Below are 116,109 nucleotides of genomic sequence, written 5' to 3' on the forward strand. Positions count from 1 at the left end.
TAACAGTCTGACCTCACGCTGCACGCTCACGCTCACGCTCTCTGAGTCCCTCACGCTGCTCTCCCACAGTGGGAGGAATCATTTGATGATTTATCATAAAAAGAGTCGATAATAACTTGAGCCGTTTCTAAGAATTAGTAAGAAGTCAGACGATTATACCATATTTATTACTTTGGCTAACTTTGACCAGCTATTATGAATTAGATCCAGATAAAGTGATTAATCTATCACACTGTCTAGTCAATTTGGGTATTATATACAATGACCACTCATTATGTGTAATATATATTTAATCACTTTGGCTGTAACATATATATTATATATATATATAAATAAATAAAAATGAATTGTTGTTCGTTAGTCTGATTAAAACTCGAGAACGGCTGGGCCGATTGAGCTGATTTTGGTTTTAAAATATTTGTAGAGGTCCAGGGAAGGTTTGAACGATACGAAGTTCGAGGGATCAGCTAGTTCAATAATAATTTTAAATCCTTACAAATGGGGTATCTAGTGGTTTATTCATCAAACTTAAATAATTCCCAGTACAGCCAACTATGCTATTGTTCAGTATTCAAGATGATCAAATTAACTCGAGCCTTTTCGCGGAACAACACAATTTATTTCCGTTAAAAATTCCTGGTATGCTACCATACCAGGAGCTAACATGAATATAACTGCATGCATCTGATGGTTTATGATTTTAAAGTTAAAATTAACTGACGTGTCCACGTACATATAGGTCAATACGTAAAAACAGTGGAGTTTCTTACCAACACATAAATTATTCCGGCTGCACACGTTTTATAAGCTTGACAATTCAGACTGTTTTTTAAAGTACACTTAGAAACACATTATAGTTAGTTATGCTAATAGACGACCAAAAAGTAACTAAATATCAATCTGTGCACACAATATTTAAAACTAAAAACAGAAAAAATACCCATAAAGAGGAATATTAGCTAAATAAAAGAACACTTTGACATTCTCAGCACAGAGCAATTAATTGTTGTATCGGCTTTATGACCATTCCTAATCCCGGGCAGCCGGCCATCGGCACAATCATTACGCGAAAACGCGGGATTACAACTTAATGAGCAACTTTGGGAACCACTGGGGACAAAAATACCTCCCGATTCGAATAAAAATGTGTTGCTTTTGTTTCTGTTTTTGGCTACCGTGTTTTGTTTTTGCAGAAAATACGTAGAACTTGTTATGTTTAGGGGAAATAATAGAATAGAAAAAATAATATGTAATCGTAGAGTTAATTGGCCCTTAGGTGATAGTGATACTTTTCCTCAACAATGTATTTCGGGTTACACCCTGACAATCAATATTTAATAGGTAATGTTTATACATCATTTACATTTAATCAAGGCAATCTTTCAACATTATTCTTGTCATCGTTTACCTGATGAACATTGAAAGTAATAAAGAAAGTTATTCACAAAAAAATTGATCACAATTTTTTTTTTAACTTAAAAACTTTCCTTTGCATAAAATAATGGCAAAGGTAAATATCTTGGTTCACAAATCTTTTTTATTTCGGAAAAACAAATATTTTGGAAATCATAACAGCTGAAGCATTTCATATCGAAGCCTTACTTGAGGTTTGAGCAAAGTAATAAGTGCTCATATTTGCTCAGTAGCCGATAGACCCTCTCCTTACGTAAACAGTTTCAATGCATTCCCACTTTCATACCCGTGCAGTTTAAGTGCAAGCGCATACTACTTACGTTATGTAGAAAATTACATTAGGTATTGGGACATAAGGTAAATGTAAATAGGGTGGTTATATAATTTAATTTCTATCAAATTCAGTAGTCAAGAGTCAGAATACAATAAAACCAGTTTTGGCAGACCTAATCATAAGTTCCCACCTCAAATGGCCATTAAAAACTGATAGTATGAGTCAGTTTTTATAGAGGATATGGAAATATAGTCTAGTTCCCACTGACTCATATACGTCCTAAATAACCTACCACACTCATGCCTGTAAAACAAATCAGTGCAGCCAGTTTTTACAGTAAAACACAAGCAGACGAACCAACTCACAATCGCATTTTTTGCTATAAGCTACAAGCATGTCTTCACATTCAAGCTATAACTCACGAAGCAGTTTACTACTGAAAGTCTGAAATATTTACCATCACCGAAGTAAGATCCGTTAGGAAATATATTCAGTGTGAATGTAAGACATAGCTTCATTCAGTCTCGTCTTCAACTCCTCGGTGTCACGTCCAGAACAAATGACGACATCAGTCGTGTCGTGTACTACGAACTGAATTGATTTTAGTTTCCAGTTGTAAAATATATTACGTGAAACTGGGAGTAAGAGGAATTCTTTTGCAAGCTTAGCCAAGTTTGAAAAGTAAAGCATACATTGTTTGAAAAAAATTATTTGATAGATTAGATGCTGTCATTATGTCAAATAGTGAAACAGTGAACTGAAATACTCTTGTACTGTAAGGAAGTTTGCATGATATATTCCTTAGAATATGTTACAATGTATTTGTACATAATGTGAAATCACAGTCACTTTCCTTTGCAAACCGGTGCTATCTTAATAAGAGTTGTTAAATAATCGGAAAACATTCCATAGCCAACCCAAACCCCTATTATCAATTAACTAGATTTGAGAGACAATTTTCCATCATCATTATCATCATACCTGGAACTTGCCATCCACTACTAAACATAGGACCACTGTGAGCACCAATATCCCCGACTTAGGCAACCTACTGCTTCTGTCCACTTCTAACTTTCTTCAAATTATATTATCAATCCGCTGTGCAGCAGGACATCCATTTTTATAAAATCTATATCCTCACTACGAAAATACTAAGCAATTCGTCTTCTTACATGTACAATAGTGCAATATCAAGCGAGTATTCACCCCCATCTCACAGATGTAGGGGTCTCAATACCGTCACGTCTGATACAAATGGGTGCATCAGTCTACTCCGATGTATCTGAACTCAACGATTGAAAGATTTCGCGTGTAATCGACGGTGGAATAACGTCATTTGTTTTTTTGTGTGCTATGTTTTATGTTATTGTGTTTCTACATGGATGATTGAAGGTTCAGAGGTTTTATAATATGTGAGCAATGAATCATGACATCGTTTGCTTAGTCTTAAAAAAGACTCCAGTTTTTTCAGGTAATAATTACCTACTATTTAGTCATTTCAGAGATATGCTAAGCCCTGCATTGCATATGTATCAAAAAAAATAATTCTATCATCGAACGTATAGTGTGAATACCTGTGCTTGGAAACCTGGCCACTTAGCTGAAGTTTTCCGAGCTTAAGTTAATTAACCCACTTCTTTAGACACAAAAGGTTGGCTCACGTATTTCCTAGCTTTCAATTTCCTGTTCGTTTGTTTATCGAAGACAAGCAGCAAGTAGACGTACGAGTATCAACAGTGAGGTATTGGCGCAATATCGCGTCCGATTGTAGCGATACAGATCTATGTACGTAGACACGGTGAATGTCGGCCATAGAGAATAAAATGACTAGCGGAGATGTCATAAGGAAAATCTCCTAAGAAAGTAGCGCGCCAAAATGCGGGTGTGCGGGGAACGTTACTGTCTCTGCCTTTATACGCCTTCTTTGGAACCCGTCCATTTATTGTAACACCAAAAATCATTTATTCCTCATTAGTTCACCCGTAACTGATCGTTTTGGTCATGTCCACCATACGTATTTGACTAAGAAGGGCCTACCAGCCTCATAGAATTTCCACTTACCTTTCTTTGCTCCGTGGTCTCGGCATAGTGCTACACACCTACGCATGTATAGAGGGGGATCTGATTACGTTGTATATTCGTCTATTCGTGTGGTCTGTGTTCCCGATTGATATTGGCATGTCGGTCTTGGTTTTGGTCGTGTTAGTACCTGACATATGCTAGTGTTTAGTACAATAATATCATGGCTTTCTGTTTAAGGTAGAACCGTTCCAGGTATATAAAGATCACACTGCCTAAAATTCTATAAAACAGAAATAAGGATCAACAGAAATGCACTAGGATACTGTTGGTACAGCAGTTTTCAATTACTTAACAAGACTTAATGGGGTGTGTCTTATGTGTATATATGAAAGCGAACGCGAAGCCGTGCGAAAATATCAAACTGGTACCTGTAAACTACATAAACGAGAAAATCTTTCCTAGAAAACGTGGTAGTTATTATTTAATTTCCTCACCAGCTGCTTGAAAAGAACAAGCTGAAACTGTAACAGAGCTTCGTATTGCATCAATATTTCACATTGCATTAAGAAAACTTTGCGGACTTGCAGCAATATCGAAGATATTATTAATAGACGTAGGAAATTGAATCCGATGAAGAAACTTTCTAGAAAATTGTTACTGTGAGGCGCAGGATATTGGGAAACAGATATTATATAAATGGTTAGATCTCGGTAATGAATACGTAGAGTTTCTTGCTCGTTTGTAGATGGTGTTTCATTAATTACCGTTTTACTGAGAACTTGGTGTGACAGCGATGTTGATGATGCTAGGGAAGGAATATTTTGTTTTTGACCATCTTATCACTACTGAAACTAGACATAAGGCAGTTTATAACACACTCGAACCACATTAAGCTTATTTTTGAAAAAACATCACAACCCATGGAAATGCCATGGTTTTATTCATGAAATATATGTATTTTTTTACTGTCCCGGTAAAATTAAAAAAAACTCAATTTAGTCCAGTGAAACCGAGGGAAATGTATAGTATGTCCATAAAAAAAGTTGTATCCCCGAGTGTAAAAGGTTTAATAATTTTACAAGCGCTCGTAAAAATGGCGGCTGGCGTAATAAAATCAATTTATGAAGAATACATCCAGTTTATTATTCAAGTATTTTATAGCGGTCTACGGCGAATCTATTTATAGCCGGGTAACATTACTAGCAAAATAGGTTTATTAAAACTAAAGTTTGAAAATGCCTGGTGATACAAACACAAGGAAAGAGTAATCTTTTTAAGTTCTTGAAAATATACAGGTAAGTAATAACATACCTATTGACTCGATAACCATGTTCAGTGCTCACAAACCACAACAATGACCTTACGAAAAATAAATAAAAGAAAACAAAAGACGGCAAAAAGTCTACAGACCAAAACCTATAAAAAGGACCGCTGGCCAGGAACCAAATGAGATCAAACACCACAAACCATTTGACTCACAACCACACAGTCACACACCATGGAACGTAAACTCCGCCATTTTTAATTAACCCTACAAAATTAAATCCCTTTCAAATTGAAACGCCATGGAATCGTATAAAAATGTATTTCTGTTTCGTTTCGTATCATTTGAGACTGAGTGGGAAATAAAAGAATGTGTAGAGTTTAATTAAATAGTTTGAAATTAAATTTTAGAACGGCCAGCTAGTCTCAGAAATACGAGGAAGATCTATCTAAGTTGTTAGATGTGGTGAAATGGTGGTGAATGATAAAGCAGTTAAATGCGACTTTAAACCATGTCCAATTGATAATTACCAACAGTGAATTTTGTAATTGAATAACACTGTCACAATAATCAATGAAGTATTACCATACAAGAACGAATACCACATTCCCAAAACCTAAAACAGTATTCCGGAATGTCTCAATAAGAACGCTTTCACACTAACGGGTTTTAACGTGCGTATACCACGCTCGGTTTGGCTCCCGACACTCAAAAACTGTTATGCGGTTTCAGGCGACATCGCTAAAACCGGTAGTTGACATTTGTTTGTTGCCGCGAGCCGCGAGTTACAGAATGTAAAAACCGACCGAAAATATTTCGATTGAAACCGCGAAAACCAAAAAGCCAACGTGACTATATGGCGGTGTTTCATTACAAATTTACCCCTTTCCTCAATTACACGAGTAACAGTTTTAATTTTAAAGCAACTTGTCCTTGTGGGATGTTAATTTAGCCATGTTAATTGCACTTTGATAATTTAACAGTCGTGTCTGTTAAATTATTCGGTGTAATTCGAAACCGCCTGGAATTTTCATAATTGAATTTGAGAAACAAAATGTTTTGGTGTTGGTTTGAGGAAAGGAATTTCTCTGTTTCTGTTTATATCAGTCAACTACTTTAATGATGGAATGACTGAATTTGCTAATAATCAATGCCTGAATCTAGAAGACCAATAAAGTTAGCGATGGTTCAGTGGTGTTTAGATCAGAGAATATTGCCGTACCGATATAAAACTCATACACATCTTGTGAAAAAGCCAGACCAATGATATTGATGATCATGCTTTATTTTCCTGAGGTATTTAGAAGAGGCGTATATTTCACCACAAAATAGCTGACAAACTCAACGAAAACCTTAAAATACTTCGTCAGACAAGTCGTAGTATATTTTGACAGGGTGTTGGTACCTGAGCGCAGTATTATCACGGCGGCGTTTTGTTATCTCCGAGACTGAGCAGTGACACTAATCTTATAATTAATTAATTCCCCCGTCGTTGTGTCTCATGAATAGTAATAAGCTACGCTTAGGTGGGCCGTGGTGCGACTGGTAGCGGGAGTAGGTTGACTTTATGAAACTGATGTGGATTAATAACTGTAAATCACCCCTGTGAGTATGCTTGGGTTGTGATTGTTTATCTTTCATCTATACTAATATTATAAAGAGGAAAACTTTGTTTGGTTGTTATGGAGAAACTCAAAAACTACTGGACCGATTTTAAATATTCTTTCACCATTAAAAAGTTATATTATCTGCGAGTAACATAGGTTATATTTTATCCCGGTGCGGGCAGTAGCTCCCACGGGATGCGGGTGAAATCGCGGGAAAACTCTACTACTGCCACTAGTCTTTATCAGTTTGTCCATGAACTAATTACTATCGCATGTAAAAGCCAATGCCTTTCAGGTGACTTTGGGGGTTAAAAGTATAGAAAAGATAAACTTCTAAACGTATGCAGGAAGAGTAGGTAGGTACATTATTATCTTTGTACAAAAGGCGATTTATCTACTTACTTTCATTTGGAATATTATAAAAAAAATGTACCTGTTACTGTTACTGTTACAGCCTTTTTATCGTCCCACTGCTGGGCACAGGCCTCCTCTCACATGGAGAAGGATTGAGCATTAATCACCACGCTTGCTCACTAAAAAAAATGTACCTACACGCCATCAATGGGACCAAACCCTCACGTCTTACACAACACGCGTGTTATGTGCGGAACAACTAATAATAATTAATGTTTGCATCTGCTGTCCTCAAACATGGTGCATAGGACGCCATTCTTAAATCATGATGATAATCATGTTAATTAATTATAATTTTACTGAAAGAAGTCAAAGGAACTTTAACTCAAACGATAATTTATATTGTGTACCTTTTTATTGAAGATCAATAAATTAATTGTTGAAAAGAGAAAATTACAGTATGTAATAAAGCAGTGTCAATTTGCTCTTGCGTTTCATGACTCGGATAAATATAAAATGTTTATCATTAAGCAATAAACCTTCCAAAAGTAAGGAAATACTTTAATATTTAAAAAATAAAATTAAAATTGATTTTTACGTGTAAGTTTCTTGTTGGAACTATTTTACTTATAAGGGGAAAAGCTGTGCTATAATTCGCTAAGTGACCAAAATCGACGGATATATAATGTACGATAAGGCTTAGTACCTTATACACTTACTTTCAAAATAATCCGCCTTCCAGACACTTGTGTACCCAAATCACTAAAGGTATATAACATACCTTCCTACGTAAACACACAATTATTATGCTAATGGTCGAAAGCTTTCTCCTCAAACTAGGTAGGCGATCTACGCCTAGTACCTCGCATTGTACTTACATAGTGGAGTATAAGAAAGAAATGGACTTAATAACAGAGAAAGCATTGTAATGTTTGTCTGTTAATCATTGTGGGAGCTTGCTGATTTTACCTCTTTATGTAGTGGAGTACTGTACTTTCTGCCCACGGCATCCGGCCTCCTTGAATGGCTAATATCACAGATTACTGAATAGCTACGCACTACGTACCTACGTAGTTGAACCCTACTAAAGGTAGGTTTGATGTTGCTTTGGTAGATTTATTTTTTTGGAGATATACTAAGAACATCATCTACATAGAGTTTTTCTCTACTATGTTGGGGTCGGCTTCTAGTCTTACAGAAGCAGCTGAGCACCAGTGTTTTACAAGACTTACTAAGTAGATTAGTGTTATTTATTTTCCTTTTTAAATATTTAGAACGCCCCGCTTAAAATTCACCTCGTATATTTCCATTAAATCATAGTGAAGTTACACTATGCTCGTGTCCCGAATATAAATCAATTTAAACTTAACCGGCTCAGCCTTCGTTAATCATAGCTGGTTAATTACTCTAATTATTGTTTACTTTCATTATGATTTGTTGTTTCATTTAGTTTGCTTGAGATTCGTTTTTAATTACATTTTTTTGAGTTTGCAGTGAAAAATATGTGAACAAGCTTTTTTAATTAACTTGTCGAAAGTAATGCAGGCTGATGGATTGGTCTGGTGTTCTGTGTACAGGTTTATATGTTGCAATATTCATTTTTATCATACTGTACACATCTATGGCTTATGTAGTTTTCAATAATTTTACATCTCCTAATCTGTATAAATATGCTTTTAATTATATCCTTTTCTATACTCACTGAACAATTTTTAATAGTGCTTTAAAATCAGTCAAAATTTCAATTGTAAAATCATATTGCAGCTACAAATCACACTGAAATTCAAGCGTACTATCGCTTAGCATCTAGTGTTGCCCGCTGTGGGCCGTCAAAATAATTGTATTTCTTCGAGCTCAGACGTTCACTTATTGTTATTATACAGTTCAGTTCTTTGTTTGCAAAGGCTTTCCACTTTTCCAGTCTGAATCGTAAGATAACGAATTTTGATCTCGTTTTTTGATTCGCATTTGAAGAAACATTCTAGTAATACAAAAGAAATTCTGTTAAAAATTAAATTCGATTTTTCATTTGTTTTGTGATTGCATTATTGCATTATTACATTATTTAATCATTATTTGTACGCCTACTACCCTTAATCTATATATTTAAAATCGACTCCATCCAAAGGTTGTCTGTAAGAGATTGCTTTTGAGCGATAAGACCGCCTGTTGTCCTCACACGTATTTGTTTGTAATGTCCTTGTCTATGTTTCTTTGGCGTACAATAAAGAATATTCTATCTATCTATCTATTAAGTTTGAAGTTATTGTTAGCAATGAGAATGATGATAAGTATACACTTTGCTCTTGTTTTTTTTATTGTTGAGTTATTTTTAAGCATGTGATATTGCATAACATAAGAGTCAAGAACCATTTATCTGATCAACACGAAAGTTACTATAGGTACGCCTTCACACAAGAATCGAACCAAAAAGCCCATCCATTCAACTCAATCTTGTTACAAAACTGCAACTAACAGCTTCATCGTAATCAGATACTTACGTAACTGTAAATGTGTGTTTAATTTCCTATCAGAATATGAACACCATTCAGCAAGACACTGCAACTGGTCTTCAGTTCGTAGTAAATAGTGACAATCCAATTAGCAAGGCGGCCACAAGTTGGCAGCATCCGCAGATCACACGGAATTCATTAAAGGATCGCCAAGACTGGCATTTACACAGAAACACTAGAAATTTCGGAGACTAAATAGTTACCTACTAAGTTATCCTCCTAATACACTTTCTTTAATAGGCATGTCGGCATGATAAAGTAAAAATAACCTGCCTTGAAAAAGACTAGATAATAGAGAAAGAGAAAAATACTATCGCAAAAGAAAGGATTTCTTTTTCAGGGTCCTGTGGAAAAAAAAACCTTCAAGGAAAAACTTGACGTACAGGTACACCATTTATTATTTTTCGATAAACTAGACACACTGACTGAATATGCCAGTACAGCAACGCCTGTATAAACGAAAAACAACTCTTTAGTGGCTTAACTACCTCATGTTACAACAACAGTTTTCTAAAACAATGTTGTACCGCATCTAATCACCCGAATATCGTGCATCGCCGCGGCTAACCAGAAACTTAGCAGCACGATTATTCAGGCATTTCAGCCAATTGCATAATAAATTGGCACTCTGCATGTTTTAGCGAAGTTACCAGCTTTTTGGAGCTAAACTTAGTTGGAGCGCTTTAGTTAACGGGACGTGACTAGTCATCGCGCTAATGTAAGCTGCTGCCCAGTTCTGTACCTACATGCTCTCAACTAACATGAACGAACATGAAAGGTTTTTAATTAATGTTGTAACGTTTTACCTCTGTACTTGAACTCCAAAACAAATCAATAAACTTACACCTGTTACTTCTGATATTTGTGAATCAGACATACAACCGGACGTTGGTATTAAGGATGCTAGCACATTTCTAAGCGAACTATTATCAAGCGTAAAGAATCTTGAGGAAAAGTTAAAATAATCTCTTCGAACGTAGTTTTTAAACGTACTTAACTACGAGGGCTTTATGCGATCACCTATATCAATTTCCTTTGCCTTCTGTTCCTGTACCTGCTTATACTAAATCTAGATTTTTTTTAAATTTGTGTGTTCGTGTTCACTAATTTGAATTTAATAAGAAATGTTCCTCATAAATCACGTAGTTCCCTAAAACCAGGACTCCTGAAATACTGAAACTTTCATAATTGCAGCAAATAATCACTTTTACCGTTCTACTAGGGTACGACATGAAAATACCATAAATTCACCATTTGAACAAACGACCAGCCATTTAGTTAGACGAAGGCGAATATAACTGAATTCAGGTTTCCAGGTCTTAATTCCCGAACATTTGTCGGACTTTATTATTTGGTCTGTGACCTGAACTCCGGCGAAACGATTAGCGGTAATGTGATATTTCACGAAGGCGATTTATTTAAAGACTTGAGATCGCTGCGGTATAAGTTTCCGTAGAATGTTGTGAGTTAAGTCGCCTATTATTATTCTAGGCAGTAAAATGGCCTACTACTACTTAGTATTAATTACGTATAGGTATTTCCTATTGTTCTCAGAAATATACTTTGGTATGATGTCCACCACATCAAGTAGATGAAAATTTTAGAACATTGAAACTAGGTTCAAGGTGAAAATGGTTCAAAATGTTCCAATAACACGCTATTTCTAGTAAATACAATAGTAATGTGTATTTGACGGCGATGTTACTGCCAATCTCAATTTTTCGATAGACCCACGTTAATTAGACAGCTCTTCTAAGAAGTACCTACGTTGTCCTAAATACCTGATCTCAGGTCAACAGCAAGTAGATACTTAAGTACTTTCTGATTACTTTTATAATTAAACCGTTCTATTTTGGTACAAGCAGTTTTTGAAATATTCGGTACCAACACAGTTCTTGAGTGTCTAAGTTTCATAAGGCCTTGAAATAACATAGGTCACCCTTCTTGGCGGGTAACAAAAACTAAAATAGAAAATAGGGTAAAAATAGAAAAGTACTGAATGAAAAATAAGAAATATCGTGTAGGTAGCTACTAATTTTTAAGATTCGTTGTGTATTTGGGTTTTTATTAAGAAAGTTTTTCATCTGCAAGAAATTGATAGGATGCGTCAATATTTCATCAAACAACAAGAAAAAGTGCAAGATTACGGTAAATATGGTACGTAGGCTATAAACGGCGCCTGTTCCATACTTCAACTGGAGATATTGATCTCTTCAATTATTATTGATTGATCTCTTCAATCATTAACGTTCCGTCCCCGTTACGATGAAACGGACGCTAGTTTTTTATGTTTTCTTTAGATTTACTGGGACGTTTATTGTTAACTAGTAGGCCGCCCTCGCTTCGCTTCGGAAATAGTCTAATATTATGCATGTTATACACAAACCTTCCTCTTGAAACACTATCTGGTAAAAAAACCGCATGGAAATCGGTTGCGTAGTTTTAAAGAACGTCGGTTGCATACAAAGGGATAGAAAAAACGACTTTGTTTTATACTATATATGTAGTGATAGTGATGATGAGTGCTTATAATCATTATCTCAGTATATATCTCAACAAGGTAGTGAAAAACAAAAGAAATTAAATCTATAGATGTTTGTTGAGAGCGTTTGCCCATCTGTCCTTTCTGCTCACTAGGAATTATTGCGCAGGGTTAGTTCCGAAAACTGAATTAGATGGCGTTGTACTGGAGAGGGCATTTTCTGAATCGCGGTGTTAAGATTCTCCCGCGTTGAATGGCATTGCTCTACAACAGTGGTTCCCAAACTTATTTTGTCTAATGCCCACTTTGAGAATAAATATTTTTTTAGCGCCCCCATTTTTTAGGGTTCCGTACCCAAAGGGTAAAACGGGACCCTATTGTTTTCGCTCTTCTGTCCGTCCGTCGGTCACTAGGCGGTATCTCATGAACCGTGATAGTTAGAGAGTTGAAATTTTCACAGATGATGTATTCAGTGCCGGTTTTAACTCTACCAGCGCCCTGGGCAAGATTCCTATGGCGCTCTCCTACTGCAATTCAAATACTTATGAAAAACAGAGACATACATAGTTACCGACAGCGCGAGCGAAGCGAGCGCGAATTTTTTTTGCAAAAATTATGTAAAATGTAGCCCAATCGTACATAAGTTATTGCTGGTTGGTGAATGCAAGTACACGGGAATATAGCTTCTGATTGCGCGAGCGAAGCGAGCGTGAAAATTTTATATTTTAGAACTCAAAAGAAAAATTAATTAAAATGTAGCCCAAACGTACATAATAACTCTTTGTTGGTGTTGGCACCTATGTATTAAAATTTTAGGATTTAAAGTAGTACCATAAATAAGAAAGTTCATATGGAAACTAGAAGTTACTTTCTTATTAATAAAATGTGATAAAAAATTCAAGCGGAAAGTAAAGAAACCGCGAGTGAAGCGAGCGCGAAAATTTTTGAGTTTTGGGACATAAAAGTAGTGTTTGTTCGAGAATTTCTTGAATTAAACACAAATTAAAAGAAACCGTGCTTAGATCGACAGTCAGCTGTATGTGTTTGTTTCTTCGGTGCTCCAACTTTCCGAGTTTGAGTAATCTTTTAATTCATATTAGTTGGTGTTCACAAGTTGTTGTTGTTGAGAGTAAATAAAATTATAAATGATCCCCTAGGCCTCTACACAACGCCCCCATTTTCTTTCTGGGTCTCTTACCGCCCCCCTTGAGACCTGCAGCGCCCACAAGGGGGCGTTATCGCCCACTTTGGGAAAGACTGCTCTACAACAACGTAAGAATCAACAATAGTCACCAAATTTTTTATTTAAATAATAATATTTGAAACCCCTCCTTCGGTAAAAGGGGTACATCCTGGCAAAAATGCAGATGCACGTATCTAAATTACTCAAAAGAAGTCGTGATAAAGTTGAAATTGGACATGTTGAGAGAGCTATTTATGCTGTCGCCCGTACCTCCAACTCTGTAAGTTTTCCGAAAGTCTCATATTTTGTCACGTTCTTACCGACACACTCTCTCCACTGACTCCACTCGCAAGCTCGTCCATCTAGGAACAACGGATAGGGGAGCGTCTTTTCTTTAAACGAAGGAGACTGAGCGCACTACCGATCTATTTCCAGTCGTAGCCGCAAGATTCACGTAAGTACCTACAAAGTATGATTCTGAAGGATGCTCGAAAGATCCAGTCTTCAGAAAATTCCAGAGACATAGGTAGTACTTAATCACGACAGTCGCGAAAATACTGCGGTCTCCCCTTCGAGTCAATCAGCAGCAAACCTTAGAAACTTAGCTCTAGCTTAGCAATTGCAATGCTGCCGACATAGAAAATGTCTTCGTGTTACAGAAGCGTGCTATCCGTCCTATATACCGACTAGGTACTAGAGTCTCCCTAAGGGAAAGGTTTAAAGATATTGGTGTTCTGACTGTGGCGTCTCAATATATTTATGCCAATATAATATATGTAAGGCAAAACATAGAGTTATTTAGTAAAAAGAGTGACGTGCACAATTTCAACACTAGAAATAAACATAAATTAACCGCATCCAACTATCGATTGCATAAAGTGCACGGCTCGTTTGTGGGCCTTTGTATACGCATTTATAATAGAATCCCAGTTCATTTGCTAGAACTAACGGACAGTTCTTTTAAAATCAAAATTAAGGATATTCTGATTAAAAAGGCTTATTATAACATTAATGATTATTTCACAGATACACGCAGATGGCAGCTCTGAAGTGGACAACAAGTGTTTTTTTATATATATATATATATTTTTTGTGACTAATACTGAATTGTATAATTGTAATTTAATTATAATTAAATTGTAATAGACAGCTGTGATGCTGGGAAGTTTGTTCTTCACCACTTCTTCTTCCCAGCCATAACACTAGGAAGTGGTGAAAGGGGGGCGTTTTGGGGGTGCTGTCATTTTGTATTTTTTGACGTGAAAAAGTGCTAGAATCTAGCCTATTTTCAATAAACGATTTTGACTTTGACTTTGACTTTGAATTGTCAGAGATTCATCCTGATCTTTTTCCCATTGATGACATGAATCTTAAGAAAAAAACATAAATTTTGAAACCCTCAGGGCTATCGCTACCGCTAACGATATCGCTATAACGCTACTTCTTACGCTTTATTTTTCTTTTTGACAAACCTTGCAAAGTGCAAAAACATTTTATCTTCCCACCATGACTATACAAACCCACGATCGTCTCACGCTATTTCGGCGTTGACGGTTTACCTCGGTCACAGCATCAGCATAAAGATCACATCTCAACAATGTATAAGATACATGATATTTCGCGTTGGATGTCGGGTCGAAGGCACGTTCCCCCAGTAACACGGTCCGAGCGATGCATGCACGAACATTTTATTCCCACCTACGAACCATTTTTCGAATTTCGTGCTAGAATGTGCATATGAGAAATTATTATGATTATGCTTGGATATTCGCTTGGAAATCTTTTAGTGAATGGATTTCGTACGGGTTCGTAGGATGCGGTCCGCTTTTGATGCAAATATTATTCGTGTAAGTTCGATTTTGTTAAATGGGCAAAGAGAACCGACGTTGAACAGACTTTATTAGTCAGTTTTCTTTTACGATTGATTTTAGGTATTTGATAATTTATTCTTAACTAGCTTCTGCCAGCGGTTTCACCCGCATCCCGTGGGAACCTCTGCACGAACCCGGTTAAAAAGAAGCCTATAGCCTTCCTCGATAAATGGGCTATCTAACACCGAGAATTGTTCAAATCGGACCAGTAGTTCCTGAGATTAGCGCGTTCAAACAAACAAACAAACTCTTCAGCTTTATAATATTAGTATAGATTTGTAATCACGAACTTGCGACAGTTTACCACGCATTTTTTTATTTATTTATACGTAGCTATGTGAAGGGACGACGTGCTTTTATAAGTAAAAAGCTCATTTTCACCAAAATGATATGAACACCATAAAGAGGAGAGCAAATATGACCTTTCTTTGGCACCCTGTGAACCGAGAATGACTAATGGAAGGTGACAGGAAAACTGCAGTTGACTGAAGAACCATTAATCAATGCCACCCTACCACTATATCACGGACTTTGCTCGGTGAGCCGAAAATATTCCGAGCGCCAAAATAATGGATGCACTACCTATTGTATTTATAGAGCTCACGAAAAATTAATTTGATGAACAAGGCCCCAAATGAATTTGAGAATAGTAACCACATCACTACTATGTTCTGTACTACACATCAGACGGAAATTTTATCGATAATCGTTATCTTCACTTTTCTCGAAGTTTCGGCTTTCTGAAGGATTCCTTTCATGGGGATACTATCCTACCATGTGATAAATAAAATACATACACATAAATGTCTCGTATATATTAAAAATTAAACATAAATATTTTTGACATTTGTTTTAATGACGTGTCCATGTAAAAGCATTGAACTATTTGAGCACACAACATAAGAGCACCCTGTCATTACAATTTGTATTAAAACTATAAAAATGGCTTATTTTACACAACGACCGACTATTGAAAGCATTCATTTTTAGCCTAAAGAATCGTCTATTAATTTCAGTTATTCTAAGTTCGTACAAAAAGATATAAAAACCATAGCACAGAAAATTGAATTGTTTATACAAATTATTATATAATAATAAATGTTGACGGAATACACGACATTTAAATGCATGCAATATTAAATAAATTGAGATTATCTGTGAAATAAGTGACTACTTATTATCTATAGAATATCTTAGTTTAACTTAAATATAGCACAAATTCAGTTCGGCAGTTAATACTTATGAAGATCATTCTAGTACAATCAATAGAGGATTCTTTAGTGTTGTACAAACTTTGTCCATCTATAGCATGCAAGCTCACCCAGCACTGGGCACCGTGCCCACGGTCCAAGCTTAGTTCACTAAAACAATAATCTCCTAACATTATTTATATTTAATTCATTCTAAACAATCCGGCAGTTCGCACCTCAGAAATTATCGAAAATAATAGAATTGAAATGGAAGAATTTTAATTAATTGATTTATAGTTTAGTTCATTGAATTGTCAACATAATTGCATAGGATTTGATACTTGTAGTAGTTTATTGCAATTAAAATAACTATAAGTCATTTTAAATTTATTTCGTCATTTTGTTGTCGTAACGTCAAATTAATCTCGTCACATGTAATGCTTACCTGTACTTATTCTAATTGCAGTTTATTGATTGAAGTAATACATAGATTTCATTAAGGGAGAAGAGGTAAAACTGAGGTACCCAACAACATTTCCACGTAGGAAAAATTAGCTATCTAGAATTTATTCATTTGGACTTGTATGGTATTTAAAACGATGTAACATCGTCGACAATTTGTCTAAAACCTATAAAAATATTTGCTAAAATTAGATTTTCGATCAAAACTGGCTATTATTAAAATTCTGTATTATTATTATTTCCTATTAAAATAATCTGCATTATAAAACAACAGTTACGTTTGAGTGTATTACGTTCGCGAAGCCTGCACTTGTAAACTTCAAGCAAAACTCTTTTGTTTATAAATATTTTATTTTCAATGCGTACTGTTCGGTATCAAGTCGAAGTACAATTTATATCGACTTTCATTTCTTAAATAAAACACTACACAAAGAGCTCAAAACATAAGCCGCGAATTAATTAGCTCTTGTCATTATTGCCTACACATAATTATTTGCTTTATAGTTCCATCAAAGAATACAATTTCATTAAATCTTTAACGCAGCACAACTACGAATCAGTACACATTGAAACGTATTTCTTTCAACTTGAAGTGTAGAACAATCTAGAATGATCTAGAACGGTCTATAACTCGAGGGGTACTTGGTCGGTAACGATAGTTGCGAGTACTTAGCGAAAAAGTTCCAGCCTAGTTGTCCATACGCCTCTATGAGTCGTTCTTCTACCTCCTTGGAAGGTCTTTCTTCTTGTATCTTCTGCAGTAACTTGATGGCGCGGCCCCATTGCTTGAAGGTGAAGCAATGCCAGACACCGTAGTGTAAAGCCTGCAGAAAAAATATTATGTAAAAGCTTTATTTAAGTATTTTTTTGGTAAAGACATTTTTCCAAAGTATTGGTTAATCTAAAATATGGTATCTCACTCTGGCATTGGCCCGGAAGAAAAACTAAACACCATGTTAAATATGAATTTAAGAATGAAATATTTGAAAACGAAAATAATAAAAATAATGGTATCTGATCTACCGATATCTGTCGTCTCGTTGTCGTGATAGACGCGCAGAGTGCACACTATACTCAATGGCCAGTTGGCGGGAAACCGTGAGTGTGTGGCACGGGAGTAAGACGTTATGTGGGCAAGCGAGCCGATATCCTAATCATCGGATGATAATTACAGAGACACAGGTAGGGCGAACACTATACATTGGTTATTCAGAGTGGAGTAGGGTTGGTAGTCTTCAGAGGGTGGGTGTTTGTAGTAATCGGCGAGGAGATCTGAGTTTTGAGTCTAGTGAGGGGATTTTTACTCATTACTATAGTATATATGTACATTGGTAATGTTTCGTACCTTGGAGTCGGTGAGGTCGGTGAACTTGAGCAGGTCGGTGAGGTTGCTGTGCAGCGCGTCGCTGAGCTTGTCCCGCGCGGCCCCCGCATGCGCCAGCGCCCGCAGGCGGCACAGCGCCGCGCCGCGCCGGCACAGCGCCTCCACCGCCCAGCCGCGCTGCTTCTCCTGCTCCCTGGGGGCAAGGCAATGTAGCTCAACACTTCACATTTGAGTGATCGAAGTTACTTATAGTTATCGACACGAATCTTGAGCTCTGACCTTCACCTGCGCAGAAGTAATTTACTATGGGTCTCTTTTGTGGTATGAAATGAGGCGCGGGGGCGGGCTAAAGCGGTGATTGGCCCGCAGCGCATCGCGTCATAGCCGTCACTCGGGATTGGTTCTTTGCTGATAATCACTTCTGCTCAGATGTAGGTCAGAGCTCAAGATTCGTGCCGATAACTATACGTGCCAAGTGAATAACACCGCTAACTCGAAATAGCGCGGCGTGCGGTAGAGCGTGTGAGAGAAAACTGCATTGCCCGTCGAGTACAACGTGGACGCTACTCGTTATCGCTGCAGCAAGCGAGCGAGAGAGGAACTACCTACTACGATAACCAATCAAATGCCTACATTCAAAGACATATTACGAACTAAAAGAATGAACATTCAGACTGAAATAAATTCAAACAACTTTATGTTCCTAATTCAATGTTTTACAATCATAATAAGCTAATAATGACTTACTGTTTAATCTTAGTAGCGTCAGTTCTCGTATCATTTTTCATTCCTAAGTACGCGAGCAACTTGTCTTGATCTATAGCCTTGATGACCTGCAGAATAACAAAATATTGATAAACATTCAAAAAACTTAGGTTCCCAGATTTGTATGAGAACTAAATTATTTTAATTATTTTTAATATAAGTTTTACCTTTTCAGATATAGTAATAAGTTGTTCACACCACGCCGTCGTCACGTCGGGGTCTTCGTTTGCATGAGGTAGTCTGAAAAACAAAACGAAACATATTAATTCAATTACCCTCAAGTACCACGCAACTATTTATTTTGTAAATGGAGTTCCATTTACTAGTTACTCAATACAAAGGAAGATAAACTATTTTAGTTTTATGCATATTGATCTTTTTCTTAAAGTGAGTAGATACTGAACAAGGTAAACAATTTTGATAGGATTTCTTACACAAGTACACATTAAACATACAAATTATTGCTTCAAATAATGATTCAATCGATTAAGTTAGTGTATTTACTTTGATTTTTAGCCATATTTTGTTTTTAAACTGAGTTTTTACACAATAAGTCCGATGAAGATTGTTTATCTCCAGTTCAGTGCCTACTCAAGTCATCCTCTCCCGAGCCTTTTTCCATCTATGTTAGGGTCGGCTTTCCGTCTAGTCGGATGCGACTGAGTACCAGTGTCTACTGAAATGAGTCTGTATGGCATGCAGTATGGTAAGATATAAACTAACTTCTTGGCATCAGTGGGCGAGTCGAGCGCGTGCAGGTAGGCGACGTGGGCGCCGAGGTAGCCGGGGAACTTCTCCACCAGCTCCTCGTACACCTGCTCCAGCTTGTCGCCCTCTGCAACAATAAATAAATGCTTATATTGAGATCCTGATGACACAAACACACTGACGAGAAACATCCATCATCCTCCGAGCCTTTTTCCCAAACTATGTTGGGGTCGGCGTCCAGTCTAACCGGATTCAGCTGAGTACCAGTGCTTTACAAGAAGCGACTGCCTATCTGACCTCCTCAACCCAGTTACCCGGGCAACTCGGTACCCCCTGGTTAGACTGGTGTCAGACTTACTGGCGTCTGACTACCCGTAACGACTGCCAAGGATGTTCAATGACGAGAAACATCCAATTTGAGCTTATAATCTAAACCAATGTAATAAAGAGGAAATATTTTTTTGCTTATGCTTATTGTTTAGATTCAGATTAACGAAATCAAATAAATCGTTTTTAGGGAATTGTGTCCGTTTTTACAACAAGCTGCCTAAGTGTGTAACCGATCTCACGGATATAAAATTTAAGAACACTTTAAAATCCACCCTAATTAAAAAAGCTTATTATAAAATTCAGGACTTTGTTGACGACAAAGATATTATATGGCGATAACTCATCTCTCCATGTGTGGCTTCCCTGGCAATTAAACGACTTTTTCTTCTCCCTTTGCATTGTATAGATTTACAGTTTAACCTTCTTGCATTGTATAATTCTGTGAGCTTACTATTGTTATGTAATAGACTGTTTGTACTGTACTGTGACTATATTACTTTTTAAAAAGAGTGTCTATGGAGTTTCTTGCCGGCTCTTCTCCATGAGACCAACTTTTTGGAACCGTGCAAACGTCATAATACATACCTAACTTAGCTAGCCAGTTAGTAGTGAAGTCCTTGACGGCGTCCATGTAGTCGTCATGCGGCTTGGCCTTGTCCTTGTCCCTGGGCGGCTGGCTGCGCTTGGCGGGCTCGCACGGCACGTAGCTGACGCCGTACGTGTCCACCTTGCGGCCCAGCTCGTCCTTCGCGAACGTTACTGAACCGGACAGTGTCTGCCCTATGCTCAGGTTGGAGCGACTGATCCTGGGAAAGAGGGATATAGCTGAACATTACGAACATTTACATTAACAATCAATTATTTAAACTTGGCTGCTTTTTAAAAGTCAAATTCAAAACAGACTCAAAAAACCTCTAATACGACCACCACTTCCTGCGTTTTTGCTAAGAAGATGAAATATATGTCGGAGACTGTCATTAGTACGGACACTAATCGTCACGCAAGCGCGCCCTCTGGTGGCGTTTCCGGTGAAACAACATTTTGGCGCGCTTGGCAGAGTCGTGGTGGTCGGCGTGGCGTCCGCGGAGCTCAGTCTTCGTCGAGTCTTCGTGGAGTTGTCGCGTCTGCCTTTCGTTACGTGTAGTGTACCTAGTGTTATTGCCTAGCGTTGTAGTACCTAAACTAATTGTTGTGTCTTGTGATTTTTGTATTGTAATGGTTCTTCTAACCTAACAGACAGACATGTGTTGCTGGGGAGTTTGTTCCGCCACTTCTTCTCCCCAGCCAAAACACATAGGAAGTGGCGACGGGCGGGCGTTTTGGGGGCTGTCTTTTGTTCTGACTAATTTGAATAAACGTTTGAGTTTTTAGTTTGTTTGAGTTTTGAGTTTCTTTGAGTTATCTCTTTGCTTGATTACCCTAACTGATGTCGGACGATAGTGCCATCCTGATGACCCCTCCGACATATATATTATTTATCTTGAGTTCTAATGTGCCACATAGAACTACTGCCGACTGACCTTCTCTACCTGGTTTCCCAGCAACCCAATATTCCTTTTTTTTGGTTTCTGTCTACTCGTAACTACCACTAAGAACATTCAAATGACAGCCAAGACTTATTATCGTGCCTTCCGAAACAGAAGAATCCGTCATTACAAGATGGTTGCTTATCCACGAACTAAGCGTGCCAAGCTTTACTTCAACCTATGATCGATCGATACGCACTTTTCATGATGAGTCAATTATAATAAATAAAATATTTACTCACTTATCTGCAGGCACTGGTGTAAAGTAAACTGGTAATATGTGCCCACTTGGCAGAGGGCCTGATGTGAACTTCTTTCCGCCTGTGATCGCCTGAAAGAATAATAAAATACAACAATTACAATTAACATCCACATTGGTGGTGGGCTCGTAGGCTAATGAACTAGCGACAGTCCCTGGCGCTGCGTCATGCGGCTCGTGCAGCGGCGCTATCAGAGGTTTCCAACGAACAAAAGTCATTCATAACAGCCCCGAGTTTCCAAAACAGTAGAAGGGTTTTATGACACGAGTGAAACAGCTAGTATCATAATGTAAATATAGTGATATAACTGACCAGTGAGGGTGAACAGTAGACGTCCAGCGTGATGGGTTGCTGCAGCCGCTGCTGTATGATGGCGGGCAAGTCCTGCAGCTTCTCCAGCAGAGACTTGTTCTCGTGACGAATGTTCAGTCTCAGGGTGTAGTCGCCTTTCTCTAGTTTTATTGTGTACTGGAAATTGAGGATAGACATGTTAATATTTTTTTTATATTACATATAATATGTAATTAGATATTTAGAAAATTATTATAATTAGATATTTAGAAAGGTAACAGCCAAGTTAAATTCACTTTTACGAACAGTGATTAAAAATAAGTCAAACAAACCCAATTATTTCTATACAAAGTGGGATAATAGATTATCATATTATTGATATGATGACTGTTTCGCAAAAGGCATAAAGTGAAATACGAAGAAAAGATGATACATATTTTCACTTACTTTCTTTACAACATTTTCCTAGCATTATTCTGTCAAAATCATTATGTAATGAAAGAGTTCTTACTTTGCTAGGGTAAGCATCTCCGGTCATCATGAGCTGCTTGTTGCTGTTGTACAGCATCCACATCTGCGACTCGAACTCCGACTCGTACAGCATGTCGCTTAGCAACGAGATTATTGGCGATACCTGACAAAAGTATTTATCATCTTAAATCCAAGTAGCTATATGAAGTTTACATAGGGTATAGAAGTTTCTAAATCATCATCATCAGTTTATTTCTGAACATGTCAGTGTGTTGATGAAAATGCTTTGTAAATGAAAATTTCAAAATATAAATAACTAGCCGTTTTCCCGCGGTTTCACCCGCGTCCCGTGGGAGCTACTGCCCGCACCGGAATAAAATATAGCCTATGTTCCTCGCAGATAATATAGCTTTCTAATGGTGAAAGAAAATTTAAAATCGGTCCAGTATTTTTTGAGTTTATCCATTACAACCAAACAAACAAACAAAGTTTTCCTCTTTATAATATTAGTATAGATCTGGGAAATATATCAATTTGTAAATCTTTTCTTTCGGCTTCTTTTTCAGTTAAAAGTTTGAACAGACATAACCAGATTATTATTTTTTAAGTGGAAGATTATGGTAGGAACTATATTTTTAAGTTTGTTACCTCTGTAGCCTTAGCGATATGGAAGTTGTATGTGTTTATTAGTTGGTAGATCTGTCGACTGGGCGGGATGACGTCACGCGCCGTTAGTGGCGTCAGTTTCGATTCTGTGGGCCTGGAAAATGCAAATTTTTCATTGAATACATTATATATATTTCGGAGACGGTCAATAATAGTACGGACACTAAACGAGACGCAAGCGCGCCATCTGGTGGCGCTTTTAGTGAAACAACATTTTGGCGCGCTTGGCAGAGTCGTGGTGGTCAGCGTGGCGTCGACGGAGCTCAGTGTTCGTTGAGTCGTCGTGTTGCACACATCTCGAAACTGCCCTACGTCACGTCTAGTGTACCAAGTGTTATTGCCTAGTGTTGTAGTACCGTTGTAGATCCATATTGTAAAGTGTGTAAAGTGTCTTTTGAAATTAAAGTGTAAAGGTTCTTCTAACCTAACAGACAGACATGTGTTGCTGGGGAGTTTGTTCCGCCACTTCTTCTCCCCAGCCAAAACACATAGGAAGTGGCGAAGGGCGGGCGTTTTGGGGGCTGTCTTTTGTTCTGACTAATTTGAATAAACGTTTTTGAGTTTTGAGTTCTTTTTGAGTTATCTCTTTGTGCGATTACCCTAGCTGATGTCAGACAATAGTGCCATCCTGATGTTTCGCCCCTATCCGACATATAATACAACCCCCCTGTGTCCTCGATTTGAAAATTCTTTCAGAATTAGATAGTGTATGTATTAAGGAAGGCCTATTTATGAGGATGTGTGGAGTAGTAAAGTTGCCATGGTAACAGCCAATTTCTTCATCAAAAGTAAAAGCCAAAAAGGTTAAATTCATTTTTTCTATTAGTTTTGCTGTTACTTTACCCTTGAAAAAACGAATTTGACCGTTACTTTTACTTTTGACATTACTTTGGCTTTTACTTTTGATGAAAGAACTGGCCGTAAGTGGGTGAAATCGAGTTTTTACCTAATTACTTAAATATGGGGATAATAGTATATAGTATACACTTAAACCGTAGTTTTATGTTCGGGGCATAGGAATACTTCAGACATATCTTACTAAAATGCATACTATAATTGTAAATGGGAATTAAGACCTGACAACCTCTTTTTTATTTAGAAATGCTCAACTAGTCCTATTCTTCACGTTATAATCAGATCACACAGCTAATATGGTACCATACCTGAGCACAGGCTCCTGGTACTTGAGCGTAGCGGTGGGCAGCACGTCCTGCTGGCGCAGCGCCCGCAGCCGCACCGCCCGCACGCCGTCCGCGGCGCCCATCGCCAGCCGCGACCCGAAGTCCGGCTTGAGCCCGTGGAACTCTACGGAGTAGTCCACTACCACGTCGCCTATGTTCGCCCAGTACTTTGCGATCACTACTTCTAGTGTTACACCGCCCTGGAAGCAGAAAACGTCTTTCATTAATACAGAGGTAGTAAATTAATTTTTACTTTAATTGATTTGCTTCTACAAGATACTCAAATACCACACTGACGGTTCGCAGAACATCATTTCAACATAGAGAAGCTATAGATACGTCCGTAATAACATTGTCGAACTAATCATATTAATTTATAGTGGCAACCTGCCTACAAGAGCTTATCAAAACAAATTGTATTTTTTTACATATATCCAAATTAGCAGACAAGTAGAATATCTGAATAAACAGTATCCAACTCACCACAATCTGGAAGGGTAATATCGTAGGAGTTTCAGCCGTGACATTGATCATCTTCTGCATCTCGTGGCACCTGCAACTCCTCTTGGGCAACAACTGCATGGTGTGAATGAGGAACCGGCCTGTCTTCTCCTTGCTCTCTGTTGAGATCTTCAGCACTGCCCATGTAGCTTCCTGAGGTGCTGTGGAAAATAAAGGTAACGTAAATTAGCGAGGCTGTCAGCGAGATTATATGCATACTACCATTTTGCCAATGTAAAGTATATCTAAAGAGCAATAATTATAACCCATATTGGACCGACCAACCCCAAATAAAATTGGGATAAGGACAGGAGGATGATGATGATTGGAATAATATTATTTTTGTCGTATTTGTTGCGGTTCTACCAGGTAACTAGGTTGAGGAAGTCAGATAGGCAGTCGCTTCTTGTAAAACATTGGAATTCAACTGCATCTGGTTAGACTGGAAGCCAACTCCAATATAGTTGGGAAAAAGAGTCGGAAGATGATGTTGCGGTTTTACCAACATCCCAGGCTTTCTTATAGTCTAGCGTTTTTGTGTACGAAACTTCATTAAAGTCAGTTTAGTGAAAGCCATACACACAGATAGAATTACTTTGGCAATTAAATAGGGGTAAGGATAACGGATAATACTTACGTATAACAAAATGCCTGACGATAGTAGCGGGCCTGAAGAGCACGTTCTTCTCGTGTAAGCATGGTGGAGCTGGTGCCTGTACCCGCAGCGGCTGCGGCTGCAGCACCGTCACCGGCACACGGAACACAGGGCCCTTCTCGATGCACGACACGTCGTACGCTTTTATACTAACGATTATATAAAACATTTACTCAAAATAAACACTTCTGAATATTGTCAAAATTTAATCGAAAGTCATGTGAAACAGGGTACAAAATATGTTATATTGGTAGGATTGTGGATTTCGAAAATGAAATGTTACAGCTATAATTATGGTTTCAATAAGTATTCTATCGTGTACAGTGGCGGTACTACCATCATCCTCCGAGCCTTTTCCCAAACTATGTTGGAGTCGGCTTCCAGTCTAACCGGATTCAGCTGAGTACCAGTGCTTTACAAGAAGCGACTGCCTATCTGACCTCCTCAACCCAGTTACCCGGGCAACCCGATACCCCTTGGTTAGACTGGTGTCAGACTTACTGGCTTCTGACTACCCGTAACGACTGCCAAGGATGTTCAATGACAGCCGGGACCTACAGTTTAACGTGCCATCCGAAACACAGTCATTGGTGTCTAAGATATACTTAGAAAGTACATACAAACTTAGAAAAGTTGCATTGGTACTTGCCTGACCTGGAATCGAACCCGCGCCCTCATACTCGAGAGGTTGGTTCTTTGCCCACTAGGCCACCACGACTTTACAGTGGCGGTACTACCATACAAGCCCAAAAGCCCGGCATGCCTTGCTAAAATGCTCAGTAGACTCAATAAAGAATCAATATCAAACGCGAACAATTTAAAAGTTCGCGCGCTTAATTCTCATCAAAACAACACAAAGTATCTAGACACACGGCAGTGTGTCCGCCAAGTTCGAGCAAAAAAGCGACACACCGGCCGTGGGTTATATTACACGAACCATTTCGGGCCAAATTCGACCCCCCTATAACTCAAAATCTATTTTATTTACACATATCAAATTTCTAGTATCTGTTGAGACCCCCTCACTTATCTAAAATACAAAATTTCATTAATATACCTATTGTAGGTCTTGAGATATTGACGTCAGAAAATCGCTATTTTTACTATACACTCACTGACTGACTCACTCACTCATCAAAAACCTAGACCACTTCCAATGGTCGTATTGACTTGAAATTTGGCATGGAGGTAGGTCTTTATGTCAAGGTAAAGGAAAAAATCTGGAAATGGCCAAGTGTGAGTCGGTTTCAAAATAATGAAGGTGTATACCCCTAAGGAACTAAAACGAACTAAAGGACAATGCTCATGAAGTATGAGAAAAAAACCCAGGCCCGGCGCAAAAGAAAAGTAACTCAAAATATAGGTATAAATAAGTAATTAAATATTACATGGGGGGCATCATCGAAATCAGTGGCTATATGTGTGAAATTGCCATTCGAATTTTAACATTTGCGCCACATTGCTACTCGAGATTTTAGAGGTAACATAATGTATTAGTAAAAGGAACACCAAACAGATGCAGTTGTGGTTTAAGAGTGTACATAATGACATGTTTATGGCAATTTCTCCACTATTCTACATACTTTTACAAGATAATAGGATGATAGAACTAAAACACGATATGAATGTATGTACTTTTCATTTTAATAACTACGCTTAAAAGTCACTGATACTCTATTTCTAACACGACATGATCCAAAAATGTTGCGAGATGTGCGAACTGTTCCTCATGTCTAGCTCACCCTAAGTAATATAAAACGCTCATGACGTGGGCGCAACAGCCCAATGTTCTCCTCCCATGAATACAGGAGCATTAATATCCTGATATGCCATTTTCCTTTGTATCTGTTTACTGTTCCTTTTACTAATACGTTATGTTACCTTTAAAATCTCAAGTAGCAATGTGGCGCAGATGCTAAAATTCGAAGAGCAATTTCACACATATAGCCACTGATTTCGATGATGCCTCCTATGCAGTATTTCATTACTTATTATTACCTATAATTTGAGTTACTTTTATTTTGCGCCGGGCTTGGGTTTTTTTTGAGCATTGTCCTTTATCTATATAATATATCTTCGAATGGTCGTACCGATCTGAAATTCGTTACAAAGGTTTGTATTTAGTCAAAATAAAGTAAAAATCTGAAAACGGCCAAGTGTGAGTCACTTTCGAAAATAACGAATGTGTAACTTTGATCCACGAACATAATATATGATAACATGTCATGTCAGTCAGTTGGTAAATCTAGTCCATTTAGTTATTCTAGTTCATTTCTTTGTAAGAAGCATAGTCCATATTCAAAAATCTGAAAGATAGTATAAATGAGACATTCCTTAACTAACTTAATCATAAGAAAAAAATAAAATAAACAACCTTACAAAAATAAATGAAATCCCACCCAAAACAAAAATGTGAAAGACTGCCAAGTTCGATAATATGGAAATGCTTCGCCTATAAAAGTGAGATCTGAATAAGTACCAAGTTCCATACACATACCTCAGTTAAAAATAGTTACTTTTTAATGATGTTACTTGGCAATCCTATTTTTGGCTATCCTATGTCCTTCTCCTGGCTCTAAACTACCTCCCTGGCAGTTTTCAGCTAAATCGGTTCAGCCGTTCTTGAGTTATAAGTGGTGTAACTAACACGACTTTCTTTTATATATATGTATAGACTAGCGACCCTCCCCAGCTTCGCATGGGATTGCCAGTATTTCCCCACTATTTAATGGATGTTATTATACATATAAACCTTCCTCTTTAAACACTCGTATCTGATAAAAAAACCGCATGAAAATCGGTTGCGTAGTTTTAAAGATTTAAGCGTACAACGTACGTTGAAACCCTAGGCACGCCACTGATCGTGTATATGACCAATACAACCTAAACATAGCACTCAACAAGGTCATTCAAGTTTCCATAATAAATTATTTCAATATTTTCCGCAATACTTTTTTTACCAACATAATTTTTTACAGACACATCAACATCCAAAACCATCTTAACAAATTAACAATATTATACCAAACTACGTACCTAGTAAAATGCGGTCCCGGCGGTAAGCCAGTGGTATCAACTCTCACAGTGATAGGCCTGGAGGCGTTCATCATGTCGAGATGCTTGGCGGCCGACAGCCACGCGTCGTCACACGACAGCGCCAGTCGGACACCGAATGCGATCTGCTTCGGGATCAGGGTCTTGTCTGAAATGTTTTAACAGGAGTTAAAAAAGCTACTTATTGAACTGTTGAATCTGTGACCTCTGAAGACGAGCTTGGTATGCATGACTCATTTCCAAAAAAATACCCCGAATATGTGCGGAATGTGGTAAGAGTATAACCAAATGCGCTAATCAGAAACCGCTCTTACCCTACCCCTATTCTACTTATGTATTCTTTAAATTCGCATAATGCCAAAAACTGCGCTACTCGGTCGTTGTTTCAGCGGAAAGACGTACACTGGACAAAGGCCTCACCCAAAAAATGCTACTGTAAAAATCAAAATATTGTCTACATAAAATAATTCTTAGACATACCAGCACATAAACATCCATTTACTATATCCTTGAGCAAAGGTACTTTCGTCCCTACGAATTGAAAATACGTGTCACTTGGCTTTATAAATTAGCAACTAATATTATATGAATACAGAACGCGAAAATATACGTCAAACTAATTTGAAATATACACATCGAAAAGTGGACTTTATCGACATAACACCAAGGTACATAAAACACTGAATTAAAAATGAAATAGCTTGAACTACCGCTACACCCCTTTGCTACAAATTAACACTCATAAACATTAACATAAGACACAAATTTCAACCAAATCAAAGCTAGCATAAGACTCAAAATTCAATGGCATGAGGTTCGCAATTCAACCTGCTAAACATTAACATAAGCCTCAAATTCCAACCTTATTAGCACAGCAATAAGACTCACTCTCCATATCGTGATGGTCGTGCAGGAACTGCGGCTCCACAGTGACGCCGATGTCTTTGGGAGCGTCGTCGTGCTGCGGCCGCAGCAGGATGCCTTTAGCATTGGAGGCTCCGCACTGGATGGAGAATGTCACGTCACGTTCGGGCTGGTCGTGGTACTTGCAGAGGATGTCGAAGGCCTGGGGGAGATGGTATTGGCAATTTAGAAAGTGAATCCTTGAATGCGAAAAAATGCGACTTTTGCGACTTGATTATGTTTTGTAACATCAGCAATTGTAAATCCTCTCTAACCTATAAAATAAGTGTGTTAAAGCTTCCCAAACCAGGATGGAGTTATATTTACCTTCTCAACATTGAGTAATCCACACCCCTGTGCCCAAGGTTCCACATGAGATAGATATGTAGCAGAGTTTTCTAACGCTCGCTTGATGGAGTACGGTGAGTATGGTATGTCTTGCGCCTTCAGACCCGACATTAACATTGCTGAGGGGAAATAATAATTTGTGTAAGTATTAGAAAAAAATGAACCTTCATTTTGACCCAAGTACGCCGACAACATAACCCGTCAGTTTTCTTATTCTTAAATAATAAATCCACTAAACAGTTGTTTTAAGAAAAAAATATGTTTATGTTGCCTATGGATTGGGTCTTAGAAATTTTTGGGAGTTTTATCAGTTGTCTGGGTGTTTGTTTTGAATATAGATAAGGTAAAGAAAGTATATATATCAAACTAAATTAAATTACTGTGTGTCAAGGAATAAAAAAATAACGAACCTACTGCTCCGGCGACGTGTGGAGCAGCCATTGAAGTACCGTTCATAAGTTGTGATTGTCTTAGTGTAAATCTGGAAGAAAACAAAGCAATTTGATTAGGTGTGTCACACGATTTTCTCATTTCTTTGCCATAAGGCGCAAATTTAGGGTCCATAGGATTTCAACTCGCACAAATTCGATATCATCAAAGACACTCATTTTATTTCAAATAGGCCTTTGCAGGCTCCTATAAACTGTCGCACTTGTTGCACGGACGTTTGCACCTATATTCCTAGCATAGCGCATGTGTCCGTACGTGCTAATACAATCAGATTTAGGCCTATAAAACTTATAACAATATTGTTATATCCTATAATATGAGGTAAAAGCAACAGTTACCTAGCGACGGCCGCCACAGCCCCGCCAGGAGCACAGACCGACAGGCCGGCGGCGCCGTCGGCGGCGGGCCCGCGCGAGCTCCAGCTGAAGGCGCCGCCGCACAGCCGCGCGCGCATGGAGTACGCCGCCGACATCATCTCCGGGGACACGTACGCGCCCACGCCTGGAACAAATACTTACATGTTAGATATACTCCACACGACTACGAAACATTATGCCGACTGTGACAGCGCAAAATAGTAAAACTTACCAAAAAAACTAATACATATTTGAAATAAAAAATGGCTTATGTTTAACTGATCACCAGATATAGTAACAAATACCAGACAAAAATAGTAAATGATCACCAAAATGAAACTCGCATTTTAATGTAAAACTATGGGAACTATATTTTTTGTCACCAAAATTTATATTTGTCATCAAGTTGTATCACCTAATAAATAGATCTATCGCCACGAAATATTTTCGTTCTCAGATAAACAAAGAGTGTTCCCAGGTATGAATTAGCAAATTATTGTTAATATAATGTGTAAAATATGAGATGGATTACCAATAAAATTGTAGTGCATTACATGAATATAAACTTCGTTCTTATAATAATAGTTTTATTACTTAAATAATAGCTTGGTGCTCAAAATGGTAGATCTGTCACCAAATAAATCGATTAATTGATCCCTGACTGCGACTCCTTTTTATTTGTTATTTTGTCACCAATACAGTAGTTACATTTTATTTCGTTCAGTTATTAAAATAATGTATTCGTTACCAATTTAATACATCAGTTTATAATTTTAATAAAAATATGTTCAAAGGGAAGAGGAAGGGAAGGGAGACAAATTGGCGCGCTTTCGGGCCTCAACGAATGGGTTGTAGGTTGGTTGTAGGTACGATCATACGATGCGGGGCGCGGGCAGTGAGATTTTTAACAATAAATATTGATTATTTTGACTTTGATTAATTGTTTTATTTACTATTCAGCTAGAAATTTAATTTAAATATATTTATACTACCTGTGGAAACTAAAGCCCTTGGGGGGAGGCACATGGCCAGTTAAGTAGTAGACTCTTTTGGTTGAAATGATGATGACGACCACCCTACATTTTTAGACCTTCATGAAATTTTCTAGTGATATAATATATGATTTATTGGTGATCTCTTTAAATTAGTTTGCTTAAATACTATTAGGACAAACCTATTATAATACATACAAAATCATTTATTTGGTACTTGACCCCATATCTCCATGATTTTCGGTAATTTATTGTGGAAATGATTTTATATTGTTTGGTGACTACATTTGGTGACAAATCTACTATTTTGAGGGCAAACCCTATTATTTAAGAAACACAAAATGAATTAAATTGGTGACAGCTTAAATCATACCCTAAAACTATAACCAAAGTTTTAACACTTTGCTATCCTATTTAAGTAAAATTACTCCAAAATAAATCATGCGTAAGCCAAAAATAGTAAATGATCACCAAAATTAAACCACCATTTTAAAGTAAGATTATAACCAAAGTTTTTAAATTCTGCTATCCTATTTAAGCAAAATGAGTCCAAATAAATCATTGTTATCCCAAAAGTAGTAAATGATCACCAAAAGTAGTAAATGAACATCAAAATTGCACCAGCGTTTTAATATAAAATGATAATCAAAGTTTTTACATCTTGCTATCCTGTTTAAGTAAACTGACTCCAAAAAAATAAGTTCGGCCTGATACAATAAATGTAATAACATTATGGGGACCCTTTTCCTGCACTAGGGTGGAAAATTGTCTATTGCATGCCTCTAAACAGTGCGATAAGAGTGTGTTTTCGAGGGAGTGTATTGAGAAACACATTCTTCTTCTTCTTTCTCCTGCCCTGTTCCCAATTTTACTTGGGGTCGGCGCAATATGTCATTTTCTTCCATTTCCCCCTGTCACTCGTCATACTGACACTCACGCATGCATTGCAAGCCGGACACATAACTTAATATGGCATCATAATACTTTATTTGGTAATAAGCCTACATTTTATGGCAATCACAGTGACTTATTTAGGCAAAAATAATACATTAATTTGGTCGTCAAAAGTTGGTGATCATTTACTAAATTTGGTGGTCGAATACAATTTAAAGTGAAGTCGTGACTAAAATAGCTGGTACTATTACATTATTAGACTTTATTTTTCTGGTGTTCAGTAGATATTTCTGGTTACAAAACTAAGGGTATCAAAGCATTTTATGGTGGTCATTATATTTGTTCCCATAAAAAATAAACATATGTACATAGTATTTACTGTGTACATAAATGGTTAAATAAATAAATATGTAACAAAAAGGGCCATTTGTGATATTTCATTATAAAAACGATAAAATATTAAATGAGCTATATGATGTGAAGTTTTATGCATAGTCAAAATATTGCATATCTTTGAAACGAACCCTTATTACGAAAAACAAAAATGCAGTTATTATTTCTTCTTCACAGCGTCTACCAACGGAATGGGCTATAGAACATTGAAAGAATTTTCTAAATCGGACCCTGAGATTAGCGCGTTCAAACAAATAAACTCTTCAGTTTTATAATTTACGCCAAACCTCTTCTGAAATTTCCAAAAACAGTTCTTTTACACTTTATACTGGGTGTCCCATAAGTCCTTTGAAATCTAAATTTCGAATAAAATTGCGCGGCGTAAATTTAGAGAGTATCGCAATTTGCGCTCGTTTAATGACTGTCCCAGTGTTCAAACGGTTAAAAATTGGGTTCAACAGTTCGAGGTGACTGGATCTACAATTTTATTTTGTTGAATAAACAACGATCGGGCCGCCCAAGGACATCACGGACGGAAGACAACATCGACGTAGTGCAAGAGTCAGTTAGTGAAAATCCTACTCAATCCATTCGCAAGCGTTCCAATGCATTAAATACACCCAGATCAACGTTACAGCGCATTTTAAAGAAAGATAAATTACCATCCATAAAAAAATCAGTTAATACAGGAACAAAAAGATACGCCGTGCAATGGTGGCCGAATCATTGTTGTGATAAAACTCACGCACACAAAAACCACGGTCCGCTCCGGTAAAACTTTCAATGGCGAATGAATTCCCAAAGACCGTTGATGCTATCCCCGCACCCCACATGCCATTCCCGCGTGCCATTTAAATTTTATTCGAAATTTAAATGGCGAAAATAGGACTTATGGGACACCCAGTATAATGATATAACGTACCTATAAGTATGGGCTGCACGATGTCGGGCGGCGCGCCGACGGTGCAGAGCGCGGGCCCGTGGTTGCCGCCCGACACCACCCACGACACCTTGTAGCGGTTCACTACTTCGCATATTATCTCGCCCACTCGTCTGGGAACAATGTACACTTGATTAATAGCTGTTCCCAATATTATATCTATCAATTGTTTTGCTTAGTAGAGATAGGAATGCGTTATTTATAATCTCTAGTTAATAGCAAAACTGTGGAAACTGCCGTAAGGGGCAATACTGAAATATAATATGTCTGAGGTTAGCAGAAGGCGAAGTAGGCGTGGTTAGCGGAAAATATTGAAGTAACACTTTCAAAAAAAATATCATAATTAAATACAATCTAACCTCTATATAACGACAATGAAGGGACTGTGCATTTTATAGCTTTATAAAGAGCTGGCGTTAAATGTAGAGAGTGTATCAGTGAATGGAAAATAAGCTAAACCCACTAAAGCCAATTGATTTCGACGCTTTAGGGAGTCTGTCGTTAAATCGAGGGATGTTACATGGAGTTTACACTATAAATATTTTCACTATTAGCTGAAAAACATTAGGAAACTTACCCAGCATTAGACCAATGCGCGTGTTCACCGTAGCTCATATTGATGGCATCGATCTTCATAGTTTTACTGAGCTCCATGATCTTGATGCAAGCCCTCACGAGGGCTGTGCCAGTCTCCATGGACCCTAGGCGACTGTCCCCAATGGTTAAGGACACTATTTTAGCTCCGGGAGCCACTCCGTTTAATTCGGGAGCCTCAGGGTAGTAACCAGCTGCGATTGCCGCTACGTGTGTACCGTGAGTTGCTAGAAGGTAAGGAATGTAGTTGAAAAAATGTGAATTTTAACTGTTGATATGGAACTAAATAGTTTTCTTCACTCATTAGCTTTTATAAAACATAAATGGGAGAAAAAACACGCTTGTCCACCCTGCTGGGCTTGCGCACTTTACTAAACCCTCTACAAAAACGATTTAAAAATCTATAGCTCTACTAAGTTATCAGGAAGTTTGTACAGAATCTACACAATAGTTTCACATTCAATGAATAAACTACACGATTACAAGGGTACCAGTACCTACTCCTGCAATATCAGCAAATTGAATGAACAGTGTATGAACTCACAGCACATGCCAACAACCTCCAGGGTGTTGCCATCATCGTGCACGTTGATGCTGACAGTCATCTCGTCGAAGGGCGTGAGGTGCGTGTGCTCGTGCGTGCGGCTGTACTCGCCCAGCACCACGCCGCTCGACAGCTCGCCTGACTCTGTCGTGTCGATGCATGCTCTGGGGGCAATTATGTTACTTTTATTATTTATTTCTGAATTTTTCATATCTTTATATATAGTGCCAGAAAGAAAATAATTGCAGTTTTATAAATTGATTTGTTTGAAATTCAGTCAGATATTGATTGTTATTTCCACAAGACAATATATTGAGGCTTGGACTCTCATGCATATGCACATGCAGCAAAGGCAACCTCACAATGTAAATGGACAGTAACTGAATGTACTGAATATAATACTTTTATAGATTTTCTTCAACAGCTAGTTGAACCTACATAAGAGATAAAAGAGTTACTGCCTTTACATAACTGTTTTCCTAATAAAATGATGTTCTTAATTCTTCAGTCAAGGACTTTGTTACGAATATGGAGCCAAATTAAATTAGTTGAATCCTATTTTTGCATTGTTTAATTAGTGTTCTTAGGTAGACAAAAATATTCAAAAATAACATAATTAAATATGGTATCTGTTATATGATTCTAATCTACCAGTGTAAAGGTATTGCAGGCTAGTATTGTTACATACCTCCACACAGTTCCATCATGGAAGAGCACACAGTCATAAGTAGGGCCAACATCATTGTACTTCTTCTCAGCTGTTTGCAATACTTCTACCCTGGCTTCCAGTTCCTCTTTCAGTATTTTATCCTCAGGGCTCAACACCGGGTTCTTTGCCACTAAAAATAATACATAATTTTATTATATATTAAAATATTTTTGGTTTAAATAATGGTATTAAAGTTATTTGTAATTTAATTTCATATTTACCTTCCTCATTGAAAATGTATTTGGTAAAAAAAGATATTTCATAACAAATACCTTATCAACTAGTATGAACAAGTCAAAAGTACAAGACAAAAGAATTTAATAGTCATCATCCCAGAACGATTGGGAAAAGATCCAAAAAGCTTAGCTCACTTGAAAAAAGACAACATTCTTTGTGTGAGAATTATATCTCTCATGACTCAGATGAGTTCTTTTGGATTTTCCTCATAATATTACCCACATTTCAAAGGAAATACCCAGATCTAAATTGATCTACGAGTCTCCTGGACCAAACTATCCATATCAAAATTTATAATTATTTAATTCAGCAATTTACTAAGTTAAACAAACTCAACAGACACATAGAAAATAAGTTTGCGGTTTGGTTTTAAACATGATTTGTGCAATGATACTGACCAACATCAGTTTCAAAGTCTTGTAAATTCTTGTTGGCCTCAGCGAAGGCAGGTTTATAGTTGACATCCCAGTCATGTGTCTTGCGGTGCTCTTGCATGCGCTCCTTCAACTTTACAGGATATAAGCTATATGGGTATAAGACACCCACTCTCCATACTCCCGATGGGTTCTTCCAAGAGTCAGGAATCTATGGAAATTAGTTTGACTTTGTATTTTTTGTTTTCTAATATAAGAAGTGTGCAAGATGGTCCAAACACTGAATTGTTTTTATTGAGTAGTAAGCAACACAAAAACTAGATTATTTATATATTTGCTAATCAATATGCTTTAACAACTAATTTCCTAATAAGATAGGACTTAATTTAGTATTATTTTCTGACTGATATGTTAAATATAGAACAAGAAATGCTTTGTTTATTTCAGGAATATAGATTACTCTCACAAACCATTAGTTTTGTTACTATCTGTGAGTGATAACACACATCAACAGAGAACAAAGAGATCTGAAATTCTTATCAGTAAACTTACATGGAATAATTTAATGAGAAAAAGAAAATATATCTTGACAATACAGTAGCATAGTATAGAATAGTTTCACTAAACCAATTTTGGATGGCCATTTATTGAGCTGTATTGGAAATTCTTGCAATTATATGATTAGGTTCAAGTATATGATTTTTGTAATGTACACAATGAAAGTAGAACGAACGTCAACAAACTTATTCACGTAACAAATTACCTTTAGTTTACGGCCCGTGAGGCCGGTAATGCACCCATCGGTGACTTTCTTAATGATAGTGCTGGTGTCCACATCACCGCAGCCACTGCAGTCGTACCTCTCGATAACCTTCTTCTCTCCTGTGCTGGTCACCTGCAACCTCAGCAACACTTATAACATCGGCAAAAATTGCAATAAAAGTGCAACTAAACAAATCGTGACATGACAGTTTTTTACCTCAAGACCAGTCGCTGCTGGGTCGACACCCGAATCCAAAATAGCAATAATGGTGCCCCTTCCATCATATTCTGGATGCTTGTTGATAAATGAGACGACGCCCGTCTCTTTTTTCGGCATTAATCCCCAAACGGGGAAATCACAGTCGATCGGTGCGTCTGCCATTTTTGATGACCCGATAACTAGTGTTGCCAAACCCAAGAAAAAATACCAAAAGCTATAAAACTAGTTAGGTAGTTTTTCTACCAATATTCTATTATTCGGTAATTTATTTTAGTTTAGTTGGGTAGACTTTTAAGATCCGTTTTAAAAGCAAGCTGCTGGTGCTGACGTGCCGCAGCTGCACTACTGGTTTGTATATATTTACAAGCCATACTTTTAGGTGCGCAGCAACGTCGTTCGTTTGACTTTGTTCTGTAATCTTTGTTACTTTATTTTTGAAGTTACTTTCCCGAACAGCTAACATCAATACCTGCAGTCATTTATCCAACAATTTTATTCCTGGACTGGGATTTACACTACGGAAGTGTGATACAACCCGGGAATAATTGCTTGGACAGGCAGGTCGCACGCGCACGTATAATACTTTTAATATTATTATTTTATCACTAGTCTAAATAATTACTAGCCAATTGATTCTAAAAGTACCCAAGCTACAGATGATGGAACTTCTAGCTAGATAGTCATCATGAATTTACAGTAGTAATATGCATGTATTTTTGTATAATATTAAATCTAGATATTTACATGACGTAAAAAAAAAGCCTTATTTATACATATATACAACTAAAAAATGGCATCAAAAAACTCCTCATCGCTGCCCACCGGGAGTGTACCCAAGAGGCTGGCAGCATTGCCACGTTGGATGGCAATGCTTAATTTTTGACCAAAATAAAAACCAGCCTTTGGGTCACTTGAAGTGTCAGCAAGTCGCTTTGCCAGATCTTTAAAAAGCAGATGAGCACTTGGACCCCACGGCCCGAGGGTTTCAACCCCAAACGGCTCAAAGGTATAGTTACCAACCAGGGTGCTATATTTGCGCCGTTTGAGGTTCTCTGCAGCCGCAGCAGCGGAACCAGCACATCGCGCCGAGCTAGGAAGGTGAGATGGTGCAAGAGTATCGACACAAGTCGCGTCCCATACTAAAGACCTACCCATCTTCCACGGGAACAACGACATACCGTCTGGTCTCTTGCCATCGTCGCGTGCCAGACCACTGGGTTCTAATATGGCTGGAACGCCTACGGCAACAAGAGCACGACGGATTATGTCATTGATATTCGCATGCCGTGCAAATCGTCCCGCGCTGCGGCTGCACGACAAGCCGTGGTGTCCAAGGCTGCTGACAGCTTCACCACAGTGGCAGCGGTGAGGAGAGCAGCACGGAGCACCCAAACGCAAGCAAACAGCAAGCCGGAAAGTGGTGTCGTCAAACAATGTGCCTATGTTTGACGACGGAAGTGCCAGAAGCCATAGACCCGACTCCCATTCGCCCACAGCCAGAAGGCGCGCTCGCTCTGCAGAAGAAATTGACGTATTTAGCAGATTATTCCGTATAACTCTGCAGAGCGGCTCATCCCACTGTCTCTGGGAGGACGGGTTGACGGGTGGATCAGTATTCGGGCAGGTGATTTTCCAAGCCTCTACAGCCTCAGTCAGACATGGTACCTCGCAATTGGCCAGTGTGATAGGAAGAATTTTCCTGGTCAATTGCTCAGTACCATGGACGGAGGATATAAAGGCCGGTAGGCTAATACTTGAAATTTTGCGGACGCCAAGCCCTCCCATGCGAACGGGAAGAGTAGCCTGAATCCAGGCTCGGTCGTCCAAGGCCACATTTAAAATTGATGTTAATGTGTGTCTAATAATTTTGTCAAGTTTTTCCAAAAGATTTGTGTGCTTCCATAGACTGGAAGCACGCAAATAGTACGTTAATTTTGGGCCAAAACAACAATATCTAATGATTGTGATAGCTGAGTGCATGTTAATTTGGAGTAGCCTGTCCGAAATATGATTGAAATTTTGTATTTTATCATGAATAAAATTCGAGAATGAATTTTCAAATATTGGGGAACCGAGGAGACAAAGAGAACTCTTGTCAATTAATTTGATATCCGGGGCTATTGCACAAAATTTGGAAAATATGTCTTGTCTGTCTGTATTGTCCGTTACAAAGAGTTCACATTTGGAATAATTTAGATTTAGTCCTATTGCTTGGAATTTATTTTGAAGAAAGGATAGGTCTTTAAGAACAGTATCTACTTTGCCCCCCAAGGTTCCGTCATCAAGGTACCAAACATTGAATTCAGAATTTAGCTGCCGAATTATTGGGTTTATGGCTAAACTGAAAATCACGGGCCCGAGTGGGTCACCCTGCTGACAGCCAACAGAAGATTCTAAAAGGTTGTCCCGATAAAGTAATTTAGATGGGTGCCTGTAGCATTGGTAAAGAAAACTATAAATTTGGGGTAGCTCTTTTTTAGTTTCTGCTAGTAGGGTGTCCCTGTTAACTGAGTTGAATGCATTCTTTATGTCAACCTTCATTATGACCTCTCCTTTGCCACAATTTAAATAGGTCGACAACGCGTGTACAGCAGCCTCGCAGCCCCCTCTTGAGCCGTAACCCAGCTGAAGGGGCTGAAATTTTTCCGAACAACCCTCGTTATAAAATTTACAGCAAATCTTGGCTGCCATACGACGGTAAGTAGTGCCTACGGCGATTGGACGAATGCCGCCGTCCCTCTTGCGTAGAGCGCAGAGGTTTGCTCCATATAAGACGTCGATGACGGCCTCGTCCACCTTGCCGGATAGCATTAGGTTGACCAGGGCTGTAAGCTCCTTCAAGAGTGACTCACCAGCTTCCCCGGCGCTTGGGCAGGTAAGGTCCTTAAGGTGTTGCGGACTCAAGCCGTCGAGGCCGCCTGCGGAACCGCTCCTGAAGGAGCCTATTGCCGTGATCAATTGTCGACCTGTAACGATGAGGGTATGTAAATCCGGATCAGGGGGGTCGGGAAAAGAAAGGTCATCGGATGGGGCAGGGTGTTTGCTCTCCAAAGCGGAAAGTGTTTCTGGAGAACACGGTGCCACCACATCACTGCTGAAGAGGATCCTCGCTGCACCACTTATGTCACCTTCACTTAACTTGGATTCTACCAGGTGGGGGATGCTCCTCGAATAGGTAGATCCTGTTGTCGGTGATTTAGTGTCGAAATCTCTGACCGAAACATTACAATTATCTTTAATTTGGGTCGTTAAGGACTTTTTGGATGCCAAATTTTTTTGAATATGTAAGATTCTATAAGGGAAAGTGAGTAAGTTCTCCCAAGCACGTTGCGAGTTCTCCCGTGCAGCCAGGCGGACACAACCTGCCAAATGTTGAGCTACTAAAGTCCTGGCGCCTCGGGGAACCCGCTTTAGGATTGGAATTGTGTTTTTGAATTTTGAAAGTCTTTTCCAAAACGGTTCCAAAGGTGTGTCGGTATCTGGGTTTGTCGGGGTTAGTGTGGGAGGAACTGCACTTTGGGATTTATGTGTCTTCCCAATGTGCACGTTCAAACCCCGCTTACCTTTAAAAAAACGTGCTAGGGGCACAGCGGACATCTCAGGGCATCCAGAGATGTTGAAGATTGACAAGCACTTACACTCCCATCACCATTACTGTACATCTGGGTGCCTCGCTACTTATTTGTATACACTTATAACTATTGATTTTCCACAAAAGAATATTTACAATAATAAAAGTAACAAATCAAAATAGCACTCAAAAACAGTTACAGTAGTAATTAAGTTTCAATATTTTCTGGAAGTTTACCTCAAACTCTCAGACTACAACCTTATGCACTAGTTTCTCCTTGTTACATTTCTCCTTGCTATATTGACTTGTAGAAAAAGAAAAATAACAAGTGCTTCACTCACTGTCACAATTATTGGAAAGTGAGATTCAGAAACGATAATGTGGTTTAATATTCTTCCTGCTTGGGCCATTGTTGTTACAGGAATCTCAATTCCAGGATTTACGTTGTGGTGGGCTCATTATTTAATTATAGGAAACGTGAGTAAAAATGAGTTACCTTGTATAAAATTAAATAGTCAAACCGAATCATTTCATACCCTGTACTAGTCAACTGGCTTAGACTTTAAATATGAAGCGATTTTGGGCCTCATTGGCTTTCATTCTCATCAGGGGGTCGCTAGAAGGTAATAATATAAAATGGTCAAGTTCCTCTGTATGCGATTGGATAAAACCTAACAAGCTGTCCTCCTATAGTATAGCTGGTCTTGTGGTTTAACGAACGATAACTATTTTGAATTACATAGGGTGGGTGGGAGTATGTTGTACCTCTATGCTTTTTTACTCTTTTTTGCAATAATGACGGAACGGATTTTTATGGGACTTTGAGTAGGGCTGATTTTTATTCGCATTTAGGAAGTGGTTCCTTTGAGTTGCGGGTGAAACCACAGACTGTTAGACCTATAAAACACAAACATGATTTGAAATATATAAAAATGGTTTCAAAAAAAGCTTACCTAATGCTTCTTCATTATTTACAAACTTTTCCTTTACAATATTTTGGTCACATTGTCGTTGCTGGCAGTGGCAACTTTTCGTGTGAAAATCTGGTAACACACAGTTCACTGTCATTCGAATTCCGAACTTGTTACTGTGGAAATTCTGATATTTTGTTAAAATGTGGTACGAAATTCTGCCCAGTTTCTTCATTATTACGGCTGGCATAGGCCTGCCAGGCTGGGGCTTATATCACATTCACAATTTAATACTAGGCAATGTAAGTACACTGAAACTAACATGTTAGATAACAACCAGCACAGTACCCTTTCCATAGATCTACTCAATCATCTCATGTGTATTTTTGGGACACAGATAATATATTGTATCGTAAGACAAATTACTTTGTCAATTTAAATAAACTACAACAACAGGGGCCAATTTACATCTAGATATTGCTTCCAAAGAAACAAAAGCATCAACAATGTACAAATCTGGTGAATAATGTGTAATACTATTCTCCCGAATTTGCCAATTTATTTCTAGTAGTAGCTGTATTCACGACTATAAGATGCTGTTGGTAATGATTGGTGAGCCTCTGCAATTTATACATACTAAAAGCAGTCCGTAACTAGAACCTGCCTGTAAAAAACCTCTGAATTATCTAATTAGATGTAGAAGTTAGTAGACACTGTGTCTAAATCTGCGAACCATTTACCATTCTGTATCTTGTCCATCTAATACTAGCTTTTCCCCTCAGCTTCACAAATATTATGGGGAAGATCCTGTACAGAATTACAGTCAATATCAAATTTCAAGTCAGGATAGTGTAGCTTCCCAACACAGATTTACGATGTGTGTGTCTACAACACAATACTTACCTACGTTATTCTTTCTTTCCCAATTATCTTCAGATGGTAATGATTGTATCAACTATAGTTCGGCCATTCAGAGAATGCGTTCCTGACACGTCGCGATTGAACTGACGACGTAACTACATTCATTGATTATTGATATAATAATGTTGTTTTAATGCTCCTCAATTGTTAAAACGGTAAACAACCAGCAAAAATATTTTTATCGTAACTGCAACGCCATTGCAAAGTTACGTCGTCAGTTCAATCGCGACGTGTCAGGAACGCATTCTCTGAATGGCCGAACTATAATAAAGTATATGTCATAATATTCATATTTGTTTCACAGCACTTCAGACGCAACCTCAATGACAGGTGGGACCGTCAAATGTACCAGCGAGACCTTCGGTTAACTGGCAATCCCTACAAAGTAGCGGTAAGGCTTTATTGTTACTGACTTTATTATTGACTAAGTAAATTAATACAATGTCCTTTATACCCTCTTAGCCTGAATTGAGTCAATAATTAGTAGTAGGCATAATGTAGTGTAATAAAAATATATAATCACATGAGATATAATTTGCCGATATCCTGTCTCTCTGTTGATATTGTTATAATCATCGGCAAGGATATTGAGCCCTGACCTTCACCTGCAGTGTGCAGCAGTGATTTATTGGTTTATTGCCATAAGTGTACAGTGCGCAAAGAGATCCCCACTCTTCCGCCGAGAGCTCATTATCCATGCCGATAACTATACTAGAGATAGAATTTTGACATAAACCCCATTCAAGTAATGTTAAACACCTATCTCTAGTAAGCAAAACAACAGATAGGTAACATACCAGGAACGGCCGTTGTCAATAAGTGTACCTCATTAATGGAGGAAAATACATATTTTTAAATTATTACAGGGTATAACATTAAATATTGTTATTGTTCCAGGGACTTGAATCAATTGATTGAAGAGATGGTGCATTAGAATAGACCTTTATTAAATTATGTGCTAGATTTTGTTGGAATAAACTGGTTATTAATGTATTGTTTGTTTTTTTATCTAATATTTCATTAGGTGTTAATTAAATCACTCTTTACACTTCTCTGATCACAACATTAGTTGGGAAAAGGCTAGACTGTTAATTAATTTATAAACATAAATAATATCGCTCACCTAGCAGTATAATGACACATCTACTTTTTTCTTATTTTACAGAAATGAGGGTCAAAGATTTAGCAAACATTTGAAACGAGGTTATGACTTCATTTTATAGTTTTAACAACTAATGCCGTACCGTTTTACCACTTTATAAATTATACACTTTTAAACACTTAGGCCGTAAAAACCCAGTTTCGCTTTTTTTGTAAATGTGTCATTATACTGCTAGGTGACAAAATTACAAGGCAATGCTAGCATTTAGGTAAGGTATGTAATAAAGTAATCTATACTAATATTATAAAGAGGAAAACTTTGTTTGGTTGTGATGGATAAACTCAAAAACTACTGGACTGATTTTAAATATTCTTTCACCATTAGAAAGCTATATTACCCGTGAGTAGGGCTGCCATCCATACGGGTTTCCCAGGATTTGTCCTCGTTTGGAGGCCGTCCGGGCGGGGTTTCAAGAAGTGTCCGGGGAAAACCCGGACACATCATGTAAGGAAGCACCTCATTGAATTTGAGTGTAAGTTAATAGTAAATGGATTACATTAAATATTAAGTATTATTTGTTTAAAAAAATCGTACTCGTCCGGGGAAAAAATGCGATCTTCGCCAAATGTCCGGGTTTGGCGAAACTCGAGATGGCAGCCCTACCTGCGAGTAACATGAGCTATATTTTATCCCGGTGCGGGCAGTAGGTAGTTTCCACAGGACGCGGGCGAAACCGCGGGAAAACGGCTAGTCCAGCATAAAATAAGTATGAGAATGAAGTACAAAGCGATCCGTTTTGTTCTTTCGGAACCCTACCTATAATCAAAGTCAAAGTATCTTTATTGTGGGCATACCTATGTAAGTTACAGATCTTAACAATCTATGGGGTACCTTATTGATTGGGAGTAGGGCTGCCATCCGTCCGGGTTTCCCCGGATTTGTCCTCGTTTGGAGGCCGTCCGGGCGGGGTTTCAAGAAGTGTCCGAGGAAAACCCGGACACTTTTCATGTAAGGAAGCACCTCATTGAATTTAAGTAAGTATATGTTTATAGTAAATGGATTACAAATTAGGTATTAATTTGTTTAAAAAAATCGTACTCGTTCGGGGAAAAAACGCGATTAACGCCAAATGTCCGGGTTTTTTTAATGTTGTCCGGGTTTGGCAAAATTCGAGATGGCAGCCCTAATTGGGAGTCAACCTATTTGAAAAGAATTTAAACCTGGTTTTACTTTAACTGCAGAACCATTAGGTTTGTTTTAGGACTTAAGGCCTTAGTTTTTATTCTATACATATATGTAAATAATTCATGTTTCGCTTTTAGATATTTTCGGTGAAATACAAGCTTAGGCTGAAAATGCGGTGTCGATATGTCAAACCATGTCAATGTCATGATTCCTTACGTCAATCTTGTTTGACAGTTGGTTGCTGTTTTGTTTACATTTTAATTTTACAAATTACAAAATTGAAAAGCAAAAATCCATTATAGCCATACAATTTTAATATTACTGGAATATAGCTTTATTTTATATACATTTATTAACTAATCTGCTTGGTTATAAAACAAAGTGTTTCAATAATTATCACCAAATCTTGAAATCGCAATGCATAATTGTTTTGTGGATATCACAACAGAATTCTTAGCTGTAGCCTTTCACAACATTCTATATTACACGTCTGTTTATCCTAAGAGTATCTTCGACAGGCGGAAAAAGTATAACATCGTTGTGAACCATTCTATACATCCTGAGGTGAACCAGTACATCAACTTGTGTTTGAAGAGTATAAGCGAGTGCTTGAAGACTGATCAACTAGCATGCGTCGAGTTCGCTGTCACAGACAACCAGTACAAGACCTTATTGAAATTTGTGTTCCAATTTCATCAAAACATGAACTTTGATGAAACTGGCGATGCCTATTTGGTACAGTGCGAACAGAATCTTCGCACTTTTTGTTTAAAGTTGGCTGCTATAAGTAATCACTTCAAGCACTTACCTGATGACTGCAGTTTCTCCATATACATTCATACTAATGAGTCTAATGCTGTTGCCATATCAATCAATCCTGATTTCGAAGAGTTCCCGTTGGTTGAAGTCAGTGACAAGACAGAGGTGACTCAGAAAATTATTCCCCTCAGCAGGTTTTCAATTAGAAATTATGGTTTGGATACTTTCGTAGAGATGAAATGAGAAATCAAGAATTACTGGCTTTGGGATCACAAAACTTAAAAAAATCACAATCTATTAAAAAATGAGGACAAACTGTAAGAGAATGGGTTATTAAAATAATAAAACAATAATTTGGATGGAATTTAGATTGTGCCAACTGTCTTCTGGAAAGTGTTATTGTAAATGTCTAAATCTTTAAGTGTATAAATAAAACACATTTTTTAATGTTATTACATAAGTATTTTTATTTGCAGGCATCAACTGGTTATTCACATTCAAAACTGCATTCAGCAGATGCCATCTTCATTCTTCAGCTTAACTTTCAGGCATCTCAACCTTGAGTATATCTCATCCCAGTCCACATAGGCTCCTATCAGTTGTCTCACATTATTCTCGCTGTCCTCATACGCGTTCCTTCCATGCAGTAGTCGAATATTGTCAAAACATAATATGTCCCCAGCTTTCGTCTTGAACCGCGCCGCGAATTTATGATTCAAAACCAGGAAGTTTCTGTGAGCTTCATACCATGGCTTCACTGTCTCAATAGGCCCAGGGAATTGACTGCCTCTTTGTGGAATGGAAAAGTTAATTCGCGTTATTTCTCCGTGTCGGTCTAATCGAATAACGGGCTCGCGGTATAACTTAAAGAATTCGTTGCCGTCTTCTACCCCAACGTCCCGCCATTCGATTTCCGTGTCGGTAAGCAGCTTATATTGCTCTGGGTGATGCTCTTCCATGTATCTGGCAGTATAGTGACAGTCCGATAGTAAGTTTTCGCCACCTAGGCTCTTTGTTTGAACTAAACAATGTAGTAAATTCGTTCCCGGGCAGTACTCATAGTAGGGCAGGTCAGTGTGTAGCTGCAAGTTACTCGACAGATAGGCCACATTACTCGTGTTCGGTACATTCCGCACAACAAACTTGACCCCATAGTGTGTCCTCTTAGTAAATCCAATTTTGTTCACTATCGCGTCTACAGCTGTTTCCGAGTCTGGTGTATTCTGTATCAACGCGACACCGTAAACGGAAAACTGGTGTAGCCAGTTATATAGGGCCTCGTCTGAGTTTAATATTTCGTTGTAATCATGTTTGGAAAATATTTTATTGAACTCATCACCATGCCACGTTTTCTTCTGGGGTTTATAGATAGTATCGGTGTAGTTCTTCTGATGTTCCGGCGTAAAACCCCTGAGTTTGAGCCAGTTCAAATTATATTGGGATGTGTGTCCGTCGTCCCATGTGACTTGCAGGTAGTTCTGGTGATTTGAAACATCCTTCGGTTTAACGTTAACGTCGAATTTGCTCCAATCAAGAATTCGGCTTTTGGCCGTGGTATGATAGCACTGTTCACACTGGCAGTTCTCTCGTAACCACACGTATGGGAACTGCAAAGACTCGCCGCGGATATCTACGTTTAATAAATCGTCCGTTTTATTTTTAAGTAGCACATTTTGTGTGTGAATTAGTTTGATAGAAGCTGCGCTTGGCAACGATTGAGCGAAGTGTTTCGCCCTGGTAGCGAGTCTCAAGGCGAACATGTTGACGTGCTGCCGCGAGCGAGCGGGCACGACACTGAGATAAAACTGTGATATAATTCATGTTCGGTATGTTAATGAACCGGGATGTTACGTTATGATATAACAATCATTGTTTATGTGATGGCGTGTGTAAGTGGTCTATTGTTTTGAACAGCTGCTCAATTAGCTTAGAGAGTTATTGCTCATAACTTTTACGCATAAAGCCTTGGCCTAGACCGTTGAACTTGATTCAATAACATACTTAGTTGAAGTGGACAAGACAGCTCTTAGTTTGAACAGGTTTTTATATACTCAGGATAAACATAAATGTAGGTAGATACCTCGTGATTGCAAACAACAGCGTTGGAACACGACATCGACCTTCGCAGTCTCATCTGACTGTCGCTAAAATAATCTTAATTAAACCAAATACAAATAATCGCAGTACTAATTAAACAGCGACTTTAGGTACACAATCGTTGTTATCTAGTTAAGTTATGACGTCACACAACAAGAGCACAAAGATCGGCAAATATTTGAACCACAAAACGGATATAGTTATCATCGAAATAACATAAACTAGCCATATTTCATCTTGCTAACAACATTATATTATCTCCCCTTCTCATCACATAAAGTAAAGCAGAGACATATCTGAAGCTAAACCAATTGATATGGAACATGCATAGATAAAGAGGACCTATATCTAGGGCTAGGCGTTTTATTCGAGGCTTTATTTCCTCAAAAATAAAATACTTATTGCAATAACACTATTTATTGTAAAAAATATACCTTATTAAAAATAAATTGCTTTAAATACAAGTAATAACAACATTTTTGATTCATAGTTACTTGATTAACATTAATAAATAAAATCTATTTAGACATCTGACAGAGAGGAATGGAAGAAAAAGACACGTACTTGGAAACAGCAGGGGCCCGATTCTCCTAATTTTACTTATCCGATTCGTTGCGACGCCCATTTTAGTGCACTTTAATGCGTGGCGACGAACAAATACTTCGTGACACGACAGTCGTGTCGAGCGCCATATCAGTTGATGACACGCCTATTGTGCCATCAGCCATGTACAGAATAAAATGCTCTTTTTTTCTCGTTTAGCCTTGAATTGTATTCAGTCGACTTCCAAAATCGAAAGTAAACGGTCAGTTACTTTGTGTTAAGTGGTTTTGAACTGATTATATATGTGTTTCACTGAAAATGGATGATAAGTGACTTTTTTATTCAGATGTTGTAAACCTTTTGTTTTGTTTTATGATTTACATAGGTACATATCATACTGGGATTGTAGGTTATAATAAAGATTCTAATTTCTGTTTTTATTATTTGATGTCATTTGTTGTGTTTCATCGATTTGTGTAGTAGGCAAGTGCCGTAATGATAGCAGAATATGGATACAGATATTTTCCTGCAAAAAAATCTACTTATGTTTTGTTGTCTTTACATATACCTACTTATATTTATAATAGCCCGATAAGCTAAATAAGATAAGAAAATTGCACTTCTCTATCCCCTTCCACTCCCATATCAGCAGTATGGAAGAGCATTAATCGTTTTAGGCGAGGCTGCTCCCCATCTATCTCTTCCCCCATCACGAGAGAAACTGCTGAATCCTTCTTCGACAAAATTGCTCCAGCCTTTGTTCCTTCGTTTCCAGAACTTCTGCTACCGTCTGTAAATATTTTGGATGATCCTATGGATGAACCATTTTCGTTGAAGGAACTTGATGCGGTGTTGCGTCATGTTAGGGATTCCGCTCCAGGCATGGACGGAATACCGTATTCATTTGTAGCTCATTCCGGTTCTAAAGCTAAGCAATACTACCTTGACATTGTTAATTATTGCTATCAATATGGTTGGGTTCCTGACCAGTGGAAATTACAAGTAGTCATTCCGCTCCTAAAGCCCGGCAAGACTGCTGATGACCCGAATGGCCTTAGACCAATTGCTTTGTCCTCCGTGTTGGCCAAGTTACTGGAACACTTAATTAAAAATAGGCTTGAGTGGTTGGTTGAGTCTAGGGATTCACTGCCGAGCCATCAGTTTGGCTTTAGAAAGGGGCTTAGTACCATGGATAGTGTGGCAATTCTGGTAACCGACATCCGTACAGCTTTTTCCAAAAATGAATCTGCTGTAGCCGCATTCCTTGACATATCTTCCGCATACGACAGCGTTCTTCTTCCAGTCCTCAGGCAGAAATTGCAACAGCTGAGGATTCCAGGTAAGATGGTACAATGTATATGCGCACTCCTCATGTCTCGCTCATTAATGCTCAGAGTGCAGGGGGAAGTATTCGAGATGAGGCAGACGTGGAAAGGCCTTCCGCAAGGCTCTGTTTTAAGCCCTCTACTTTACAACCTCTATACGGCAGACATTGGCTCCAGCCTCAATGCTGATTGTCACTTACTGCAATATGCTGATGATCTGGTGTTATATGTTGTTAATTCTTCCATAGAGGATGCTGCCTCATCCCTCTGCCTCTCCCTGGACTCTCTGCACACATGGCTTCTGGACCATGGTCTCTCATTATCTGCCCCAAAAAGCTCGGTAGTGATTTTCTCCCGAAAACGACTGATCCCTCAGGTCTCAGTGAACATCCAAGGACAAGGCATCCCCATAGCCCAAAAAGCAAAATTTTTAGGAGTTTATTTAGATTCAAAATTATCCGGTAGTCATCACATAAATTACTTAATTAAAAGATGCGAACGAGTTATCTCCATTTTGAAAGCTCTCTCTGGGGTCTGGTGGGGGGCACACCCCTTCGCTATGAAATTAATTTACAATGCTTTAGTCCGTAGCATTCTGGATTATGGGTCACACTTGGTGATTCCTGGTAACAAAGGTGCCTTGGCCGGCTTAGATAGGATCCAATCTCAATGCCTTCGGATCATCACAGGTTGCATGAAGTCGTCGCCTATTAACGCCTTACAGGTTGAATGCGCTGAACCTCCCTTAGCCCTGAGACGTCAGTACCTTGCTTCTCGTTTTTTGTCCAGGGTTATTCCCAAATCATCCCACCCTCTCATCCCAAAACTCAGAGAGCTTGACACTCTTTGTCACAGCTCAAAATATTGGGAACATAAAGAAATCCCCTTATTCCTGAAAGCATTCCGATTTTTTCAAAATTTAGAATCCCCTATTGCATCACATCCCAGACTTCCTTTATTTAATTATCCCTATGATGTACTTTGCTTCACCCCTAATATATTTTATAACATTGGCATATCTAAAAACTCCCCATCGGCAAATTCAACCTTTAATGCGGTTTTGGGTGAACGATGGACTGGGTTTCAAAGGTTCTTCACGGATGCTTCCAAATTGAATGGTGGTTATACTGGAGCCGCGGTTTATTACCAAAACTCGAAAATCATTATGAAATTCAGATGCCCAAAGGAGTCTTCTATATTTACAGGCGAGTGCGTGGCATTATTGGAAGCTTGTCACTTTATAGAGTCCCATGAGATCAACTTCGGAGTTATCTTTACTGACTCCCTTAGTTGTCTCCAAGCCCTATCCCAGAATCCCTTTAGATCTAAACTCCATTGTCCTATTATCCTGGATATCAAAAAGTCCCTTTTCTCCTGCTCTCGGCAAGAGAAAGTTGTTCACTTAGTTTGGATCCCTAGCCACTGCGGTATAACAGGAAATGAATGTGCTGACGCATTGGCTAAAGATGCATGCACGTCTGAATCAGTGGACCTTGCACACTTCTCCCTTCAAGGGCATGACCTACTAAACGTTCCTAGATTGAGTCTTGAGACTTCGTGGCAGGAATGGTGGAATATCTCCAGCAGAAAGAAGGGTAGTTCATATTACACTATCCAACCGGTTGTAAAATCAAAACCGTGGTTCAGTCATTTTAAAAAATACCCTAAACAGGTTATTTCAGTCCTGTGCAGAATACGATTAGGTCATTGTTGTACTCCGGTCTTCTTGCGCAAAATTCGGGTGCAGGACTCATCCCTCTGCGAGTGTGGACTGGATGAGGGTACCCTGGACCATATATTCTTTAATTGTCCCAATAACTCATCTTTTGATTTATATGGTCGTCTTCGAAATCTTAAGATTCCTCTCCCTACTAATTTCCGCTCCCTCTTAACTTACTCCTGTCCAGAATTGCTCCAGGCGCTATTGATGTCTATCCATCGAAATAATATTAAATTATAAACTGTGGCCTATTTATTTAGACCACTGTTTGTATAGTTGTGGTATATATATTATTCGTTTTATGTTACTAACATATTGTTATTATTTATATATGTAAATGTATTTCTGTTTGTTTCAGTGCCGTCCTACTAACACGTTAAGTTACACAAGTTTGTCTTCAAGATCAATTTAATTTTATTCTTTATCAATCACAAGCACGACTTGCTTCTCATTCCACTTGTCATTGGCAGAATCGTCGACGTTTGCATCGACATGGATTGCCATAAATAAAAATAGAATAGAATAGAAGATAAGAAAAATAGATGCAGCTATTAATAATAATTCGAGGTAAATAATGCATTTCATTAAAACGTACCTAATCGCAGTAATCGTAATGCAACGTATCGAGGTTGTCAACCCTTGGAATTATCTGATTTGCATTATTTCCAGAAACGAAGTCTATAATAATGATCCGCATTCAAAAAGATTAATGTTTAGTTCAAGAAGCACCTCAAGAAATTTCGATTTGCGCGAGTTATAAGACATTTAAAAATGACACGAAACGAGTGTCATACGCCATATGTAAAAAAAATTGGATGGTACGTCTGTCGTGCCATCCGCAACGAACACGATTCACGTTCGACTCGGTTCGACTGAGATCCAATCCCGACTCGATTACGATTGAAGCGTATGTGGCATTCCGCTATTTTTTCTTTGAAATAAACGTTTTTATCCTTTTCTGTCATTCAATAATGAATCATTTTGTCTGCAAATGATTTACGATTGCAAAATAATTGTACAGCAAACTACCGTATAGACCAAAATCACCAAAAATAGCAGACCAATCGCAAACCAATTGAATGTCATTGGAATACGATTGGTCTTATATTAGTAGCAGAATGCCCGATAAGGTTAAAACTGCTATTGCGATCATATTGCCATTTAATTTCTATTCGATTTTAACAATATTAACTTAGGAGAATCGGGCCCCTGGGCAGGAAGATTAATAAATAAAATCTATTTATAGGTATTTCTAGTTCAAAAATTGGTGTAAATATTTTTCATATAGCGTGGAGTATCGACCTTTCTGGGAATATATGTATTTATTTGATAAGGCTAAGGCTAGATTCAAACAACCATTTCATAAGCTGAAAATGTATAAAACAATGATATAAGATCTGGTAAGAGTTACTAGGGTTGTTGCAGATTTTTTAATTCTCGTCAAATAACTTTGCTCGTATAAAGATAGCTATTTAACGACTTTTGCATGCGCAATACTGTTTTGATCATACATTTTGGCTGGCATGAAACGGGGCGTTAAAGCTATTTGACCACAAATGTAACTTTCGAACACAGAATCTGCAGTACTTAAAACAATAAGCAGTTTATAAGTGAGTAGGTATCCTATATTATCCTATATTGCTGATCAATATGCATTGACTATGTGATTTATTGACAATATTTAACATTATTAAAATTCATCTACACAATTATTAAGAAAAACAAGACATTTTATGCCTACAAAATAACTAACAATATAGCAAATTCCAGTCTTACTGGTGGAATCTTTAGAACTTCGATTTTGAAAAAAGCACGCATCTATAAAAAGCTGTTAATATTTTCGCGGCGAATAATATATTTGATTTTATCAATCAAAACAAAGCCAAATATAAAGGCACCACAAGGAACTGGGATTATTATCTGAAGTGATGTGAATACATAACATATGAATATCGATACTAAAGCAATTCTTATCAATATAATTTAAGCATTTTGTTTTTGAATCCCAAATGCTATCCACCATTGAATAAGTGCATTATACATTACAACAGTCTATTTTCCTTCAATCGGTAAAATAATTAAATACTAATGTTTGATCTGTACTTTGATTTTATGGTAAGCGTTGCTGAGAACCCCTCGAATGTTCCAGATGTCGTCAAACTTCTCTGGTTGAGTGTTGAAGTTACTGTCTGTTGCTTTCGCCCATAATTCGAGCTACAATGAAGAGTAAAGCATTAGTTTGAAACGATGTAAATATCGATAGTGATGACACATCATTATTTAATCCTGTAAAAATAAACTGTGGGTGCTTTCTTTAGTTTCACCTGTTGGATGAAGCTGTTTGCCATGGAACAACTGTCTTCAACACATAGGGCTGTTAAACCTCGTAAATTTTTATCGGTTATGTCGGTGTAATTTTGATGTATTTTTCCACTATTTTTAAATGCCACTAAAAAGAGTACAACTACTTTTGATACTTTTACTCTCAACATAATTTTCAAGCATACCTCCTTCTGTCCCTTGGCGACGGGTACCCTGGCAGTCCAGAGCGTCCAGGCGTAGTGCTGCTGAGGCGGAGCGTCGTCACACTGCAGCTCGTCGGCCTGCAGCCACGTCTTGCCGCAGTCGGGGGATATGTCCACACGGAGGATCTTTGCTCCACCACCGGAGTATGCGTAGCCTAGGGGAAGTGTTTGATACATGAAGAGGTGTTTTAGCATACTTTGGATATGTTGGGTACTGAGTTATCAAGTGTTTCATGAAAGTATGGGATTAAATAATGGCGATTACAATGTTAAGTATTAATAGGCCATGATAATCTCACAGTCTGACAAATATAGTACATAGTACATCTGTGAGTACGCATTTCATCATGACGACCTCGATGGCGCAATGGTCACCTTGCCGGACTGCCGAACCTGAGGTCCCGGGTTCGATTCCCGGTTCGGTCGACATTTGTGTGATGAGCATGCTTGTTGGCCGTGGTCTGGGTGTTACAATATGTATTTATAAATATGTATATGTGTAGCTATATGTAGTTTATCAGTTGTGTTAGCACCCATAACACAAGTTAATTAATAACTTAGCATGGGGCTAACCGACCGTGTGTGAAAAGGTGTCCTGACATTATTATTATTATTTCTTATACATAATAGACCAAAAGCACATTGACTAGGAATACCACGAAAATAAAGTTATCAGAATATTTTTAAATGACAAATTCAAGGATTTTATTTTTGGAAGAAACTGCAAATATCGTTAAAAAGGAAAGCCAACCAGTAATTTTCGATATCAAAAACATAATATATCAACCTCTAACTTCCACAACCCCGTCCTTAGCGACCACCGCATCGCCATCAGCCGGGTCGCATATAGCGGAGGTGACGGGCAGGCTGTATATCGGCGGCGCGGTGGCGAAGTCCGCTGTCTCCCACGTCTTGGACGCGTTGAAGGATCGGTAGTCCTTCTGGTGCCAGTGGGACGGACTCTCGTCGTATGATATCGTTATTGATTCTGTTGACAAGGTCACTAGTTGGTCAGTGGTCAGACTGGTTAATGGACTTTTGGGGGAAATAAGTATTTAAAAAGTTTGTGGGTAAATAATTATAAAGATGTCAGGGGGAGTATGAATCATGCAATGACGGGGCCGTCCCGGTGTAGATGGAGCTAAAAGCAGTGTCAGATTTTATGGATTAAGTTCGTGATCATGCTGAAGCTGTCTGAGCACTTTCCAATAACTATTTGGAACAAACCGCAGCCCTGGGCAAGTTTTGGCTCTATCAAGAGATATCATAGATACCTTCGTTTGTTTTTAGAAACGATTAACTTTTATCATATCATCAATATATAATATACATCTCATTTTTCGATTTTAATCTCAATTAATTACAGAACTTCACACTAGAACCTATTTCAAATACACAAATACATACCCAGCCACTTAACACTCCTGACAGCAGGTGCTCCGGGCACTATGACCCTGAGCGGGTACCCGTGGTCGGGCGGCAGCGGGTTGCCGTTCATGTGTGTGGCCAGCAATATGCGCCCGTTCGGGTTCAGTGCCTGGTCCAAAGGGATGGAAGTCGAGAAGTTCACCCCTGTCGCGTCTATGTCTGAGCCTGTGAACTGGAGAAATGGTTCTATTGTAAACAGTTGCAGAGTTATTCAACCCAGTCAAAGCATTACTAAATGGGATTCAAGGTTTCTTATATGAGAAATTAAATGTGAATCTTGGGAGGCAAATGGTATGGGTTTCATCGTATATTTTTTAAATACCTAAAAATTGAGCTTTGAATATTTCAAAAACTACATTTGCGTGTGCGTGTATTTTTCGCAGATATTTAAGAATGGAATTTTGAGAACAACTAATTTAAGCTAAAGCCTTGTACAAAATGGCCAGGATAATGTTATCGATTTGCCAATTTATCCAGTCTTCTTCTCCAAAACCAAAGTATATAAAATAATAAATCTTACAATAACATGTTTGCCGACAGTATTGGCGGCATCGACGCCGCAGTAGACCAGCACGTCCCGTAGGTACACCCCCTCCCACAGCGCGTTGCTGATGGCGCCGCCCTGCCAGCTGATGCCCTTCACTGGCTTCACCTGCTTTGGAGAGAGAGAGGAGAAAATATGAGTCTAAATAGAAGAATACGTGGATAGATGTATGTACCAAACAGGTAATTAAAATAAGCCTGTTAAAAACAAGACTAAAACTGTTAACGGTTGGTCCGTCAAACAGCTGTTAAAGGATTTACAGGTAACCATATAATCATGGCAGCATTCAGAAAGGACGATTATAACTATATCCTGGCTGTTTTTCTTTGACAATTGTTAAGATTAGTCACAAGCTAAGTCCGACCGCCTGTCTTCCAAGATGCATCGCACTGCCCAGATAGGTAAGTAAATAGATTTTGGTCAGATAGGCAGTCTATCCATTTAAAACATTAGGCTCCATCAAGTTATATTAGAAGCCAATCCTAACACAATAGACAAAAGACCAAAATACTAGGCTGATGACAAAAAGACCAAACCTCATTCATCTCACTCCGTCTATTCCCGGCACACATGAGGGCAGCTCTCACGCTCCCCTTAGGGAACATCTCCAGCTTGTCGAGGCTGAACTCTTTAACCCTGGTGCTGCCATCTCTGATGATGACGCGAACGCTGTGCTGGCCAGCATCCAAGTCTGGAACAGGCATGTGTTGACGGACGTAAAATAATTCACTGCAAACAGAAGAAGACGTTGTGTTTGAGGGAGTTTGGAGTTAGTTGTGTTGTTTGGGAGATTTGGCAACATCCAGAATAAACACACTTGTGCATTACTTGTGCAAACTGTACAAGTTTTTAGGGGTTTCGATGGTGAAGTAGTTGTTTGGTAGGACCACCAATCGCTTTAAGCAACTCGAGAAGATAAAAAATGGCAAGAGCAAGGATAGTACTATACTGAGAACTTTGCTAAAGTGGATGACAAGTACTTGTTTTTCTTTGCGGTTACATCAATCAGCAATCTTTACGAAATTTAAGTCCTTCACGAGTTGAATCTGTACATTGTACTGTACACTTTTAAAATAAACCTCAACAATTTAACATTTGGTAACACAACATAAAACAAAAACACATCAATCTACAATACTTATACAAAAAAACATTCCTGGTCAAACAAAAGCAGCATCACACAACATTTACCAACATACTTGGGCGTATCAAAGTGCGCAATCTGCAGCTTGGCGGGTATCTCAGCGTTGAACGGCTTGTTGGTCTTCACGATGAGCCGCTTGTCTCTGTGCGGCTCCTTCACCCAGAGCTCTTCGTCTGTGTGGTCTACTATGTCGTCTTCGTGTAGGTTACCTGTGAATATGCTGCTGGTGTTTTTATTGGGAACGTGGAGTAATTCGGGAGCTGGTCTTATGCCAAGGTCAACAATTGTATGCAAAGGAGGAATATTTATGAAAGGAATTTAAGTATGCGTTATTGATCTTGGGCCCAAGCTCATACATGACAACATAAACGTCAGCCTTATGAAAGCAACTGTTTACTATAAATTTTCACATATTATTATACTTTGCGAAGTAAATAGTTGTTTCAGGAAAAACGAACGTTTATGTTGTCGGTTTATCAACTTGGGCCTCAGGGATGTATCCTAGAAGCCTGGGAATTATTTTCAAGGTGTCTAAAATCCAGGATTGCACTTTTGGGGTCAGAAAAACACCCTGCCAATGTTACTTGTAATTCTTTCTGCATGAACACTCACCTATCCTATAAGACTCAAGCAAGGCATAAACCTCTTGCGTCTTATGCATGCCGTACACATTCCAGAAGGGTTCAATGCTCAGCCCTGCCGCGTTCATGATCTGCTCCCCTCCAGGGTGGGAGGGGAGGAATGACGTCACGTCGTACACGCCATTCTTATACGTCACCCAGAAACTCTTCCTGTAAAGAATATTAAAGATAATCTTTGCTTATATGATAAAGATGAGCAGTGAGTTTGTTTGTCCTATTTGTATTTTTTTTACCGAGAAATGCCTTAGGTTACTTTATATCCATGTGCGCAAAGCAATGGTAACCAGTGAGTCAATTAGAATAGATTTTCAAATAGGCCTTTTGAAGTCTCACTAGTTGCTTGATTCGATCATACAGTATACCTACTTTTTGGACTTGCAAAGTACGTACCTAATCATCACTTTGACAAGAGTTTCAATATTAAATCATATTCGTTATCAAAATTTTGCGACACTATCATTTGATGCAGGGGGCAGATTTTAGATAAAGCGATGATGCAATTGATATTGTTACTTCGTTTTATTAAGTCTGTAGTAGTATAGTAGTTGCTATAAGTATCTGAGTTTTAGCGTTTCTTGATCTTTAATAGTATACTTACGTACTTCCTAAGTACCATATGGCCGCTAATATAAGTTTAAGTATACAACGTCAATAGGGTATTACATGCATTTTTGAAATATATCTAAAATAAATTCTTTAGTCTTAATATATCTCTAAAAAATTAAAAATATTTTTTTTTCTCACGTTATGTACGAATATAAATTAATTGTTAAACGGTTTTATTTAGCTCACCCCGTTTGTTTTATTTATTCTTGGGTCAAATTTAGTAATTCAAATGTAAGTACCTTCCTGTTGTCAGATTGATCTGAAATTTGGTACACACCTTTAATTCTGATGACAATACAATATAGTAATATCAATAACATTGTAAATCCAATATGGCCGCCGATACAAAATGGCGGATTACATATTTTTCTACAACCCCCTCAATATGGGTATCAAATGAAAGGGCTACTCAAGTAGAATACTGTCAGCAACCCCAGCGTTGCCCAACAGGGCCAAGGCCTGCCTGGGCTGCGGGATTGTCCGAAAGAGTGACCGTGGTCGTGGTACATAAAAGGCCTATGACGAAACACAACGGTTTTTAGTCAGTAAGAGTCTGGCACTCCCTCACCGCTGCTGAACCATATATAGAAAGAAGAATATTCGGTAGGCATTATCATTAAATACTAAAAACTAGAAAATAAAAAATTGGTAAAAAAACTTTTAAGTTAAACGGTTTTATCTTATGTGCACTGAAAACTAAAAAATAAAAAAAAGAGTTACTTACCTGTCAACCTACGTAGGTGGTCCCGGTCATATTAGACTAAAATAAAAACGTGGGGCCCTCTGAAATCCTACCTATGGCAAAGCATATCTTTATACTTTGGTAGATCATGAGCTCGGCGTTCGCTGGTTAAGCCGCTACGGCTGATTATTGATTGTCAAAATCTCCAGTTACGATTATAGTAAGTCGATGCAATCCACACCTATTATACCTCTAGAAGAAAGTACTACAGCTATAGTTAATGGGCCCCACGTTTCTATTTTAGTCTAATATGACCGGGACCACCTACGTAGGTTGACAGGTAAGTAACTCTTTTTTTTATTTTTTAGTTTTCAGTGCACATAAGATAAAACCGTTTAACTTAAAAGTTTTTTTACCAATTTTTTTTTATCATAATTTCAAATTTCGCGCGTATTTCGCGAAAACGCGGCACACAACGGACGCCATGATTGTTTTTTGGTCATGACGTCATTACGTTAGTAAACAAACTACAGCTGTCAGTAATACATATTTTGATATGTATTGAAAATTTTAATAATGAGTAATTATGCTCCGTATCGTTGGTGTGTTGTTTCTGAATGTGAGAACCCTAGTGTAAAAACACCAGACAAATTAAGGATTCAAGTACCAGTGGATATAAATATGAGAAACACTTGGTTAAAAGTTGCGAGACGAGATCCCGGACTGTTATCAGATAAATCTCGTTTATACTTTTGTGAAGATCACTTTGATGTAAGTAACTGTATTAACATTACCTATCTAATGAAATATACTCTTTAATGATAGGTTAACTACTTCAAGAATCAATACTTTGGGAAATGTGGATAATATTTAGAGGTTATACACTTTTGTTTACTACCGTAATGACGTCATTAGCATGGTGGCGACATTTCGTAGTGTTCAAAGACAGATAAAAAACCTAAAAACTTTAAACTGCAATAAAAAATATATTTATGTACCTTACGAAGTGAAACTAACATTTCCCGATTGCTTTTCCTCTAAACAATCATTGTAATACACTTTTAATTTTTTTCTCATCTAGACTAAAATACCCTATTGTGTACGCAATCATTGTTGACACGGTTTTGTTATCGACTCATTAATGCGTGTTTGTAGATTATGCGTATACCTAATGCGTAAGTAATCGACACATTGCGATATTTTGTGTTTGTACGTATGAACTTCAAACTTCAAATATTTATTGTACCATCTGATCGAAGTGTTTAACTAAGGCACATCCTATTCAGCGGGTATTCCTGCTTAGCTTAGGGCTGCCATCGGTTACAACAAATACAGATAATTAATAAACTAAAGTCTCGATATCCCACCGATTATAAATGTGACTTTTTAAATGCACTTAAATATGTTTCTTATTGCGACATTGATGTATGTTTAACGATAACAACTTTTAAAGTCTTTGAGTCAATTTATTTACACAAATATTTAAATACATAATCATTACACTTGACAACAGTCAAAAGTAGCAAATACTTGTATCTCTATCTATATCGTACAGTTATCAGTTGAAAGATTGTTGGCCAACAGAAGCCCACAACCGTTGTATGTTTATGTATGATTCTTATCAACATGTGTTAATCTTGTTGATCTAATCTAACTGGAAGATTGGTATTGAGATTAATTTTGTTCTTTGACTTATAATTTTAAAGATAGTTGCCATAAGGAAGAAAATATACAATAAGAACACTACTAGCATAGAAATGGAGAATCTGACACTAAATGAAATTAAAAACTCAGGTATTTTTACTGCCTAATTTACCAAGCAGTTGGTATATCATTTGGGATATTAACTGTGCATCGTAGACAGTCTGAGTAAGTGTACAGTAATCATTCATGATATTGATTCCAATAACACATGGATCATAGTAAAAAAAACTGGAAAAGTGGTGAGGGGGATTTTACTGAATAGATTTTTTTCCTGTTGGCTTCTTGGATATTACTTCTACGAGTTCTTATTAGCACTTCATATTTGTTCACTACTGTTATTAGCAAATAATATACCATTCATATTTACAGATAATTCAAAGCCAATTATATAGTAAACTCTAAATATTCCTTAACATGCTTGTTTTAAAACATAAGAGTTCTCTTTTTTTTTTACAAAATAACTTACTCATTATCATGTTTGCTAACTTCTTCAGCTCTGAAGGTTGGCAAGTCGGGCCTTCTCTCACCGGCTTCAACTTTGGTGTCTCCATCCTTGTTTTTATTGCCCTTTTTATGGGATTTTTCTGAAATGTAAATGCATAATCTGCAATAAAAATATAGCCAATAATAACATTCTTAGCTATTTACAAAGTTACTTTTAAATATGTTGACCTTACCACATAATTATATACTTATAGTATTGAGGAAATATAAATTATTTATCTGGCTAACAGTTTATTGAAAACATGTTTTAATATGTTAAGTTAATTTAAACCAGGGTAAAATAAAAACCATTTTTTTCACATAATAACTGTGACTCTTCCTAATATTAACTTATACACAGCTTGTTGTGATTCCATATTAATAAATAAATAGCTTTACAGTTTGATATGAAATTCTTGTATAATTGGGTCCGCGGAGACAGTCAAGGATTTCCTCGGGATACAAATGATAGTTCAGAGAGGTAAAAAGATTTAGCTTTTGCCATGAAAAGGTGTGCGACTTTTAAGTACAAAATAAATACCTGCAAATACAGTTCCAACTAGCACTGAGCTAAATAATGCTGAGCCAACAATTCTCCTGTAATTACTATCATTTCTTCTTTGTTCTTTATACTCATGTTGTTCTTGATTTGTGAGTTTTACTGCAGTGGCAGCTACGTTCACGAATTTGTTCTTTTGATGGATTGTTCTGAAAGTCAAGCTTGGTAAACAATTTTTACCTAATCAAAAGACACTGAAACAGTCCCTAGATATTACGTAAATTACAAAAACATATTTACTTTTGTGTCTGCTGACATTTCTGAACATTTGTAAACAGCCTATCAAACTTCAGCTTACACTTTTCGTAATATCGTTCTATAAATCAAACTAGAATATGGTATAGATAATGCACTGTCGAACACATATTTCTCACTGACCTACCTTAGCAATATATTTTTCAGCGACATTTTCCTTTGAATTCTTCAAAACAGCTCGCTTACGACGTTAACATGATAAACTGGTAGAAGTGAAACTGACTGTTATCAACTATGAAAACAGTCTTACGGCCTTGAATAATGCCCTGTTTGTTGCGACCTTTTATCATTTAATCAATTTACTGTTGTTTATACAACACGGCCAACTCGTAGCGAGAAAATTAAATTACGAAGTCGATTCAATTCAAGTCGATTGATGATATTGGCCTTATTTTCCCGTGATGACTGATGAAGTGACGACACTAATGACAAGACAATGTCAAGGATAGTTTTCAAAAACAGCTGACCTGGGAACTCGGGAAGAACTGCGTTTAGTTTTTTTTTGCAAGGAGTACTTATAATTAATTTTAAAACTGAAATCGTTGTTTAATTCTACTTAAAATTATTTTACACTATTCGTCGTTTTAAATGTTTTTTTAAGGGTTTTTATGTTGTATCCATCATTCAAGATTTCCGTTATAAAACCCAGGGCTACAAATGACTCGAAACTAAAAAATAGGTAGGTAGTAAGGTACTTAGATATAAAAAGTCACAGATGGAATATTAGGGGAGTACCTTGTATTTTCTACCTTTTTTTTTAACGACGTCAAAAATCATCAAATGACCCCTCCCGCTGTGGGTTAGCAGCGGCGAGGGAGTGTCAGTCTCTTACTGACCAAAAACCGCCGTGTTCCGTCGTAGGTCTTTTATGTGCCAGGGGCCGCGGTATCTCTTTCGAACAACCCTTAGCCCCGGCAGGCCTTGGGCCTACTGGGCCCCGCTGGGGTTGCTGACATCTCTTTGAGGAGCACGTGGAACAACGCGCGCCGTCGACACGGGTCTGTCGTCTAAGTAGACAGAGGAACGATGAGCTACCCGAACTCACGGCCCACAGACCCATGCCTACGGTGGCCGGGAGTCATCTCGCGACACCCGGCGCCCGTGGTGTCTACCTGGTCCAGCGCGGCGGCCGGGATGAGAGGTGCGAACTCTCTGGCGTTCTGCCTCCTCCATCTCGCTCGAGCATGACCGCTTCGCAAAAGGAGGCGACGGCATGCCATTCCCTCTCGCCCCGGACCATGGCCTGAACCAGGGCCGGACGCGAGAGGTCACTGCCGCCTAAAGCCTCGAAGAGGACCCGGCGGTGCCCTTCCCACGCAGGGCACTCCTGGACTGTCTGGTACACCGTGTCCTCGGGGCTGTCCGCACAGTGGTGACACCCGGGCGCCTCTTCACGATCGATTCGATGCAGGTACCTCCCGAAACAACCGTGTCCGGTGAGGACCTGCGTCATGCGGTACGTGAGGGCGCCGTGACTCCTCCCGAGCCACTCCTCAAAGATTGTATTTTCTACCTTCGTCGTAATTAACATCAAAAGTGATCGATGCACTGAAATGCGGCAGGTGGCCATTAATTTATCACCATAATTAGATATTTTCGTGAGTGAATATTGTAGCGTTGACATAAAATAATTTATTATGCATTATTTTAATAAAAGATGCAGCACTATTATGTACAAACTTCTTGGTCATTTCTTATTTCTTTCTTTAAAACCTATCTGCCACGACGGTTTTCGCTTTTGTTTTTTGATCTGTAAAATATTCTTGTCTCTCGCGGTCGGTCGCGCGATATAAAATTATCAAAAACCCTCGCTAGAAAAGCTGTCCGCTTGTGCCCGTACCAACCAGACCCAGGAAAGGCTTTACCGAAGGAACTGCGGAGGAAGCTTCCCGCCAGCCGGCCGGCGGGCGTCGAGTGCCACAGATCCTTCCCCGGCTACTCCTCACTTCCCAGGTAAGTTTACCTTTTTAAGCTATTGCATAGCTTCTATCGCAGGCCTTGAGCGCGGGACCAAATCCAGAAATTCCGTAACGAAAAAACCTCACGCTCGGAGGTGTGGCTTGAAGGCCGTGCATCGTCTAACGTCCTGTCAGTTCGGCAGTCTTCGACACGGCGCTGCACGACTTTACGGAACTCGCCCGAATCGAGACGAGCTGCTCCGAAATCGGTCGAATACATAATCAGCTGTTTGTGAGAAAGTATATAGGTGTATAAGTATTTATCGAATCGAGACGAGATAGTTATTTATATAGTATTTAAAGAAAAAGAAATACTGTATGAATAAAATAAAAAATAAATAATTATAATTGCATAAGTTGATACAGAATGCTATGCAATAGCTTTACCGCGGCAGTCCCCGAGTGCCACACGTATTTTTTTTTTCACTCATTTAGAGAGTCACGGGATTTCAACAGTAAACAGTACAGATTATGTACCTACCTAAGCAAAGAACTATAAGTGCGAAGTAATGTTAATAATATCTAACACATGCAGCAGTCACTTCAACATTGTTTTTTAACATAATTAGCAATGGGATATTAGCAGAATTTGTGTATCCACGTCTTGTCCACGTGAATGATGTGATAGTGTATACTTTCATTTCTTTTTAATATGGTCCACTAGTAGAACGAATTACATTGGTTCCCTTATTGCGTTGGGGTAGGGAGTATGATCTAATGGTTTAAATTTTTCGAATGATAGAACGAGTTTCAAGTTCGATTGTTGGGTCTGGTTTATGTCAGTTTTCTAGAGTCATTTTGTAGATTTGTGAAAGTCATTACACTAGGGCTTAAAGGGCTTGTTGTAATCAAACCTTCTTCATGAGACGAACATAAACTAAAAAAAGTCTCTTTAACCTAGCTTAAGTAAGTATTTTACACGTATTTGAAGCCCTAAGGCGATTATCACACTGCCCCGCATGATGCAGCGTAGTGCGTGGATGCGTTTTTTTTCCGTTGTATGGAAATATCTCCGTTTGTATAGAAAACACGCATAGTCCAACACACTGAAAATGCATCCACGCGCGTTCATGCGGATCAGGCACATACATGCGGAGAAACACGCACCCCCGCGCGTAGGTGCGGGGCGAGACGCAAGGTATGGCACACTGAATCCCGCAGTGACGCGCGTGATTTTGAATGGGCGTGACGTGTATATTTGAAAATGGAACTCGATGAGAGCCGCCGTGCGTGAATTTACAAAACGCACCTACGCGCGTGAGTGTGCAAAAAACCCGCACGATGATGCAGATCTGCACTCCCGCAGGAACGCGCGTAGGTGCGTCGACACGCAAGATGCAGCGTGATGCGGGGCAGTGTGAAGATCACCTAAGTTGCTGGCAAAAGTTAGGTATTACACAATAAGGCTATAAATTTTAAAATAGGTATCTACCTACACGTTTATAGCTTTTGTTGTAAGTAGTCCTACGTTTGTACGTCGTTAACCTCTTTCTCATGTTCTAATGAGATTTTAAAGACTTAATGCATTAGTTTTATAAGTTTTGCAAATAAAATTGTTGCTGCCGCATCTTTTTCTTGTAGGTATTTGCATACTATTGGCAAACTTGAATAATGTAGGATATTGGATGCACTCGAAAATAAAACGATGCAGTTCCAAATGCGATCATTTGTTCCAGATTTTTAACCCCCGACGCAAAAACGACGGGGTGTTATAAGTTTGACGTGTGTGTGTGTGTGTGTGTGTGTGTGTGTGTGTGTGTGTGTGTGTGTGTGTGTGTGTGTGTGTGTGTGTGTGTGTGTGTGTGTGTGTGTGTGTGTGTGTGTGTGTGTGTGTATGTGGCATCGTAGCTCCCAAACGGATGATCCGATTGTAATATATGTTTGGTGGAAATCGGTTCAGGTCTTCAAGGTCATCAGCTCGTTTGTTAGGTGTGATAGGAATGTTACACGCTCAGTTTACTTGCAAGCATATGTGGGATCTGAAATTTGAAATACTAATGTCTTCTGGAACCACTGAGCTGGTCTGCTGTTAGGACACGAAGATAGGAGACGTAACCCTGAACTGCCGTTTAGTAAACCCATCGAGTTTGGGCTCGTTGAATTTGTCTTGACGAGTTCTCTTCATGTTTCTGATTGGCGGATGAAACCCTGGAATGCCGGAATGAAACGGATAAACCGATTTATATTTTTGCTGAAAATCTAGAATGACCAAAGGTTAATCTTTGTTGTTTCTCAATCTGTGCAATTCTCCCAGAGCTGGTATGTCATGAGGATTGTTAAACAGCTTCTTTTGGCCGAGATCGCATATAGCGACCCCATCTTAAAATAAAAGAAATTAAATGAAAGAAGGAAAAATTAAGGAGCTCCTTCAAAAAGCATGAAATAAAATTAAATTATAAATTTAAAAAAACCCCCGACCCAAAAAAAAGCACGCAATTATTATGACAAAAGGTTAAAAACGCTAAACCCTATAAAAAGCAAAAAATAACTTTTAACACTACGTAAGTACCAACTAAAGCATGTCATCATCATCCTCCGAGCCTTTTTCCCAAACTATGTTGGGGTCGGCTTCCAGTCTAACCGGATGTAGCTGAGTACTAGTGCTTTACAAGGAGCGACTGCCTATCTGACCTCCTCAACCCAGTTACCCGGGCAACCCGATACCCCTTGGTTAGACTGGTGTCAGACTTACTGGCTTCTGACTACCCGTAACGACTGCCAAGGATGTTCTATGACAGCCGGGACCTACAGTTTAACGTGCCATCCGAAACACAGTCATTGGTGTCTAAGATATACTTAGAAAGTACATACAAACTTAGAAAAGTTGCATTGGTACTTGCCTGACCTGGAATCGAACCCGCGCCCTCATACTCGAGAGGTTGGTTCTTTGCCCACTAGGCCACCACGACTTTTTTAACTAAAGCATGTCAGACTAAACTAAATTTTGACGTGTCGGGGGACCGCTTTTTACCTTTAAAAATACTTACATAAATCAAATGATACCTACCTAATTACAACATTCGTATAAAAAAAAAACACGTATCTAAATAAAATTGTATAAAAAGTTATAAGAAGTATATGTAATGTAGTAGTATATAATTACTTCTAACGTTAGGCTAATAAATTAGAGCGGTCCCCCGACACGACAAAATTTAGTTTAGTCTGACATGCTTTAGTTGGTACTTACGTAGTGTTAAAAGTTATTTTTTGCTTTTTATAGGGTTTAGCGTTTTTAACCTTTTGTCATAATAATTGCGTGCTTTTTTTTGGGTTGGGGGTTTTTTAAAATTTATAATTTAATTTTTCATATGTCCTGTCCACTAAGGTATTTGCGTCTTCCAAAGTATTCCAGTGCAACGTTGCTTTGTGACGATATTATTTACGTATGCACCATATACACACCTCTTATGAGAGTTCCTCTCTCTTGTTGTTATACCTATGTGCTTATGTATTGACAAGTAACTGCCCTGTTGATTAAGTGGTTTTCTTAGGTTCGATTTCATCGTCGATCCGAAATCACTCTAGAGTTTTAAGAGCTTTCAAAAGACAGTCCAGAGTCTAAAGCATCTGCTTATATGTATTGTACCACTTCTTTTTTTTTTTAACGACGTCAAAAATCATCAAATAACCCCTCCTGCTGTGGGTTAGCAGCGGCGAGGGAGTGTCAGACTCTTACTGACTAAAAACCGTCGTGTTCCGTCGTAGGCCTTTTATGTGCCAGGGCCGCGGTACATGTATTGTACCCCTCATCTCTGAGGTGCGACTTACGAGTCACAATTATACTGTAGGTAAACCTACGTACTACGTAGCTAAGTATACCCATGCCACAATCAAGATTTTTAAGAGCTTTTGTAGGTACATTACCTACAAGTATTCCTCTTTCCTCTCTTAACCCATACCCACATGAAAAAGTACACCTGGAAAGAAGTTTATCAATAAAATCCTTTCATTATTACATTCCGTCGCGCACAGCAATGTTTTTATTGCCCTCCTTACGAGAAATAGCTTCTTCAACTACTAGAGGAATAAAGTTTACTTGTGTCCGGAACGTGTAAGGGTGGTCGAGTGTGTACCTAGACCCTATAGGTGCCTATAAACTCTGCAGGAGATAGTATTGATTTTGATTTGCCTTTTTTCAAAATGGAGCTTAATTAAGGTTTATTAAGACTCAAAGAAAAAATGCAATAGTCAGGTCATACCTACGTCAATAGGTTACCATTAAAAGTTTCATTGTGAAGCGCTATTTTTTATCTTTTGTAAAGATAATGTTTAAAGAACAATGTCAGACGTCCATAGTAACTTAGGCTCAATAAAAATATTTCATGTACAGTGAAAATTCTTACAGTTTTTTGTGTAGTTTAATGTCAGAAGCTTTTCTATGTTTTCCACTTTTGCATTGAACTTCTCAAAACCAAATTATTCAAACGAAAAACTTGAACTCGATAAACAAAATAATTAATTATTAACATGATATTTTTTTTTTGGAAAAGTTCTAGATAACAATTAACTATTTTATAAGAAGTTAGTATTTTATATGTAAATTGTTGTAGTAAAGAACTTTGTGTACGTGAGAATTCAGTTTTAAAAGTTGATTGGGTGGGCCGAAACCTGACATTGTTCTTTCCCATAAAGATATAGTTTTAAACTTTTACACACCCTCAGGTAGCTTTTTTTACCTACCCCCTGCACCTCCCGTTGTGTTCTGGAACCCTTCGTGTACCAGGGCGGGCCGCGGTAACTCCTTCGAACAAACCCGCCCAGCAGCAGCAGGTTTCAGCTCTAAGGATTCCCGCTAATCCTCGACAACCTATGCTAAGATATGTCACTAGCATTCGCTCTTCATGTGTTCCAAAATCGTAGATACATTAAATCTGGAATGACTCATGAAAATATCAACCTTTTTCATATATTTTACGACCCCCTAATTTCTATTTTACGATCGAAATTGCTATCCTAATGGTTTCACCTTCTGATTTTTTGAACGAAATAATCGTTCGCTTTTATGTCATTCTCCCATAACGTGTTGAATAGAAAACTATTATTGTAGTATTAATAAAACGCTTTTATGACCTCAGTGATGTGTGGTCATGGAGAACAAAATGACTAGTGGAGGTGCCGTAACGGAAAATTGCCTAAGAATGTAGGGTGCCAAAATATGGGTAACCGGCGACGAGGAACGTTACTGTTTTCAGCCTTTTATAAGCTTTCTTTGGACCCGACCATTTTTTTTGTAATACCAAAAATCGTCGCCTCGTTAATCCACTCGTAACTGATAGTTTTGGTCATGTCATGCCTGACCTACCAGCATTACGGCATCTCCACTTTTCTTTCCTTACTCCGTGTGTGTGGTAGAGACACATATTGTACCTACGCACAGGGTCGAGGCGAAAAAATTTGTAAAACACTGAAAACCATAAAGTAGGATATTATAATTTAAAGCCTTGGAAGTGCTTAAAGTTATAAAATATTTGAAAGTTTTCATCTTTTGTCTGTTCCGAGGTGGCAACTAGGCTTTTAAGCATTATAGTACTTACCTACTACCGACTGTCTAAACTCAATTTGTATTTTGATTTATTCACTTATGGATATCTTTCGGTGGTGAAATTTTAGAACAAATTTTATAACTCAAGAATGGCTGAACCGTAATTAGAGGGGAGGTAGCTTCGACCCGGGCAAAGGACAGGATATTTTTGTCACCATCCGGGACGCGGGTGAAACCGTGGGCAGAAGCTAGAGAAAACTTGAATACCTATGGACTTCAAGTTATAAAAAATATCAAAGGCTTTTGAGAAGGAAATGTTCCTAGATTCTCTTAATCAGTAAGTTTACCACAAGTCACAACATTGGCCATGTGTTGGAATAAAAAAGTCAGCAAAAATAAAAATAATTAAAGATCCTCCGTATTCCTTAAAGAAATGGTTGAGAAAAATATTTATATATCTGTTCCTCAGTTCAAGACAGTGTAACGAGGTCCTATTTATTACTTCACTTGGGTAGTGCGTCAACAGCAGCGAGCGAAGGAGGCATAAAACAGCTTAAAAATACATCAATTAAGTACGAGTAGGTAGCCTTTGGGCATTGTCACCTTAATATACTGACGACGTTAATTTTAAACACGGTTATAGGTATTTCTGGTGATCATAAAAGGTGATTCGACCTTCACAAAAGTGTAAGGACACCTATCTTTAGATTTCTAGGCCGCTTTTATAAAAAAAGATTACGAATCGTATTGATTCTTGTCCTTTATTTCTTTTCATATATAGGTAGGTATAAATGGAATAAATAACCCCGATATAGAATTTGTTTACTTGTCCTGTCTAGTCTAGTTTAAGTTAAAAACAACAACAGTTTTGTACAACTTGCTAGACAAGCCCAATATTACTTAATTAATCGTCCCAAAAGCGGTAGCGAAAGCGAAAAGCGATGAATAGTTCAGTAAATATTCTCGCAATCAGTGAGACCCCGCTCCGATCGTGAGGTCCGATTTCCCCGGGACTCGGATCCCGGGGGACGGTTATTGAAAAAGTTAGCGGCGCGGCCGAGGTCTGGCCGTGAATAAATGCTGCGCAAATACAGGAACTATACGTATTGAGGGTACTGGATACCGGCCGAAGAAATCCAAGGGATTTCGCAATCCGTGTTTTCCTTACAGATTAAATATTGGACGACGAATTAAAATGTGATCGTTGTTGATAACTGTTTTCTTCACCCATTTTTTTGCAAATACGTTTATTGGTATTGATGATTTTGATTACGTATTGTATCCTCCCACCTTTTCTATTAGCATGAAAATGAAGCCATCTCCCGAATAATAAACAAGATTGAAGGATGACTCATATAATTATGATAACGTTTTCTCAGATGATGGATAAGGTGGGATGGATTTATTGTATAAACTTCGCTTATAATGAACTTAATATCACCTGACGCGTGGAATAGGATTATGTTATAAACTGTCATGTTTGAGTATAGTTCAGGTAATTTATTCTGTAATTAAATTCTAAAGTTTTTTGGCGATAGGAACAAGTGGTGCTTAAATACCCTAAACTATACAAAAGGCATTATAATTATAAATGCTTTAAATTACTTACGACCAAGATATATTAATTAAATATTATTAATAGTTTATATACCCTAGAATCTATTTTCCATATTGAGTGTACCGACTTAAACTGAGCTTTCCGTTCAAGCTTTTAATGGTCTCGTTCCACTTTCATCTCTTACAGTTATTATAAAACTTTCAGACACAGAAATGATTGCATTTCTACACGTGCCGCCACTTTAAACATTTAGCTTTATTTTGTTTTGCAGATTTGTTTTTAATTAAAACAACGCCTAGGAATGTTATTGCACTTTGTTCTTTTTTTATAGTTTTGTCATAAAAATGTAGAAGAATACCAACAGTGGAAAAGGGATGTTGTCCATTTTACTACATATTTTTCTTGTTATTGGTAAGGTGGTTGTTACACTAGCTTGTAAAAAAATCGAATAAAATATGATATTTTCGTTCACATAGATCAGAAATTTTAAGTGACTGATGTTCTGAGTTCTGAAAGCAACAAGCGCGTAAGTAAAACATATATCATACCTACCAGTATATTGTAGTGCAATATTTCATTTGGAATAGTTTGTCAGCGGTCGGATGGCTGGTCGATCTCGTTAAACTAAACTTACGCAGATCTATTACGTATCACAAACATAATATAGGAATAGCAATGGCAATAGGAATAGACAACAAAAGTATGCTGAACATGTTATTTATTTACTCATTCATGGGCAAGTATATGCACCAGTTTCCAGATATGACAGAATAGGTGGAGTCAGATAATTAGGTATATCTTTCCCATAAATAAAGTCTAAATGACCAAAAGTAGTATCAGAAAGTACACATACTGAAACATTTTTTAATTTCGATGCAAGATATTTGACGTCTGTTACGTTGGCAACATAATCATTTTCACTGGCGAATAACACCCATGGCATGGTTATAGGAGATAAATCGTATAGTGGCGGGCTCCTCTTTTTATATGTAATGAGATTTTTAACTAGCCCGTAATCGTATTCAGAGAAGCCGTTATTCTGGATCTGTCCCCATCTGACGAAGTTCCTCAGAGAAGTGCCCGAAGGAATGTGACCAACGACCACAGGCAAAACATCATCAGTAATCTGGAACTTGTTATAACCTAAAACCGCGAAGATTAACACAGAACAGAAAGGATAAGCTAGATAAGTGGTCCCACACAGAAGTTCTGCGGCGTTATTAACTAAACCATTACGTTTCAGTACTTCTACATTTAGTAAGTTGTCAGTTAGAGTCAATCCCGGGGCAAGAATACTCTGAAGCTTAATTATGATGAATCTAGAGTGGTCCAACCAAGCTGTCGGTGAAAGCCCGAAGCCAACTTTGATCTTCGCATTGTATTCAGGTTTCTTTGCGCAAAGAATTAATAACATACTAACTCCTTGCGAATGGGCTACGTACGATAACTGTGTTTCGTTTGTCTCTGCTAAAACGTAATCTATAGCTGCCGGTAGATCATATAGTGCCATTTGGTCTACCGAAAAGTCCCAGAACTCTGAATCACTATCGGGATTGTAGGTTGTGTGGTTTCTGCTGTAGAAATTTCCCCTTACATTGGGAGCCCAGATATCATAGCAGTTATCGGCATAAACGTAGCAGTGAGCCTTACCAGGACCTGGTATGAGGCAGTCATCGCTGCTGAGGTAGAGGCCGTGGAAGAACATAATGACGCCTTTCGAGGCATTACAGCTTGCCTTGATGGGTAACCTGAACAAGCCCAGAATGTATCCATCTTCAGTGGTTACGTAATGATGTTCAGCTGTATAACCGTCGTAGTTTGCCAAGTCTACGAAATTTAAGTCCTGCCTGGGAGATGTTCCAAAGAGAGATGCGATGCTGTTGTCATCGCATAATACTGTGTGTATTGCGCAGAACAAGCTCACTGCGTATAGTAAATTCATGACTGTGGACGAGTATCTGCAAAAGTACACAATATTATGTTAAATTTAAAAAAAATAAAAAATTAAGGTACCTTAAGGTAGCTATTTCTTCATCAAAAGTAAAAGCCAAAGTAAAAGTCAAAGTAATGTCAAAAGTAAGAGCAACGGTCAAATTCGTTTTTTTCTATTAGTTTTGTTGTTACTTTAGCCTTGAAAAAACGAATTTAACCGTTACTTTTTTTTAGACATTACTTTTGATGAAGAAACTGGCCGTAAGACATGTAGCCAACATATTACAACGAAAAAAAAAATGTACTTACCTTTTTCTGGCATGCGTGAGACCCAGTTGTTTCCTCAGGTGATGAACTTGCTCGCTATTTATTTTTGTAATTATTCACCTTATATATATCACCGAAAAATTACCATGCTCATTGTCTTGCGATAGTGTAGGCGTTTTATAATAGTAAGGATTTCTGCGCACGAGTTTGTTTTACATAGTTTTCGAATTATCCATTTATTTATTGAACGATGTTTGGTTAAAAATAACAATCGTTTGTCGTTTTTATTCAGTGAGCCTTTTATAAGTATTTTTACAGAACTTCGAGGAAATTCCACTTTTTTATAGAAACTTATTACAGGCATAAATAGATGCACATAAAGGGTCACCATTGGTCTAAGTTCAAAGGTAATATTTTAAATTGATATATTTTTTGCCTCAACTGGGCTAGTGATTGCCTAAATTAAAGGAAATCCCACCCAAAACAAAAATGTGAAAGGCTGCCAAGTTCGATAATATGGAAATCCTTCGCCTATAAAAGAAGTGAGATCTGAATAAGTACCAAGTTCCATACACATACCTCAGTTAAAAATAGTTACTTTTTAATGATGTTAAACAAACCTTAAACGTGTTCTAACATCTAAAGTACTAAGAATTGGTAAGTAGTATGTTAATACAAAATGTAACGCTTGAAAAGACCTTTCAAATGATGTCTGACTCATTACTAGAGGAGGAGGAGACCAACATCCAAACATTTCGCCCATTGTCCTTTCTCCCAGAAACAAAAGTTACTTGTTTTATAGAGAGATTCAGCAAATGGTACCTACCTATACCCTTAAAAGAATGTCAAACCATTGTTGCCAGTTCTGCTGGATGAGACCTACCTGAAATTGAATTATAAGTTGATTCCTCTGTATTATAAAACACTATTCTAGGCAGGTAATATAAAAAATAATGTTATTACCGCACTTTGCAACAAGCCTATATAACTGGGTACCTACATGTTGTGTCAACATACTTATGTCTAGACAAAAGATGATAAAAATAAATTAGTCATGTCGTTGAGATAATGTGTGTTCTCGTTTATTTGAACAAATGCCTGAAAATATTATCGGAAGATCATTATTGGTGGTTTTTCGCTATAAATAGATGACTTTATTGCTTTCGCTACTTATCCTCCATCAATAAATTCATTTATATGGTATTCAAATAAGGCAAAAATGAAAGACAGACTTTTATTTTACATTACCCTTTACATTTTTAATTACCGTTATGAACTACGCCGATTATGCACCAAACGTCTTTGAAATCTTTTAATCTGCCTTTTGAATATCTAACATATCATTTTATTTATGACCGATGTAAGAATAATTGTTTTATTTGATAATCATTATGTCTATTTGATAAATTCTTTTTTACGTCAAGAGATAAAATGCATATTATATAAAATATTGAATATCAATAGGACAAACCAAACAGATATGCAGGCGTACTAAACACTACTTATTGCAAACAAGCTATTCGCTAAAACGATGATGGGTAAAATTGGCCGGTATATCCAATAAAAACGATTCGCATATCAAATGATAGCTTATACCCTAAGCTTCATTTTTTATTATGGGCAAAACATTGTAAACCACCGGAGAACGAAGATATGACACTTGATAGCATAGGACAGCCTAAGGACTTGAACCACTTCATTTTGTATGGGAGGGATGTTTAAGTACATTATTATTGTCAATAATTGTCAGAACGAGTCGCAGAAGGTGTCTGTGCCCATATTTTCCAAGTTTATTGAAAAAAAAAAGATTATTTAGCATTTAGTATTTACAACGTATGGTGTACGTATTCCGCCGTTCTGGTGAGTCTAACCGGCATAACCAATGAAAACCATTTGCATATCAAATGATAGCTCATATCCTAAGCTTCATTTTTTATTATGGGCAAAACATTGTGAACCACCGGAGAACGATGATATGACACTTGGTAGCGTAGGACAGCGTATGGACTTGAAACCCTTCATTTTGTATGGGAGAGATGTTTAAGTGCCATTATTATTGTCCATATTAGTCAGGGCGTATCACACAAGGTGTCTGTGCCCATATTTTCCAAGGTTATAAAAAAGATTATTTAGCAGGTATTACCTATTTACAACGTATGGTGTACGTACTCCACCGTTCTGGTGGCTCTAACCGGCATAACCAATAAAAACAATTCGCATATCAAATGATAGCTGATACCCTAAGTTTTATTTTTTATTATGGGCAAAACATTGTAAACCACCGGAGAACGAAGATATGACACTTGATAGCATAGGACAGCCTAAGGACTTGAACCACTTCATTTTGTATGGGAGGGATGTTTAAGTGCATTATATTATTGTCAATAATTGTCAGAACGAGTCGCAGAAGGTGTCTGTGCCCATATTTTTCAAGTTTATTGAAAAAAAAAAGATTATATCAAATGATAGCTAAATGATAGCATACCCTAAGCTTCATTTTTTATTATGGGCAAAACATTGTGAACCACCGGAGAACGAAGATATGACACTTGGTAGCGTGGCACAGCGTATGGACTTGAAACACTTCATTTTGTATGGGAGAGATGTTTAAGTGCCATTATTATTGCCAATATCAGTCAGGACGTATCACAGAAGGTGCATGTGTCCATATTAAAAAAAATACAGGCAGCATTCACAACATAAGGTGTACGTATTCCGCCGTTTCAGTGAGTCTAACCGGCATAACCAATAATATCCATTTGCACATCAAATGATAGCTTATACCCTAAACTTCAATTTTTGTTATGGGTGGAACATTGTTAACCACTGGGGAAGGAATATATCAGTCCTGTAAGCCTACGACTGCCTATGGAATTAAACCACTTTGGCACGTATGGTATATAAAGAAAACCTACCTATCTTCTTATTATAAATAACGTAGCTTTTCCACCACTGAAAGATTGTTCAAATCAGTTCAGTCAAGTCCGTAGCCCATTTCATGCAAATACTTGTCGTGAGTACTTGCATGACATCATCTAATGGCCAGGATAATACATCTTGCTTTGAAATATAATCCTATGGAATTGGAGGTGTGCTGGCATCAAGCTATCATCATCAATGACTGTCGACTGTCCTGGCTAACAAGCCTGATGTGCCATATGATGAGAACTCTGTGAAAGCTGATAAACAACTTAAATAACTTTAGTCTAAGAATACTGATTAAACCCCTCATTTATCTTTGCGGACCTGACCACCCGTGCGGTTTTTTTAATATATTATTATATTCAAAGATAGAGTGATTGAAGAGGTAGGTTTGTATGTGTAATAACATCCGTTAAATAGTGAGTAAATTCTGTTTTCCCGTGCGAAGCTGGGGTGGGTCGCTACTTTTCTAATAACTCGACAACCCAAGGCCGACTATCCTGGTGCCGCAGAACGAGGAAATGCTATCTCCAATAATGGAAATAGTATACGGTGGTAGAAGTAAAAGTTTTTATGTTTTGTTTTGCTATTAAAACAATTATGCGTAGTTAAGACCGATTTTTATTGATAGTCTACCCTAGGCTTATTTAAAAAAGTGATAAGTTGACGAAAATACATCATACAATGAATTTTTCTAGTATGGATTTTATTTTAAACAAAAAAAAAATCGGTGCAAAAAGTATAACTCTTTTGTGCCCGACTGTACTTATTTCCGGTAGATTCTTGACATGAACCGTTTTATTTCAGTAACTATAGGCAATAATATAATATTCATTAGAACTTTATTGGTTATCAGGCCAGGGTTCATACAAAATTGCCCATCATCCTTTATTGTACTACTTACTGTCTCAAATGGAGAATTTATGGCGAGCAGCACCTCTTTATTTTAATTTTACACTTGACCTATATAAATTAATCCCATGTTGACTGTTCTCTTGAGTCCTTGTGTTAGTCGGAGATAAACAATATGGACTTCTATTCAGTAGTTTCCATTCAGGAAGAAAGACGCGACGGAGGCCGTTGTTTTACAAATATTATGTAGTTGTCTATGCGCTACTAATATAATGAAGAGGAAACAAAAATTTGCTTTCTGATTTCATTCTTTAAAGGCTCCGAAACTTCTGAACCGATTGCAAAAACTCTTTCACACTCAAAAATCTACACTCCTCCCATGTAACATAGGCTATATTTCATCCCGGTACGGGCAGAAGTTTCCATGGGACGCGGGAGAAACCGAGGGAAAACGAATAGTATTAATTAAATTAACTCTGAAATAGGTCTGAAAAAAGAATCAAATTCCTGCCTATTATTCTGATAGCCTGCACAATTTCTATTGGCGTACGTAATAGACACACGCGTGCACGGAACATTAGGGCAACGCAATGGTGCGGCTGAGATCCACTGGACTTCGCTCGCAGGAATATGGTACATATAAACATTCATACTTAAAGTTATAGGACAAAGCCTATAGTCCAACAAAGACTGAAGTAGTACTGTTTTTGATACCGATTATTACCGATGAATCGTATTTTTATTAGTAACTAGCTTTTGCCCGCGGCTTCGCTCCCGTCAAATGACTTCTCTACTTTACCCTATTTTTTTTCTTCATAAGAACCTTCTCCTGACAATAACAAACACAACAAAAAAAAGAATTAGCCAAATTGGTCCAGGCGTTGTTGAGTTATGCGCTTACCAACACATTTTGCGATTCATTACATTTTTACACGCTTTTTATTAGCTTCACCTGTATGTTTGTAACCGACTTCTTTGGGCGCGATTTTGACCCACTTTAAACGGCCAGATTTCGTTCAAACTTTGTAGATTTATTGAGGACCGATGACAATACACTAATTTGATAAAATTATTCCATTTTTAACCGACTTCCCAAAAAGGAGGAGGTTACACATACACATCGATTACTCCGAGGTTTATAGACCGATTTACGTGATTATTTTTTTGTTCGACTCGGAATAGCTGCCAGTTGGTCCCATAGTCATCAGGTCAGGATCTGATGATGGAAACCCTGAGAAATCGAGGGCAACCTTCAAAAGTTGTAGGCATACATAGGGTAAAAACTTGACACTCAGGTGTACGCCTAAAAGCACTATTCAACTGTGAAGATTTGGAGCTGACCTGATGATGGAGACCAGAGAGGGTCGAGGGAACTCGACAACTGAATATGTAAACTACCTCGTGTTTGGGCTTAAATTATTTGTATTGACAAGACCTTTGCCACAGTGAAGGTTTGGAGCTGACCTGATGATGGAGACCAGAGAAAGTCGAGGGAACTCGACAACTGAATATGTAAACTACCTCGTGTTTGGGCTTAAATTATTTTTATTGACAAGACCTTTGCCACAGTGAAGGTTTGGAGCTGACCTGATGATGGAGACCAGAGAAAGTCGAGGGAACTCGACAACTGAATATGTAAACTACCTCGTGTTTGGGCTTAAATTATTCGTATTGACAAGACCTATGCAACAGTGAAGGTTTGGAGCTGACCTGATGATGAAGACCAGAGAAAGTCGAGGGAACTCGACAACTGAATATGTAAAATACCTCGTTTGGACTTATATTCTTTGTATTGATGAGAACTTCCCACTTGTATGGATAGTGACAACTATTCGTATCACTGAAAAGCTTTAAATAAATAACCTTTTTACAAAAAAATTAAACCGACTTCCCAAAACACTAAAAAGCAAAAAAAAAAAAAATTTTAGGTGCATCGGCCTAGAAGTCGGTGGCAAAATTAACTTAGTACCATCCATTAGACACCGACTTCTAGGCTTTTCAATTTGCAAAATATGATTTTTGTTAATTTATATAATTTTCATCTATAGTCGATAAGGTAAGAAAATTAATTAAAATTTTCTAGAATTTTTCTCTACAGTTGATAAGGCAGGACTCGATGTTAATTTTTATTTCCAATAATTATCTTTAGCCGTTTTCTCCAATATTGTCAAATTTTTGTATAATAAAGAGAATTTTAATTCTACAAAACAAATAATAGTTTTAAAACAAACTAAAAAGTAGAAAATAAATAATAGTTTAAAAAAACTAAAAAACACGCTTTTTATAGAAAAACCAACTAAAAAATAGACAATAAATTTTAATGAATTTAAATTAAGAAAACAAAAAAAAAAAAAAAATATATATATCTATACATATAATAAATCTGTAAAAAAACTGTGTCTGTACATTGAATATATTAAAAAAATAATAATTGGGTGGGGTTTAGAAACAGTAATGGAGCACAAATCCAAAAAAAAAATTCTGTCTGTATGTCTGTATGTCTGTATGTCTGTATGTCTGTTTGTTTGTACACGCTAATCTTCCGAACTACTGAACGGATTTCAATGATTTTTTTTTTGTTGTATCAATATTAAGCCTGGTCAACATATAGGCTATAATTTATCTTCGAAACTTGAAGACCTGATGCAGAACTCCAACAGACCAATAAAACTATAAGAGATACAAATATGGTGCCGTGGCAAAAATTGTTTCATTTGATGAGCATTTTCAGCTGAGATGATAAATTTTAAGATCTGGAACACCTGATGTGGAACCCCAAAAGCCCAGCTTCTCTGTACCATATACAGGTATGACGTTTTAGCAAAAGTTGTTCAATCTGATAAGCACTCTCTGTTGACTTATAAAAATTGAAGATGTAAAACACCTGATGTGGAACTCCAGGAGCCCTGCTAGACTATATGAAGCATATGAAGATATGACGTTTTAGCAAAAGTGGTTCAATCTGATAAGCACTCTCTATTGACATATAAACATCGAAGATCTGGAACACCTGATGTGGAACTTCAAGAGCAATACTACACTTGAAATGTATAGAAATGAATGTTATGAAATAGGTATGGTGAATCAAAAAAAGTAATTAGTCCGTCTTTTAGATAACCCTAAAATAATGGACACGCATTTTTCTTTTCTCTCTCTCACAAACAAATAATAACGAAGATACAACAACGCTTGAATTTCGTGTTAAGTCACTGCTTAGTACAAATTTTACATACCTAGACGTGGCGTCACGAGCCCCCACTCTCTAACTTTGTTGCGTTATATCTCATTATTATTTTGTATGTCTCTTCCAGACCTCGGGACTACAGAGTTCCGATTTTTTGGGAGGCAAACGTGGGGCCGAAGCCAACACGCTGAAGCTCTTTTCTGAAACATCTCAACTTTAATGAAATGGTGACACAAAACCGACGATTATCTCTTTATACACTATACAAATGAACCCAAGGACAATCCCCGGTGGACGTCGTTAAAAAAAAGACAATCCCCGGTTCTGTGCTAAACTATTGCTAACTATGGAGGAAAACTACTTGGGCTATTGTGATGGGATGTTAGTGGATGACAATGTATTAGGTACATGTAAAAACGGCAGGTGGAGACTCGCCACCTCACTTACTGGGCCCCCGGGAACCAGTCACTGAATAGCACCAAGAGGGCAACAGCGACATGAGCGGCTGAAGGGTGAGGATACCTCGGCGGACTTTAAAAGCAGATTACGCGCTCCCTGTGCTTACCATGAGGCATCTACCCTCCTAGCAGGGCTACTAATCCTGCTCTAGCGACTCCACTCTGGACGGCCAAGCCAAGCCAGAGGCGTGAGACCTACCCCCGTCATGGTAGGTCGGAGATGGGGGACAGTATACACTCCCATGAGAACTCTGTATATATAGCCCCGCGGGGTCGCTACTCCCCGTCATCAGCCTCAGATGTCCTGCGGTGCCTATATCTCATTATTATTGTCGTTATTATCTCTAGAGCCTTTGTCCCAATTATGTTAGGTTCGACTTCCAGTCACGATGCAACTGAGTACCAGTGTTTTACAAGGAGCGACTGCCTATCTGACCTCCACAACCCGGTTACCCGCTCAACTTCACAGCCCTTGGTAAGACTTACTGGCTTCTGACTACCCATAACGACTGTCAAGAATGTTCAATGACAGTGGGAACCTACAGTTTAACATCCCCTCCAAATAACGGTCATTGGTATCCAAAATATACGTAGAAAGTACATACGAACTTAGAAAAGTTGCATTGGCAGGCACTTGCCAGACCTGGAATCAAAGAGGCACGCTCATACTTGAGAGATTGGTTCTCTACCCACTAAACCACCACGAATTTTACTAAGTCACCACGACTTTGTCATCTATTTAATGTTTTTTACGTAATAATACGTGTAATATTTTTGCCACACACAACTTAAATGCGGACTAATTATAATCACTACTTTTATCCCTATGGTCACGTCTATTGCGACTATTCAGATCTTTGATTTTGCTGACCCCATAGTCGCTGGCATAAGGGACAGGGTCCGCGTACGAAGTCGCGGGCAGAAGCTAGTATTTAATAAAACATAGATCACATGAATTTGTAATTTAAATGTCTCAGATGTTGAGGTAAAACAAACTGTCTTAATAATAACATTCGGATAAACTAAGTTAATCTAGGCTAATATCTACATACAGGCAATAATAAAATAAAAACAGTTCTAATTCTAAACATAGGGACCACCCGAACTAGGTTTATTTAAACCTGTGTTTCAGGCCATCAAGGCTCAGAAGTATTGTCGGATATAATTTTAACAAACAGTGTTAAAAATTTCAATGAATATAAATTAATAGTGTGAATACAAAAAAAAATATTTAAAAAAAGCGTGGGGTGCTTTTTAAGATATTATCGAAATGAAAATCACTGTACTCATATCTGTCAATAAAATATTTATAACTATTGACACCATGCACCCCACGCTTATTTTAAAATATTTTTTTTTGTATTCACACTATTAATTTATATTCATTGAAATTTTTAACACTGTTTTCTTAATTTAAATTCATTAAAATTTATTGTCTATTTTTTAGTTCGTTTTTCTATAAAAAGCGTGTTTTTTAGTTTTTTTATTATATTATAGATCAAGGGACAGTTAAGCAAAAGGTGTCTGAAGTCGGGGAATATCCATAGTCTGCTTTTTGCCAAGTAATAATTATTTATTATACATATAATTGGAAATTAAGATTATAAGATAGAGATAGAGAATATTAAATTTAATAATGAAACAAGAACTAAGAAGGGCACGTCGAACAAAGACGCAAGTGGAATGTCAACTTAATATCATCTGCTTTATCGGACAAGTTATAATTCCGTTAATAAAACTCTTAATTTAAGCCATGATAGTTGTTCATTACTTTATTACTGTCATCATCATAATCTGCCTTTATCAGTGCAGGGCACAGACCTCGTCTCGTGTAGAGAAGGTATGAGCGTTAATAACCTTGTGTGCACGAGACTTTTAACCGTCTTCAAAAAAAGGTTCTTAGTTTGACCTGTATCTTTGTATGCTCGTGCGTGATTATCTCAGATCTGGCTAAACCGATTCTTTTGCGGTTTTGCATAGTGTTTGTAGACTTAGGAAAAGGTTTTGGGTTATCCTTTAAGTCGTCTTATTTTTGTAAAAAAAATGTTTTTTTATATCTTTTTTTGTACCTCAGCTCGAAAGCTTACATCGTTACTCATCGAATCTGGAATTGAATCCACTAAGAGATGCAGGTGCTTTTTCCACTAACACATATTTCCACATATATCTGCCACCATAAACAATACTAAAATCTTACAAGGAACCTTGCATTTTCCTCTGCCGTTTGAACAAATCTGAGTTACGCAGCTATTCCTTCCGGGTATAAAGAGCCAGGATTCTGCATTGCTACGCAAATAGCTAAGATGCTCACTGGGGCATTAGGTTATAGATGCAATGTAGGTGCAACCAATGGTGTGGAAGATACGCTGGCCGTAACAGGATTCATATTAATTGAGTTTGACGATTTAGTGGTTTTTGTAACCTATTGGGTTTGTTGATAAGTTAGGAAAATGCACGGGATAAGAGTTCGTGTCCTTTGATATGGCAATCAGTAAAATGAAGAAGAAATTGCATGTTATATAATGAATAAAATTCTATAGACGAGTTTTATACTTACATAAAAACTGTTTAAATAAATAACAATTCATCACTGCTTTGTTTTCTTCCTTAATTATAATGATAAATACAGATTTCAATAGAGTTTGTTGTTTTAAGTGTTTGGATTACTTACCTCTTACGTAAAAAGCCTTAACAAGAAAAGCATTGTAACCGGTTTCTGAAAATCTATTTTATTTATTGTACAAAATATGATAGTTGTCTTTACAAATACGTATTTTAAGTACCTATTAGTTTCATGTGACTTCATTTTTTATAGAATTACTTAGTTTGTATGATAACAAGTTCCTTTTAGGGCTGATTAACATCAATCATCGGTTAACTTCTATCTGAGGAATAAATATGGCGGTTTGACATATTTTCCATACAAAAGCTGTCAAAACGTTAAAAATACTCCTCAGATAGGAGTTATCTGGCGATTGAAAAATCAGCCCTTAATCAGTTACTAGCCATTTTCCCACGGTTTCACCCGCGTCTCTTGAACTACTGCCCGTACCGAGTTAAAATATAGGTTATGTTACTCCGGAAGAAAGCAACTTTCAACGGTGAAAGATTTTAAAAATCGGTTCAGTAGTTTGGGAGCCTTTAAGATACAAACTAAAAAATGTTTTCTCTTTATTATAATACAACTATATAGTATAGATTCCTACAACATTACCAAGCGCAGTCAAGGGCATATACTTGTGGTATGTATCAGCCAGGCGGAGTAGTGAGTACTAAGCAAACAGGAATGTTTGAAGGCAGTCGCCACTGCGGACTGTCGAGTGCGAAAGTGCGATGTGGCATGTTGAGCCGAGGCGATGCTCGATACTGGGAGAGATCGATAAGTGAAGATAAATACTGAAATGTATAGATGTGTGCACAATGCTTGGGGTGTTTAAGCTATCCATTAGTAAATTATTTATACGGATACGAAACCTTAAAGATTACAAAAAACTCTCACAGTATCGAAAATATTGTAAATCGAAGAAACACCCAATATGTTTTTATTAACATTTGAAAATCGAACTTCTAGCGCTCTAGTTTTTCGCGCCATATTATACCAATAAAAAGCAAAATAAAAAAACTAAAAAAACACGCTTTTTATAGAAAAACGAACCAAAAAATAGAAAATAAATTTTAATGAATTTAAATTAAGAAAACAGTGTTAAAAATTTCAATGAATATAAATTAATAATAGTGTGAATACAAAAAAAAATATTTAAAAAAAGCGTGGGGTGCATGGTGTCAATAGTTATAAATATTTTATTGACAGATATGAGTACAGTGATTTTCATTTAGATAATATCTTAAAAAGCACCCCACGCTTTTTTAAATATTTTTTTTTGTATTCACACTATTATTAATTTATATTCATTGAAATTTTTAACACTGTTTTCTTAATTTAAATTCATTAAAATTTATTTTCTATTTTTTGGTTCGTTTTTCTATAAAAAGCGTGTTTTTTTAGTTTTTTTAAAACTATTATTTATTTTCTACTTTTTAGTTTGTTTTAAAACTATTATTTGTTTTGTAGAATTAAAATTATCTTTAGTATACAAAAAATTGTCAATATTACAGAAAACTGCTAAAGATAATTATTGGAAATAAAAATTAACATCGAGTCCTGCCTTATCGACTGTAGAGAAAAATTCTAGAAAATTTTAATTAATTTTCTTACCTTATTGACTATAGATGAAAATTATATAAATTAACAAAAATCATATTTTGCAAATTGAAAAGCCTAGAAGTCGGTGTCTAATGGATGTTACTAAGTTAATTTTGCCACCGACTTCTAGGCCGATGCACCTAAAATTAGTTTTTTTTTTTGCTTTTTAGTGTTTTGGGAAGTCGGTTTAATTTTTTTGTAAAAAGGTTATTTATTTAAAGCTTTACAGTGATATGAATAGTTGTCACTATCCATACAAGTCCAAACGAGGTATTTTACATATTCAATTGTCGAGTTCCCTCGACTTTCTCTGGTCTCCATCATCAGGTCAGCTCCAAACCTTCACTGTTGCATAGGTCTTGTCAATACGAATAATTTAAGCCCAAACACGAGGTAGTTTACATATTCAGTTGTCGAGTTCCCTCGACTTTCTCTGGTCTCCATCATCAGGTCCGCTCCAAACCTTCACTATTGCAAAGGTCTTGTCAATACAAATAATTTAAGCCCAAACACGAGGTAGTTTACATATTCAGTTGTCGAATTCCCTCGACCCTCTCTGGTCTCCATCATCAGGTCAGCTCCAAATCTTCACAGTTGAATAGTGCTTTTAGGCGTACACCTGAGTGTCAAGTTTTTACCCTATGTATGCCTACAACTTTTGAAGGTTGCCCTCGATTTCTCAGGGTTTCCATCATCAGATCCTGACCTGATGACTATGGGACCAACTGGCAGCTATTCCGAGTCGAACAAAAAAAGAATCACGTAAATCGGTCTATAAACCTCGGAGTAATCGATGTTTATGTGTAACCTCCTCCTTTTTGGGAAGTCGGTTAAAAATGGAATTATTTTATCAAATTATTGTATTGTCATCGGTCCTCAATAAATCTACAAAGTTTGAACGAAATCTGGCCGTTTCAAGTGGGTCAAAATCGCGCCCAAAGAAGTCGGTTACAAACATACAGGTGAAGCTAATAAAAAGCGTGTAAAAACCTACTTGGTTTATAAGTTTGCGTTTGTTTCGACTCTCTTTGAACTAAAAATACCTACATTATTATGAATTAGTTACCTTAAAGCCAAGTCCAAGCATTATTACATTGGCGCCTGAACTTGGAATCAATAGTACGTACGGAATGTTGCAAATGAAAGCGTTCACTATTATTGGGCAAATTAACCACCGCGTGCTTCGAACGCGACCGAACCAACTTCGAAGACGGACAGTTTGTATATGTTTGTTTATTATCTGTGGTATTCTGGGTATGCTAGATCTAGGTCTATGCCAAGTTTACGGAGACAGCTATTCGAATTATTTGGAGGCAAAAGGTTGTTATTCTATTAATTCCAGTTATTTAGCTGTAGTGTCGTGATTTGAAGGTCTGCTGTATCTTTTCTTTTTATAAATGTTTTGTGTTGTATTATTTTACATGGAGGATAATTTTAAACTGTGTCTTCCTTGTCAAAGGTAAATTAATCAACAGAAGTGTACTAAAAGTTATTATACTTGAATGTACCTAACAAAGTTACTGTTACCAGTAAGTCTCATCAACCAAACCTTTCAATAACGTCATGTCGTCGTATCCTATCTCAAGGAAATATGACGACACCTAATTTAGAAAACTAAATTTGATATTCCGTCGGCGCAATATGAAGTTCATATAGGCAGACTATTAGCTCCGTGGCGTGGCGTGGCGTGGATGATGGATGACGGCTTCACATATTGGCTGAGGAAATTGTGTTGCAGCCGCCGAGACAAATTGTATTACGATACCTTGTTATGAGCTCTCAATTTGTGTACCTTATTACGTTTCTGCGTCATTGTGGAAGCTTCCTGCTTTGTAAAGGGAAGCATGTACCTAGTTGTAGAGAATTAGACCGTCTAGGGAAATTCAGTTTCTACATAATTAAGGAGATGTTTACAGCAAAATATTTTTAAGCTATTGCATAGCTTCTATCGCAGGCCTTGAGCGCGGGGACCAAATCCAGAAATTCCGTAACGAAAAAACCTCACGCTCCCCACTCCGACTCCATTTTCATCAAAATGTTCTACACAAAGTACTAGGCGACCATAACAAGTAAGAGCTTACCTGTAACCTGCTAAACATTCTAACTAGCGTTCTATGATTGGATCCGCCCACAAAAATGTACTAGGCTAGCACTGCAAAATGCAAAGTGCTAGCTAAGGCGCTCATAACAACTAAAGAGCTTACCTGCAACCTACTGAACATTCTATCCAGAGTACTCCTATGCTTGGAGCCGCTGACAAACAGTTCGGGGCGTATCTTCACGAAGTGTGCCAGTTGTATGAGCAACATCGGCGGGTTGGCGGCGGCGTTGCTTTTAATATTTTTAATTTTACTCTGTATTGTACTCTGTACAAGGTTCTTACAACATAACAAGAGGTGCTTTTGAATTAATTCGACTATTGAAGTGGGTACATCGTGACTTCTCAAACCAAACGTAATTTCTTGTTATTTAAAAAATTGTCGGTTTTCGTCGGAAGTTCAGTATTCTAGTCGGAACTTTAGTTTTATTACTCGAAGATCGAATTTTCTTTAGGAGAAAAAGTTATTTGAACCTGCTCATATTTGTAGTTAAAATTGATATTTTTTGTCGTTTATGTTTTGGATATTTGTCGGTAATTCATTATAAAGGTTATGGCACATTATAGCGGCACCGCAACAGCACGGCTCCACACCAGCATTTAAGTTGTCATTCAATTTAGAGCATTAAATCGTGTATATTATAATATATTTCGTAATGTCAATATGTATATTAATTAATAATTATAATTGCATAAGTTGATACAGAATGCTATGCAATAGCTTTACCGTGGCAGTCCCCGAGTGCCACACGTATTTTTTGTTAAAAGATGTAGCACAGTATTGTCTAACTTATCTGATGTTTTGCTGGTTATATAAATAAATAAATAATATAATAAATTTACAGTGATAATGGACATAATCTTTGTTCTTTGTTTGTTGTAGGTTTCTGTTAAAAACATTTAATTACAGGGACGGACGGACAGCAAAGCCTTGCTTACTTTCGGTTAGTATCTTTACAGTGCAATTTTACAAGCTTAAATAAAATTTCGTAATTGAATGCAATGAATAAATTAACACCAGGACCCATTTTCCGACTGTTGTATACAAACCTATTATTGAGGAAAATTGGTGTACCCACAAAGCTCGTGCTGCTGGCAAATCGCCAAGGAAATAAATATAAATCTCTGGATTTCTCTGTAAACTCAAGGTCAAGCTATCAATTGTACACGTGTGAAAGTATAAGAAAGTAACACTAAATTTTATCACTCGCACGCTTTTTGCAATGAGGAGTTGGACCGCAGAAGGTTCGTAACTCCTTGACAAACGAACACATGCCTTGTCAACACAATGTGATTTTTGCTTCTGAATATTTTCTGTGTAATACTCGTATATTACATATAAGTTATTTACTGAAATTCTACCTAGGTATAGCTTGACAGGTATCTAATTCACATAACCATTCTTCAGCAATGGAAGTTACTTGCATACCTAATGATGGAGGCTTTTCATAATCAGTAGGCTTCTAGTACACCTTCTGGACTTAAATCTTCAATTTGTCAAGCTTGTTATGATTTTAGCGACACGATTATTATTTTCTCTTTTATATTCCATCCCCTGGTAAAACGTCTCATGTCGTAAAATGACATTTACGTTTTTTACGTTAAACTAGAGTTATTATACTTCTCGTGGCGGCACTTATTTTTTTATCCTTATTATATTCGGTATTTGGTTGTATCTTTATTTTATCGTGGTTAGACGATTTGGTGCGTAGCAAGATAATTTTATTTGCGGGGGGCAAACTTGAATATACCTTAATAAAATACATGTTAATTTAAGATTGGCTCAGTAGCGGAGAAGGATGACACAAGTTGATACCCTCCATGCCATTGACGGCGCTTTCACACAAGCGGATTTACCGGGCTGAAAATAATTGACAACCAACGAATCAAACGACGACACATGAAAGCAACAGGATTTTTATTGCTTAGTTGTCAAGTCGCCGAAGTCAAGGAAAACCGAGCACAAAATCCGCTAGTGTGAAAGCGATGTAAGAGAGGAAAATGTTCAAAGTCAGTACAAAACTTTGTAGAGGAATATAAAAGCCTTTATAAGCTCAAATATGATTTTAATATAATCAACCAATGCGTAACTAACTTTATTAATTTGTTAGTAAAAGTGATTTTATTAAAAGTGAAGTGTTCTGTAGTTGGGTTCGACTAAACTATTTATCGTTTGTGGTGGTTGAACAATCAGGTGGAACTTCTAAATTAATTTCTATGTTCAACACTCACATGGGTCAATGTAACTTAAATATAATAATCTAATAATATAATAATCTTGATGCGTAGGTATCAAATAATAACCGTGTTGTCTGATAGGTAACGATTGAAAATGCTATCAAAATTATGTTACAACTGCAGGACCAAAATCACAAATAATATAACGTTATTATCTATACTAATTGTACCTACTAGTTTTTTACATAAAAATCTTGACTGTTCAGAAAGTGTTAAAAGGATTTTTCACCATGTGCATTACAATTAATAACAGCATCCCGGTGCTGAAAAAAAACTATAAAATGAGCAGCATTTTATCGTGTATTTCACCTCGTTCCTAACGCAATGGGCTGTGGTATTGAAAACATGGACTATGGAACAAAATCGTTGGGCTCTGATAAAGGACAAACGCTTTTTGTGACCCTCCACTGTGACGGACATTAAAAGGGACAACTTATGGGAACTGTACATATACTTGGCAGGTATTTTTAACATTTTTTTGGAAACTCGAATGATTGAGAGGTGTGGAGACGAAAGTTCGAGGGCTTTTCTCCTTTTCTCTTAAAAAGAAAGTAATATTTTGCTAGTTTTTGCACATTTTAATGAAAGCGTCAAACTTAAGAAGGAAAGTCATAAAAGCAAAAAGCCAACGTCACGCGGTATTCCCAGGCGGTCACCCATCCAAGTACTAACCGCGCCCGATGTTGCTTAACTTCGGTGATCGGACGAGAACCGGTGTTTTCAACATGGTATGGACGTTGGCGATTGTACAGAGGAAAATACTGTTTGGTGTCAGTAATATTGGCAGTTTTCCAATCATGATTTATTTTTGTACTCAACTAAAATGCATTCATCGTCTACACCGACTTTACAGTATGTTGACAGCCATAACTGAAATCTGAGCAATTTCTGGACAATGCATAAAAACGAAATAGCCAAGCACTAGGTATTACAATTATACAAGACAAAAACCGTCTGTTTTCATTCAAACTTCACCTATAACTATACCTACTTAATTCTGGTTTTCAAAATTAAATATAAAAAAATGGATTTAATAACTCCCTCTTTGATTATATATATGTCTAGATGGAGTGTCACCATATAATCCCAATAAAGAAGCAGAGACAAAATTGTTATGCATGTGTGCGTGTAGGTGTCATTTTACACTGCGCGTTGACGTAAATAATGATACCAGCTTCTACGATTCTCCCATAAATAATGAAAAAAAAATAGACTAATTAAATAAGTTTGTATACATAGTGTTATTCGGTTTAACTATAACTTTATAGAAAATTGAACCTTGCTTGGCACTGCTCCTTTTGTAAGTCTTCGGCGCCCTATCTTGTCGACAGTACTCATGTCCTTGCTGCGGAAGTGATCGGAACACTACGGTATTTTTTGTTGGTGTCCACATCCAATCTCCACGGCTTTTTTTAATGCGGTCTATCCACTGACTCCTAACAATAGGATTACTTGGAATTCTTAAAAAAAATGTTACGTTGATGACCATAATTTACTAATCAAATAATAGTAGATAATATTTTGGAGAATCAGAAAATGTTATTTTTTTGCGCAATGCTTAAAAAATATCCTTTATACATATCATAAACACGTGAAGTTGGGAAAATGAAAAACAGAAACTGGCAACACTGATACAATATGGCGTGATTTAGTAAACATAATTACAAAAAACAAATATTTATTTTCTGGGTCAGTTACCGATGATAGGTGATGTTATTGGCACTTTTTAGCCTTCCTTTATAATTCCGGCAGACTTTAATTGCACATATCGTCATTTTATCTCTGTTATTTGTATTTTTAACCCCCGACGCAAAAACGACGGGGTGTTATAAGTTTGACGTGTCTGTGTGTGTGTGTGTGTGTGTATGTGGCATCGTAGCTCCCAAACGGATGATCCGATTGTAATGCGGTTTTTTTTTGTTTGAAAGGAATGGCATTCGGGAGTGTTCTTAGCTATGTTTGGTGGAAATCGGTTCAGGTCTTCAAGGTCATCAGCTCGTTTGATAGGTGTGATAGGAATGTTACACGCTCAGTTTATATACAAGTATATGTGGGATCTGAAATTTGAAACACTAATATCTTCTGGAACCACTGAGCTGGTCTGCTGTTAGGGCACGAAGATAGGAGACGTAACCCTGAACTGCCTTTTAGTAAACGCATCGAGTTTGGGCTCGTTGAATTTGTCTTGACTAGTTCTCTTCATGATTCTAATTGACGAGAACCTGATGCTGGAAATGGGATGTGACGGATGAAACCCTGGAATGCCGGAATGAAACGGATAAACCGATTTATATTTTTGCTGAAAATCTAAAATGACCAAAAGTGAATCTTTATTGATTCTTAATCTGTGCAATTCTTTCAGAGCCAGTTTGTCATGAGGATTGTTAAACAGCTTCCTTTGGCCGTGATCGCATATAGCGACCCCATCTTAAAATAAAAGAAATTAAATGAAGGAAGGAAAAATTAAGGAGCTCCTTCAAAAAGCATGAAATAAAATTAAATTATAAATTTAAAAAACCCCCAACCCAAAAAAGTACGCAATTAAACCCTATAAAAAGCAAAAAATAACTTTAAACACTACGTAAGTACCAACTAAAGCATGTCAGACTAAACAAAATTTTGACGTGTCGGGGGACCGCTTTTTACCTTTAAAAATACTTACATAAATCAAATGATACCTACCTAATTACAACACTCGTATAAAAAACACGTATCTAAACACAATTATATACAAAGTTATAAGTAGGTAGTATATAATTACTTCTAACGTTAGGCTAATAAATTAGAGCGGTCCCTCGACACGACAAAATTTTGTTTAGTCTGACATGCTTTAGTTGGTACTTACGTAGTGTTTAAAGTTATTTTTTGCTTTTTATAGGGTTTAATTGCGTACTTTTTTGGGTTGGGGGTTTTTTAAATTTATAATTTAATTTTATAGTTAGCGCACGTAATACGTTTTGACAGTTAAGCGGCACGATCTGTTCTGATTGACGGGAAAGCTCCTGTCGATGAACAGTACATCGACATTTTTTTCCACGCTTGCGCGCACTCGACGCTACATCTAGACATATATATAATCAAAGAACTCCCTTTACAAACATTGGTAACCTACGTATGTGATCTAGTGTGTGCACCCCTTACTAGCTACATACTCGTCATGAATGTGCCATTTCACACCGAACGCTCGCGTCTACAGGGTGTATAATAAGGGACATTCTTTATTTTTTCTTCACGATTATAAGCCAATATTCCTAACGTCATGTGGGCCCGTGACATTGTGTTAACGTCATGCTAGTTACATCTACAAAAAGGTTAGCTAGTTTTCAATTTTGTACATGTATTTTACGGAAAATAATAAATGCTCGACAAAAAGGAAAACCCTTTCATTAATGCTTCCATACAGACCTGCCGTTATCAAAATCGACGACACGTTAACCAAGAAACCATGACAAATGGACAAACATACGTATAATTAATTAAGAAAAAAATCTCCTATATTTAGAAAACTTATCTACCCACGATTTTCCACGTTTCCGTTTAAAAGTATACCATAATAAAAACGTCCTGTTATACTAATCATAATAGTCAGACGTTAGAAATTAAATGGATAATGTACTCTAACAATTTCTCTTGGCAACATAATTATTCCGAAAAACATGAATTGGTATAAAATGAAATATTACGTCGTGGCGAATCCCCGTGCCTAATGGACAGACCTTTTTGTGGCCATTAAAACTAAGTAAATATGAAAGAATTTTAAAAACTTTCTTCTACAATAGAGGAATAAAGAAATCCAATAGTGTTTTTATGGACCTGTGGGTTTCAGATCTTTCAAGGAGTAAGATCGTATTATAATTTGAATATTCTAAGACGGCTGAATCTGCAAACTATTGCCTGAAGTTTCAACCCTGTTCCGAATGATAATGTGCTTTCAACTAGTATTGAGTTACTACTTTCAGTTGAAGACATTCCAGGAAGAAAATAAAAGAGATAAATCACGTGAAGTTGAGGTCTTTATTTCGAAAAGAAGTTTGTAACTTGATGTGCAGTAACTTTGTCACATTCGTCAAGATAGTAGCAGTGGCAGTGGCAGCTATCTATAATTTTCTTTAAAGAATTTCGAGTTTATGATAGATGAAGTCTTGAAAATCTTTTAGTACGTTAATTACTCGCTCGTCGCATAGCCTCGTCCAAAACGTTTTATTCGTGTCACGTACCGTCCCTCTCATATTTTTATTGTCCGCAACAGCTTAAGAAAATGCCCCTCACTGAAAAACAAGGGCTTTTAATGGTTTTCTGTGAAAACAATATGAATTATTGAATAACTCTTGTTTTTTCCATTGTGATGCTATTGTTCAAAGGCTTTGAGTTTTGTGATTTAGAGCCGCGAAGGCTTTCAGCCCACTGCGGGAAAATTCCTGTACTTATACTGAAATGGACCGCGATTCAGTCATCTTGTTGACGATTATAGAATGTAGGTACAATTCGGTTGCAATGTAGAGTCAAGTGTACATGTCACAACAGATAATGGCGTCCACAACAAATGAGTCTATAGTGAATCGAAGACAAGACCAGATATTGAGAAAATAGGGACACAATCCGACAAAGGAACCCAGGCACTTTATAGTACCAGTGGCTCATGTCTCTAAGTAGTAATGATTTTGGCGTACATAATAGAAACAATACTAAATTCCATCTCTTAGGGCAATAGCGCACTAGCGATCTGGCAGCACGGCCAAGAAATGTGACCCGGCCGCAGCTACGATCGTCAGTTACTCATACAGCGTCACGCTGTAGTTGCACTTATGTACATAAATTCGTGCGGCCTAGCCGCTAGTGTGCTATTGCTCTTAGGATTTCACAAGGTACACAAATTCTTTATTAAAACTGTGTTCATGTCCAAAGAATGTTCTATTGGACATGGCGTATGTGTCGCTTACTGCGCTGAATGCGAGCGGCGACGCGTTTCGTATAAAAGTGCAATAATTTAAACATTCAAGCGGTCAGCGCTGCAATCTGGACAGCTGGACCGCTATTAAACGTGTTTGTGGGGTGACGCTCGTTCACTATGAGGGAGGTTAGATTTTCATGGGTGAATTGGGATTTTTTGGTGAAAATTAAAATATGGAAATGCTGTTTTGATGAAGCTAACCGTTGAAGGGACATCAAAACGCACGGTACGAATGTTTTATAAAAACAGCTGTTTAGAAATTTTCCTGTAATGTGCAGGAATATGCTCCGTTCATACCAGCCTGGATTTTAGTAAGTTTCTCTGATATTGTGTTGTTAAAAGAGATATACGAGATACAGCAGACTAGCAAGTTTTTAAACTTACCTAGCGTAAAACAACACAACCGCACAGCACGTATTACTGAAAGAAGAACTGACCAATAAATTGTGCCATTTCCAAGCCATAAATATCAAAAGCCATATATTTTAAATAAAAACCTGGAACAACGAACTTTGCCCGGACTAAGCTCTAAAATATTATAGCGTGCTTAATCCTAGCGTGCATCTGCGATTCCCAACTAAGCCCATTAAAGACTAAACTAACTTACACTTGCAGGTGATGTGTTCCTTATTCCATTGTAATAAGAACTGTTTTTCTATCTTAATTGGTAGCTCCAAAACAAAATTGCTTCTGCATTTTATGTAGACTTTATGACGTTGTACTACGGTTGGTAATTGCAGTTGTATATTGCAAGTAATTTTGTCTGAACTTGTTGCATACGACTCCGGAGTTTGCTAGCGCGAGTTTTATATTTACCGAATGGCTGTATGTGGTTTTGTTTAGGATATCTTAGGATTCAAATTGTTGGAAAAATACCAAACAAGTCATTTTGTCGGACACGAGAGTATGCGTAGGCCTACTGAGCCTAAGCATTTATACTTATGTATGTACATAAGTGTGATCACTATTGCTCGGGTTTTAGTAAGGAACGACTGTTCTTGGCTCATTATTTTTTTATGCCATATAAATAGTGACCATTTTTTTTTTTTTTAATGTGGAAATCAACATTTTGTTTTAACATCAGATCATGACCCCTGAAGTCGTGGTGAAAACTAACATAAGTCGTGGTGGCCTAGTGGGCAAAGAACCAACCTCTCGAGTATGAGGGCGCGGGTTCGATTCCAAGTCAGGCAAGTACCAATGCAACTTTTCTAAGTTTGTATGTACTTTCTAAGTATAGCTTAGACACCAAATGACTGTGTTTCGGATGGCACGTTAAACTGTAGGTCCCGGCTGTCATTGAACATCCTTGGCAATCGTTACGGGTAGTCAGAAGCCAGTAAGTCTGACACCAGTCTAATCAAGGGGTATCGGGTTGCCTGGGTAACTGGGTTGAGGAGGTCAGATAGGCAGTCGCTTCTTGTAAAGCACTGGTACTCAGCTGAATCCGGTTAGACTGGAAGCCGACCCCAACATAGATGGGAAAGGGCTCGGAGGATGATGATGATCAGATCATGACCCCTTCAACTTAGGGTGCAGCGGAAGGGTTTCAAACTGACCAAAACTCACCTTAGAGCCCTTTGTGTACCAGGGACCAGGGCAGCGATAACTGTTTCGAATAATCTCGCAATCCTACAGCCCATAGCCCATCCTAGGAGAATCTCTTTTAGCTAAAGACATTCTTCAAGGAATAAGGCCGTGCACCTTTTTTCCATGTTTTAGATAAACTATTTGCTGAATAATACCTTACTTTTTCTTCGTCCTCGAGAAATTCTCAGAAGGTTTAGCCTCTGCAATATAAATGAAAAGTCTTTCTTTTTAATAAATACATGTTAACATTACTTTAACATTTATTCTGTTGTAAAAACCAGTCTGCTAGGTTTTAATATTATGAAAGGTGACATTTGAAAATGGTATTTTCAAGAGTTCAGATTTCACATGTAGGCTATAGGTATTTGTACAAATAAATAACTACAGACTTTTAGATGGGCTGGTTTTATGGTAAATTCTTTATTAAGTGTATAGGTAGGTATAATATTTTTTTTCGTAAACAATTTTGCTAAAGAATGCATTTATTCAATTCAAAGTTATACGTCATGAAAACCAGACCCTGACCATACTTGTATTAATAAAGGGTTATTTCCACAAGCATCTTACGACCTTTAACACGCCTTTACTTTTCTACATCAAATAAATGCAACATTCTTCAGCTGCAATCTCTAAGTAATGTTCATTTGAAAGTCTCGGCCGTTTTCTAAGAATTTCACATGACTGCGGTTTGCGACCAATCTCAAGATGGCAATACCAGGGAACTTCGACTAGTGCACTTTCTCTACCGTGACAAATTCAACGAAATGCCATTAGAGAACTCGTAAAACTTATTGGCTCTATTCAACCTTTTAATTTCAACATTCTGAATGTGATTTGTTTTCTGCGTGGAATTAGACATATCCAGGTTGCATTTCTCAAAAATGAGTTTACCTAAACTCAAGCACCTCCATTCAAGGATTGCCATCATCAGATCCTAACACTGAAGACAATGGGATAGCCTGTCTCAATGTTGATAAAAAAACAGAGTAATTTTCCGTTTTTAAAGCAATGCGTTTTTTTACACACTCTCACTCCATTTGGATAATGCGTTGCATTAGGTAAGCATCATTAATGGCTTACTAAGTTTCTTGTGCATGTTCACTGCATTTTGCTGACTCGTTCGATACGTCGGAATTCTAAGATACACGCATTTGGTAGGTGGAACAGGCGGAACTTGTCGATAAATAGGATATATAAATTGTCCGTTTTCAATCCCCCACTTTTGTTCGCTATTGGGGTAAGGCACATATGCACAGCACGTCAGCTCAAATGTTATACAGCACACAATTAATACAGCTTTGTAATTCATCTTGCGAGTTCCTTGTCCAACTATTAGACAAGTATACACATAAGACAGTTACAAAGTTTGAGAAAAGTTTAAACATTTTTATCGTTAATAGGTAAATACATGATTGTAAGAATAAAGGAAATACTGATTGAAAGTGTATCGGGAACCGATGTTTATACAATTTCGTCACTACTTACTATGAAATATCTTGGACACCAGCGACTAAGTTTAGTAATGGTGAAGAAAAACATCTTGACCTCCTTGAGTAAGCACGCGCATTAACACTCATTCCTTCTCTATATCTTTCTTCTAGTGTATTGGTAACTTTTCACGTATGCACATTGTACGCCTCCTCGCCACTTTTCCTGCGTTTTATATTTCTATGGAACAGTAATTATCATTATGGGTTTACCTATTAGTCATCATTTGTTAGTAGATATTAGCCATAACACAGTCAATGTGTAACGAACTATTTACAAAATATCTTAATTACGTGATTAGGTACTTTCTTTATGTTTAGTTTGAGCTCACGTCACGATAAAACTAACAATTAATGATAATTATTGTTCCATAGAAATATGAAACGCAGGAGTACTGGCGAGGAGGCGTACACGCACTTAGTCACTGGTGTCAAGATATTTCGCAGAAGTGACGAGGTTGTATAAACACTGGGTTCCGATACACCTTTAATAAATGTTTCCTTCTTTCGTACATTAGTTTATTTACCTCATTAACGATAACAATGTTTACTTTTCTTAAACTTTGTAATATTTAAGCCACGTCCTCGTTCACATTTGACATTTATCTTCGAAGTCATCCCTCAGTATAACCTCAGTGAAACTCGCAAGATGAATTACAAAGCTGTAATAATCGTGTGTTGTATAATAACATTTGAGCTGTCGTGCTGTGGTGCATATATCCCTAACCCTGGCATACAAGTCGATTTTGGAATTCCGACGTATCGTGATGCAATGGATGCGAGTTACTGTCCACCAGGAACTATTCGCGTAAATTGGATTTGTGTACCAGTAGACTATGGCCCTTGAGTTTGTTTCGGCGTTTCCTCTCAGGGATCAGTGACTTAGGAAATGCCGACCCCAGCGTTCTTAAAATGACATGTAAAAGTGATGTAATGTCCAACTTGTAAAATAAACGATTTCATTTCATTTCTAGTGCTCTTAGAAATAATAGTTTGTAGTGATAGTAACACGAGTAAAATAAATCTTAAAGTCATTGTTTTATTTATGTTCAGTGCATGCCACACCTATTTAAGTAAGAATAATTAATTAATGATATTTGGAAGAAGGACTGTTGCTGCTTAGTATGCTCATCATTAACTAGCATAAACTAAACACCTATGTATGTAAACTTATATGAAACAAATCATTATTCGAATTCACAGCTCGCATTCTTAGATCTATTCTACAAAGATCTATGTAAAAAAAGGTTTATTAAAATCATAAATTATTCTGAACTCTACCCAACATTTATTTAAAGTTGAGTTTCCTCATAAAACAAACAACATCTAAAAAAACCTTGTTTGCGTAAGCCTACAAGCCCACAAACTAGAATCAGTTCATAAACTTATATATTGAGAATTCGGCTTCAAACCCTCTCACAGTTACTTGAGAAACTCGCAAGATGAATTACAAAACTGTATTATTAGTGTGTTGTATAATATTTAAGTTGTCGTGCTGTGAACATGTGACTTACCCCAGTGGCGTGCAAGTGTGGATGCAGAAAGTACAAGTTACAGAAATGAACAGAGATGGTCAAGAAGTACTCCATGCTACTAAAGTCAGACCACGTCATGGCTATGGTGCGGTAGCATTCAGCACCAACTCGATAGCTGCTGGGGATTTCTGCCCAGAGGGTATTAGAATAGGAGCTAGGTGTGTGCAACCACATTAATCCAATTCCACGTATAACAGTATCTTTTAAATTTTTTCCTCGTACGTATATTTGGGATTTGTATACAATTTGTAATTGGAATAAGATAATATGAAGAATCAAATCTGTGTTTAAAATAAGATATATGTTTGAGTTGAAAGACGCTTCATTCAGACTTTATTTATCATCATTATTCATGGTTTATTTTATCCAAAACTCGAAAACCTTGTGTCTATGTGTGAGTCATAGACCGGTATCGGTTCTTAAGCTAGTTTATATATTATTCCTCTAGCACAAATCTCATAGTTCTTTGGGAAACTCGCAAGATGAATCACAAAGGCTTATTATTAGTGTGTTGTATAATATTTGAGCTGTCGTGCTGTCGATATGTGACTTACCCCAGTGGCGTGCAAGTGTGGGTGCAGAAAGTCAAGGTTATAGAAGTGAACGAACACGGCCAAGAGGTACTTTCTCCAAGTTATGGAGATTTCGAAATACCAGATTTTGATGTGAGAACTCCTGCGTTGCCACGGAACCAGCCGAAAGTTGTAGTTTGGGTGGAAAAAGTTGAAGGGTACGAGTTGTATGAAAAACCGAAATTACAGGTATACTACGCAGCAGTCGACGCGAGGCACTGTCCAGGTGGAGTGCGAGTGGGTGGCAAGTGTGTGAAAAAAATGTAGAAGCTGTTTTCTTTAGCTGTGTAAAATCATCGTATTAAAAGCCGGAAATTTACTCTGTTTTTATTTTACCTACGTGAATATAGACTGGATGGGATATAAAATAGATAAAACAGTGTTTCAGAGAGGGCAGGAGGATTCAAAATACTATCGTAAAATCTGGGAATACACACTAGTTATAGGGCTCGTGTTAAATACGATCACATCTAACATTAGTCCTGCTACTTTGGTATCTGTGTACACGCGCTAAAAAAGTTTAAAGTTCAACGAATGTCAATGACGATTAGTCATTTCGCTAGTGACGTCACGGTTAAGCCAATGTTTTGTTTAATATTATATTATTGAAATTATTAGTTTATTGAAACCTGGCATTTGTAGTAACTTACGGGCCTAAGCCAAAGTGAGATACTAATTTATTGATGTGATAATTTGGGAAGAAGAATTTGGTACTCCGTACTGCACTGAAATTATTGTCTAGGTCTAGCTGTGGAAATTTTCTTACTATACGACATGTGTTTAATATAGTTGCTTTTTGTAATGTGAGGTAAGTGAATTTAGATAGATTGAGGGCATTCAGGCAAATTATTATTATTATGGTAGAGGTACTTGGAAGGATGCAAGACTCATGTTAATCTGACGTACTTGAGTTATTCCCAAAACCCACTGTCACCTTCCCGATGCTGTCAATTTTTAAACCGTCTGAGAGCACACAGGTCACAGATTCAAATGCTATACATTGTTTATTAACAATTGGAAATGAATAAGTAACTGGCCGAACTTAAAAACCAGTTGTAGCACACAATATAAGAAGGGAATACGTAAATACCCGTAACACAGTCAATGTGTAACCAAATAATTACAAAATATCCTAATAATGTAATTAGGTCCACTGATTATGTTTAGTGTGAGTTCACGTCACGATTATACTATACTAACAAATAAAATAATGATAGTTATTGTTCCATAGAAGTATAAAACGCAGGAGAAGTGGCGAGGAGGCGTACACGCGTGAAAAGTTGCCAATACTGAAGCAATAATGAACTATTTCTAGCCTTAACTTACGAGTACTTTTTTCACAGGTAATTAAAAATTCATTGCTTGCCCAGTCCCTGAGTAAGAAGTTGCGATTTTAGTAATGCAATAATTTCACTTACTAACTTAAGTTATTAGATACAAAGTAGAAACACCAGGTTCCGATATAATTTTAATTATGATTTCATTCTTTCTTACATGCATGTAACTCATTAACGATATAAAAATGTTTAATTTTCTCGAACTTTGTAATATTTAAACCACGTCCTCGCTTACATTTCTTACATTGGTTTTCATAATCATACCTCAGTATAGATCTAATAGTTGTCTCATAGCTTGACAAAGAAAAAAACTCGCAAGATGAATTACAAAGTTGTAATATTAGTGTGCTGTATAACATTTGAGATGGCGTGCTGTGCATATTACGGGTTTGTGCTTTACCCAAGTGGCGTGATAGTGTGGGCGGACGAAAATGGACAAATCATATATCCTATATATCAATAACAAGTACCACCTGCCAAGGATCGTAGCGCTCCTACGATTTCATTCAATCAGAGGGAACGTATGTACAACCAGGATAAAGATAGTTTAATAATGGAGGCGTCATACTGTCCAGAAGGAGTGAGAATAGGTCACAAGTGTGTGAAAAGTGTCATTGATTTTAAAAGAAAACTGCATTAAAAACCGGAAAGTAACTCTGTATTTACCTACGTGAAGACTGGCTGGATAGGATATAGGACAGATAAGACAGTATTTAACCTAGTGAGGAAGTTTCAAAATCTATCGTAAAAACGGGGAGTACACAGTAGTTGCAGGGCTCATGTTAAAATAACGAGCATATCGAACATTAGCTTTGTTACTTACTAATGTCATTTCGGTAATGACGTTACAGTTAATCCAATGTTTTGTTAAATATTATAAATAAATATTATCAATTAGGTAGTAATACAGTGCCACTAATAAACGAACGACCGTGTACTAGGATAACATAACTTTTATGAGTATACCAATCCCGAATGAAGACGCTCCCGCTCACTATGTATACCAGGACGGCATAACCTACCTCAGTATACCAATCATCGAGTGTAGACGCTACCGCTCAAAAGTGGCGAGGAGATGTATACGCATGAAAAGGTCCTGATCGGTACGCATGCTTGCTCAAGGCGGCCATGATGTTTTTCTTCACCTTTACTAAACTAATACACCAGTATCCAAGATATTTCGTAGTAGTGATGAGATTGTGTAAACACCGGGTCCCGATACACTCTTAATCAATGTTTCCTTTCCTCTTACATTAATGTATTTACTTCATTAACGATAAAAATGTTTACTTTTCTCAAACTTTGGAATATTTAAACCGCGTCCTACTTTCATTTTAACATTGGTCTTCGTACTCATATCTCGTTATAATTGTCTCACAGTTGGACGAGAAACTCGCAAGATGAATTACAAAGCTGTAATAATCGTGTGTTGTATAACATTTGAGCTGATGTGCTTCGGTGCATATGTGCCTTACCCAGGTCGCATGCAAGTGTGCAATGGAAACGGACAATTTATGTATCCTGTTTATCAACAAGCACCACCTGTTTTCGATCCTGAAACTCCGAGGTATCGAAGGAATCTCCAGAGTGCAGTGTACAGACGGAATAAACTCTACGCAGCACTTGTTGCGAGCGTCTGTCCACCGGGAACTGTTAGAGTAAATAAGAAGTGTGTACGAATAGAGTAGTGCTCTTAGAAATTGTAGTTTGTGGTGATAGTAACACGAGTAAAAATATAAATAAAAAGTGAAAAAATAACAAGAGTTAATAAGTTTATGTGTAACCTATTTATAAAATATACCATTAAGTCATTGTTTTCTTTATGTTCTCTTCATGTCGCACTGCTTAGTATACTCATCACTAACTAGCATAAACTAAACACCTATGTAACCTTATATCACCTTAAATCATTATTCGAATTCACAACTCGCATTCTAATAGATAAAGACCACAAAAATCTATGTAAAAAAGTTATTAAAATCATAAATTATTCCGATCACTACTACCGACCAGTTGTGTTTCCTCATAAAACAAACACCTAAAAAAGCCTTGTATGCGTAGGCCATACCAGCATCAGTTCATAAACTTATATATTGAGAATTCGGCTTCAAACCCTCTCACAGTTACTTGAGAAACCCGCAAGATGAATTACAAAACTGTATTATTAGTGAGTTGTATAATATTTGAGCTGTCGTGCTGTGAACATGTGACTTACCCCAGTGGCGTGCAAGTGTGGATGCAGAAAGTACAAGTTACAGAAATGAACAGAGATGGTCAAGAAGTACTCCATGCTACTAAAGTCAGGCCACGTCATGGCTATGGTGCGGTAGCATTCAGCACCAACTCGGTAGCCGCTGGGGATTTCTGCCCAGAGGGTATTAGAGTAGGAGCTAGGTGTGTGCAACCACATTAATCCAATTCCACGTATAACAGTATCTTACTTTATAAGGCAATTTTTTCCTCGTACGTATATTTGGGATTTGTATAAGATTTGTAATGGGCATAAGATAATATGAAGAATCAAATCTGTGTTCAAAATAAGATATATGAAAACCTTGTGTCTATGTGTGAGTCATAGACCGGTATCGGTTCTTAAGCTAGTTTATATATTATTCCTCTAGCACAAATCTCATAGTTCTTTTGAAACTCGCAAGATGAATTACAAAGGCATATTATTAGTATGTTTTATAATAATTGAGCTGTCGTGCTGTCGATATGTGACTTACCCCAGTGGCGTGCAAGTGTGGGTACAGAAAGTCAACGTTATAGAAGTGAACGAACACGGCCAAGAGGTACTTTCTCCAAGTTATGGAGATTTCGAAATACCAGATTTTGATGTAAGAACTTCCGCGTTGCCATGGAACCAGCCGAAAGTTGTAGTTTGGGAGGAAAAAGTTGAAGGGTACGAGTTGTATGAAAAACCGAAATTAGAGCTATACTACGCAGCAGTCGACGCGAGGCACTGTCCAGGTGGAGTGAGAGTGGGTGGCAAATGTGTGAAAAAAATGTAGAAGCTGTTTTCTTTAGCTGTGTAAAATCATCGTATTAAAAGCCGGAAATTTACTTTGTTCTTTCATTTTACCTACGTGAAGACAGACTGGATAGGATATTAAATAGATAAAACAGTGTTTCAGAGAGGGCAGGAGGATTCAAAATACTATCGTAAAATCTAAGAGTACACACTAGTATAGGGCTCATGTTAAATACGATCACTTCTAACATTAGTCTTGCTACGTTGGTAATGATCTATACGCGCTAAAAAAGTTTTAAGTTCAACAAATGTCAATGACGATTAGTCATTTCGCTAGTGACGTCACAGTTAAGCCAATGTTTTGTTAAATATTATATTATCAATACGTAAATAAATATTACCAATACTGGATAGATATCACATAACAACGGGTAGTAAAGTCCTACTAATAAACGAATGATCATGTACTAGGACAATATAACTAAATTTTTATTTACATACATATTTACAATCATATTTACAAAAATTATCCTAGTAAAACAAACAACTAAAAAGCGTCAAAAAATTCGTCCCCATCGCTGTCAACTGGGAGCGTGCACAAGAGGCTGGCAGCATTAGGGTGCGTTCAGACAGACCGGCTCGAAGAGCAGAGCAAATTCTTAACACGTTGAAAATTGAGTACTTATAGTATTTGAAGTAATGTTTATTTTTGCATGAGCACTGCTTTTGTCATTGAGAATGCTCGAATGCGCTCGGTGTGAAATAATAAGAGGAGCCGACCGGCTCCGATCGTGTATTTTTTCTTGACGTTTGGCTCCGTTTGCTTGCTCTTTTATGCTCGCGCAGCCGATAGGCTCCGGTCTGTGTGAAAAGAAAAATGCGCGCCGATGCTATCGACCCGATCTATCTGAACGGACCCTTACCTCGTTGGATCGCCATGCTGATTCTTTGTCAGAGGTAATAGCTAGCTTATATAACTTATATGAGATAATTTCTGAAAATAAGTTTACGTTAATTCCTGCACTTATATGAAAACCACATATTATTTTGGTTTTCAAATTTAATTTGCTCAGGTTTATTGAAACCTGGTATTTGTAGTAACTTACGGGCCTAAGCCAAAGTGAGATACTAATTTATTGATGTGATAATTTGGGAAGAAGAATTTGGTACTGCACTGAAATTATTGTCTAGGTCTATAGTCTGTTTTTTAATCTCGTAGACTAAATTGACACCTGCAAAATGTCAAACTTCCAAATAATTTTGCTAGCTCTGTGGTGCAGTGTTGTACTTACGATACCGGTTCATTGAATCGTAACTTTTTATCTATAATAGACGAATTTAATATTCATTCAAAGTTTTATATTTAAAATTCACGTACGTACACATGGCTGTACGACGTGCTACAAACTGCCAGGGATATCTGACCAAGCAAAGCCATGCGTAATCATCAAGGATAAGCCCATTATTTCAGGATGACTTATTGTAAAAAGTTACGATTCAACGAACCGGTATCGTAAGTACAACACTGCACCACAGAGCTAGCAAAATTATTTGGAAGTTTGACATTTTGCAAGTGTCAATTTAGTCTACGAGATTAAAAAACAGACTATAGCTGTAGAAATTTTCTTATTATACGACATGTGTTTAATATACCTAGCTGCTTTTTGTAATGTGAGGTAAGTGAATTTAGATAGATTGAGGGCATTCAGGCTAATTATTATTAGTATGGTAGAGGTACTTGGAAGGATGCAAGACTCATTTTAATCTGACGTACTTGAGTTATTCCCAAAACCCACTGTCACCTCCCCGATGTTGTCAATGTTTAAACCGTCTGAGTGCACACACAGGTCACAGATTCAAATGCTATACGTTTATTAACTATTGGAAATTAATAAGTAACTGGCCGAACTTAAAAGCCAGCTGTAGCAAACAATATCAGAAGGAAATAAGTAAATACCCGTAACACAGTCAATGTGTAACCAAATAATTACAAAATATCCTAATGAAGTAATTAAGTCCACTGTTTATGTTTAGTTTGAGTTCACGTCACGTTTATACTAACAAATAATGATAGTTATTGTTCCATTGGATGGAATATAAAACGCAGGAGAAGTGGCGAGGAGGCGTACACGCATAAAAAGTTCCCAATACACACGAAGAAAGAATATGGAGAACGAATGAGCGTTAATCATCATGCTTGCTCATGGCGTTCAAGAGGTTTTTCTTCACCATTACTAAACTTAGTCACTGGTGTCCAAGATATTTCGTAGTAGTAATCTTTTTATTTCACACTAGCTTCTGCCAGCGGTTTCACCCGCATCCCGTGGGAACTACTTCCCGCACCGGAATAAAAAGTTGCCTATAGCCTTCCTCGATAAATATGCTATCTAACACTGAAAGAAATTTTCAAATCGGACCAGTAATTCCTGAGATTAGCGCGTTCAAACAAACAAACAAACTCTTCAGCTTTATAATATTAGTATAGATAGGCTTTTGCAGGCACCTATGAAACGTCACACTAATTGCACGGTTCCAAAAAGTTGGTTTCATGGAGAAGAGCCGGCAAGAAACACCATTATTCGTATATCACTAATAATATCCACTTCTAATCAATGTTTCCTTCTTTCTTACATTAATGTATTTACCTCATTAATGATAAAAATGTTTACTTTTCTCAAACTTAGTAATATTTAAACCACGTCCTCACTTACATATTCGTAGTCATACCTCAGTATAATTGTCTCACAGTTGGACGATAAACTCGCAAGATGAATTACAAAGCTGTAATAATCGTGTGTTTTATAACATTTGAGTTGACGTGCTGTGCATATGTGCCTTACCAGAGACTTATTTGGGAGGAGATTGACAAATCCGGACGAGTCATAAATGTTTACTATAAGGATATACCTCCTATAACACTGTACGCAAATTTGAGTGCACCGAACTGTCCAGCTGGTAAAGTGAGAGTTGGAAACAGATGTGTGACACCTGTTAAATTTAAATTTAACACGTTCGCGTGAGCAGTCTCATTTTTAAATGTTGGTACTGTGGCGCATCTTTTTCCCATACAAAATTAAACCAAGTCTTAAGACGTCCCGCCGTTATACGTAGTCTTATAATCTGTTTTATGTGGCGCAACGTTATTTCACGTCCAACGTCTATAAACGTTGTCGCCACCACATAGGTCTGACATGGTCGGTCAAAATAAATATGACAATCTAGAGGCCATCGTACGACGTTGCGCCTTTTCATACTTATATCAATACCACGTTGTAAGACGTTGCTCACGCGAACGTGTTAATTATTAATTCAATATTAGTCATTTTCCAATGTTGATAACACCGAACTTTGAGCCCACTAGAGCCTTACTGGAGTTACTTGTAATTGTACGCGATCAGCAGGCAGTGCTCGCCACTGGCGCATTCGTGAGATCTGTGTACACTGATACATTGCCAGACAAGGGACTAGTTTGTGATACGAAACGATGTATTTGCAAGCTTTTGATACCAATAAGTACGGTTGTTGATGATATGAAAATTCGTAAAAAGGGACATTGCGTCTCCTTATCTTATGTAAAACAAACAATTATTTTATGTAACATGGAACCAAACCTCGTTGAATAAAAAAACTGAGCATCGACATTGTGTATTAGATTCTTAAAATAACTAAAGCAAACACAAAAAAAAAGATTAGAGATTATAAGTTTAAGTTTCCTTATCAGATAAAAACTAATGCCTTGTACGTATGATTCATGGACCAGTACCAGATCTTAAGAGGACGAATTGGAATTTTTGGCGCCAAGGATCTCAATTTTTCTCAGTAAATACAAAACGGATCGAAATACAACTTGGTTACCTGAAAGTTCATGATATGAACCTTATTTTGTTAGGGTGCGTCCACATCTGGCGAATGTACCGCGAATGTGCAGCTCGCGAGCCGTTTGCGAGCTGCCCGCGAACTGCGCGCGTGCAGTCACTGCAATAGTTTGGTGCGCCTCCTTAGCGCAACTTATGCAAGGCTCGTATGGAGCGCGCGAGCGGCGCGCGATCTGCGCGCACTCAGTTCTCGCGCTTACAGTTCCGTTTACTGGCTCAGTACTATCGAAGAACGTGCGCGCGGGCGGCGCAGAAGCGGCGCACGAACAAAAATGCACGCGCGCAGCTCGCGGGCAGGTCGCAAGCGGCTCGCGAGCTGCACATTCGCGGCACATTCGCCAGATGTGGACGCACCCTTAGACGTCAAAACATGATTAGGTAACTTTTATAACAGAGAAAAATATATCAAACATACCTCTTTTTAAAAAGAGATTCACATATTATGGGCAAACGGGACCGATTTAAGCCTCTTAACTTTTTTAGTAGTTGAGTATATACATACTCTTTAAAATTGTAGAAGGAATTTTTATCAAATTATCATTTCTAAATAATAAAATTACAAAACCATTTTGTCGCTTACGACTTTTAGTTATAAGCTAGCGCGCGTATTGTTATCCTCGCCCCGCTCAGACGCTCCGACCCCTTTTGGCGCCTTAGATGCGCGTGCCGGTTATGGAATTATTGTTGACCAATTCCTCGCCTTAAGATTGTATAAATTACTGTACATTATAAAAACATCTCATAGTTAATCGAGAAACTCGCAAGATGAATTACATAGGCATACTGTTAGTGTGTTGTATAATATTTGAGCTGTCGTGCTGTCGATATGTGACTTACCCCAGTGGCGTGCAAGTGTGGGTGCTGAAAGTCAACGTTATAGAAGTGAACGAAGATGGTGAAGAACTAGTACATCCTAGTTACGGAGAATTTGAAAGACAAACCTCTGATGATACTTCAGTCATGCCTGATAACCTGGAGGGCATAGAAGGAGGTAGTTTAGTGTCTCCAATAATCTTCGATGCAACTACTTGTGCAGATGGAGTCAGAGTGGGTGACAAGTGTGTGCAAAAAGTTTAGCGCTCTTAGAAATTGTACTTTGTGCTGATAGTAACACGACTAAAATAAAACTGAAGTAGCTATATCATATGACAATCCTTACGGATAAGTTTATGTGTAACAACCTGTTTACTAAATATACCATGTAGGCATAGTTCTGCATGCCGCACCTATTTAAGTAAGAATCATTAGTAATTAATTATATTGCGCTTACTTTAGTATACTCATTATTGACTAGCATAAAATAAACACATAATGTTAACTTATATGAAACAATGTTTCGCATTCACAACAGGCATTCTTAGATAAGGCCACACAAATCGATGTAAACAAACGATGTATTTGCAATGTTTAGATACCTAATAAGTACGGTAGTTGATGAGATGAAAATTCGTAAAAAGGGACATTACTTCTCCTTACTTTATGTAAGACGAACAATTATGTAACATGGAACCAAACTTCGTTTAATAAAAAAACTGAGCATCGACATTGTGTATTAGATTCTTAAAATAACCAAACCAAACACATAAAAAAAGATTTGAGATTATTAAGTTTCCTTATCAGAAAAAAAACTAATACCTTGTAGGTATGATTCATGGACCAGTATCAGATCATAAGATTGTATAAATTACTGTACATTATAAAAACATCTCATAGTTAATCGAGAAACTCGCAAGATGAATTACAAAGCTATACTATTAGTGTGTTGTATAACATTTGAGCTATCGTGCTGTCGATATGTGACTAACCCCAGTGGCGTGCAAGTGTGGGTGCTGAAAGTCAACGTTATAGAAGTGAACGAACACGGTCAAGAAGTAGTACATCCTAGTTACGGAGAATTTGAAACACAAACCTCTGATGATACTTCAGCGATGCCAGATGACCTGCAAAGCATGAAAGGAGCTGGCGGAGTGTCTTCAATAATCTTCGATGCAACTGCTTGTGCAGATGGAGTCAGAGTTGGTGCTAGGTGTGTGCAAAAAGTGTAGTGCTCTTAGAAATTGTAGTTTGTACTGACAGTAACATGAGTAAAAATAAAAACTAAAAAAAAGCTGTATTAATGCTAATCTCTATGGATAAGTTTATGTGTAACAACCTATTTACTAAGTATACCATAGAGTCATTTTTTTGTTTATGTTATGTTCACGCCACACTTATTTAAGTAAGAATCAATGATATTATGCTTAATATACTTACTAGCATAAAGTAATCACCTATGTTTACTTATATGAAACAAATCATTGCTCGAATTCACAACTGCCATTAAGAATGGCTACAAATATCTACGTAAAAAATGTTTATTATTAAATATTTTTTACGTGCTATGAGTTATTTAAATCTGAAATTAATACGAACACAACTACGGAACCTTAAATTTAAAGTTTGGTCATTATTAAGTAATTTGTGGTTTAGTTTCCTCATAGAACAAATAACACCTAAAATTAATGCCTTGTTTGTGTGAGGCTACCAGCACCAGTTCATAAGCCTATATATTAACAATTCGGCTTCAAAACATCTCATAGTTCTTTGGGAAACTCGCAAGATGAATTATAAAGCTATACTATTTGTGTGTTGTATAACATTTGAGCTGTCGTACTGTCGATATGTGACTTACCCCAGTGGCGTGGAAGTGTGGGTGCTGAAAGTACAAGTTACAGAAGTGAACGAAGATAGTACAGAAGTCGTCTATCCGACTAATGAAGATGTAGAAATGCCAGTTTTGGATATCAGAATTCCTAATGACTATGGCGGCGGAGAATCATCCAGTTCGGTAGCCGCTGGGGATTTCTGCCCAAGCGGTGTAAGAGTAGGAGCTAGGTGTGTGCAACCACAATAATCCAATTGCACTTATAACAGTGTCTTACTTTATAAGGCTATCCTTCCTTCTTAGTAATGTTTCTAATTTGTATCTGAAGCTAGATACTTTTGCTTCACTGTAAAGGGGATAAGATAATATGAGGAATCATATCTAAGTTCCAAGATCGATGTTTAAGTAAAAGGAAAATCCATTCAAAAATATTAACTCAAGGTTTTTTAAAAATCGAAATCCTTCTATTGTATCTATGTATATCTGTGTGAGTTATAGACCGGTATCAGTTCTTAAGCCTTTATATATTATGTCTTAAGCATAAATCTCATAGTTCTTTGGAAATCTTGGAAGATGCATTACAAAGGCATATTATTAGTGTGTTTTATAATATTTGAGCTGTCGTGCTGTCGATATGTGACTTACCCCAGTGGCGTGCAAGTGTGGGTGCAGAAAGTCAACGTTATAGAAGTGAACGAACACGGCCAAGAGGTATTTTCTCCAAGTTATGGAGATTTCGAAATCCCAGATTTTGATGTAAGAACTTCCGCGTTGCCATGGAACCAGCCGAAAGTTGTAGTTTGGGTGGAAAAAGTTGAAGGGTACGAGTTGTATGAAAAGCCGCAAGTATACCACTCATCAGTTGATGCGAGGTACTGTCCAGGGGGCGTGAGAGTCGGTGAAAAGTGTGTCAAAAAAACCTAAACCAATTTTGTGTAAAGCTCTTTGTTTTTGTTTTGTAAGAACATTGCATACAAACCGGAAAGTTACTGTGTGTTTTTATTTGTGTACGTCTTTAACGCATTCTAGAAAACTACTGGATCTCTTAGAAATATTAGACATAAAGATACAAAATCTCTATTTACACATGAGAATACGCAGTTGTGGTGGTTGATTAAAGAGACAGTATTTATTTATGGTCATCAAAATGTTCTATCCAAGGATGCAGTCCCCAGCTTATTTAACATTAGCCCTGCTAATCCGACATAACGCTTTGACCTTGATAGCAATCTAGGCGGCTTTAAAAAGTTTAGAGTTCAACAAATGTCAATGACAATAAGCCATTTTTGCCAGTAAGGTCACGGTAAACCCAATGATTCGAGATATACAAATATTCGGTAACAATAAATATGTAAATTACCAATACTGGATATGACATAACAAAGGAGTAAACAGTCTTTTGATTGTATTAATTAATAATACTTATACACCTTAATATTTGCCGTATAAGGTCAAAAGTCAATGTAAAGTCTAAAATAGTTTCCTCAAAACAATAATGAAATCTTTGACATGAGAATTTATATTAAGTACCATTTTTCATAATGATATATCCAAATGTTGTGGTTTTTTTGCCGTTGCTAAGGTTTTTTTTATCATTATTACATCATCTGTAAATCCCAACAGGTAATTTTAGCTTCTTCGGTAAAACATAATTAAACAACGTATACTTAAGTAGAATTACCATACACCATTAATAATTATGAGTTATTTTTAGAATCTATGCTAATATTGAGTGATTTAAACCTACTTTGATATCAGAATAGAATTCTAAGACAGGAAGATGAAGTAATGCAGAACTTTTCATATTTCAAAATCAATTGAAGGCAAAAATCCTCAGATCTCGCAAAACTCGCGACTCTGGGTCGCAGAGATTTCTTTGCGAACTATTTCCGATATCTGTTGGAAAACCTACCCGTTGTAAATAATGAAGTATGGCCGGCGCCGCGGGGCGCAATTAATATTGAGTGGTGGGTCTCGCGGGACTGCGCGTATCGCCTTTCTATGTGTAATCTATAGTATAAAAATGAATCGCAAAATGTGTTGGTAAGCGCATAACTCAACGCCTGGACCAATTTGGCTAATTCTTTTTTTGTTGTGTTTGTTATTGTCAGGAGAAGGTTCTTATGAAAAAAAATTGGGTAAAGTAGAGAAGTCAGTTGACGGGAGCGAAGCCGCGGGCAAAAGCTAGTGGGGGATAAAAACGCGTCCGTGCCACGGCTCGTGTTAAAATATATCGGTATTTCTAGTACATTTCCACTGTAGGAAAATTTTGATAAGTAAGTATAATTTTCGACGGTAACCAGTAATCGATGTTAGCTGATGTTGCTTTTTGACTACATAGGTATTGACACACTGCAAGTTTTATTTGAATGAAGCTAGGTGTATTCCTAGGTTGTAATCAAAATGGTAAAATAAAATGTTGTCCACAAAAAACTCTGTAGATAAGTAATTCTAGAAATCTTAGTTCTTTTATTTTGTATCTCTAACTGGTCAAAAAGATTGATGATTGCAGACAACGTTTTTCTGTTTTTCGGAATCTCTATAGATTAAGGTACCCGCGGGTATTAAGGCCTGTCGGATAATAAGGCCTAAATGTCAAAAATCGTACGAAATATAACAGTTGACGATCGAGGTTACACTCACACATGCATAGCGCGTGTACACGTCGCTGCGAAGCGGCGAACGCGCTCTTTCATTGGCCACGGCGCCAGTATCGTCGAAAAAATTTTGAGGAGTGGTCGCGAGGCCGGAATTATAAAAATTGGCTCCAGAAAAACGTAAGTAAATTTTGTAATATCACAGATACATACCTGCATTGACTGTCTGTTCGTTAATTATTGTATGCTTGCACCTACCTTACCATATTAAGGGGTTTATCGTATTAAAAAATATATTTATTTTGTTTTTTGTAAGCACGCGGTTCGCAGATATTAAGGCCTATAAAATTTGACTGTAGGCCTTATTATACTTCGACTTTTTTAAACTACTACTACTAGTACTACTACAAAAATACAACCCTTATTTATAAATACAACCCTTATTTATAAATAAGGGTTGTATTTTTGGAATGCATGTATGTGTATAGGTATGTATATATGTCTAATTTATTTATGTTTGTTTTCAGTTCTAAGAACCACGACGCCTTCCAAACGGGCATTGTGAACTGGCAATGAAACAATGCTCGCAATGCATCAAGTGGTATCATGAGCAGTGTGTCGGTTTGTCGATAGAAGATACTGATGACTTTCAGTATCCTAGTGGATGCGAATAGAGGCAATTTATTTAATATTCCAAGACCATTTATGTTCCTATTACTTTATTTGTATGATTATTAATATCAAAAATACCAATTTACAAAGTTTAAGTTGATTTTTCGATAGTTTTAACTATAGGCCTTTTTACCTTTCCTTAGTATAATAAAGCCTTCAGAGAGAGTTTTTAAAAAAGTTAAATATTCTTTTAATTTAAAGCAGCAGACGCTATTTTTTGTTTAAACTTTGTAGTTATTTAAGTAAATGACTGATTACCAATAAAACTTGTTGATTATGACGGTCATTTTTCATTTTATTACAAATTTCCCTTAGCTAGGCCTTAATACCCCCAGGTACCTTACTTATTTTTTAGGTCTTAATTCCACAAGTTTCTTCTACATATAATACCGATAACTTTCTGCTATAAAATATTCTCATAAATAGTGATACACTCGCTAACAACTTCAATATAATATGAGGAACGTGCGCGACATAAATTGGCGTCTTGTTACACTCAATTTACAGCGGCGTGCAACCGACGCGGGTGCATATGAGATTCAGTTAGGCCGTCTTGGGTGCAGATTCTTGGCCGTTAGTGTATCATTGCTACGATATTTACGATTACTTGGCAATATGTGGGATTGATAGTGATGCTTGCAAGTAGCAGATATTTCCAAAACAATTTGTTTTGGGATAAGGAGAAAGACCTTAGGATAAGGAGAAGAAAGTCTTCTTCTTTAAGTTTAATCACCTAACAAGCCCTATCAGAGTGTTTTTAAAACCGCGTGTTGGCCACTGACTTAAAATAATAATAACGACTGCCACTAGAATGCCATAGTCACCAAATTAGGATACTCGTCGCTTTGAGACGCCTTACAAGAGTACCTATGTAGGCGCAAGTAGCGCGTAGTACAGACTAGCACCTACTGTCTGCCAGTCCAATCAGACGCACTCGACGCTCATCAGTCGCGCATTATATGCACGCCTCACGTACCACCTTGCACGAACAAATTGCTGCTTCAATACCACTTATTACGTTATTGTTTGTAATTGGTATTACATTGATATGATACATGAATAACATAAGTACTCATCAGTCGACAGCTTTTTGTTTTCGATCACGTTTCTCAAGAATCTTGTAAGTATATTTAAAATAAACAAATACCTATGAAAACAGGAAGTATTTATCAAATCACAAGAGGTTACTGGAATTTAAGACTTAAGATAAAGAAACAGAGGCCATTTTAAATGAAAAGCGCCTAAATCCATATCTAAACAGCGACAAAGCCCACTTGACCTCAGAGTACCGGAGAGTACATTCATACACGTGTTCAGGCTTACTTTGTTAATTGGACTGAACTATCAATTAGTGTATTTGTTCCATTACAGAGGGTTTTGTCGATTGCAAATTGTTTTAAAATTAATTTATTTTGTTTTAGTGGGAGAGTTTTGGGTTCTCAGTTGCGGTCTGTGGTTATGTGGAAACTAGTTATCTTTATAACACATCGTTATCACATTAAGTTGTAAAGCGTGAAAAGTTTACCAATGAAACATTTAAACTAGCAGCCAGATGCAATATGCTGGCTCACAGATTTGCTCGGTGTAGTAGTATGGTCAAAATAACCCTCTTCAAAGCTTACTGTCAGGGGTTCTACACGGGCAGTCTGTGGGTCAGCTATACGCGGAAGGACCTAGATGCTCTGCGCGTGCAATATAATAATGGCTTCAGAGTGCTGTTGAGGTTACCTCGATTCTGCAGCGCGTCTAGCATGTTTGCTGTGGCACGAACTGATGACTTCTATGCCATCATAAGGAAGAAGACCGCATCCTTAATAAGCAGAATGAGGGCTAGCACCAACAGCATTCTGCATACTCTGGCTGAGCAGCACGATGTACCAATATTAAGACACGCAGTTCGGTTGCTCGGGAGGCAGCAAATTAAAAAATAGATAATGTAAATTAAATTCATTGATACTAACCCATAGTTGATAAGTGCTTTTTTACTAACAATTGGACCAAAATGTAGTCAAAATAAATAAATAAATTATTATTATTATTTAAAGCCAGCCAACGCACAAAAAAATGTTTTTACTTTCATGTAATGTACTTAGATTAAGCTGACTACTGAGCCAATATTAAGTGCAGAAATGATCCCAAGCTTAAGATCACAAGTATAATGCGGTCATACTAGGTAGTCTAATACGCCTTGAGAACAAGTTCAGGGGGATTCTATGGTTTCAGCTTTGTCTTAACATTGTCTTCAGGACAAAGGTGAATATAATATGATGTAGTTCAAAGGATGATAGGATTAAGGGTTTAGTCTTTAGAGTCGGAATCTCGTGTACCTAAGTGCTAATACAGATATTTCGATATGTTTCTGTTACTTACCAAAGCCTCTACGTCATAAGAAGCAAAAGTTACACTTCAAAGCCAGCCAGATTTATCTATCTTTTATCTTTTTACGCCAAAAAAATCAAACTGAACCTCATAAAAATTCCGTAGGCCAACATATTCCCGTAAAAACGTGGCTCAAATTTAAAAGGTCAGTGGGGTACCATAATGCTTATAAAGGCGCTCTCAAACGCCTGTCAAATAAACCGCTGTATCTTGGCCGCGCATTTCGTAAGCAGAAACAATATTAACCGGGGCTCCGGTTTAATTTCCATAAGAAAATAAAAATGGCCGTTATTTGTCTTCGGTGGGAGGGGATCTTGGTTTTGTGGGGTTACTGTTGGTTTTAGAAGGGTTTAAGGTGAGAGTTGAGTGAGTTTTACAAGTTTTGTTTTATGGAGGACGAAACAAAGCGACATACTGCATCTGGCTGGTATATTGAACACGTATATTCTACCTGACACACGCTGAGCTGGACTCCCATTCGGTGCAAACTTAAGACATAGGTACTGCACTGCGCACTTTACTGTCCTTGTACCAATCTTTTGATTTTTTTATTTCTTA

General features: G+C 37.5%; 6 protein-coding genes and 1 non-coding gene across 9 annotated transcripts; 2 read left to right on the forward strand and 5 right to left on the reverse strand.

Moving 5' to 3' along the window:
• Positions 1–15,783: 15,783 nt before the first annotated feature.
• Positions 15,784–41,815, reverse strand: LOC124645259 (tripeptidyl-peptidase 2). Its single transcript, XM_047185088.1, has 26 exons — positions 41,608–41,815; positions 37,081–37,262; positions 36,865–36,996; positions 36,126–36,312; positions 35,470–35,620; positions 34,782–34,945; positions 34,221–34,464; positions 33,626–33,756; positions 30,407–30,569; positions 30,029–30,099; positions 29,598–29,737; positions 29,256–29,433; positions 28,350–28,515; positions 25,296–25,462; positions 24,641–24,819; positions 24,140–24,357; positions 22,959–23,070; positions 22,351–22,473; positions 21,861–22,016; positions 21,531–21,619; positions 20,348–20,568; positions 19,448–19,559; positions 18,892–18,964; positions 18,707–18,792; positions 17,981–18,152; positions 15,784–17,459 (listed from the first exon to the last, which is right to left on the reverse strand). The coding sequence occupies exons 1-26, from the start codon at positions 41,813–41,815 to the stop codon at positions 17,250–17,252; spliced, it is 4,035 nt and encodes a 1,344-aa protein (XP_047041044.1). The 3' UTR covers positions 15,784–17,249.
• LOC124645349 lies at positions 41,726–43,479 on the forward strand. The gene is made up of 3 exons (XM_047185188.1): positions 41,726–41,867; positions 42,791–42,877; positions 43,384–43,479. Exons 1-3 carry the CDS (start codon positions 41,769–41,771, stop codon positions 43,402–43,404), a joined length of 207 nt encoding a protein of 68 aa, XP_047041144.1. The 5' UTR covers positions 41,726–41,768; the 3' UTR covers positions 43,405–43,479.
• A 1,531-nt stretch (positions 43,480–45,010) lies between these two features.
• Positions 45,011–45,987, forward strand: LOC124631418 (mitotic spindle assembly checkpoint protein MAD2B). Its single transcript, XM_047165802.1, has one exon. The coding sequence runs from the start codon at positions 45,191–45,193 to the stop codon at positions 45,773–45,775; it is 585 nt and encodes a 194-aa protein (XP_047021758.1). The 5' UTR covers positions 45,011–45,190; the 3' UTR covers positions 45,776–45,987.
• On the reverse strand, positions 45,972–47,720 carry LOC124631411 (gamma-butyrobetaine dioxygenase-like). The gene has a single exon (XM_047165791.1). The coding sequence runs from the start codon at positions 47,290–47,292 to the stop codon at positions 46,042–46,044; it is 1,251 nt and encodes a 416-aa protein (XP_047021747.1). The 5' UTR covers positions 47,293–47,720; the 3' UTR covers positions 45,972–46,041.
• A 4,809-nt stretch (positions 47,721–52,529) lies between these two features.
• Positions 52,530–62,208, reverse strand: LOC124632656 (sulfite oxidase, mitochondrial). Of its 3 annotated transcripts, none has more exons than XM_047167577.1 (11): positions 61,916–62,208; positions 61,516–61,682; positions 60,958–61,075; positions 57,471–57,649; positions 56,914–57,067; positions 56,251–56,443; positions 55,691–55,822; positions 55,150–55,342; positions 54,530–54,730; positions 53,725–53,897; positions 52,530–53,431 (listed from the first exon to the last, which is right to left on the reverse strand). In XM_047167577.1, the coding sequence occupies exons 1-11, from the start codon at positions 61,939–61,941 to the stop codon at positions 53,303–53,305; spliced, it is 1,665 nt and encodes a 554-aa protein (XP_047023533.1). In that variant the 5' UTR covers positions 61,942–62,208; the 3' UTR covers positions 52,530–53,302. The 3 variants fall into 3 exon arrangements, with proteins under 3 accessions (XP_047023533.1, XP_047023543.1, XP_047023524.1); XM_047167587.1 differs by having other exon boundaries at positions 55,691–55,825; positions 56,251–56,405; positions 56,906–57,067; positions 61,916–62,207; XM_047167568.1 differs by having other exon boundaries at positions 55,691–55,825; positions 61,916–62,206.
• A 9,279-nt stretch (positions 62,209–71,487) lies between these two features.
• On the reverse strand, positions 71,488–73,137 carry LOC124633538 (lipase member K-like). Its single transcript, XM_047168800.1, has 2 exons — positions 73,028–73,137; positions 71,488–72,744 (listed from the first exon to the last, which is right to left on the reverse strand). Exon 2 carries the CDS (start codon positions 72,726–72,728, stop codon positions 71,517–71,519), a length of 1,212 nt encoding a protein of 403 aa, XP_047024756.1. The 5' UTR covers positions 72,729–72,744; positions 73,028–73,137; the 3' UTR covers positions 71,488–71,516.
• Positions 73,138–89,564: 16,427 nt separating this feature from the next.
• Positions 89,565–89,683, reverse strand: LOC124635564. The gene has a single exon (XR_006985027.1). It is a non-coding gene; the product is annotated as a 5S ribosomal RNA (ribosomal RNA).
• Positions 89,684–116,109: the final 26,426 nt, after the last annotated feature.

Source organism: Helicoverpa zea, chromosome 1 (genome assembly GCF_022581195.2).
Source record: "Helicoverpa zea isolate HzStark_Cry1AcR chromosome 1, ilHelZeax1.1, whole genome shotgun sequence".
NCBI lineage: Eukaryota > Metazoa > Arthropoda > Insecta > Lepidoptera > Noctuidae > Helicoverpa > Helicoverpa zea.

Excerpts from the sequence above, each read along its gene's own strand:
- LOC124633538 (XM_047168800.1), bottom strand. The coding sequence starts at position 72,728 with ATGAATTTACTATACGCAGTGAGCTTGTTCTGCGCAATACACACAGTA.
- LOC124631411 (XM_047165791.1), bottom strand. The coding sequence starts at position 47,292 with ATGTTCGCCTTGAGACTCGCTACCAGGGCGAAACACTTCGCTCAATCG.
- LOC124631418 (XM_047165802.1), top strand. The coding sequence starts at position 45,191 with ATGCATAATTGTTTTGTGGATATCACAACAGAATTCTTAGCTGTAGCC.
- LOC124645259 (XM_047185088.1), bottom strand. The coding sequence starts at position 41,815 with ATGCCAGCCGTAATAATGAAGAAACTGGGCAGAATTTCGTACCACATT. Across the intron at positions 21,620-21,860 it reads TCTACTGTTCACCCTCACTG|GCGATCACAGGCGGAAAGAA; the intron begins GTCAGTTATATC and ends TTATTCTTTCAG. Across the intron at positions 18,153-18,706 it reads GACGCTACTAAGATTAAACA|GGAGCAGGAGAAGCAGCGCG; the intron begins GTAAGTCATTAT and ends CCTTGCCCCCAG.
- LOC124632656 (XM_047167568.1), bottom strand. The coding sequence starts at position 61,941 with ATGTCGCTGAAAAATATATTGCTAAG. Across the intron at positions 55,343-55,690 it reads CTGTCGGCAAACATGTTATT|TTCACAGGCTCAGACATAGA; the intron begins GTAAGATTTATT and ends CCATTTCTCCAG. Across the intron at positions 53,898-54,529 it reads CGGGGTTGTGGAAGTTAGAG|GCTACGCATACTCCGGTGGT; the intron begins GTTGATATATTA and ends CACTTCCCCTAG.
- LOC124645349 (XM_047185188.1), top strand. The coding sequence starts at position 41,769 with ATGTGGTACGAAATTCTGCCCAGTTTCTTCATTATTACGGCTGGCATA. Across the intron at positions 41,868-42,790 it reads ACAATTTAATACTAGGCAAT|CACTTCAGACGCAACCTCAA; the intron begins GTAAGTACACTG and ends TTTGTTTCACAG. Across the intron at positions 42,878-43,383 it reads GCAATCCCTACAAAGTAGCG|GGACTTGAATCAATTGATTG; the intron begins GTAAGGCTTTAT and ends TTATTGTTCCAG.